At 34.2% G+C, this 144179-nt stretch overlaps 8 protein-coding genes and 5 pseudogenes across 11 annotated transcripts in view; 7 read left to right on the top strand and 6 right to left on the bottom strand.

Moving 5' to 3' along the window:
* Positions 1–9875: 9875 nt before the first annotated feature.
* On the bottom strand, positions 9876–11196 carry LOC120170300 (annotated as a pseudogene).
* Positions 11197–14526: 3330 nt separating this feature from the next.
* Positions 14527–18598, top strand: LOC120170439 (SURP and G-patch domain-containing protein 1-like protein). Of its 4 annotated transcripts, none has more exons than XM_039178369.1 (9): positions 14527–14642; positions 15083–15531; positions 16025–16151; positions 16263–16369; positions 16670–16786; positions 17214–17348; positions 17449–17631; positions 18117–18295; positions 18398–18424. In XM_039178369.1, the coding sequence occupies exons 2-9, from the start codon at positions 15135–15137 to the stop codon at positions 18422–18424; spliced, it is 1272 nt and encodes a 423-aa protein (XP_039034300.1). In that variant the 5' UTR covers positions 14527–14642; positions 15083–15134. The 4 variants fall into 4 exon arrangements, with proteins under 4 accessions (XP_039034300.1, XP_039034299.1, XP_039034301.1 ...); XM_039178368.1 differs by having other exon boundaries at positions 14545–14642; positions 15080–15531; XM_039178370.1 differs by lacking the exon at positions 14527–14642 and having other exon boundaries at positions 14980–15531; positions 17452–17631; positions 18398–18598.
* A 15446-nt stretch (positions 18599–34044) lies between these two features.
* On the top strand, positions 34045–35967 carry LOC120170332 (transcription factor bHLH130-like). The gene is made up of 7 exons (XM_039178291.1): positions 34045–34146; positions 34252–34709; positions 34844–35105; positions 35211–35385; positions 35476–35541; positions 35623–35691; positions 35930–35967. Exons 3-7 carry the CDS (start codon positions 34921–34923, stop codon positions 35963–35965), a joined length of 531 nt encoding a protein of 176 aa, XP_039034222.1. The 5' UTR covers positions 34045–34146; positions 34252–34709; positions 34844–34920; the 3' UTR covers positions 35966–35967.
* A 1639-nt stretch (positions 35968–37606) lies between these two features.
* On the bottom strand, positions 37607–48389 carry LOC120170365 (annotated as a pseudogene).
* A 1176-nt stretch (positions 48390–49565) lies between these two features.
* Positions 49566–52986, bottom strand: LOC120170302 (annotated as a pseudogene).
* A 33017-nt stretch (positions 52987–86003) lies between these two features.
* Positions 86004–87524, top strand: LOC120170277. Its single transcript, XM_039178251.1, has 3 exons — positions 86004–86186; positions 86459–86566; positions 87096–87524. Exons 1-3 carry the CDS (start codon positions 86118–86120, stop codon positions 87324–87326), a joined length of 408 nt encoding a protein of 135 aa, XP_039034182.1. The 5' UTR covers positions 86004–86117; the 3' UTR covers positions 87327–87524.
* Positions 87525–90284: 2760 nt separating this feature from the next.
* On the top strand, positions 90285–92795 carry LOC120170366 (non-specific lipid transfer protein GPI-anchored 13-like). The gene is made up of 4 exons (XM_039178321.1): positions 90285–90659; positions 90963–91076; positions 91656–91728; positions 92714–92795. Exons 1-4 carry the CDS (start codon positions 90299–90301, stop codon positions 92793–92795), a joined length of 630 nt encoding a protein of 209 aa, XP_039034252.1. The 5' UTR covers positions 90285–90298.
* A 3892-nt stretch (positions 92796–96687) lies between these two features.
* LOC120170296 lies at positions 96688–98245 on the top strand (annotated as a pseudogene).
* Positions 98246–110259: 12014 nt separating this feature from the next.
* LOC120170328 (ethylene-responsive transcription factor 3-like) lies at positions 110260–111210 on the top strand. Its single transcript, XM_039178288.1, has one exon. It carries the CDS (start codon positions 110437–110439, stop codon positions 111082–111084), a length of 648 nt encoding a protein of 215 aa, XP_039034219.1. The 5' UTR covers positions 110260–110436; the 3' UTR covers positions 111085–111210.
* A 1271-nt stretch (positions 111211–112481) lies between these two features.
* Positions 112482–116265, bottom strand: LOC120170294 (annotated as a pseudogene).
* Positions 116266–118543: 2278 nt separating this feature from the next.
* LOC120170261 lies at positions 118544–120140 on the bottom strand. Its single transcript, XM_039178240.1, has 4 exons — positions 119242–120140; positions 119038–119151; positions 118764–118918; positions 118544–118697 (listed from the first exon to the last, which is right to left on the bottom strand). Exons 1-4 carry the CDS (start codon positions 120028–120030, stop codon positions 118673–118675), a joined length of 1083 nt encoding a protein of 360 aa, XP_039034171.1. The 5' UTR covers positions 120031–120140; the 3' UTR covers positions 118544–118672.
* A 9404-nt stretch (positions 120141–129544) lies between these two features.
* LOC120170342 lies at positions 129545–132009 on the bottom strand. The gene is made up of 3 exons (XM_039178300.1): positions 131516–132009; positions 130217–130560; positions 129545–129897 (listed from the first exon to the last, which is right to left on the bottom strand). The coding sequence occupies exons 1-2, from the start codon at positions 131930–131932 to the stop codon at positions 130279–130281; spliced, it is 699 nt and encodes a 232-aa protein (XP_039034231.1). The 5' UTR covers positions 131933–132009; the 3' UTR covers positions 129545–129897; positions 130217–130278.
* A 10886-nt stretch (positions 132010–142895) lies between these two features.
* Positions 142896–144179, top strand: part of LOC120170341 (heterogeneous nuclear ribonucleoprotein 1-like) — a 3321-nt gene continuing 2037 nt past the window's right edge. The window contains exons 1-3 of the mRNA XM_039178299.1: positions 142896–143004; positions 143257–143483; positions 143783–144179. The exon at positions 143783–144179 is cut by the window's right edge and continues 798 nt beyond it. Coding sequence (XP_039034230.1) covers positions 143262–143483; positions 143783–144179 — 619 coding nt within the window. The 5' untranslated portion in view covers positions 142896–143004; positions 143257–143261. The remainder of the gene's footprint in view (positions 143005–143256; positions 143484–143782) is intronic.

Genomic DNA, 144179 nt, shown 5'->3' on the forward strand with positions numbered 1-144179 from the left:
AAGTAGCAATAATGTATCAAGACTTGAGCCAGCATCACAGTATAACCAGAGTGCAGGTAATGGACTTATTTATTCCCATAATACACCTTAATGGGACTTATAGCTATGTGATTGGAGTATCTGCTAGAGGACATGGAATGATGGCTGGGGAAAGTAATTTGTCTGGTGATGTTTATCGCCATCAGCATGTGATAAATGTCCCTTTTAAATAGAGTAATCTTTCTTGATGAGTTGCTAATAATGTCACAGGAGAGCGTAATAAGTTCAATTCTCCAAACTTTCTGGCTTCTTGGACCACTTACTTTCAAGAAAGTGAAATGCTTCATCATTATGGCCTCGTTCATTCTTTTTATTCAATAGAGGTAGAATAGACAACAACTTGCTTCAAGGACCTTCTTCATTTGAGACTGTCCTGTTTGAAAATGTTTTTTTCTCATTTCTTTATCAAAAAATGAAAGAATTTTGTAAAGTGTTGCCTATCACATATTCACAATAGAATCAAATCATAAGAATGAATTCAAAGAATATCAATAGAAGCAACTACACTTTTAAATCAAAAAAACATAGTCCTATGGCAAGTGTCAACATTATTGACTGATTTAAGTTGATTATGGTAAAGTGAGGTCTATCATGTTGATCCAGCATATATGTCTCTTGGAGCTTCCACTATCTTGAAGGAATAGTTGTTATGCTCATCTCATAGAGATACTTCTTAGTTCCAGAATCTCAGGAACATCTTTGGGATGTGCGGTGCTTCATCAAGAGCTTAAGATCGTCTCTTATGTCATTGTTGCACCATTCAATATTCGAGCCGCCTTTTCAGGCTTTCAACTCGAATCCTCATTTGGTTTCAAGATGTTACATCTTGAACCCCCCTTTTATCATTTTTCATATCATGCATTAAATATTTAAAAACCCAATTTTTGCAAATAAAAATCAATCCTGAGAGGCGGAATAAAATCTGAAGATAGTCTCTTTCACATAGAAATCCATGTATGATTAGAATGAACTTTTCAGGTACGTAATGTAGGCCAAGGCTTATGGTTATGAAAGAAAGGGATAAAAAGGCTCAAACAAGTGTTTAAGGGTAATTGAACCAAGGATCAATTCATTCTGATGCCTTCAATCTTACATTGCTTGACTTGGATTTGCTTTGTTATTTGTCATTCTTCTTTTGGATCCTTCTAGACTGTCAATTTTTTGTTCATTTCCAATTTCTCATATCTTCGTCATTTCTTGCTCTTCTTGTTGAATATGAATCTTTGAACTAATTGCACTTGATCAACATTTGTAGTTTGAGGCTTAATGAGTCACCCATCTTGATTTAATTTTTTTTCTTTTTTTCATCTTTTTTTATGAATGAGTATAGGGCTTCAATTGCTTTGAGCACCTTATTTTCCTCTTGCATTTTGAAAATTCTTTCGTTATTCTTGAATGGATTGATCTTCAAGCACTTTGTATTTGACCTACCTTGTAGTTTAAAACTCTCTTCATTTCATGAAGATTTGTCTTCGTAATTGACAATCTTTATTCCTGTGAGCATATATCCTTCTTCTTGCCCCCAATGTGAGGGTGATCCTTGGTTAGGGTTGAATCAGAAGAAAAATATTATAGGCTCAAATGGGGATAACAAGGGATTTATATATATACATATATTTGAAAGGATAAATGAAACAATGTCGTTCGTCATCTCATACACAGAAGCCTTTGTAAAAAGAGGTATCCCCAGGGGGATGAATATTCAAGATTAATCTTTATTTACATGAAAACAATGCAATTAATGCATGATATAATTATTCAATCTTTTTTTCCTTCTTTGAGTATGCCTCAATCACTCGAAATTATCTTCGATAAGTTGATTCATGATGTCTCATCTCGTCTCTTCTTTCCGAAAGATTCACGAATAATTTGAAAGTTTGGTTCTTTTGAGGTCTTTTGGGTTATGATGGTTTTGTATTTAGAAAGATAAAAGTGTGACTTTTGAAGTCGTGTATATGGTGGAATGTTATAAACCAATCAACTCTATCCAAGAAGGTAAACATCTGGATTTGGTGTCTCAAAAACAGGTAGAGACGTGACTTCAGAGTCTCAGATAAATGTATGGTCAAAATTTGGTTTTAGTAAGGGTCAAGTAATTGGCATTGTATGGGATATGGAATGTATAATTTTATCACTTGCTAAAGATCTTATAATTCTTGAAAAAGAATATTTAATCTACTTGATACTAAAAAATTTCAAGATTAAAATTTGATTCCTTGCTCATAACCATAAAAACAACAAAAATTTATTTATCACAAAAAGATAGAGAAAGGAACAAAAAACAAGTTCAAAAAGATGCTGAAAATAGAAATGTACTACAGTGGTAGATAACAACTTCCACTTATTTATTTATCATGCCTAATCATTCCTTGAATGTTGGGTGTATAACTGGTCCATGATTTTCATCCTTATTTACCCCCATCTTTTGATCATTTCTTGTGTTAAGACTCCTTTGTCAACAAACATTTCTATTTCTTTTAATAATATCCTACAATTACCCGTGGAATGCCCAAATACCCCCAAGTGGAAATCACAAACACTATCTTGATCATAACTATGAGCAGAAGGGTTTGGTGGCATTTTCATTGGTCTTGGTGTGATGTACTGACCTTTAATCAAATGTGGGTACAAGTCTGAAATGGAAGTTTGGAACATTTCCAAAGGATTCCTTGATCGTGTGACTTTCTTTGGTCGATATGAACAACTACTTTCTCTTTTTCTTTTACAGCGGCAGGGATTCTGGATGCGACATTCATTCACATCATCAACTATCACTTTTTGATCATTCGGGCTCTTGGATGTGACTTTTGAGTTTCCTTCGCTGATTACATTTTCAATTAATTCTCCATTTATCAATAAATTTTCGAATTCCTTCGTCGGATTTGCCAGCATTAACCCGAAAAAAGAAGCAGGAAGGGAATCACGAAACATATGTGATATCTCTTCTTCTAACATGGGAGGTTGAACTTGTTCTGCCACTCCTCTCCATCTTAAGGCATACTCTTGAAACCCTTCATTGGCTTTCATTTTTACTCCTTGAAGATCCATACGTGTTGGAGCTAAGCCTTTAACATACCAATATTGTCCCAAAAATCTATCAGCTAAATCAACCCATTTCTTGATATGTTATTGGGTCAAATGATTGTATCATACTATTGCTGGTCCAATGAGGCTATCATGGAAGGAGTGAATTAACAAATCATCAGAATTTAAATATCCTTCCATTTTTCTGCAAAATATTCTCAAATGGATTAGGGGACAGTTGGTGCCATCATATTTCTCAAAATCAGGCATTTTGAATTCATGGGGAATAACCAAATCTGGAACCAAGCTGAGCTCTCTTGCTTCTAGTTCTTTGTGGGAGGCATTAATACCTTTCATATTTCTGATTGCTTCATCCATCCTCTTGAATCTCTCTTCATATTGTGAATAATTAATGAGGTTATTCTTTGGGTTCGATTGGGATACCCTAGGGTATGTTATCATTCTCGATGCATTAATTTGATAACATTGTTGCTCTTTATCAGTTATCTCTTCTTTATCAGATGCTATCCCCTGACTAATTTGATTTGATCCATCTTGTGATGCTTATTTCCTTGTATCCTGAGGTAACCCTGTAAATTATTCTGGCCACTGATCTTGTAGTCTTTCATAATATTGCTCCATTGTTTTCATGATGATGGCAAAGTAAAATGAATAATCTCGGTTTTACTGTTACAGAAACCTCTTAGGAATTATTTACATGTTTTTATAATTAATGTATATAACAATATTTAAACAAATAAAAATGTAATGTAAATGTGAAAATATAAATGCAAAAATAAGAATGCAAACTGTGCAATGCACAAGCAAACATGAATACAAAATGAAAATGCAAAGATGCAAAATGCAAATGCATCTATGAAAAGGTAAGAGTGATCATCTTAAAACAGATTTCATTGAACACAAAAGTTTCGGTGCATCAAACAAAACTTTTACATGTAAGGAATACCTTTCACTCCTAATTTCTCTATTTCCCTTAAAAGTAAAATTAACTTCCACCTACGCTCAGGTGTGAAGTTATCAATCTGCTTTAATTCTCTCGCGAAGCCAGCTAAGTCTACCAGTTTATGAGCCACATTACTTGTTTGAACAACAACTTCCTTCATGACATTGTCTTTTTCCTTCATCTTCTGTGTCAACCTTCGGAGTTGTAGGCAATGTTGTTCACTTTTTCTTGTGAGAGAATCTTTGTGTTCAAGAAGTTCTCGTAGAAGATCCCCATAATCATCTAAACATTTCTTCAATATCATGTTCTTATCTCTAGTGGCTTTTAGTTCAATATCAATCTCATGTTGATGAATCTGATATGATGCTTCCATGTTGGTCATAGAACCATTCAACATTTGATTTTTGACTTGATATTTTCTCGATTCAATGACAGTTGTATTGAGTCTTTCTTCTGCAACTCGTGAATCATGATAAAACTTCTTGGCTCGACCTTCATGTATGTTACAGTTCTTTTTCAGTTTAGTGACCCCTGTTATCTACTCTTCTGGGTTGTTTCCTATGCCAGCATTTTGAAAGGCTTGACTGACCTTTTTGAAATCTTCTTGTATGGTTTCCAGTTCTGTGCTCAATTTCTTATTTTCTTTCTTTAAATGATGTATTTGAGCCTCGTTTATCAGCACATTTTCTTTCTTCTGGACGCCCCTACTGATATTCTTACCTTTGACCACTTTTGGTATTAATCTAGCAGGACCTTCAGTTAACAAACTAGGTTGATCATTTATCCTAAACTCTAAGATTCCATGATCCAAAAGACATTGGACTCGATGTTTGAAGTCAAGGCAATTCTCAATGGTATGTCCTTGAGCTCCGGCATGATATTCACAATAAGCGTTAATTTCATACCAATTCAGATACTAAAACGACTTCATATAATGTGGAGCTGCTTCTCGCGCTTCAAGTAGCTTCTCGTACAACTCCTCATATGATATAGGGATAAAATCAAAATGAGAACCGCCTTTTGTCTTGGATTGAACCTGAGTTTTAGACGTCAGGAGTAGACTAAACTTTGACAATTTCAGATTACATGATTTCTTCTCATCTCTGGGAGCTTTTATAGTTGTCACCATTTCTTTGGTATCTCCAGACAATTTGTGAATACAAATGATGACTGTCTGTAATTTCTCAAATTGGTTAGGATCAGAAGTCCCTTGCATATCTGAAATTGCAGGATTATATTCATCGAGCTCTTTCTCTTTTTGTGCAGGAGTCTCTTTTCCTTTGGCCAAAACAGATATTCTACCCATCATCTTGGACATTTGCTCTCTTATTTCTCGTATCTCCTTTTGCTCTTCAATGGGCATATGATCTTTGGGTGCATAGCTCTCCTCTATCCTCGGAGTTCCCTCAGGATGTCACTTCATGGTTGCGTCATATTTTGTTCGATCATAAAACTTTTTATCCATTTATGAATTCTTTCTAATTTGTTGAACAATCTTTCAAGTCAAAACCTTTTGGTTATTCCATAATCATGCAATGCAAACAAAAGAAATCAATATAAAGAAGTTAGAGCAAAACAAAATGTATGAAAAATAAAAATGAGAAAGAAAAAAAAATTGGTTAGTACCAATTAATGGAAGGAAAATATCATATCTATCAAGGTATAAGTCCTAACCTCATACTTTCTAGTTCCATGCTTTGTTTAGAAAACAATGAAATCAAATAAATTAAAAGCTAGAGCTTATTTTTCCTTTGTGTACACCTACGGACAGGGTTTCAGTATTGTCTTAGATCAGGAGAATTTCTAGGATTTATTATATGCAGGCTTTCAGTTCTAGGAGTAAAGGTACTCAAATTGTCCTTGTTGGTGCCCCCTTGGGCTGCCAAACCCTCAATCATAGTCCATCACAGACTTAAGCGGACCGAGTTCAATTCGAGGGGACACATTTCCCTATGCCTGACACGGAGAATAAATTCTCACGAAGACATAGGATATATGAACCCCGAAAGTTACTTGCTAGGGCTGACACGGAGAATAAATTCTCACGAAGACGTCGCTTTCACTCCCACTTAAAAGGGACAAGCTTGATCACAAAGCTTATGTTATGCAATACATGTGTTGTGTGTAAGGAGAAATTTTTATACAAAAATTAATATCTAAAAAGCAATTAAATACAAATAAATATACAAGTGTATAAAAAATTGAAAGAAAAAATCATAAATTAAATAAAATTGAATTCTTAATTTCTAACTATAGAGATAATATATAATCAACTTAGGTTTAACCAAAGGGTCCCCAGCGGAGTCGTCAAGCTGTTGTAACTGGTTCTTGCCCGGACACGGAATTTTACTTGGCGAAAAAAATAAAATGAATAAGTAAATGATTTTTATTTTAAAAATATATTTTGGGAGTTGCCATTGACCTTTTTTGGGTTAGGTAGGTCAAATACCTAAAAACAATCTTTTAAAATAGTTTTTAAGAAAACATAATTTAAAAGATAAACTGATCTGCGTATAACAAAAAATTTTATTAAAAAAAGTATTCGTGGTCGGTTACGTTTAGGGAATGATTAGCACCCCTATAACACCCAAAATTGGTACCCATTAATTATAAATTGTCTCTATTATTGAAAATTTAAGAATTCAAAAATATATTTAATTCATATTCCTGTGATTTCAAATTTATTTGTATAATTCCAAGAAAATATATTTTTTATATTTTTATAAATAAGATATTTATTTACTTAGAAATATCAGAAAATGACTTCTAGTTGCTTTAAGACAGTCCCTTTCTTAATATTAAAAAATAAATAAATATTAATAAAATATTTTTCTAAAAATAATTAAAAAATAGATTAATATATAATTTATAAAAATATGATATTTATTTATTTAAAAATATCATAAAAGGACATCTAGTTACTTTAAGACTGCATTTTCTTTAATATTAATAAAGAAATAAATATTAATATAATATAATAATTTTCCTAACAAATAATTAAAAACTAAGTAAATATATATACATTTATAAGCATGATATTTATTTATTTTTTAAAATATCATAATAAGACGTCTAGTTATTTTAAGACCGCTCTTTCTTAATATTAAAAAAATAAATAAATATTGAAAATGTGATAATTTTTCCTAAATAATAATTTAAATAAAATAAAATTAAATATATATAATTTTTATAATTTTTATTTATTTAAAATACCAGAATTAGACATCTAATTATATTAAGACTGTCATTTCTTAATATAAAAAATAAATAAATATTATTATTTAAACAAATATATATATATATATATATATATATATATATGACTAAGATGAAAATAATAAAAAAATAATAATGAAAGTAATAATTTAAACATATCGAAAAAAATACAATTATAAATAAGAAATTAAAATTATAGCCTCATATTCATAAATATATAAGCTTAAAATGTAAAAATAATAAAACTTATGGTTAAAATGAAAATTATATAAAAATTAATGATCAAATTATAAAATATAAACAATTAATGTACATAATTAGAATTATCATGTAATATAGATATTAAGAGTGTAAATTAGCCATAATAAAATATTCGGGATTACAATAATAATAATTAAAATTTTAGGGACTAAATATTGTATTTACCCTAAATATATGTATATATTAATTAGTGACTGAAATATAAATTAAATATAATTCGAAGACAAAATTAATATACGCATAAATGTAAGTCCAATAACTAAAACGAAAGGATTACAAACTATAAAGGGATGCAGAAAGGGTTTCTCAATGTTGGAAATTACATATATGCCCCTCCCCCAAAACGATGTCGTTTGGGGAAGGGTATTGATACCCTTTAAATCGGCCCCCTATGGCCACTCTTCTCATTTCTTCCTTTCTTATTCTCTCTCTTACAGAGAGAAATAAAATTTCTCTCTGTCTTCTCTCTAAATTTTCCAGTCGGCCGGCAGCCTTACGACGTCGCTATCACCGCCATACCAAATCAAAGCTCTTTTAACTCTAAAGCCAAATCTGGTATCCTTTTCTCCTAAAACCCCCTAGTATTTTCTAGATCTAAGGAAAATACCTTCGGTATTTTAACGGTTTGATTGCGGTTTAGAGGGCTCCGATGGTCGTGGTAAGTTTCTCTCTTCTCTCTTTGCTTTCGATTTGCTGCTGTGGGTTTATTTTTTCGCTGTTGTTGGTGTTGTTTGGCTTGCTGGGTTGCTATCGTGGTCTCTGATGGTTCCCTTTTCTTTCTCCCGTTCTTCGTTCTGTGGTTGTTGGTTGCTGTCCGTCCTTTTCTTTTTGTTTTGCAGGGATGATGGCTTTTATAGCCATCACCGACGTTCTGCTCAGATCGGTCCCAAGGAGGTTGCCTAGGTGAGTCACCATATCTATGGTGGTGACTCACCATAGAGCTCGACGTGTGGAGGGGCAACTGGCCTTCTAGAGGCTTCGGCGGCGAGGTTGCGTAGCAGTGGAGTGTCGGCAGTAGGCGTTGGACCACCTGGTAGTGGAATCGGCGGCCTCGTGGTGCATCAGAGGCGGTTGGAAACTCTTGGAGGCGACGGCTAGGGTTTAGAAACCCTAGCAGAGATGATACAAACCCTAGAAGGGTTTGGGTAATCTGTTGGGCCAGATCCGGTTCTGGATCTGCTTCTGGGTCAAATGTAACTGGGCTTTATTTCAGGTTTGGGCCTTCTATTTATTGTAATTATTTATTAATAATATATAATAATATAATAATAATATTTATAATAATAATAATAATAATAATAAAATGAAAAAAATTAGTGTTTACAGATATTATATTTTATGATTCTTTGATAAAATGGAATGATTTTAGAAAGGAAATTTTTTTACTGATTTTCGGTAAAGGATTGTTTTATAAATACTATGTGACATCACATCTGTGACTCGTATACGGTGACATATATGAGAAATGGGTACTACAAGATCATTTTATATCGATCTCCAATCTATGATCTCAATATAAATTGGTCTCTAAACTTTAAATTTTTTTATATCAATCCTTAAACTATCAACATCATTCCATTATCATGTTGTTAACTCTAATGGTTAAAAAATTAATCTATTTTTGCAGGTCATGAGAATTAAAACTGTGATCTAAAAAATTCTCTTGATTTTAAAAATCATATTAGTATATATTTTTAGAAGGTTACAAATTCGATTTTGAATACCTTCAAAAACATATTAAACTTTTTTTAGATCATAGATTTTATTTCCAAGACCTTCATAAACTAATAAACTAATAGAGCTAATAGCATATTGATGCAAAAATCTAAATAGAATAATTTAAGGATTGACATAGAATATTTTAAAATTTAGAGATCAATTCAAAATGTGAGTTATAATTTAAAATGGGATATAAAATGTCTGGAAATTAATATAATAATTTAAAATGAAATCATAATTTAAGGACCTCTTTTACAATTAACTCTAAAATACATCCAGCCAGACAGGAGTATATCAACAAAAGTACACCAATAAACAATGCAGTCTACATGTGAATATTACAAATGCCCAATTAAGATCCGGATGAGGTGAGACATTTATTCTTATATATAATCATAAGTGTACTCAAAGTGCAAACATAATATTTTATAGCAGTGGACGAATTAATAAAATTTCAGATGAAAATAAATTTATAAAATTTTAAAAAATAAAGATAAATTATTAATAAAAAATATTTAAAATATAAGAAAATTTAAAAATTTTAAGTAGATGACGATCCTTTCTCAACGGGTCTCGGTGTACCAATCTTGTTATGTCTTAGAGTAATTTTATCTTTTTGGATAATATATGTATTAAACATATAAAAACCTTAAACATAAACTCTTATTAAATTAATTTAATACACTTAAGTCACTTCTCCATGTCATTACACATATACGAAATCAAGTGTAATAACAAAATATCACCTTCAATACTACTATAATAACAAATATAACCCCCAAAATAAAACTTCCATTACAATTTGGTCCCCCATCCACATTTAAAAATCAAATCTTAATTATATAACTTATATTAACAAGTCTAGAGTGGATTGCCGCAAAGAAATTCGTTGCCGTCGAACGACGAAGCTTCAAGATGATCGAACGGTGTTCCCACCGGAATCTCGCCGCAAAGACGATTATGGCTCAGATCCAAATGTCCGACGTATTTTGCCGACAATAGCGATTTCGGAACCGAACCTTTCGGGTTATTGAATGATAAATCGAGAACCATGTACTACGATTTTGATCCGAAAACGTCCGGTATGGTCCCTTCGAGGGAGTTTCGGCTCAAGTTCAAGATACTCACACCGGAGTTCCCCAACACCGCCGCCGGTATTGTGCCGGAAAACATGTTGTTGTGCAAATTCAGCGTTGCCAGCACCTTCATTTTGCCCAACTGAGCCGGTATTTGACCCCGTAGCTTGTTTATGGATGAATCAAGGTCAGCTAACCGGTTCATGTTGCCGAATCGCCGATGGAAGCTGGGATTGTTCCGGTGAGTTTGTTTCGACTCAGTAAAGCACGACTCAGCATCTTGAGGTTACCGAAGTTGGCCGGAATCTAGCCGGTGAGGATATTATTGCTTAAATCGAGATGTTTTAAGCTCGAGAGTTGAACAATGGAGGTTGGGATTTCGCCGGTGAGTTTATTATCCGCTAAGTTTAAGAAGGTGAACTTTTGGAGATTCCCAATACGTGTTGGGATTTTCCCGGAAAGTGAATTTCCGATGAGATCCAACACTCTCAAGTTCGGCAACGGCGCCACACACGGTGGAATCTGGCCGGTGATGCCTTTCCAGTCGGCTATAATTAACGTGGAGAGCTTGTCGAGTTGGAAAACGGAAGGGTTGATTGAACCAGTCATGTAACCGGAATTTGAGTGGCCGGGTTTCTGTAAAATGGGGTCCTCCGACTCACCGCGGAGAGAAACGTCGGTGAATCGTCGGATCGCAGCTGATGCCGTACCAGTTGAAGCAACAGTCAGTGCCTTTCCATGAATCGAATATGCCAAAGTAAGGTTCCTTCAACGAAGAACTTGAACTCAGCAATGCTTCTCGATCAGACGGTGGACATGCAAATACGGCGCCGGAAAGAATGGATAACAGCAAAGGTAAAGCTACGGCGGCGAAGGAGAAGATCCCCATTGGATTTTCTTTTTACCCTTTCTGTGTTTTTTGTGTGTAAATGTGTAAATTAGACAAAATGTGGATTTGTTTTTGGATCTGAAACTAAGACGGAAGATGAATGCAGTGAAGGAGAAAGAGAGAGCTGCGAAGAGGGAGATGCCCGAACGAGTTATTATGGGGTGGCAGATTTATACTACATATTTGGCTTTCGGCCTTTTTGAGGTAAATAGTATCCATTTTATTAGTATTTGTTTTTATTATTTTATTATTTATATATAAACTACATCTATTTTACAAGGATAAGTAAAACGTTTAGTATTTAAACTAATAATTTTATTTCGTTTTAGCATTTAAACTTTTATTTTTTTAAAAATTATATTTAATATTTATTTTCGTTTCGTTTTGATATATTATTGTTATAAACTTAGCAGAAACAACATGATATTTTTATGGGTAAATTACATCATTCATCATTCAACTACATTCTCACTCCTATTTTGATCACTGAAGTTTATTTTTTTAAATTAATTACTTAAGTTTCAAATTTATTTTTTATTTTAATTATATATTAATATAATAATAATAAATTATTAATAAAATAAATTAGAGTGATTAAAAACATGAGCAATTTGAAAGTTGAGTAGTTAAATTGAATTTTTTTAAACTTTAGTGATCAAAATAGGAGTGAGAAGATAATTAAGTGATGAATGATATAATTTATCCAAAAAATGCCACGTGCAACATTTCTCTTAAGTTTTTAACAACGAGATATTAAAATAAAAAATATAAACATTAACTATGATTTTGAAATAAGTAAAAGTTTAAGTACTAAAATGAAACAAAACTAATAGTTTAAATACTAAACGTGTAATTTACTCATTTTATAATAATGCTCGAGACTTGCATATTATTTGATACAATTATGGAAGAACATGGTCATGTTTTCGGTCAATCCGATCTAACTCGAAAATATATATCACTCACCTGAAATTTAGTTTGATTCGAATTTAAGATGATTTTATTCGATCTGAAACTCGACTCATCTCTTAAGATAAAATTTAAATCTGACCTGACTAGACATAATATAAACCTTTCGAATTATATCAAAGTAAATTCCGGATCATAACCTCTGACACTATTAAAATTAAAATTGTTATTTTGATTCCTTTGGGGGACCTTTCATTTTTACAATTTCGATAATTTCATTGGGCCAATAATTAGGTTTCGTTGGACAAATAATCGGGGAAAAAATTAAGGAAATAAAAAGTTGTTACATTATTTTTGAAACTACTCATGTTCTCGTGACATGTTTTTATAAAATATAATAAATAATTAAAAATTGTCATGTTCTCTTTGCGAGTTTCATACAATTTTCATCAAGTCCACATAATGAGATATTTTTAAATAAATTTAATGAAACTCGTCATGAGAGCATAACGAGTTCTACGTATACCGTAACAAGTGACCTAAATCTAAAAGTACATTTTTAACACCTATATTTTCATTTTTTTATTTCCCGTCCCCAATATTTCCAAATTTAGGCCAATAATTAGTCTAAAAATAATAGAAATATTAAATAAATAAAAAGTCACACTAAAGGTTGTAATCATGAAGAATATTGATTTTGGAGTATCTAACATGCATCAATTCACCATGATTAGTTTCACCACTAATTATGTATAAATCTTGCCCTCAATGATGGACATTATGTACCAATAACGCATTGCATTAATAATTTTATAATCAGATTAACAATCGAATCGATTCGATCATTGATTTATTTAATTGATGAATTATTGATTTCTAATATTTAGATAAAAATATATTGATAGATCTTAGTGTTCATCCTTAAAGTTCTAAATTCGAGCAGCTGCAAGATGTATATGCATTATCAATATTTAAGAAAGATTATGAATAAATAATACATTGAAATCATCCATACTAGGGATGGTTTTTTATAAAGAAAATGACCCCATTAGTAACTCTTTTTATAACCGAAAGCAAAACAAAGTTTACAACCGGACATTGGAAGGAGGAAAAGAGTATCCATGGATTATATTATTGAATAACCAATTACTTGTTACAAAGAAATATGAAACCAAATCATCTATACTCACGCTTCACACATGCATTCCATGCATAGAAGACAAGCTCTAACCATCAATATCTCCACTATTACTGCATATGATAATTAAAGGCAGCCACGAACTTACACACCAGTCAGTCTCAATGGGCTGACCATTACAACGGTTGCGAACGCCCGATACCATTCTTTGCTCAGGGATCCGCAGCACAATTTAGCTCTCTGGAAATAAGAGTCACAATCCTCTTGATTGACCTGCTCAACATGATACATTCTTGAATTGAGTTGAGTTGAGCACAATATATTAGGGATGTTTAATGAATTGAGTTGAACAACTTGTGAGTTGTTCGAACTTAACTCAGTCAAAACTCGATCGAAGTTTGACTTGGGTTAATTCAACATACGCCATTTGTATACGTGGACCACAATTTTCCATAACTTATTTTAAATGGAATTCTGATGGGAGTTGTCTCCTCCTCAAAGACAATGAGTCATTCTGCTGCGCCGCCGTGCCTCTATTGTCGGAACCTAGTCACTATAGCTCAGTTGAGCGAAGCAGATTTCGTTTTTAATTTGTTTGTTTGATGTTATCTGGAGAAACAAGAATATAAATATGCATTCTTAGTTTTTAATCGAACACTCTCATTCTCTCTCTGTCGTACTATGTTGTTATCTGAAACTGGATGACAGAGTTATCTAGCTATAAAATCTTTATGCAATGATCTATTTATTACTTTTAAAATTTTAGTGTGAAAAACAAAAATTTATTTAAATATTTGTGATCATTTTGTCTCTTTATAATTTTATATATTCTATTTGTCATATTAACAATACGTTAATGATTTAATAGAAGTTAAACTTTAATGATCACATATTAATTAAATAAAAAAAGTGATCAAATATTATATTTTTTAAATTTAATAAAAAATACAAAATTTAACAAAAATGATAATTATGTTATTTACCAATATTAAATTACTTTATAATTATGCTATTTACCTATATTAAATTGCTTTATAATCATCTACAAATAATAATTAATATTTGCATTATAAAATGTATTTGTATATTATTTTTTGTGGTGATCTCCAAACCTAACCGACAAATATTATATTTTTTAAATTTAATAAAAAATAAAATTTAACAAAAATGATAATTATGTTATTTACCAATATTAAATTACTTTATAATTATGCTATTTACCTATATTAAATTGCTTTATAATCATCTACAAATAATAATTAATATTTGCATTATAAAATGTATTTGTATATTATTTTTTGTGGTGATCTCCAAACCTAACCGACTTGAAGGCATGGTTTCTCTCTTATTTTCTGATTTCAAGGCTTAGATCGAACCTCGAAAACCACAGTATCTACTCCTCTTCAGGTAAGTCCTCCGTTTCTTCTTTGCATCTTCCTTTCACGGCGGTTCCGCCGCCGGTATTGTTCCCTTTCCTTGCATTTTCAATCCTTTTACGGTTCTGTCATTCCGAATCCGGCAGCCTTCGGATTTCCGTTTCGATCGGATCTGGTGCTGCCCGTTCTTCATAGATCTGAATCTATTGTGTTGTTATTTGTAATATACTTAGGTTGGTTTTTATAAATTTAGGGTTATGTTCTCTTTTTTTTTTTTGAAAAAATACCCAAATTATGTTTCTGGAGAATCTGATTGATCAACTGATGATTGTAATCCGTCCTATTCTGATGTCGTTTCGATTTTGTGTCGGTTATGTGAATTTTATCGTTCTAGTTTGTGTTGTTATAATGGTCGTACCTTGAGACCCTCTGCAACATCTAAATATCTTGGAAGCTTTACTTGTCCAGCAGTGACTTCTTCCTGTCAATAGCGTTTTAAGTGTTGTTTGGATTCTCTTTGCCAATGGAGAAAGGAGTGCCATCTAGCCTTTTTGTTAATGATGGTTCCTTCATGGAGAGGTTTAAACTGCTTCAACAACAGAAGGATGACAAAGACAAGGCTGCATCATTAGAGGAATCTAAACCTCCCATTGTTGTAAGAGGGTCTTCATCTGTCAAGCCTTCTATTGCTTTCAATAAAGTAGCCACGGAACGGAAGACCGCCCAAACACCTTCGGGAGGCAAGCTTGCCTTCAGCTTGAAACAGAAATCGAAGCTTGTGGCACCTCCTGTTAAGTTGGATGCAGATGAGGATGTAGAGGACCAGGATGCAGGAAAGTTGGTAGATGACAAACCAATTAAAAAGCAAAAATTGGCTCGATCTGATGCCTCCGAACAAGCTTCAAAACAAGTGGATGTTGGTAATTACTGTTTTTTTATCGTTGTTGCTGTTGGTGACGGTTGGTACTCAAGGATTTTACATGCTTAGGTTGCATGTCATATACGTTTCCAACTAGAATGGGCTTATGAATGTTTGGGCTACCTTTTATCTTGCTTATGGTTATGTGCTCACAGACTTAAATAGAGGTCTAGATAGATAAAAAAATATTCTTTTTCTCTTCCCGTAAAGAAACAATTAATGGGTGTCTAGGTTAAATAGTCCTCTTCATAAACTGCTGTGATTTATGAAGTCATCCCATCTTCTTTGATCTTAAAGTGGTTGATGAAGAGGGCAAAACATTCTTGAATTTTTCTTGTCTCATGAATGCAGCTTATATCTTATTTACCAATCATCATTGATGGAAAGAGATGTTCAATGAAAGATTTGGAATATGTGGCACGCCTGCTACAAGAGTAATTTGCATTCTCTTCTTGATGCACTTGGTATTAATCAGTTTTATAAGTGATATGCAGCAGCACCTTCTCCAAGCGATCTCACTGTGAAGAAAGTTGCCGACAAACTGGCTAGTTTTGTTGCCAAACATGGAAGGCAGTTTGAACATATTACCCGTCAAAAAAACCCTGGAGACACACCTTTCAAGTATGTTCATTTTGCATCAATCTTTGCTTTTCAATATGCTTGTCCCCATGAGTGCATTCTTGTCCTTTTGGGTCTCCATGTTTTGTGTATTTGATATGTTACTGTGTTCAGATTCCTTTTTGATGAGAGCTGTTCTGATTACAAATACTATGCACACCGGCTTGCTGAAGAGGAAAAGTCTCTCTCAGAGAACAAGGAACAACAAACCCCTCAAAGTGGTTAGTAACTTTTCCCCCTTGACCATTCTTTCAGATAGGAATTCTTTGGATCAGTATGCTCTCACTGCAAACTTTTTGTGGCAGTTTTATCTGATTTAAAAAGTTACTTTTGCTATTATTTATTTCTTGCTACTCAATTTTCTGTTCTACACCAAATAATAAATATTGAAGTTACCAGTCATGTACTATTAGGCTCGGAAATGGCTTCGTTAATCTTAATAAATTTAAGATTGATGGATATTTGAAGGTGATATGTCTTGTTCTTCTGTAATGACATGATTAATGCTTTATGTGGTACAGGCATTTCAGCTTCCAAGTTCAGCTCTATTAGGGCTGTTCCACACCAATCAAGTTATCAAACACCTTCCTCTGCTTTGTATGATAGTGATGAGCCTAGATCTTCGGTGGGAAGAGCAGGTGATGATGCATGAGATATTTGCTTTCGGTTTTTTTATTGGATCAATGAGTTTTGGCTTTCTTTGGCTTGAAATGACTAGATTTATCAAGTTCTTGGAGTAAAAAATTATTGTTCTTTCATTTCTCCATCATATTCTTCAATGTCTACTCTATGGGATATCTGTCTGTTCATGATTTTTTTATCAAAATAATCTGAAAGTGATATTGTCCTGTTATTAGGTTTCTATCTTTTGGCCAGTCTACACTTATGATTGTTGGTTAATGATATACATCATATTTTTCTGTTAAATCATCCTTCTAGAGTGGAATTTGATATAAACAATTATGGTGTATTATCAACTTGCAATTGTACATATGACATCGACAGACATTAGTAATAGAAAATTTTGTTTGCCTGATGTTTTATTCATGCTTTTCTATGGTGCAGGCTCGTCCAGTGCACCGTCAGGTGCAGATCCTATTGCAATGATGGAATTTTACATGAAGAAAGCTGCTCAGGAAGAGAAGATGAGAATGCCTAAACAGTCCAAAGATGAGATGCCACCACCTCCTTCCCTTCAAGGTGATTCTTTATCCTGATTGAATTGTGTGTATGTGTTCACATGTACATGCTGTGTTTTCTTTTCCTTCTAAAATGCATTTCCCTCTTTCTGTTGGTTTAGCAGCTCCTGCGAAGAAAGGTCATCACATGGGCGATTATATCCCACAGGAAGAGCTTGAAAAGTTCTTGGCTGCCTGCAATGATGCTGCAGCACAAAAAGCTTCGAAGGAGACTGCGCAGAAGGCAAAGATCCAATCTGATAATGTTGGGCATAAACTCTTGTCGAAAATGGGTTGGAAAGAAGGTGATTTATCTTCTCTCTTTAATATCTATGCTTGCTCTTGTCTGGCACGGCCTTTGTTAACCAAAAGTTTGGAGCTCAACTTTAAATTGGGATAATATGACAACTGAAAGCTAAGATAAATCATCTGGAAGAAGTGTTTAAGTGCTACTGGCAATAGTCTTCTGTATCTCACAATTAAGTTATGCTGCAAATGCTGGTTTTTTTTCTTGTTTGTTTTTCCTTTGTGGTAGTATTATTGTACTATTTACTAAACACATCTTTCATCAAGTTTAGAGGGTACGTGAGTACCTCACTAATTTGTCAGATTGCTTGCATTCATGCTGTGAGCCTATTAGAGGCGATCTTATTATTTCTTCGGATGGTGATTTTCCTTTCAAATTTATTCACTGCAGATTATTGAAAAATGCTCGATTTCATCATATATAGGTGCATTCTTTTTATCCCCTGAAGGGAGGAGTTAAATATCTTGGCTGCATGGTTTACAGGTGATGGTTTAGGCAGTTCGAGGAAAGGTATTGCGGATCCCATCATGGCTGGGGATGTAAAGATGAACAATTTGGGGGTCGGCGCTCATAATCCTGGAGAAGTGAACCCAGATGATGACATATACGAGCAATACAAGAAGCGAATGATGCTTGGCTATCGATACAGACCAAACCCCCTGGTATTTTATATGTTCCTTTATGTACAATGCTGTTATTCACATAAGTAGATGGCAATATTTTGGCCTTGAATCGATCTAATATGTAAAAATCTATATTTGCAGAACAATCCTCGAAAAGCATACTATTGAAGATTCGTTGTGGAAGATATCAACTTGTGTAGGATGTGGTGGAGGAATAAAAGTTTAAACGTGGTTGATCTTATGTATAACATATACATTATGTAGATATTTGTTTTTCGTTTACGACGGAGGTTTCTTTTCTATGTGGGATTAGATCAAGCTCCATTTCGTTTATTCAGTGTTCAATTGACAAGGTTTTGCTTCTGATTTTCTAAGAAACCCAACTGGCGATTTGAATCAATATAGGAGGAAGCTGTGCTCTCTTTAACCTTTCATCAGTGATGACGCACTTATTCTCTCGAATCCAAGAATTTTAAAAAGAACAAATTTTTTTTTTATCATTAAGATCATTAATATTCTTTCTCGTTATTATTAAGGTCATTAATATTCTTTTTGTTGTATAGTAACGCATCATAATATAGGTATAGTAATTTAGTTTCAATTAAATTAAAGTTCGGAAGTATTACATTTATTTGTATCGGGATGTAGATGACATATTAGAGACAATAATAGATGCCCCGGTAATCAAAAATATATTTATTGAATGTACAGTTCAGCATGAAAGATTCAGCGATTTGACTAAACTGACATTATTTAATTGAATATTTACTTTTTTAGCATCGGTTAATATATATTTCTTGAAGTGGCACTCTTTCGACTGAGCCGGCGAAAGGTGCGTCCCCGAGGACTCGTTTTACTCATGTTTTCGTTGAGTTGGATGCCACGTGTGGTAGGCGCATCCCCGGGGACGCGCCTTCACTGTCACGCTGGTATTTTGTTTAATAATAAATATTTTATTTTTATTATTATTATAAATTAATAATATATTATGTAAAGTGTTTCGATTATAATGTAAGAATTATCAAATGTATTTTTTTAATGTGTGTTAAAGGTGGAGTGAATTATCTACATTAATATGATAGAACAATATATGAAAACCAGTTTTGATTTTATTGTAGTTATAGGAAAAATGTATGAAATTATAATATTACACATATGGTTATATTATTATTTTTGATTTTGATTATCGATCTATTAATTTTATCAGTTAATTATTTAAATGTTATCAATCTAGTCATCTCTTATCAATATTTAACGAAAATATTGATGCATAAGTTAATAAATTAGTATAATTACATATTTAATCTTCAAGACTTACATATTTTATGAAATTAGTCTTATTGAAAATTTAATTTAATAAATTTAATCCTCCAATCAGAACATGAAATGTGTCATCGTATACATAAATTTTTTAATAACTTTTAATTTGTTTAATTTAATATTTTTCTCTACTTAGAAGGTGGAATTATTATTATATTTTAAAAAAATTTATAAATAATAATATTAATTATTATATTAAATAAATATATTGAAAATATTTATGTATTTAAAAGTTAAAAAAATTATTTAGGTGTACATACATTGACATATTATATAAATGCAATAACATTAAATTATTAGAAACAAAAACATTCATTTAAATACAATATTAATTACATAAGAGTTAACGGTTATATGATGATAACAGAGCTGGACATTTTTTTCTATTGTGCTCGATGTTTCTACAATGCCCACATCGTTTTTGTTCTGTTGACTTCTCCCGAATATCCATATCACAATGTATTCTAGTAGATTTTGGACGACTTGAGTCCCTCAATAGCAATGGATCTGGTACAATTGTAAGCCAAGTTTGAATCTCATTTGGGTCTCTTTCGTTTCCTATAGGCGGAAACTCAAATTCATATACCTTGAATACTTGTGAAAGTTGGTATACGGGATCAACATAATTTTTGTAGTCCATTTGAGTGCTTGAAAGAAACCACAATCGCACCACCTCTCTTGCAGATTAACTCTGAAAAAGTTAGCTCCAATCCCTTGCAGCGGACGTGGCATTTCGGTTACACGAAACAATTCACGGGTGCGAGAAAAATTTGTAACTAACATCCCATTTGATGCAGTCACTTTTTTCTGTAAATCAACTACTAGTCTTGGGAGGTAAATATGGTCGTTTTGCATCCAAGTAAGAGCTTGTCCACCGAGCTTTGCAAAGAGTTGACCCAAACGAAAATAAGTCGTTTTAACCAACGTCGTGACTGGTAAATGACGCGCCCCCTTTAAGGTTGAGTTTATTGCTTCAGCCAAGTTTGTTGTCATATGACCATAGCGATACCCCCCGTCATATGCATTTGTCCACATTTCTTTGCTGATGTCCATAATGTACTCGCACCCCTTCTTATTTTTGCCAAACAGCTCTTGTAGCATCGACTCAAACCTTTGAGGTAAGAGTTCGTAACCTAAGCCATTAGGAATATGTAATAGTTAATATGAAGTATAAATAAGTAATAAGAAATTGATAGAAAAATTGGGAAAAAGTAACATACCCATCCGCACGACTAACTGACGTTCATCGTTCTTCTTGTATTTTCCGTAATAGTTTGCAGCAATATGACGAACACAATAACGATGTTGAATATGTGGAGGTCTATACATTGTACCCAAAGAGTCCATTGCTACTTTTATCCCGGCTCCTCTGTCTGAAATAATGCATACTCGTTCCCTGGTGACAACATGTAAACGTAATTTTTTAAGGAAAAAAGCCCAAGACTCAGTGTCTTCTCCTTGAACGAGGGTAAACGCAACAGGAAGAATATTGCGGTTTCCATCTTGGACCACAGCCAATAATAAAACTTGCTTGTATTTCCCATACAAGAAAGTACCATCAATTTGGACAACTGGTTTACAGTACTTGACTGCATTAATACACTGAGGGTAAGTCCAAAAGACACGGTAAAATTGGCAGCGATCGCAAACCATTCGATCATTCACGTAATGATGTTGAGTTTCGAACTCAACAATTGTCCTGGGATTAAGTCTTTGCACAACATGAAACCAACTGGACAGCTCGTTGTAAGAGGAATCCCATTCGATCATTACCTATTATTTCTCAGGGGACTTGAAGGCGCGTTCCCGGGGCGCGCCTTCCATTATTTTGTCAGAGAATATGTTATCATTGACCTATTATGTCACTCATGTCCCTCGGGGACACTATTCATATCATTACCTATTATTTCTCAGGGGACTTGAAGGCGCGTTCCCGGGGGCGCGCCTTCCATTATTTTGTCAGAGAATATGTTATCATTGCCCTATTATGTCACTCATGTCCCTCGGGGACGCTATTCATATCATTACCTATTATTTCTCAAGGGACTTGAAGGCGCGTTCCCGGGGGCGCGCCTTCCATTATTTTGTCAGAGAATATGTTATCATTGCCCTATTATGTCACTCATGTCCCTCGGGGACACTATTCATATCATTACCTATTATTTCTCAGAGGACTTGAAGGCGCGTTCCCGGGGGCTCGCGTTCCATTATTTTGTCAGAGAATATGTTATCATTGCCCTATTATGTCACTCATGTCCCTCGGGGACACTAGATGGATTGTGAAATCAGGTAAATTATAACCAAAATTTAACTTCTTTTGAAAGTTCAGCAAGTTAAGAATAAATTATACATATAGATTAATTTAAGTTCATAACTTAAATTAAAACGTTATGTGAAGTTTGAATAAATTAGATAAAATGTTATGGATAAATTGAATAAATGTGAAGTGATAAGTTGATTGTGACATTGAAATTGTATGGAATGAGCATCGAGATGTTTTTACGAATAAATGTGAAGTGATAAGTTGATTTTAATGTATACGTTTTAATATATATGTTAATGATAAAATCATATGTATGGATAAATTTAATTTCAATTTAAGTATTGTGAACTATAATTGGAATATAACTTTTAATTTCGAATACAATTGGAATATTAAGTTGAAATTTAATGTTAAATTTCAAATACTATAATTTATATTTTAAATTTAAATTTTGAATAATATTATTTTTATTTTTATTTTAAATTTTGAATAATATAATTTGTATTTTAAAAACATTTATCAAACATTTAATGTTAAATGTGAATAAAAAATAACATTAAAAATATGTATGTAACAACCATGAAACATTTAAATAACATAACCAAATTACATAAAATTCTGAAATATAACTATTTAAATAACATTAAAATACAACTGGATCACTGATGTCGTCTTCTCGAATGAGTTCCACATGGTGGTGGTTGTCTATTTCGTGGAGGATTTCTTCGTGGAATTTGTTCTTCAGTCCCCTCATCTTCACTATCATCATCAGCAACATTTTCTTCATTTGGTGTAGATGACGCTGAAGGGGCTGAAGGGCCTGTATAAAATAATGACCCTGGAGGAGTGCTAGTAACAATCCCACCGCTCCCCGGGAACTGTGAAAACTGTGGAAACATTGGCATCGATGTCTGTGATCCAGATGGAGATTGAGGTGTCTGCGGAGAAGCACCACCAGCCAAATAAGATGCATATGAACCATATGTTGGATCATTAAACATAGTCGTATATGCACCTCCATATGGTATAAAACCCTGCGGGCTAGGAATGTAACCTGGCGGGCTAGGAATGTAACCATGCGGGCTCGGAATGTAACCTGGCGGGCTAGGAATATAACCCTGCGGGCTCGGAATGTAACCTGGCGGGCTAGGAATGTAACCCTGCGGGCTCGGAATGTAACCCTGCGGGCTCGGAATGTAACCCTGCGGAGATGGCATATGAACTGGTGGGCTTGGCACATAAAGTGGAGGGTTGGGCATGTACCCCTGCGGCATCGACGGATAAGGATGTTGTGGTGGGACTGATGCAGAACCTGTAGCGCCTTCTCTCCGTCCACGCATCGGGGGACGATGATATTGAGACGGTTGACGTCTTTCTCGGCGCCTAGGAATGTTAACCCCTCGTGCTTCCGCCGAAAGTAGAAACGACTTCCCATTTTCATTAAACCAGTCCATATAGTTATCCGTAACCATATGACCAGTTTCAGCGTAATATTGTCGAGGGGCCAATAGTGTATATCGGTTCTCCCAAAGCGCAATCCAATCTCTGTGTCTCACCACCCAATTAACCTCTTTCTTTCCTTGTCTATCTATGTTATGCACGTCGTCTAAATTCCTAGGTGCTCCAGGAATATATTGCGTACAATCATACTGACGGAGCACGCGATCAACTGGATGCCACTCAATAATAGCATAACATATAAGAGGTATAACCGATATCCATACCTCTAATGACCCATTAAGGTGGGGTGGGATGCAAGCCTTCACTTCATCGCTCGCATAAGGTATCCACTGAAACTGAAATATAAATATACAATTCAAATAAATAAAATATTCTAATTATATCTAGTATTTTAAATTAAAATATTAATAATTAAACATATTTAAAAACATACCTCAGACCCAGCTTTCGTATCAATAAGTAAACGAATTTCCTCTAACCCAGTAGGTATACTTTTATGGTTCTTTCTTTTCATCGACCACCTATGAAATATAATATAAACTAAATATCACCCTATTTAATTGAAAATATTTAAATCAAAATTTAGTTCGAAAATTACCTCAACAATAAGGGGAATACGTATGGTTCATTCACGATCGGGCATAAGAAAGGCATGCGGAACCACGCCCATGATTGTAGAAGCAGGAGACATCCACCGATAGCAGTTTTCTTATAATTCGTCGCCCGACACATTTCTCTAAAGAGAAATGCCAAAACTGCAGCGCCCCAACTATATCTTCCAGCTTCATCAAAATCGATCAGATGCCGCAACTACATACAATGCACCTGGTTGCGAGATTTGTCGGGCATTAATATTCCTCCAATTATTCGTAGAATATATGCCCGAGCACATACCTTTGCTTGATCCTCTGAAGCATTTTCATTTAAAACCTCAAATTTAACTTTCAACCAAGATAAAGTTATTCTACCTCCATTAAACTCTGGCGGAGCAGCTCCAAGATAATCAATGCACATTGACTGCCAATTACCATCCGTCATACCACACATCATATTTCCGTCGACGGGAAGCCCCAGATGCATAGAGACATCCTCTAATGTAATTGTGGCCTCTCCACATGGAAGGTGAAAAGTGTGTGTCTCGGGCCTCCACCTCTCAATTAGTGTAGAAATTAGGACAGGTTCGAGTTTGCAACCGCCAATAATTGTTGCAATATACCCGAACCCGGCAGAAGCCAAATATGGCAAAATACGTTCTGGTGTTGGTATACGTGGATTTTTAATAAAAGTCTCTAAAATACGATCAGTATCATAAATAATTTGCATTATAAAAAATTAAAATTAATATAAATTCATAATAAATTTAAATTAAACATAACAATAAATATTAACATTAATTATAAAAAAATATTACCATATCGCTAAAATGTCTGGAGATATGATCAGCATCCAATCGCAGCAGCATTTCAATTTTCATTATAACTGTAGACAAAAAATAATAATTAGCACAAAAAATAATTAATTAATAAATTTAAATAAATAATAATTATATAAATATTATTTTAATAAAAAAATAATATTTACATAAATATATTAATATAAAATATAATAACTATTTAAAAAAATACTAACATAAAAATAAACTTCTTACCCCTAATAACAAATTTAAAACTCAAATAGTTGGAGAATTTGAGTTATATAAGAGAGGAGAATATGATTTTGGTGTGAAGAATGAGGGAGGGTTGAGGGGGTTTATATAGGGGAGGAGGAGGGGTAGTTAGGGAAAACGGATGGGGGTATTTATGACATTTAATGGAAGGCGCGTTCCTAGGGATGCGCCTTCTACACGTGTCATCCAACTCAGCGAAAACACGGGTAAAACACGAGGACGCGCTTTTCGCCAACTCAGTCGAAAGAGTGTCACTTCGAGAAATATATATCAAATGATATTAAAAAAATAAATATTTGATAAATATACGTCAGTTTGATCAAATCGACGAAAGATTCGTCTCCTGAATCGACAATAGTGCTGGGTCAATTGACGGTGTTGACGTGGGGAACCAATTTTCTTGGTTTAATGTTACTCCCGATACTTGTTCCTTTAGAACATAATGGATTTCAGTCCAATTTGAGTTAATCGACAATAGTGTTGGGTTTAGAGTAACTCAAATTTGGAACTTTAAAGCTCGAAATGACAAGGATATAATTACAAAAAAATTTATAATACAGATTAGATTAACTATTATAAATCATCAATAACTTCTCGATTGAGTAATATCTTTTTTTTGTTGCACTCCTGAATTTTAAGGTTTTGTCATGATAAATTCAAATTGATCCGGATCGTATTACTTTAGTCATTGTGTAAAACATTGAAAAAAATTTCGACAACTTGAATCAACTCGTTAATTAATAATATTTTCATTGTCTTGAAGAAATATTGAAAAAGATTTCGTCAACTTGTTTACCGCAACTAAACTAAAATGCACCAAAACATTAATAGTTTTAATAAACGATACAATTTAAGTCCGATTTAGATTTTATCTCATTAAATTTCGAATCAAATAAAATTATCTTAAATCCGAGTCAAATGAAAGATATATATATATTTTTTTTTGAATAAGTCGTATCAATTAAAAATATGATTTAGTCTAATCTATACACATCCCTAGACACGTGTAATTTTCACTCTCCAATCGAACTGTTGTCACAAAAGAGAACCATTCATTCATATCCATAATTTTGACTCTATCGATGCACTCATCACTCACCTATGGTGGCTACTTGAAGTCAATAAATCTATATTTTAAAATCATTTAATTAATCAAAGAATAATGAACCCTGTTTATAAAGCAACCCCAATATAATTAAATTAATAACCCTACTGTTTTGGGACCAGCCCAGCGGTCGAATTAAACGCCCGCCAGCAGATAGGACTGAGCAACAAAATAATTGATTAATAAAAACTGATCCAAATTATAATATTTAAACGGTTTCTAATTTATAAATTTTAAAGTTACAGTTATCGAATCATATTAATATGTTTTTTTATTCAGTTTATAATTAATTTTAATAATTTTATGATACCGAAAATCCATTATTGTCATCCATTCTATAATTCTGATTAAGTTTAAAATTTAGCTGGGGTCGAATTCTATTTTAGGGATAAATTTTCTTCTTCGAGAGTTTACTTAAGAAACATCAAATTTTTAATTAAACTTTGAAAAAAAATATATTTTTTGGTACAAGACCTTTTAGCATTCAATAGTTACAAGGATTATGTTCAAAATTGAGTAAGATTGAACCTGTTTCGAGAGATGAATTCTCTTACAAGACTCAAATTTAAAACTTTATCTGAGAGGAATCGAACTTTCGATTAAATTTAATTTTTTTATATATATTTTTGGGTCTGAAACCTTCTAATGTTCAATACTTGTAAAGATTTTATTTGAGATCGAATTAGGTCAAATCTTATTTTAGGGGACAAACTCTCCTATAAAACCTAAATATGAAATCGTATTTAAGATATATTAAACTTATGATCACTTAGTTTAATCGATAACGATTAGTTTAAAACGAGGTGTTTATCAAATTTTGCACTTTAAAGCTATTTCAAAAGTCAAGGAGTCATCCAAGGTGGCTTCAAAATATCATGCTTTAAGTTCACATTTGTGGGGTAAAACCTTAATTAATTAGTCTTAATCATAAACAAAGCTTGTATGGATTCATTGTATGCTTATTTTATTATCAAAACCGTGGTTTTGTTGGTATTGTCATGCCATATAATACCGCCATACATACCAGATAAGATATATATATATATATAATATGATATAAATTATGGTCCACTTGACAATATATAACTTTATTTATGTGTAAAATGTTCTTTTCTTCTATCAAAGAGGCCAACTGGGATAGGTATTGGCATCCCATAAATTTAGGGAACAAAATAATATGGGTTTGTTTGATTCTTTTATTGTGATTCAAATTTTATTTGATCTGGTTTTAATATATATATATATATATATTGAGATCAATTTGGTAAAAATTTTTAAGTTTATTATACATGTTTATTGTTTAAGATTTAATGTTTGTATATTTATGTAGGCATAATGTTAAAAAAATACCTATAAAGTGAGATGTTTGTATATTTGATCTTATTCTTTTTTCTGGAGATCTCCGATATTTTATTTTAAGACAAAAAGATCCTTACGTAGATGTAAACCGTTAGTCGACAAATGGACAACAATATAAAATAAGAGTATTCTTGTCCTAAAATGAGATGTTGAACGTCAAAATGCTATAAAAAATTAGATAAAATAACTATTTAATTAAACATTAGAGGTTTTTATCTTAAAATAAAATGTTATAGGTTAAAATATTTCAAAAATATATAAGTTAAAGTGAGTAATTAATTAAACGTTAGAAATATTTTTTTTGACAGCGATGTGTGTGCTTTTCATATATACCTTGTAATATTGTTGCTAGGTGCGGATGGTAACAAGGGCAAGGAGATGCTTTGGCACCCCCCAAATTTTTGGGAAATTTGTATTATACCCCTAAAGTATATTTTTCGAATTTTAATTGGCCTTCTTAAAATTTTAAGAAATTATCATGATGTTTTAAAATTTGTGAATATTTTTAAGTAATCCCCCCTTAAAGTCATGGAAAATTTTCATTAAGCCTTCCAATTTTTTTAAACTTTTATTTGGATCTTTGCATTTTTAGAAATTCTCATTAAGTCCCTTAAAATTTTTGAAACTTTTGATTAAACCTCCAAAATTTTGATTGGGGCCCTCCAAACAATACTAGCAAGATACATTATTGATTAGGATGATGGTCATGCTCGACGAGCACGGATAAGTACCGCTAATGATAAGCATTATTAAATTAATTTATAAAACGTTAAATTGTAAAGTACTAAACGTATAATTATATATTAGTTAAAAATTTAAATGTAATTTAATTAAAATACAATATTTATAAAACATTAATTTTTAGGCTAAACTATACCATTGACCACCTAACTATTTACCCCTTTTAATTTAACCACCGATTTTTCAATTTCTCAATCCTGTCACCTAACTATTTAAACCTTGTCAATCAAGCCACATGCTGGCTAAATATTACGGAGGAGATGATATGGCAGTTAATAAAATTTGTATAATTATACATTTAGTCCTCATTACTTACACATTCTATTAATTTGGTCCTAACTTTTATTTAATTCAATAAATTTAATCTTCAATTCAATGGTGACATGTGTCACTGTGTGATTGAATGTTTTTTATTTAATAAAAATTCCATCCAATCAATAATGTTGCTGGTGGGGTTTGAACTTGTGACACAAGATAAAAAACTAAATGCCCTAACCACTAAGCTAGACCACTAAATTTATTTAATATACAAAACATAATCTATACAATTTATAATATAGTTAATGGTAATAAATGACCTTATTAGGACTCAAGCATGAAATAATTGAATAGTATGAAAATATAAAATATATATAAACAAATATTATAATTGATTAATAAATGAATATGTTTTATTTATATTTTAAATCACATTTAATGCAAAAATGAAAATAAAAGTGAATTTAATATGTTATAATTGAAATGTATCATTTTACATATTTTAAATTAATAATTTGTCTTCATTATTCTAATTTTATTGAACTGAAATTTATCATATCTTATATTTTAAAATATTATAACATCGATCGGATTCTAATATTATTTAACAACTCTGTATTAAAATAGACTAATTCAATAAAATCAAGTTTCCTCTAAAATTTTCTTGAAATATATAATGAATAAATAATAAAATATAAAATTCTTACTCTAATCGGGATATAAACAAGTCAATGCATAAGGAAACATGCTTACTACGATAAGCCAACTATCAAAAAAATTCTTAGTCCTTGTATTAATATTTAAATTTATTAAATTAATTAAAAGTTAAGACCAAATTAATAGAATATGTAAGTAATGAGGACTAAATTTGTAAATATACAAATTTTATTATCTACCACATCATTTCCTCTGATAATACTTAATGGTAGGTGGCTTGATTGATAATATTTAAATATTTAGGTGACTCGATTGACAAAATATAAAAAAATCAGTGGTTAAAGTGAAAGGGGTAAATAGTTAGGTGGTCAATGATATAGTTTACCCTAAAAACTAATGCTTTATAAATATTGTATTTTAATTAAATTTCATTTAGTTTTTTAACTAATTTATAATTATACGTTTAGTACTTTATAATTTAACATTTTATAAATTAATTTATAGTGATCATCGTTAACGGTACTCATCCATGCTCGACGAGCGTTATAGAATTTTTATCGTCGATTATAGTGAATTTTTCTCTTTTTCTTATATTTTTTTTCGTCAAGAATTTTCTACATAAATCTACGTGTTTGTTTTCTTTTTTATTTTGATTTACGATATATTACTTATCATCACCTTTCATAATTCATAAGATCCCTAATTGAAAATAAATAGGCAGTATAACGATAACATGTTTTGGCCAGAGGAAAACAAATGGCATGTGGATATATATATTTCAAATACTCTACCTTTTGATAATGAACGTTTTTATAGTTTAAAGACTCAATCTTTTGATAATGAATGCTCATATTCTTGTATACGCAATATTCGAATTCGAAACCTCAAAATATAACAACAAATCCCTTAACTACCGAGATCGTTTTGTTCGTAGATATATAATTGTGAAGAATTGGTCTCAAAATGAATTCTTTGTTTCAACACTTCTGTAGGGTTGAACTTACTCAGTACATACTAGGCAGCCTGACCTAATCAATTTATGGGAGAAACTCTAAATGATATATATGGTAAAATTCTTCTTTTAGTCCTTGTATTATACTTAAGTTCTAGATTTAGTCCATATGATAAGTTATATTCTATTTGTCTATGTATTTTTCAGATTTTGAAATTTTGATCATGACACAAATAATAATCATTAAATCTGATCATTTTAAGTTATAGAATTTGAATTAGGAATTTTAAAAATAAAAAACCCTTAATTTACATATACTATAGGGATCAATGATAGAATTTGACCAATATATATATATATGGATAAAGTACACTGTAGGTCCCTAAACCTTGATCAATTAATTATATCGAATTGTTACAAAATGGTCACCACGGTGTTTTTATGATAATAAAGTTAATGAATTTAATGAACATTTTATAATAGATCGATAAACTTAATGACCATTTCGTAATGTTACATTTATCATCTTATAATAGTTTGATAAATTTAATGATCATTCAGTACTTTTTGAAACCTCTGTGACAAAAAACTTTTAAGCATAGTTTAGGGACCTATGGTGTACTTTTCCCTATATATTACATATGAATACCGCTTGATGAGAAAACAATGGCAACTCTAATGGTTTTTGCTATAAAAACCGGTTGATGAGAATACAAAGGAATTTGTCATGGTTTTGACGTTTCCTAATGGTCAAGGGATCAGACAGTGTAGACCCTTCCTTTTTAATATATAATTTTTCTCAGTCCTTCAAAATAAATATAATATTTTCATGGACTAAATCCTAATTATTTTATTATATGTATAATATGAATGACTCGCATGCATGCATGTGTTGCTTTAGATGAATGAGTACAAATAGTTTACTTTTTTTAAAAAGAAGAAAAATAATCAAAGAGTTGTAAAAGAATTGGTTGACATGTGTAGGAGAGTTAACTAGTTACATGGTGTCGGAGACATGGAACACAAGTAATAGTTGAGTTCAGGTCGAATTTAAATAAACTCGTATCATACATACCAGTTTAGGTAAATAATTTAATTCTTGAATTTTTTTGAATTAATCACTGGTATCCGATTTACTGATAAAATAATTCAGATCGAGTATTACAAAGGTGAGGACGACCCTCCAAACTCAATTTACTCCATTCACAAACGTCGGGATTCGAACCTTGATCTTGCTTAATCAACTATGAAAAAAATAGATATGGTAATGGTACGGGGTAGGATGAAATTTTGCTTGCTCCATCCTAATCTAACATAGTAAAACCATAATCTGATTTTAATTTAAACGTGATTTAATTTGATCCGAATTTAATCTTTAAAATAAATGCTGTATCAAACTTTGACCAAATTCATGGGATTTTATCCCAAAAAAAACTTTGAAATTATTCTATTTTAAAATCTTAAATATACTATATAAAATAACTATAAAATTATTAAAAAATATTTTAATAATTATATCCTGATAAGATAATTTTAACTAAGTTCGATCCTGACTTAATTCGACTTCAATCTTAATAAAGAAAAAAATTAGACCATATCTAACCCATCATATAAAAAATATCGGTTTAAATTATGTTTAGGGTAAACTACACATTTATTACCTAAATTACCACTTATGTTTCATTTTAGTACTTAGACTTTATTTGTCTAAAAACCATACCTAATGTTTAGTTTAGGTTTTGATTTGGTTCCATACCGTTAAAAACTAAACAACGCCAATGACATTGGATTTTATATTACAAGACGCATGGAATATCGGAAAAGGGAAAATAATTTCACGTCATTGTTGTCGTTAAGTTTTTAATGATAGAGTATCAAATTGAAACTTAAACTAAACATTATATATGGTTTTGAAAAAAAAAATAAAGTTTAGATATTAAAACAAAATAAAATGTTAGATTAGGTACTAAATATGTAATTTACCCTTATATTTATTATTACTTTATTTTATACCGACATAATTGAGGTGCATGTACTTTTCATTGAGAATTGACATTACCCGCCATTTCCATTGACCCAATTACCCAAAGAGCACCTTTCACTCATTAAAGGATTAACTATGTCTTTAGTCCATGTACTTTTCAGTCTTTAAAAGTTAGTTTACTTGCTTTTATTTTCATGAATTCGTACTCGTCTAATTTCAAAATTAAAGTCTGACTAATAAAACGTATTCATATTTACTCAAAGTCAATTAACAATGTTAACAAGCAAAAGGGCTAAATTCCTAGAACTAGGGACTAAAACATAAATTTAGTCTCTTTACTGGATTAAATAGACAAGTAAAGATACTAAATTGACTTTTAATTTTAAAGCAGGCAAGCAAAAGGGCTAAATAATTGGACTAAAAGAAAGGGACTAAAACATAAAAATTAGAAGAGTAAAAGCACTAGAGATAGAATTAGACCCTCAAAACAAAACCCTTATCCCTGTATCTACCTTAAAAGACACTCAAAAGCAGAACGCATCGAATGCGTTTCATATGTCTGGATAAGGTTGTTTTCATACTTTTTCTTTTTCGTTAATAAAATAAATGTTTATAACCTTTTTTATATTCTTGTTCATATAACACATGGATACATTTTTTTAGGGTAAACTACACGTTTAGTATCTCAACTATTACTTTTGTTATGTTCTCATCATTCGGCTATTTTTTATTTTAAAATTATGCTTAACGTTACGTTTTGGCACCTATTGCTAAAAAATAGCAGTGAGGTTGACATGTCATTATAAGGTAACACCACATTATTAATGGAAAAAAATAAAAAATATCATGTTAGAAGTTCTGTTAATTTTAAACAACGGGTGACCGAAATGAAACCAAAACGTAACGACAAGTATAATTTTAAAACAAAAAATAGTTAGGTGACAAAAACGAAACAAAAGTGATAGTTGGTATACTAAACGAGTAGTTTACCATTGTTTTTAAGATTATTCCTATAATTTTTATTTTCTTAGTTGATCTTTATTTATTTATTCTCATTTTGATCCTTCACACTCTTCTCATTGTTTTCTCCTCCATTTTGGTCTTCAACGCTAAAATCATTGGCCGATAATTTTTGGGTGTTATTTTTTTAAGAAAAAAGAGTTATTACACATTTTGTCTCTAAACTATGACAGTCAATTTTAAATTAGTATTTAAACTTTAAATCATTCTATATCAGTCCCTAAATTATGGTATCATTCTGCAAATTATGATATCATTCTATATTGGTTTTTAAACTTTAAGTATTCTATATCAGTGATTAAACTATCAATATCATTCAATTTGATCATTCTACTACCGTATTGATATTTGAAGGTCATGAGAATTAGGCTTGTGACCTTCAAGAAAATTTAATCCTTTTTTTTAAGGTTATAAGAATTCAATCCACAAGCTTCTAAAAAAAATAATCTGTTTTGAAGGTTCTGGAAATTTTTTAGGTCAAAAGATCTTAAAAAAGATCAATTTTTTAACCAATAGAGTTAATGACACATTAACAGAAGGATCAAAATAAAATGATAATGATAGTTCGAGAATTGATATAGAACATTTTAAAAAGTCTAGGTACTAATTTAGAATAAGGGCTATAGTTTAAAGACTGATATATAATATTTTAAAGTTTAAAGAGAATATTAAAATAAGTCACAATATAAGGACATCCTATGTATTTATCTATCTGTCATTTATCATCACCAGGCTTTGCGCTATAACGGTCGTCGCGGGTAACTCGGACAGCGACGAAATCATTATATCGCGGACGAAATCGTGGCCGCGGACTTTTTTTTTAACCCTGATATCACTGTTTCCACAAAACAGGGTTGTCTCGATTCACTAGCATGTGAAAATTCAACTGCAAATTCAGGGTTGGTTTAGTCAAACTCTAAACCCCTAATTATTACATCATCGTTCGTTGCCACTGTCCGCTATATAAATCTCCATATCTTCCCTTCGGAGCTTGCCCCAACAACACAGTTTTCTTCAAGTTTCATTAAAGAATCTATGCTTATATATCTATATATATACATACATATAATTCAGGCATATTGGAATCTTATTGTAATAATTCAGGTATATCATATATGGATATTCCTTAAAGAATTTGTGCTTATATATATATATATATATACGGGGTTGTAAATTGTAATTGAATTATCACTGATGTATGGTTTCCAGGTATAATTTCAAGTTTCCAGAAGAAGAATTGAGGAAGAACATGGAGATGGCTGATCATTACTATCTTCAACAAAGTCACCACCACCAGCAGAGTTGCGGTCTAATGATGTACAGGTCGGCACCGATCTCGTTGCTCGAGAGCCATGCCGGTGGTGTTATCGGAAGTGGTACCGGATTCGATGTATTCGGGGGGTTTCGATCTTCTTTGGTTCCTGAAACGGAAACATTCTTCATGTTGTCTGATAATGGTTCATCCGATTTGCAAGAATATGAAGAGAAATCTGTGAAGCAAGAGTATCAGATTCAGAGCCTACCAATACAGAGTGTTGCTGATGTTAGTGTTGGTAGCGATGTCGGGTTGTCGAATTTGATGGAAGCGGGAGATGGAAATGGCTCGGATCTCATTCGGAGATGTAGCTCTCCGGCTCGGTTTTTCTCCAACCAATGCCTAGATAATGGTACTTCCCCCCTTTCTATGATCATTTGTTTGTTTCGAGAAACTTGCGAATACGACGTTCCGACCGGCAAGGTACTACTTTTCCATGTGTTATGATTACTTAAAACTCATCTATGCACTTGTCAATGCTGATAGGGTTGAGGGCTTGAAACGGTACCAATGATGACAATCATATAAGCTTCTCCTCTCTGCCATCTTCATATTCAAAGCCGATGCCTCGAATAGCTCGAGTCGAGCACCGAAGCTTAGGCAATAGTAATGGTGGCAATCGGAGCAACGGGCAGCTTATGCCCGACTTGATGACTGATTCAAGGAACAATGCTTCACTCAGTGGCTTGAAAAGAGCTAGAGAATGTGATGGCGGTGACTTTTCTTGTGGTCCAAGCAAATTACAAACTCAGTACAAAGCTAAAACCAGCAATTTTCAATCCATTGTTCGATTTTCCTCTGTTTTCGTCGATGAATACATTCTTTGTTTGAGTAATAACGTGTGAATTTGAAATCAGAACCTGGACGCCAGAGACTGCTCTGCTGGTTTAACTCACCAGTTGAGTTTGCCTATGACTTATGAGGAGATGGATGTAGTAGAGAGGTTCTGGCAGTTTCAAGGATCGGTCCCCTGTAAGATTCGAGCGAAAAGAGGTTGCGCTACTCACCCGCGCAGCATCGCCGAGAGGGTATACATATACATTTTGGTTCCACCTATTCGTTTATCGTAATTCATGTTCCTGTCAGTCTTTTAATTCCGTTTATATGCAAATCTTTAGGTGAGAAGGACACGGATTAGCGAAAGAATGATGAAGCTTCAAGGCCTGTTCCCGAACATCGACAAGGCAGTTTATCGAATCCCATCTCTCTCGGTCACTCGATAGTTAGACGAAATTACTCATTTTCGTGTTCTTCTCGGGCCGCAGCAAACGAGTACTGCAGATATGTTAGACATGGCAGTGGAGTACATCAAAGATCTTCAAAGGCAGGTCAAGGTATGTACTATGTTGTGATAAAATATAAAAGATAGATATGTTAGGTTTTGACAGAAGTGAGAGTTTATGTGGCAAAAATTTCTTTCTCACCAAGTAATTAACCTTATAAATAGATAACATGAATTAGGGTTATAGTAGGACGAAACCCTAGAATTCGTGTGAGTTCTCACAGAAGGGCTAAAGATGGAGAGGACATTATTGTGATGGAAAGATGATGTTTTGTGTTTTATTGTTGCAGACATTTAGGGATAACAAAGCAAAGTGCAGCTGTTGAAGGCAACACCAGAGGAGTAACAACTATGGGAGAGAGTGAAGGTGGTGTTAATCATTTGTAAATTGTAATTGAAATGCGATGCATTGAAGGAATAATGGATTCTTGGATTAGAATAGAATCAGAAGAAGGATAAGAAAAAATGTTGAGAGAGTTGTGATTGTGAAAGTAAGAGATTTAGGGCCTGATTTGTAAAATCATCTAATCATTAAGTACCTGATGAATATCAACAATCCGATTATCAATTTTTTTCTTTTCTTTTTCATCGTCGTATCAGACAAAACTTTAACATACATTGTAATTTATCAAAAGTTTAAAGGTCTAATTCGAATATAAGTCGTACTTTAATGATTAAATTTGAATGTTTTACAATTTTGGGGACCAAATTAAAATAAAACCCATTGTTTGAGAATATATAATACAATTAAATCTTCTAAAAGGTTAATTTTATTATACGTCCCCAAATTATCCTTTCCTATTCTAAATTAACCCTCAAATTAAAAATAAATAAATAAATTCATAATTTTAAAATATTATAATTAAAATTGTGATCATATCAACATGATCTTTTTGATAGGTTAGTTATCAACCTGATTTTTTTTTTTACAATTTAGTTAATTTATCTGCATGAACTAGTAGTTATGGGGATATTGTTATCCTTAAAAGTCTATGATTTGAACATGATATTTGTAAAGGTGTTTAAACGTTTATTGTCGGCGGCGACATCAACTTTAATGTTGGTTGCCGAATATCAATATTCTTAATTGTCCTTTTATTTTCTCTTGTTTTTCTTTTCAACAATCTACTTGTATAACGCTTTTTCCATGTCTGCATGACACGTTTTTTCTGTTTTTTTGCCGTTGTTTTCATTTATCTTTTTTAAGGGTTTATTAGACATCGCCACGACTGAGTATGATGACACTTATCTGGTATATTGTTATTTTCCTTGCTTTAGACCTCATATTGAATTTAGATACATATTATGCATTCGTGGATAGCTTTTCATGTCGTTTGAATCTAATTTGCGGTTTGTCAGTGGTCTTTCAGTAGCTTGATCCCATTTTGTGGTTCGTTTACAGACGCAATCAGTTCTATTTGTGTGTGTATATATATATTTGTTAGAGTTTTCTTAGTTATATTTTAATTTTTTTTCTTGTATGATCTTTTTTTTTTGTAAAGGGTACTTTGTACGATTACACTGTGAGTTAAAAAAACTAAACGACAATAGATGTCTCATTAAAAAACCTTCCTAAATATAAATGGAGGGAAATAGTGCACTCTATCAACGTCAATAAATGAATACCAAAGTATCGACCTTACAAAATAAATTGGACAACAGCAGCATCAGACACAAACAGACCAGCAAAGACAACACATGCAGAATAACACACTGCAAAGGACATTTCATAACAGAAAAACTCCACTGCTGAAGCAACACGGTGATAAAGGATCGAGAACACAACACTCCAAAACACGCTCAATATTAAACAACAATCAAAGGTACAGCGGGATTGGATTATGAAGCCTAACAATTCACTCTTCACGAACGCAAGAAGCCGAGCTGTGAATCAGACCAGCAGCCTGCACCGACCCTCAAGCCTATTGTCATTGTCACCATGGCAGCAGAAAATATAGACATTTGTCTCAAAACCTAAAAACATGGTCATCAACTGCACCAACGGCAATAATCAAAGCAAACCACCCAAGACCCAACAAACAGCCATCGACTAGCCCAACCAAAACACGCCAAACAACAATGCAATATTCAAAGACCGAGCTACTTAAAAGCAATAACCCCATTTGGATAACTGGAAAAATCAACTGTAGAAAGATAAAAACCAGGGGATTTGCACTTGAACCAAAACACAATCATAGCCTAGGCCGATTTTATGATAGAATTAACGCACACTTTACGACTGTTAAAAATCACATCATTTCTACACCGCCAAGTAGCCCACGTCAGACCGAAAAAAGATATTATCCAAAATTTCTTACTTGACCTTGAAACCGAGCACCCATACCAAGATAGAAGAAAGGATTTCACATTAGGCGGCGATATAAAATGCAGATTCCAATTCTCAAACCACCGCTGCCATACGCCCCACGTCACTTCACAGTGACAAAAAAGAAGGTTAATCGACTCCATAACCTTCCTACAAAACACACACAAACAAGCATTAGAATCTACCACGCTCCGCTTAGCAAGTTCCACTAGAACACGCATCCTTTAGGACATCATCTTCCACACAAACAACTCAACTTTTGGTGGAACAAGATTTGACCAAACAATCTTCCACACCACTTCAGACTCATAATCCTCGCTGCTACTCAATGAACAATAACTTTTAGATGAATATAACCCATTCGCAGCCCCAACCCAAATCAAACAATCAGGACCGGAATGACGGGGCCGCACTATTGATAATTTGCATGAAATCCACCCAAGTGTCCCATTCCCAAATGAAAAGCGATCTTCTGACCTCAATATTCCACTCCCAACAACCATTCACTCTCGAACCAAAAGCCCCCACTTTTCCTTCTTTTTTAACAGCAAAACTGAAGATTCTAGGAAAAACGATTTTGAGCGACGGCATAGAAGTCCAATGATCGTTCCAAAAATCAACTGACTCCCCATCACCAACAATAATTCTTAGATCATTAACGAAGTTCTTGTTTGACACTGGCTGAGTATGAGCTATATTTCTCCAAACCCATGACATTTTCCTAACTGGGATTGGGTTACGAATTAACGATCGATCATCGTACTCATGCTTGGCTAGCAACACCTTCCACAAAGATCCATCTTAACGCCCAAATCTCCATATCCATTTATTAAGCAACACTTTATTCTTTAATCTTAAGTTAATAATCCGCAAGTCTCCTTGATATCACGATTTACAAACCTTACTCCATTTGACCCAATGTATAGCCCTACAAGACTTTGCACCCCAAAAAAAATTAGCCACAAGGCTATTCAACTTCGAAGCCACTGCCATAGGCATTTGGAACAAAGACAAATAGTAAATCGGAAGGTTGGACAAGACCAACTTCACTAACGTAAGCCTCCCATTGCTAATTTTGTTTCAATTATTATTGGAAATTATCTTAATTATATGCTTAATTTACTATTATAATTATAAATTTTTATTGTAATTTAGAATATTTCCTATTTTAAATAAAATTAGTGATTTATTTAAAAAAAACTTTGATAATTCAATTAGAAAATCAATTTAGAATGAGTGAAAAGATTATTGATAATTCAATAATTCAATTAAACATCAATTAAGAATTGAGTGACTCAAATGTTGAATGCAATTAACTCTTCATAATTTGCAGGAATGAATAAATAATATCTTACCATTTTTTACATTTGATATGCTATAAATGTAACTCACCTTTCCTGAAAACAATTATTTGAACCCTTTGCATAAGGATATAATGTATGGTTTGTTATGTAAGAGGAACCGGTTTTCTTTCTTTCTTCATGATTCCCCTTTGTTTCCTTTCAGGTTAATTACTGCAAGCTCTTGTTCGACAAATTCTCCGGCGCATATCGGTGGATATTTACTAGCAAGGGGCGTTTCCGCAAAGTGTCCGAGTGGCTTTAACACGGCATCCGAAGCAATGTTGAATTTTCAAATGTTGGCTTGATAAGTACGATATGGTTTGGTTCACTTACTGTTGAGGATACTCTCCATAGGCTACGAATTCTGGAACAACATTGTCGGCTGCATTGCTTCCGTCATGTCGAAGACATTCGGTTTCCATGTTGACTTCAGGTGCTGGAACAGGAGAACCAACTCTATGATCCGGCACAGGGGTCCTGATTGTAGGAGCAGCTGCGGTTCTGTAGGTTCCGGGACAACTTCCTCCGGTACTGTCAACTGGGAATTTAAGGAGATACCATCCTTTTGAACACGTTACATAAATCTTCACTCAGCCCTGCAGGTATACAAGTGTTGGTAATGCTCAATCACACATAGTGTTGGAAATACTATTGGGAATGGTATTTAAGGCTTGACATTTCACTTCTTTGTTGAGTGATAGATAACAAGGGGGGCTCTCGCGCACCGCCGCTGCCGCCGTCCGTCTGTCTCGGCTCGGCTCTTGGTCGTGGTCGTGGTCGTGGTAATACGTGTCTTCGACACGTCCGTGCGGATACTATCTTTTTAGAGAAAATTCTTGAGGAATTTCTCTTTGAAAGAAACAAATGGAAAATGTGAAAGATATCAACTGATATTTATAGGCTGCTGAGGACTGTTTGAATTTCAAATATATTCCTAAATTAAATCAGAAACGTTAGGATGTACCTAGACTGATTTACAGCTTTGTACAGAGGAGACAAGCTGTTAATATCAGGAGTTAAAAGAGTTATTTGATTTAATTCCAGGGGTTACATGATATAATTTCGGGAGTTATAACAGCTGAATAATGATACAATAAACCTGGACTATTTATGAGTCAGGTTCGTCTAGACGTTTCAACTGTTACAAATAAGAGATTTAATCCTGAAATTTTATAGACGATTTTAACCCTATTTCTAGCCTATAAATAGAGAGCTATATTCAGCTTCTCAACTCATTCAAAAACATTCACAATTCACTTACAAAGTGTTTTCTAAAATTTTCTCTGTGAGTTCTCTCTGAGTGCTTCCCGATCAGAAGTACAATACCACCAGCAGTCCACTCCGATTTCGGGTGTACGAAATTCGAGCGACCGTGTTAACCTCGGGGGACGGTCCGCCTACTGCAGCGATTACACACATCGGGGTGAATTCGTTTCTAAGGCAGTGGTTCTTACCACGACACGGTTTACGAATTTGTTCTTCTTAATTACTGTTTATATTTCCAGTTAGTGCTAACGGTGTAGTTTTGCAGTTCATATATCCAATAATTTAGAAACGAATTCCATAAACTGCAATCATGTCGACACCTTTGAGCAAACTCATTCCCGATCTTTCCAAGCTCGATGCACTTGATGGAAAGAACTATAGAAGGTGGTCCCAAAGAATTCTGATATTCTTCGAGCAACTTGATCTTGACTACGTGTTGCTCAAGCCACCACCTACCATGCCGTCAACCCCAGCTGCCGGTAATGATACGGATGCGATCCTCAATGATGATGCCTTAGCAACTGTCGCCGCCGCTCTCGCTACCTACGAGAAATACGAGAAGGACAACAAGACGGTGCGAGGACATCTGCTCAGCCACATGTCAAATAAACTATTTGATATGTTCCTTAGAGAAAGGAGTGCCAAGTCAATATGGGACACTCTCGACAAGAAGTATGGTGCGGATGATGCGGGGATCAAGAAGTACGTTGTCGGCGAATGGCTCAAATTCCAGATGACAGACGACAAGCCAATAATGGATCAAGTCCATGACTATGAGAACTTAGTCGCTGACATCATCGCTGAAGGGATGCAAATGTGTGAGGTGCTGCAAGCCAATGTACTCATTAAGAAGCTGCCCAAGTCCTGGTTCGACTACCGCAACTCTCTTAAGCATAAGAATAGAGACATTTCGCTTGAAGAACTTGTGGGCCATATGAAGATTGAAGAAGCCAACCGTTTAAAAGATAAGCTTACTAATTCTATGAGTAATTTATCTTTTAGAGCTAACTTGGTTGAGTCTAAATTTAAGAAGATCATGAAACGTGGGAATCAAGACAAGAAGACGAAACCACAGAAGGCTACCAACTTCAAGAAGTCAGGAAAGGCCAAACCGGAAGGAAAGACGTTCAAGTGTTATGTCTGCGGTTTACCCGGCCACAAAGCTTACCAATGCCAACACCGCTCAGACCGCCAGAATGACAACAAGCCACAGATGCACGTTGTAGAAGAAGATGATGAGATCATTGCTGCGGTGGTCTCAGAAGTTAATATGGTGGAGAACAGTTCAGAATGGGTAGTTGACACTGGCGCTTCGAAGCATTTCTGCGCAAGGAAGGAGTTTTTCACCGAGTTCGAGGATGGGAACACTGGTGAACGTGTGTATATGGGGAACTCTAGTAGCTCTGAAGTGCTAGGCAAAGGCAAGGTTGTACTCAAGCTGACTTCTGGTAAAACTCTGGCTTTAAATAATGTTATGTATGTACCTGCCTTGCGTAGAAATCTGATAAGTGGTGGGCTTCTGAATAAGGCAGGCATTAAGTTAGTTTTTGAGGCAGATAAACTTGTACTTTCCCGAAATGGTGATTATGTGGGGAAAGGGTTTTTAAGCAATGGTTTATTTTTCATAGAAACTCAATTTAATGAAAATAAAGCTACCACTTCTGCTTATATTGTTGAATCCATTGATATGTGGCATGCTAGATTAGGACACGTGAATATTCATGCTTTAAAGAAATTAATGAATATGAATAGTCTGCCTAAACTAGACACAACTAGCTTTAACAAATGTGAGATTTGTGTAGAAGCTAAGCATACTAGACCTCACTTTAAGACTGTTTCTAATAGAAAGACTGAACTGTTAGAACTCATTCATACTGATCTAGCAGATTTTAGAAACACTGAAAGTAAAGGAGGAAAACACTACTACATAACTTTTGTAGATGATTATTCAAGATATACAAAAGTTTATCTCCTAAGAACTAAAGATGAAGCTGAAAACTTCTTTCTTATTTATAAGGCAGAAGTTGAAAATCAGTTAGATAGGAGAATCAAACGGGTTAGATCTGATAGAGGTGGTGAATATGGATCTAATTTCTTAAAAGATATTTGTGAAAAGAATGGCATAATTCATGAAACATCAGCCCCCTATTTTCCTCAACAGAATGGTATAGCCGAAAGGAAAAAATAGAACTTTAAAAGAGATGATGAATTCTTTACTAATAAGTTCTGGGTTATCTGATAACATGTGGGGGGAGGCCATTCTATCGGCAACTCATATCTTAAAACCGAGTTCCTAATAAGAAATTAGATTCTACTCCATATGAATTGTGGAAAGGATACGCTCCTAATTTACAATACCTAAAAGTGTGGGGGTGTCTGGCTAAAGTGGGCTTGCCAGACTTTAAGAAGTCCACCATCGGACCTAAAACCGTTGATGCAGTGTTTATAGGGTATGCTACGAATAGTGCTGCATACAGATTCATGCTTTTACAAGATTATTCTATTTGTGAGTCAAGAGATGTTGTTTTCTTTGAAAATAATTTTCCTTTAAAGGAACCGCGAATAAATATTGAAACACAAATAGAATATATTCCATCAACTTCTTCTAGTAATCCTGCTAGGTCTTCTGAACAAATTGATTTTGAGCCTAGAAGAAGTAAAAGGCAAAGAGTTGAAACCTCTTTTGGATCAGACTTTATTACTTCCTTTATTTCTGAGATAAATGATTTAGACTTCATTTCAGATCCTATAGCTCAAATTTTTCTATTAGATGAGGATCCTAAAACTTTTGAAGAAGCTATAAGATCTATCGATGCTAGTTTTTGGAAAAGCGCTGTTAAAGATGAACTAGAATCGATAATGTCTAATCATACTTGGGAATTAGTTGACTTGCCTAAGGGATTCAAACCAATCTCCAACAAATGGGTCTTCCGGAAGAAACTAAGGCCAGATGGTTCGATTCAGCGGTACAAGGTAAGGTTAGTCGTCAAAGGGTTCACTCAAAGGTTTGGTTTAGACTACTTTGATACATACTCTCCCGTTACAAAAATCTCAACGATTCGTGCATTATTTGCACCAGCCTCTATTCATAAGTTGCAGGTACATCAAATGGATGTTAAGACTGCTTTCTTGAATGGGGATCTAGATAAGGAGACTTACATGGAGCAACCACTAGGTTTTGAGGCACCTGGTATGGAAGGCAAAGTTTGTAGACTCAAAAAGTCACTCTACTGACTTAAGCAGGCTCCTAAATAGTGGTATGAGAAATTTCATAAAACTATTCTTAGTTTTGGTTTTGTTGTGAATGGTTCGGATGCTTGTGTAAATTCGAAGATGTTTGAAACTGAATGTGTTATCATAAGCCTTTATGTTGATGACATGTTGATTTTCAGTTCTAACATTGAGTCCATTAACAAAGTTAAAAATTTCTTGTCTACTAAGTTTGAGATGACAGATTTGGGAGAAGTAGATGTAATCTTAGGAGTCAAAGTTACCAAAACTGAGAAGGGATTTTCTTTATGTCAAGCACATTATATAGAGAAAGTGCTAAAGAAATTTGACAGTTTTGATGTCGTCCCTGTTCGAACTCCTTATGACCCTAGCATACATCTAGTTAAGAATAAAGGAAGTAGTGTTTCCCAAACTGAATATGCTAAATTAATCGGAAGCTTAATGTTCTTAATGAACTATACTCGGCCTGATATTGCTTATGCTATGAGTAGACTAAGTATATATACTCATAATCCGAGTGGTGAGCACTGGATTGCACTTAAACGCTTACTGAAGTATCTTAAGGGTATTGTGGATTGGAAACTTGAGTTTGTTGGCTTTCCTGCGGTACTGGAAGGATATTGTGATGCCAACTGGGTTTCTGATAATGATGAGGTAAGCTCTACGAGCGGGTATGTTTTTACTTTGGGTGGAGCAGCAATCTCGTGGAAATCATCAAAGCAGACTTGTATTGCTCGTTCTACCATAGAGTCAGAGTTTATAGCTCTTGACCTAGCTGGGCAAGAAGCCGAGTGGCTCATAAACTTGTTAGCAGATATTCCGTTGTGGGGAAGACCGACTCCTCCAGTTTCATTATTGTGTAATTCACAAGCTGCGATATGTGTGGCTAAGAACCAAGCTTACAATGGTAAGAAAAGACATATTCGCATAATACATGAATCAGTTAGACACTTGATAAAGAATGGAGTGCTCTCTTTAGAGTATGTGAAGTCGGAAAGGAACCTAGCAGATCCACTTACCAAAGGGTTAAGTCGGAAGCTGGTCCTAGATTCGTCGAGAGGGATGGGTCTAAAGCACATTGGTTGAGGAATTCATGGTGGATACCCAACTTAGTTATCTAAGTTCCATGTGGTCAAACGAAACCATGGAAAGACTCATAGTGCACATTCCTACTGCCTATCCCTATGATGAATAATGTGCATTCCCAGGATGAGCTTAATTGCTCTTAATAAATTCATAGCCCAGGCTTTGGGTGGTCTTAATGAGAAAGACTTGATGAATTTATCGATTTTGGCTGAATATCTATTCTTAATAAGTTCATAACCCAGAGTGAGTGGGTAGGAAATGATGAACTTACCGACGGAAAGGTTGAGTTTGTTAAACTCTTAATAAATTCAAATCCAAGTATTTGGATGGTTCTAGTGAGAAGGACTTATTGAATTTACCGATAAATGAGGTTGAATATTTATTCTTAATGACTTCTTAGCCCAGAGTTTGGGTGGTTCATTTATAATGAACTTGAAAAAAGTCACCATACCCTTTGTGAGGTTGAGCTATTATAAAAGCTCTTAATTATTTCATATCCCTTTTTAAAGGGTGGTTTATGTGGAGATAAACTTGATGAAATAACCTATGTAAGTGAGAAGGGTTAGCCGCCTTCTATGAAAAATGTTGGGCCATTTTTCTAGCACACTTACTAGAATCCTGAGGTAAGATGGCCAAATATATACTTTTGTATATATATATCTTACACATCGAGGACTCAGGTGGATGAAGGGGTTAGTTGTGTGTTATGAGTTTACCCTGATCTTAGAAAGTTCCAAACTAGTTTCACTTATCTAAGAGAAGGATTGCTCATCATCACTATGTACTAGTTCCAGATATGTTCACTAGTGCTTAAGCAACTAATCTCACTATTGCTCTTATGGAAAGCTTGTTTTCGAGTTTCAGAAGATTTCTTTCGCATTAGTGGGGGAATGTTGGTAATGCTCAATCCCACATAGTGTTGGAAACACTATTGGGAATGGTATTTAAGGCTTGACATTCCACTTCCTTGTTGAGTGATAGAGAACAAGGGGGATCTCGCGCATCGCCGCCGCCGTCCGTCTGTCTCGTCTCGGCTCGGCATGGCTCGGCTCGTGGTCGTGGTCGAGGTCGAGGTCGAGGTCGTGATCGTGGTCGTGGTCGTGTTCGTGGTCGTAGTAATACATGTCTTCGACACGTCTGCGCGGATACTATCTTTTTAGAGAAAATTCTTGAGGAATTTCTCTTTGAAAGAAACAAATGGAAAATGTGAAAGATATCAACTGATATTTATAGGCTGCTGAGGACTGTTTGAATTTCAAATAATAAAAGCTGAATTATTTGTTATCAGAAATTAAACAGTTTATTCCTAAATTAAATCAGAAACGTTAAGATGTACCTGACTGATTTACAGCTTTGTACAGAGGAGACAAGCTGTTAATAACAGGAGTTACAGGAGTTATTTGATTTAATTCCAGGGGTTACATGATATAATTTCGGGAGTTATAACAGCTGAATAATGATACAATGAACCTGGACTATTTCTGAGTCAGGTTCATCTAGACGTTTCAGCTGTTACAAATAAGAGATTTAATCCTGAAATTTTATAGACGATTTTAACCCTATTTCTAGCCTATAAATAGAGAGCTATATTCATCTTCTCAACTCATTCAAAAACATTCACAATTCACTTACAAAGTGTTTTCTAAAATTCTCTCTGTGAGTTCTCTCTGAGTGCTTTCCGATCAGAAGTACAATACCATCAGCAGTCCACTCGGTTTCGGGTGTACGGAATTCGGAGCGACCGTGTTAACCTCGGGGACGGTCCGCCTACTGCAGCGATTACACACATCGGGGCGAATTCGTTTCTAAGGCAGTGGTTCTTACCACGACACGGTTTACGAATTTGTTCTTCTTAATTATTGTTTATATTTCCAGTCAGTACTAACGGTGTAGTTTTGCAGTTCATATATCCAATAACAAGTACCACCTTTCTAAGAACCTATCTTTGATATTAGATTTAAAACTGAGCAAGATAAGCGAGCAATACGTGCCGGTTAATGAAGGCTCATTAAACATCTGTTCCGCTTTTCGAGCGTTATTCAACTTCCATACACCAAAAGCCGAGCAAGGGGTTTTCTTTCTCTTCCTTACTATATCACTACAATCTCCAAGTGCCCTCTTCGCCAAGCTTTGCATACATTCATATTGATAATCAGTACAAACAACAAAAGAGAGAGATAAAGACTCTATTGATCCTACACACGGCTATACCTATTTGGTAACAACAACTTCTTGTCAAAGAAATTACGCCGTCGTTTCCTTCTTGGCTGCTGTGGTGGTGGAGACGGTGGAATGACAAGTTGAGGTGATGCATCCACTGAAAAAGAATAAAAACCAATATAATCCATGTCCGTTTTACTTAAAACAGGAAAAAAAAAGACAATAATTTTCGACTTCACCCATCGATAGCCTCTTCAGCCGGATCATTTCTGTTGTCTGGACCTCCTGGGGGGAGGTTTTGGGTGGAAAAGTCGTGAGCAGCGTCGCGCATCGTTTCCATCTCTGGGAAATCTTGAAAACTCTGGTTGCTAATGGACTCAAGTACTTGTGTCTGATTACTTGGACCTTGTCTTTCAAAATCTTCTGCTTCACGTTGTACTCCCATCTGATTAATAGGACCTGAATCCTGAAAACTAGGACTTTGTATCTGATTGTCTGGAGCAGGATCATTCATGCCCTTCGAGCCGCTCTCTGGAGGTTCATGAACGATGCTACAATCATAGAAGAAATCATAAATGAGAAACAAGCATTGGTCTTTAAAAAAAAATCGAAAATATAAACTTAAAAGATGGAGTTAGGGGATTACTCATTCATCTCTATGGACCCAGATCTGTGAAATGCTTCCTGAGGTGATGCATCTTCCATCATGATATCCTGCGCAATATATATGCTTCTGATGTTTAAAATGCAATTCCGGTACCTCGAAACAAAACGGTAAGAATGCTAAACTTCAATTTCTATAGAAAAATAACTTACATCATCAAAAAGTCACAGCAACATATCGATCACTCTCAGCAGGAATTTGATCTGTGAAAAGAAAGAAAGAAAGATAAAACACAAATTAACAAATGTTCAAAGAAGTGGCAAATAGCAATTCAGATTCTATACAGTAACCTGCAAGTGTTATGTCCTCTAGGTTCCCGAGATGATTATCTGCAGCTCTGAAGATGAAAATTTCAGATATTACAGAAAGGCTTACTCTTCGTTATAGGCGTCGACATCCAATTCCATGGCATCCAAGTCCAATGTCTGTGGCAATGTGATAGCTTGAACCGCCGCCTGTATTGCATCCTCGGGCGGAGTCACTTGTGAGGAAGCAAAAACCTTGCTTAACCCAATAAGGATGATGTTGCAGTCATGGTAAAGATATTCGACTTTCTTTGAGTATATTCGAACAATGCCCAAAAGAAGGTGGCCTGACATTCTTAAGGCAATGGGAACTTCGGGGAACATGATGTGATCTGCATTCGGATGAAGACTTGGTTTAAGAAACATCATTGTACCATGCAGATTCACAAGCATAATGATCAAACAAAATGTGATTATATTTTTACCGAATAAAAATGAGAATTATTAATTATATATATATATATATATGTCAAGTCGGGTCTGTACTAATTTTCACTCTAAAATTCAAGTTAAATTTTAGATCAAGAGCTCTAAAATATCATATCAAGAGCTCTCGTATTCCTATCAATCCTAATTTTTTTCAATTTATTTTTTTATCAAACAAATTATGTCATAGACTTTTTGAATCAGATCGATCGAAGTTTGAATCATAAATTTTAATATAAATATTTATTTTTATAAAATAGCATGGATAATTTAAAATTAATTATTTTAAAAGTTAAAGAAAATTTTCAATTAAAAACATCTCTATAATTCGTCTATAAAATTAAAAGTTATATCTTTGTTTTTCTTATAGTTATGTGTTTAGCCATTTTCTTCATTAAAAATGTTTTTAAATTAACAAAATGAAAAAAATAAGGGTTTAGTATTATGTAAAAAAATTAAAAAAAATTACATTTAGTTATATAAAATATAGTAATGTTTTCTTTTTATTAACATTTTTAAAAATATATATTTTTGAATAAGTCATCGTTTTTAAATTTAAGATGGTCACATGGTCATTGTTCTTTTCTCAATAGGGATGTTTGATAAGTCATCGTTTTTAAATTTAAGATTTTTTTCTTCTTTTTGATGTGAGATTAATGTCTCTTACGTCTACGTATTACAGGTGTAATATTCTTTCCTCAACGACGTCTTCCTACTCTCTTCTCAGACGACATATCTGATAAGACATGCATGTCATTGCTTTTAAACTCCATGATTTTCCTTTTTCTTTCCGATGTAAGATCAGAGATGTAATAAAACAAAACAACAGCGGCATTCAGAGAAAACTCAAATTCAATCCTTGAACAAGACATTGCTAGAAAAAACCATAAACATAAATCGTAAAACAAACATAAAAAAGGAAAAAAACGACGATGACGACAACAATGACAATACATCATAACTGATATCCACATCCACAAACAAGTATATTTATTTTCACAGTTTACAAATCAACTATCAGAATATTTCCCTACCGTTTCCAGTTAGCTAGTTACCTTACCAATACCACACGTCTACGGAAAATGTTACGAAGAGAAATAATACAGATGTGTTCCTGTTTCTGTAACTCAATGATGCATACAACAATGTAGTAGTAGGCTCTTCAATGAATTTTGATTCGCACAACCCTTTCCCAGCCTCCCTCATCGGTCCTCTCAAATACTCGTGGTTGAGCCATCGGAAACGTTTCTTGCCAGTTTTGATGGTTAATCAGATAGTCCCACAACCTTTTTTTGACATAAACCATATATATACACCACTTAGAAATTAATCATTTCCTTGCATGAAAACACAAGAGTCAAGCCAACCCATCCATCCCACAGTATATACATATACATGATGTCATACAAAGGCATTATCATTCAAAGACCTTTTTCTATATGATATCATGGACTGCGAATGCAAGTATACATATATACATATACATGTACGCGTGCACGATGTGTGTGTGAAGAACCGTATACATGAACTTTTCCTTTAAAGACGTGCTCACCTTTTCTCATTCTCCACAAAGTCTGGACCCTCAGCCAGAGGTGAAGTAGAGCATGTGGTAAGGATTTCGGAGTCAGAAAGACTTTGCAGAGACTTAACAATTTTTACCAGGCGATTGGTCCTACGTCAACAATAAAAACAAGATTGAAAACAATAAATTCAAGTTCATAATATAGTAAATACATGTGTGTGTGTGTGTGTGTGTATAGTTAAGATAAGAGACTTGAAATGTAAAACAAGGCAGGCCAAGTACAATTGCTATTGTCATAAATAGGTGAAAAAATAATTTGTTAAAATAACATTCTACCAAATGCAAGGAGCAATGATAAATCTGTCAGTTTTAGTGTCATAAGTATCCAGTAATTTTCCATTCCAACTGGGGTCTTCATACGAAGCAGAGACTCGGAGTTTCCGGACAATTTCATCTGGACATCGTGAAGTTCTATCAAAGCCGCCAGGGATAATGGAACCAGAAGAAGTTTCTACCTGAAAATATGCAAAGGGAAATAACGTTTGGCATGTTTATATTTATTGAAAAAAAAACCAACAGCACAAGTGACTAGACTCATAATCTGAAACATAGCATCTAGTCATCAGAAAACAAGAACCATAAATTTTTTTATTATAAACTTAAAAATATTATTTTCCAGTCAAATATTGTTAAACCAGTTGAAATTAATGACTGACATAGTAGTTTCAAAAAATTTCCATTTAAGAATCATGAGCTGCCAAAAATTGGATAAAATGCTTCACTAAGCTCTGCAGTCTGCACTTCCATTTACCATTTTGAGATCAAGGAATTGTGAGAGCTTGAACTTACCAGAAACCCATTGAAAACGGGATACGCATTTTCTTGAGAATAGTATTTGGTGTTATGTCTAAGAACACATAGTCTTCACATGAAATTTTCCAGTCTCTTCTGCATGGTTTCAACTATTTTTCTACATAAAGGAATGGAATAACCATCAACTCGTTTCCCCTTTGACTTACTTCGATCTCTAGAATGCTGCATAACGTGTCAAAATATTCAACTTAATAATTCTTTTTCTGAGCAGGTAACTGTAACTGGAAAAATCAACAACAAAGAGAAGATCGAGGGCCAGACATCGGGTGGAACATCTTCAAAACCGCCAACTAAATGCACCTGCGTTTTAAAATTCAGAAGCTTCAATTCAAGAACATTCAATCATGATAAATCAGTAACGAATTAACAAAAGGAGTATATAATAAGCAATACATCCAAATCTGCATCTAAATCGTGATCAACAACTAGCTTTAACATCTGGGAGAAGCCAATATCCACGACTTTTGGAGAATCCGTATGGGCAACAGATGTCCTGAATAAAAATAAAAAAATAGAAATAACCGATCCAACAAGAGAAAAAGTTCCACTAAGCAATTCTGAAATTTATTGCCAATTCTTACATCCCATTCTTCCGGTTCCGAATGGCAACACCCACGAAGTTGTGGCTTCATCGGTGCCAACATACTTTCCATGTAAGAAATGAAACAAGTTGGCAATAAATAGAACTATAAAATCCAGAAAAGGAAAGGTGGGGGTGAATTAAGGCAGAGTATGTACAGCAAAGATGTTCAAAACCAACAGAAACTGCATAACTAGATGAGGCACAGTTTGTTCAGGAATGATGAAAAATGATTATGTTCGGTTGAATACTATGGAATGGAGATCCAAGCACTGTTGGAAAACGAAAAACAATGACCAAATATGATATTCAACAGCGCACATGACATTCAGAAGATCAAATGAAATGAAATTCAATGAAAGATATTGCCAATAATCTTTCAAGTCTTCAGATGCCACCTAATACAAGCAAACTGATAGCATTTCCAACCCATGAAATTTGGGTCCTTAAGATTCCACTCACACGAAAGATATATAACTCCCAAGTCACAAACTCCGTTACCAGAAATCTTTTTGAATTGGTTCACAAAATCCCAGTCAGGAAATACTACCGATCCAAATCAGAAAGACTAACTATACCAATGACAAATAGTTTATTACCAAACTGAGTAAAACAAATGGCTTACAAACTTCAGACTTTATTTATTTAGTATTATGTATTTTATAAACAAATAATACACACAGAAACACATAAGCTTCAAAATTCGTTTTAAGACTACTCCTATTGAGTTGCGTTTCACATAAGTGACAATACAGGTTCCAAATTGTAATAAATACTAATCCAAGATGATGAAAGAAAAAAAATGGCTAAAGAACTGTAAATTATTAGAAATCGAGAGCTACAAACCTGGTGCTTATTGTCTACTACATGTAATATTACAAAATTATTAGAAACAACACTGTAAATTATTCATACATTTTAGTAACGAGTTTGAAGTAAATAGGGGGAAAAACATACATGAACAAGTGAAGGGTCAACAGTGGCGTATTCCCTCTGGAATAAGTAAACATATTTAGGGTTGCTAGACGATGTTGGTAATTTGGAATCCATGGATTTTCCTGAAACTTTCCTCTCCTCGATAGACTTGAAAGACCGTGTAGCAGACACTAGAATGGGGTGTTCCAGCAATGCCGCCAACAAATCCGATGTCTGTTTAGAAAACAAAAACAAGAAGAAAAGGGAAAAGAAACAATCATCTGTCAAAACAAAGCAAGGTTAGCTTGAAATCCATTGTATACGCAATTCATAAATCGTCAAGAAGAAATAGCTGAATTGAGCAAATTACAAGTGTGAATGAAGAAACGAAAAGAGGTTAATCCGTTTTGCATAAGTTTTGAATTCTGGGTAATTTGAAGGGAAAATACCCGAGACCCAGACGATGAGGTTGAAGAAGACGACGAAGAGAAAAAGGGATTTCCATCCACAAAAATCATGGTGATGATGAACTGATGATTTTGAGCTCAGAAGTCAAAGCTAAAACCCTTTTTTTTCTTCTAAAAACCCAGATGAAGATCTATGCGACTGTAATTTGCAAATCGATTTAACAACGAAAAAATAGCTTTCATTGTAACATTTTGATCTTAAAATATGGCAATTTGATCTTTGATTACGAGTTTCAATTCGAAAATTCTCCCTCTCCGACTCAGTATTTTTATATACATATGTTCAACTCAATTTCAAACATCGCGTACATGTGACGGGTAATTTTTCTCTCTAAAGGTTTAATTATGAATTATTGCAATACATCCTCGTTCCTTACAAAATTATCCTAATGTTTATATAAATAGTCCCTTTATTATATGTTATTTCTTAGAGCGTTTTATTTTTTTTATAAAAAAATTTTATTAAATAAAATTGTTAATTAATTAACAATCAACTAATATTATTGACGTGATATTTTTTACATGTATTCAATTGTTGACGTTATATATATCATATTATTCAAAATGATGATCAGACATGTATCACATCATTATAAATGATGATATAACATGTATTATAACACCTTAGTAATGATGTGGCATATATTACATAATAATTATACACATGTAAAAATATCAAATTAACAATATGAATTGATCGTGAATCAATTAATAGTTTTCATCCAATATAATTTGTTTTAATTAAAAATTAAAACATTAAAATAAATGTTTAAGAAAAAGAATAGATGACAAAGTGGCAATTAATGTAAATTTTAAGGAATAATTCTATCATTATGATAGTATAAAATAAATGCTCAAATTATATTATTTTTATATTTAAATATTTAAACTATTTTTTCGGTTAAATAGATATCCAATATTTAATTCTATAACTATTTTAAGATTTTATTACAACGTACGTTAACAAATTTCTGTTAATGAAATAAAAACACACAACATAATATTTATTTTTTATTTTTCGAAAATATAAAAAAAATAAAAAACTTACAAACTTTTTTGATTTAGAAGTCCTCTCTGGAAATTAAAATCAAAACCCCAAGCAGTCGAAGAAAATGAGAATATAATGGAAACTTTTAACAGGCGTTATCAAAATTTTAAGATGATTACGTAATAAAACGTCAGACACTCATTTTATCAATAAATAATTAAATTATCCAAGTAAAAAAATAATATAACTTATGCACTTATCTTATATTAAAATCTTTAAAAAAATAAAAAAATTTGGTTTGATTAACACTATTAAATCTAACTATTAAATCATTAATTTAAAAATTACCGATTGAAAAATCTGTAATAAAATCCAGTAATTCAACTATTTATATGTAATGGATTTAAAAAGTTAATTATTTAATTTCACACTAAAAAATGTATTAATTTCTCAGTTTTAATAAAGTATAAGATTCAAATTCTGAAAAATTAAAGTATATAAACTAATTTCTCAGTTTCATAAAGTACAGGAACGAAGTTTAAAATTATACTTTTTTTTAAAAAAAAAGTTAAGATCTAACTTTCTTTCATATGATTGAATTATAATTTATGAATTAATATTTGATTTACCTAAAATATAATTTTATATATGTAGACACTTTTTTATTCGGGTGTGTATTTTGTCTTTACATACATATATATTACATTAATGTATTAAACTAATATTTTTGTTTGTTTGTTTTGTTAGGGTCAACTCGTAACCTTACGAAGCCCATTACCAAGCCTGTGTTTCAAGACCATGTGGGAGCTAGGGTTTCGGTTCAACACCGCACGAGCAAACCAAGGGCTCAAGAAGAGTCCTCACGCCAAGGCCACTTCCGAGTTTTCTGGCGACGTGATATCACGGGATTCACCAACAAACAACAAACAAGCAGAATTTCAATTAAGAGAAACTCTAAAATCGGAACTAAAAATAGGTTTCTTTAGACTTTATATGCGCATGTAAAGAGTGTAAAAATGACCACGAAATACACAAGAAAATACAAACGTAAAAGCAAGGAAATCGTTGTAACTTTGGAAGGGAAAAAAGCAAATAAAGAAGGTAAAGTTCGTACCTTTCTCGAATTTAGATTCTTGCATATGGTTTTCTCTTCATTTTAACCCCAAAAAACCCAAAAGAAGTCGATCGATGAACATAGGGGAGGGCTTTTCAAGATATTTTTCCTTAGATCTAGCCCTCCTCGAGGCGTTTTTGAAAAAAAAAACAAAATCATTTTCATAAACTAGGTGAAAAGAGCTTTCGATTTTTTTTAAAAAAAATTGTTGCAAGGCGTAGACCGGTCGGAATCTGGGTTCATATGAACCCAGGCGGTCGTGTTCTTCGTTCTTGAAGAACATCAAGAACAATTCAGAGAAAAAAATGAAGAATTTTTATCTGTTTTGGGGGTAAATGAGAAATGAAATGTTGTTTGTAAAATTTGGCATTTATAGCAACCTGCCGACCCGACCCTTGACCCGATCAAACCCAGCAGGATCCGTATGTTTTTGTAAAAAAAAGGGAATTACAATTTCGGTCCCCATTATTTTAAAGTGTCTATTTTACTCCCATAAAATTTGAATTTTACCCCGATTTCATTTTAATTTTGCCCTCAATATTATTTTTATTTTAATTTAATCCTTTTTATATTTATTTAATTAATACTATTATATATATATATATATTTGTTTTATTTATTTAATACTACTTTTTATTATATATATATATATAGTATCATTATTTCTTTATTTCTTTTACTTTTTATTTCCTTTTATTTCTGCTTTTTTTCTATTTAATTCCATTATTTACCCATTATTTTCGTTTACTTTATTTTATTTATTTATTTATTTGTTTTTTTTATGTTTATTTTATGTTTATGTTTATTTATTTTATTATTCTTCCCCCTTTTTATAGTGAGATTATGATAGGGGATTAGGTAATTAGGTGGGTAGTGGTGGATTAGGTGGTTTTTCTTTTTTTTCTCTTGTTTTTTTATTTTTATTTTTAATTTTTTACCTAATGTGTATATATTTATTTTTTATTATTATTTTTTATTATTATTTTTTTTTTATTTCTTTATTTTTCTTTGTTTTTCTTTTATTTGATTTGTTTCCTTAATTTAGTTAACTTATTTGGTTTTTATATTTTATATTTTGTATTTATTTTTTTATTTCGGGACTTTTTTATAGTTGTTGCCTTTTTTATTCTGCATTTTACTTTATCTAACATTTTTTCTGATTTTTAAGGGTATGCTTTAAATCCATTAAAGGTGAGTAATTCAGATCGAACTTTTATCTTTCAATTTAAATTACAATTTTCTTGATTGAGACAACTGGAAATTAATTAGTACCGAAAGGACAGTTCAAGGGTGCTAATCTTTCCTTGACTGTAACCGACTCCCGAATCCAACGTATCATTGGTAAGATGCAGATCAGGTAAGAAATTAAGGTGTCCGATCAACCCATTTTTATTCTTAAAATAAATGATCGGTGGCGACTCTAACATATTTTTCAAGTCGAAGCCTAATTTTGGGCCCACCCGAAAGACGGCCGCGACAACTTGGCTACTCCGCTGGGGACATGCAAATGTGTCAGGCTAAATGTTAATTTACAATTGTCTTTTTAAGTTTAAGTTTAAATTTTAAGTTAATTTTTCAATCTTTATTACTTATCTTTGATTATTTTTTTTCAAATAAATAGTTGTACTGACGTTTTTTAATGATTTCAGATTTTTAAAAAACTTTTCATCTAAGGTTATATACCCGAGCTCCAAACCCTTTTTAAGTGGGGGTGAAAGCGACGCCTTCGTGAGAATTTATTCTCCGCATAGGCCTAGCAAGTAACATTCAGGATTCATATAACTTATGTCTTCGTGTGAATTTATTCACCGTGCGGGCATAAGGGAATGTATCCTCTTGAGTTTAACTTAGTCCACATGAGCTTGTAATGGGCTTAGGACTAATGGTCTGACAAGCCCAATAGGACACCAGCAAGGAGAACTCGGGTACATTCTTTAAAACCTAAACTGGGAGACTACATGGAATTAGAGCCCACCCCAAAACATCATTTCATACCCTAGGATGCTTTGAGATTATTTCCTATTTTATTTTTTGTTCAAAGCATGTGAACTAGAAATTTATGCGGTTAAAATTGGTTCAAAATTAACATATGAATCATGTCCGGGTAGGAATAATAAACATGTGGGGTAGATATCATGTGAGGTATGACTTTTTATTTTCATTATTGTTTTGATTTATCTCACTAACTCTTTTCATTTTTGTTCTCTTTCATTTTCATCATTTACATCATTCAAAAGAGGTGTTGATCCACTAAAAATGTGTTTGTTAAACGTAAATAATTTGCATTAATGGACAAAGGGGTTATAATACAAGATATGAAAAGCTCAGAAGTCCGGCTATGGTCAGAAAAGACTCAGAATGGATCGGGTTTACATCAAGCACATCCAAAGTCAACTTTTCCGAAACGGGTTGACAAAAGTTGCAGGGGTAAGACGAGAAAAATGGTACTGACCTCGGGAGTCCTTTCAAAGACAACAAGAAAGAGATGGCAAAGCGATAGCTGAAACTGGAGGCCATTTGTTGAAAACATTTTGATATTTCGATATAACAAATTAAGTTAAATGAATTTTAAGATTTTCCAAAAGATTTTCTAAGTATATTCGATATAATTATTCGAATATCAAAATATTACTTCAAATCTTTCAAATGTCATTTTTAATCCTTACTCAAGTGTAAAATTAAGTTTTAATCTTAAAATAATTTCAAAAAAATTTTACAAAATATTTCGAACCATTCCAAAGCAAAAAATTTCAGATTGCTCAAAGGGAACCGATTCCCAACCTGAATGATTTGGCTCCGAGAAAAATAGAATACTCGGAGGGAACCGATTCCCTCTGTTCAACGGTCAAAATATTTGAATTTTACACTTAGGGAACCGGTTCCCCATGAGGGGGTACCGATTCCCCCCACGCTCCAAGCTGTTTTAGTAATTGATTTCACACTAAAATGGCTCCACTGACTCCACTAATCATCCCCAACGTTCAGAATCAATTGAAGGAGTATTTAAACAAGCTTAGAAGCCATTATAAAAAAACACAAGAAACAAGAATCAAGAGAGAATCAAAGAGAAAGCATCAAACATCAAGTTTGAGCATTTCAAGCCTATTTTTCATTCAATATTCATTTTGCTTTCAAGAACACTACTTGTACTCAATTGTATTCATTTTTTAGTGTTCTTTTCTTTGTTCTAGAATTGCGCAAACAATCTACCTTGTGAGGTTTTCCTTGTAAGTTTGCAAATTTGTGTATTTCTCTTTGAAAAAGAGTGTGCTCAAGAATTTGGGGTATAATTCTTGAGGGAGTTGTAAGGTTACTCTTTGACCTCAAAAAAAAGAACAAATTAGTGAATTTGTTGGAAAATCCTTAGAGTGGATAGCTAAGGTAGTGGACGTAGACTTTGGTTGAGAAAGTCGAACCACTCTAAATCGTTGTGCAAATATTTTTAATTTTCTGCAAAAGCTTCCACCAAAATTTTTATTGCCAATTCACCCCCCTCTTGGCCAATTCCATCGATCGATTAACTTAACAATTGGTATAAGATCTTGACTCGTTTGAAGGTTTAACCACCTCTTGAGTAGATCTGGGAAGAGTTAAATCGATAAAGGTTCATTCTCCATGGAAGAATCCAGATCAATTGATGTGCCTCCACACTTCAATGGAATAAATTATCATCATTGGAAGAAGCTTATGATGATATTTATCCAAGCATTTGAAATGGAAGCTTGGATGATGATCGAGAAATGATATTCTTCTCCTAAAAAGAAGGATAAAGTGGAGTGATCAAGAACGGAAGAAAGCTCAACAAAATACAAAAGCTATGCACATGTTGTGTTGTGCAATTGATCCTAATGTATATAAAGGAGTTTCTTCTTGTTCAAATGCCAAAGAGATGTGGGTAAGCTTGAGGAGATCTATGGAGACAAGGAAGAAGAAGAACCAATAAAGGTGATGTCTCTATTAGCTCTCACAGAGCCAAATGTATCTTCTAACTCAAATAGATTAAATTCAAAATCTTTTAATGAGTTACAAGATGCTTATGATGAATTATTTTTGGAGTTTGAGACCATGAACTCCAAATACAATAAATTGATTTCTAAATTTATTGCTAAAAATGATCTTCTTTTGAAAGCTAAAACATACTTGGAAAATCAAAATGAAATGTTGAGAAATGAGTTAGAGCTTTCAAAAATAAAATCTGAAAACTTTGGAAAAGAAATTTTAAAATTAAACAAACTTCTTCTAGAAACGAAAATGGATTTTGAAAATCAAAATGAAATATTGAAGAAGGATTTAGGGCTTTCAAAAATGAAATTTGAAAGTATTGAAAAAGAAAATTTCGATTTGAAAGTTAAGCTTGAATGTTTAACAAAAGAAAAAATATATCATTTTAAATAATTCATCTAGTTCAATAATGACAATATGTTCACATTGTCATTATCATGGTCATAAGGAACATACTTGTCATTTAAAGAAAAGAAAACGATTTAAAATTAGACAAGTATGGGTTCCAAATGGAACAAGAGGCATTGAAACTAATGTTCAAGGATCCAAAGCAATTTGGATACCAAAATCTACTTAAATGTCTCTTGTAGGTGTGTGGGAGCAATGGTGATGAAGATGATGATATTCAAGATGCTCTAGCTACACATGAAAAAAGAATGAGTAACCTCTAAACTTAATGTTTTTATTTTATTTGGTTACTCATTTTGACCTTAAATTTTTCTTAATGTTTATGCATTTGTTTTGTTTTAATGCATAACATTTTCAAAAACTTTATGCATGTGATTTTAATCTATATAATCAACATTGCATAATGTTTTGTATGTGAATGGATTAAAGCATAATCCGATTAGATGAATTTGAAAAAAGATACAATGTCTTATTTTTAAATTTAGTGTGTAACATCCTCCATACCAAGTTAGTGATCAAATTGTGGAATTTTAAAATCTAGTGACCAGATTGGATAGATTGAAAAGTTTAAAGAATTGATGGAAATGTTTATGTAGGATTAATCAGCAATGAATGAGGAATAAAATGGGCAAATGAGTCTTTTAACAAGGAAATAATTAAATCTTATTTGAGGATATTTATTCCCACGTGGAAGCTAGTGAGAAAGACCAAAAGTTTCCAGATTTTTCTTCTTCTTCACCGTGAAGACAAAGTTAGAGGTGAGTTTCTTGTGAATCAAATTCTTGATGAATTTAAGGTTGCTTATTGATCATTAGATGATAACTAAGCTTAAGGAAAGCTTAGGTTATCTTAAAACCATAACATGATGGGTTAGGAAGGATTAAAGAAAGGAAGTAGAAAAGTAAAATCTTGTAATAGAGTTCATAATAAGAATTAAAAGTGGGATTTGACTTGTCATCAAGCTAATTAAAGGAAATGAAGTGTTAGAATTCGATTTAGAACATGTTGGAAATTGAATGAAATTCTTAAATTTTATATGGAGAATTGGATTTCTAAGTTTTAAAGGTATCGAACGGATAATAATTAGTTTAAGTAAGTGTATGCAAGTTAGGGATATAAAAGGAGGTGAAATATAAAGTGTAGAGAAGATTATAAAGAGATTTTCGTGCTTAAAATGACATTTCTGGGCTATGTGCATCGATGCATCAAGGATAAATCCCAAAAATTATTCAAGGTGTATCGATGCACATAAAGTGCATCGATGCACTCTTTTAAAATACAAACATCGAATGCCATCAATGCATCGATGCATAAGGAGTGCCTCGATGCACCCCCTTAAATATAAACATCGAATAGGATTTATGCATCGATGCATGGTGTGGTGCATCGATGCATACCTTCATTAAAAGATGAAAATATCTTTTCTTTTAGCCCAAGAAATGATAGTTTAGAATACATTAATTAGTATACTGATTAACATCAATGAATTACTCTGTAGATACCGAGCCTAAACAAATTCCAGAACAATTGCCTCTTAAGATCGATCAAGGAAAAAACAAGGAAATATAGGTGAGTGCATATGCATAGCATGAATATGTATTCTATTCAGTTATAGACTTGTGATAAGTCTAGATTCAATATTTTGATACATGATCGCATTTCATATTATGATACATGACATGAATTCATATTATATGCATTAAGTGACATGAATATGCAAGAAAGGTTATATAAGCTATGTGATAAAGTGATGGAACATGATATGTTTATGTGATAAAGGTATGGAATTATGTCTATACAATATAAATTATGGGAATGGTGGAAGCCCATGTTATGTAGATGAGAACTATAGGTATAGTTGGCATGCCAAGAGTAAAGGGTCTACGCGGTCCTTCGGGACATATATGTATTCTTTGGAACATGTGTGAGGTCTTTTAAGACACATACTTGATCCTTGGCATATGTATATGATTCTTAAGGAAATTTTCTATGTGGTCCTTAGGGACAAGCTTATATGGCACTACGGTGCAATTCTACGCAGAACTTCGGTGCAATTCTACGTGGCACTTCGGTGCATTTATACGAGCTATGGTGACAGCATAGTGCACAACCTCACAGTACTCACATACCTTAGGTTCTCAGTATGGTATCATGGGCCAATAATCTTACTAATATGAATTCATGAATATTAATATATTATACTTACAGGTAAAGAACATGGTGATATAAACTGCATGGTTAAGCATTTGATTTCATCTCATTCCATTTAATTATGACATTTCCATTACATTTCTTTGTTATCATTATTATTATATTGCCTCACTAAGTCGATGACTTAGCGTGTGAGTGTTTCACACGTAGGATCCGAGAAAGTAGACGATCAAGGTTAAGCAGCTGGACAACATTACTCCTACAACTATCAGATTAGAGGCAACTTGAGCAGTAGGTCCTTTTGTTATGTAAATGAATGTTGGCATGTAATCAAAGTGTCAAGTGGTGTATTCTCTGATTATTTTGATAAATTTGTATTAACATATGTATATTATTGTATTTTAATAATATAAGTTCAAATATTTTATCAGTTTTTTAGAGTACTGTTTTGTTTAGGTAATGTGACATCCTGGACTCGTATCCGGGTCGGGTACAGGTTAAGGGTGTTACATTTAATGGTATCAGAGCTATGGTTTAGCCGATTCTAGGAATAAACCAGAGTCTATAGAGTTTTTAAATGGAATACATACCGACAAATAGTGAGAACTTTTGATCTGGTATAATATGAGTATGTTGTTTTGCTAATAGAACAATGTGTTTATTTTATTAGATGTCCGGACATAATAGCTCCCGAAGTGAAGTAGAAGAAGATAGGCATGCTAAAAGCAGTAATTCACCTACCCTGGCCAGGCAAGGTGAAGGACAGGCATCTCAAGGAGTGCCTGTACAAGATCAAGAGACTTTCTTCAGGACGTTGGACGTTATTCTGACGCGTCTTCAACCTCCTGCCCCACCAACTCGAGGAATGAATGTAGCAAAAGAGTTGAGAGGTTTAGGAGCTCCCGAATTTAAGGGAGAAGACGAGGAAGGGCCGGTTGCGGCGGATCTTTGGCTAAATGACTTGAAAATCATGTTGGATGGTCTCCACTGCTCTGAAGTGGAGAAGTTAGATGGAGTTGTCTCTTTACTGAGGGGTCAGGCGAGGATATGGTGGACGAACGTCACCATGAGGATGTCAAGTAACCAATTGACTTGGTCTTTATTCTTAGATGAATTTTAAAATAAGTATATTGGAGATCAATTTATTCGGCAGATGAAGCAGGAGTTTATGAACTTGAAACAGATGAACCACTCTGTATATGAGTATGAATGCGAGTTCAACAAGTTGAGTAGGTTTGCATCTGAGCTGGTGCCCTACTGAAAAAGAGGCTTGTGAATGGTTTGTGGAGGGCTTACGCCCTAGATTAAAAGAGATGTTGATAGTATTGAATTTGTCCTCGTTCCAAGAGGTGATCAATCGTGCCAAGGCTCTTGAAAGAGCTCAGAATGAGAGATTTGGGGACTCAAGAGTTTAGACATCAAAGAGGATGGGTGCTTCTTCTAGTTTAGCACCACCAAAAAGAGGAAGAGACTCCGGATTTCGATCACAAGCTAGATCAGAATCAATTGCATCATCTGCTAGGGGAGCAATTCAGGCAAGATCTAGACAGACACAGTCAGTGGGATCTCGTGTTGGGAGATCTAATCAGGGTTAAGCAAGAAAGTGTCAGTATTGTGGGAAAAACTATTTTGGGGCTTGTCGGATGGCTGATGGGACTTGTTTCCGATGCGGAGATGTCGGATATTTTATCCAGGATTGTCCGTTGATGGTTGGTGAGCCTGTACCATCTAAAAGAGTTGGTTCTACCTCACAGAGAGGACGAGGAAGAGGCAGAGAAAGAAACTAGTCTGAATTCTCTGCTCAACCTGAAGTTCGGTCAACCGCACGGGTATACAATCTAAAGACAAGTAAAGACTGTGATGACCCTGATATTATAGCAGGTACTTTTCAGCTGTATGATAAATTAATATTGGTACTGATTGATCCGGGCTCTAATTATTCTTACATTACAAGTAAGTTAGTAAAGGAATTAAGGATTCCTTTAGAAGCTACGAGTAATGAGATTATAGTAACTAATCCTTTAGGCCATAGTGCTCGGGTGAACAAAGTCTGTAAGGGGTGTCCCATAAAGATTCACGGAATTGAATTCCCTTCTAATCTGATAGAATTACCCTTTGATGAGTTTGAAGTGATTCTAGGAATGGATTGGTTATTCTGTTACTATGGAGATGTTAATTGCAGATCAAAAAAAGTAACCCTAAAAAGTCCAAGAAGAACATAAATAAGTGTGATCAGTGAAAGATTTAATCCTTTAGCAAATGTAATATCAGTAATGTCTGCTAAGAAGCTATTATTACAAGGATATCAGGGTTTTCTTGCAAATGTGATAGATACCAGAGCTAAAGAGAAAGGATTGAATGAGATTTTAATAGTTTGGGAATTCCCTGATATTTTCCATGTTGAGTTGCCAGGATTACCTCCAGATAGAGAGGTAGAATTTCAAATTGAAGTAATGTCGGGAACATCTCTAATTGCAATGGCACCTTATCGGATGGCTCTGAAAGAATTGCAAGAGTTAAAGAATCAATTGCAAGAGTTGTTAGAAAAGGGATTTATTCGACCAAGTGTGTCACCTTGAGGAGCTCCGATGTTATTTGTTAAGAAGAATGATGGATCAATGCATCTTTGTATTAATTATCGACAACTTAATAAGGTGACCATCAAGAATAAGTATCCCCTTCCGCGCATTGATGACTTGTTTGATCAGTTAAAAGGAGATTCGGTATTTTCGAAGATCGATCTACGTTCGGGTTATCACCAATTGAAGATTCAGGAGAAAGATATTTCGAAGACGGCTTTCAGAACGAGATATGGTCATTATGAATTCATTGTAATGCCATTCGGAGTAACAAATGCACCTGCTGCTTTCATGGATCTCATGAACATATTTTTCAGCCCTATTTGGACCAGTTTGTTATTGTCTTTATTGATGACATACTGGTGTATTCGAAATCCATTGAAGAGCACAGCACACATCTGAGGATAGTTTTGCAAATTCTCAGGGATAAGAAGCTTTATGTGAAATTTTCCAAATGTGAATTTTGGCTAAAAGAAGTAATTTTCTTGGGGCATGTGATCTCGGCAGATGGGATTAGAGTGGATCCTCAAAAGGTTAAAGCTATAATGGACTGGGAAGTTCCCAAGAATGTATCCGAATTTTGGAGTTTTATTGGACTTGTCGGTTATTATCGAAGATTTGTTAAGAATTTTTCGATGATAGTGTTGCCTTTAACGAAGCTGATGAGAAAGAATGTACCGTTTGTTTGGACTTTTTAATGTCAAGAAAGTTTTGAAGCTTTAAAGAGGATTCTGACAGAAACTCCTATATTTGTTCAACTGGAATCTGGCAAGAATTTTGTTGTATACAGTGACGCGTCCCATAACGGGTTAGGGTGTGTATTAATGCAAGAAGGGAATGTGGTAGCGTATGCATCGAGGCAGTTAAAACCACATGAAAAGAATTACCCCACCCATGATTTAGAAATGACTGCAGTAGTGTTCGCTATCAAGATTTGGCGTCATTATCTGTATGGAGAACGATGCTATTTGTATACGGATCATAAGAGTTTGAAATACCTGATGACTCAAAAAGAGCTTAATTTAAGACAAAGGAGATGGGTTGAGTTTTTAAGAGATTATGATATAATAATTGACTATCATCCTGAAAAGGGTAACGTGGTAGCAGATGCTTTGAGTAGAAAGACGTTTGCAGCTTTATGAACTATGGATGCAAGGTTATCTTTGACTGGAGGCGATGGTCTATGTGCAGAGTTAAAACTTAAACCAGCATGGTTGGAACGAATAAGAGAATTACAAAGTAAAGATGAAAGGTGTTTAAAAAGAATTGATCAAGTAAAGAGCAAAGAGATTAAAGACTTTGAGGTTAAGTCGGATGGAAATTTGTATTATAAAGGAAGAATTGTGATACCAGATTATGAAGAGTTGAAGAAAGATTTATTGACAGAGGCTCATTGCAGTCTATTGACGATGCACCCGGGTGGAACTAAGATGTATATGGATTTAAAAGATCGATATTGGTGGCCAGGGATAAAACGAAACATTACTGAATTTGTGTCTAAGTGCTTAACATGTCAACAAGTACCGTATGGATTGTTGCAACCACTTTTCATTCCACAATGGAAGTGGGAAAATGTAACAATGGATTTTGTTTCGGGGTTACCCCTGACTCCAAACAAAAGAGATACAATTTGGGTAATTGTTGACCGATTGACCAAGTCATCACATTTTCTTCCTGTCAGAATAGATTTCTCTATGGAAAAGTGTTCAGAGTTGTATATTAGAGAAATTATTAGATTGCATGGAGTACCTATTTCTGTAGTTTCTGATCGAGATCCTCGATTCATCTCGAGATTCTGGAAATCCTTATATGGAGCATTGGGGACTCGTTTAAATTTTAGCACAGCTTTTCACCCTCAACAGACGAACAATCAGAAAGGATAATTCAAATATTAGAAGATATGTTGCGAGCATGTGTCATTGAATTTAGAGGGTCGTGGGATAAATACTTACCACTGGCGGAGTTCGCTTATAACAATAGTTATCAGTCCAGTATTAAAATAGCACCCTATAGGCGTTATATGGGAGGAAGTGTCGTACGCCATTAAACTAGTATGAGCTCAAAGATCGAAGTGTACTTGGTCCAGATTTGATTCAAGATATGGAAGAGAAAGTTCGGAAATTCAGCATAACCTAAAAGTGGCATTTGATCGGCAAAAGTCCTATTTAGACCTTAAAAGGAAGGAGATTAAATTTGAAGTTGGGGATAAAGTATTTCTAAAGGTATCTTCATGGGAAAAAGTATTACGATTTGGTCGGAAAAGAAAGCTAAGTCCTAGATTCATCGGGCCATATGAAGTTGTTAAAATAATAGGACCAATAGTATATCAGTTATCTTTGCCACCAGAAATGGAGAAAATCCATAATGTTTTCCATGTATCCATGTTACGAAGATACAGGTCTGATCCTTCTCATGTTGTTGCACCAGAACAAGTAGAAATTCAACCTGATTTGACCTATGAAGAGGAACCAATACAGATTTTGGCTCACGAAGTTAAACATTTGAGAAATAAATCGGTTCCGTTGGTCAAAGTTCTTTGGAGCAATCACAAGGTATAAGAAGCCACTTGGGAACGTGAAGAAGATATGCTACTTCAATATCCTCATCTGTTCGTGCAATGAAAATTCGAGGACAAATTTTCTTAAGGGAGGGAGATTTGTAACATCTTCCATACCGGGTTAGTGATCAAATTGTGGAATTTTAAATTTCAGTGACCAGATTGGATAGATTGAAAAGTTTAAAGAATTGATGGAATAGTTTTATGTAGGATTAATCAGCAATGAAGGAGGAATAAAAGGGGCAAATGAGTCTTTTAACAAGGAAATAATTAAATCTATTTGAGAATATTTATTCCCACGTGGAAGCTAATGAGAAAGACCAAAAGTTTCCAGATTTTTCTTATTCTTCTTCTTCACCGTGAAGACAAAGTTAGAGGTGAGTTTCTTGTGAATCAAATTCTTGATGAATTTAAGGTTGCTTATTGATCATTAGATGATAACTAAGCTTAAGGAAAGCTTAGGTTATATTAAAACCATAAGATGATGGGGTTAGGAATGATTAAAGAAAGGAAGTAGAAAAGTAAAATCTTGGAATAGAGTTCATAATAAATTAGAAGGGATTTGACTTGTCATCAAGCTAATTAAAGGATATGTGTTAGAATTCGATTTAGAACATGTTGGAAATTGAATGAAATTCTTAATTTCATATGGAGAATTGGATTTCTAAGTTTTAAAGGTATCAATGATAATAATTAGTTAAGTAAGTGTATGCAAGTTAGAGATATAAAGGAGGTAAAATATAAAGTGTAGAGAAATTATAAAGATTTTCGTGCTTAAAATGACATTTCTGGGCTATGTGCACCGATGCATCAAGGATAATCCCAAAAATTATTCAAGGTGTATCGATGCACATGATGCATCGATACACTCTTTTAAATACAAACATTGAATGCCATCATGCATCGATCATAAGGAGTGCATCGATGCACCCCTTAATAAACATCGAATAGGATTTATGCATCGATGCATGGTGTGGTGCAAGGATGCATACCTTCATTAAAAGATGAAAATACTTTTGTTTTAGCCCAAGAAATGATAGTTTAGAATACATTAATTAGTATACTGATTAGAATCAATGAATTACTCTGTAGATACTGAGCCTAAACAAATTCCAGAACAATTGCCTCGTAAGATCGATCGAGGAAAAATCAAGGAAATATAGGTGAGTGCATATGCATAGCATGAATATGTATTCTATTCAGTTATAGACTTGTGATAAGTCTAGATTCAATATTTTGATACATGATCGCATTTCATATTATGATACATGACATGAATTCATATTATATGCATTAAGTGACATGAATATACAGGAAATGTTATATAAGCTATGTGATAAAGTGATGGAACATGATATGTTTATGTGATAAAGGTATAGAAATTATATGTCTACAAATATAAATTATGGGAATGGTGGAAGCCCATGTTATGTAGATGAGAAACTATAGGTATAGTTGGCATGCCAAGAGTAGAGGGTCTACGCGTCCTTCGGACATATATGTATTCTTTGGAACATGTGGGGTCTTTTAAGACACATACTGATCCTTGGCATATGTATATAATTCTTAGGAAATTTTCTACGTGGTCCTTAGGGACAAGCTTATATGGCACTATGGTGCAATTCTACGCGACACTTCGTTGTAATTCTACGTGGCACTTCGGTGCATTTATACGAGCTATGGTGACAGCATAGTGCACAACCTCATAATACTCACATACCTTAGGTTCTCAGTATGGTATCATGGGACAATAATCTTGCTAATATGAATTCATGAATGTTAATATATTATACTTACATGTAAAGAACATGGTGATATAAACTGCATGGTTAAGCATTTGATTTCATCTCATTCCATTTAATTATGGCATTTCCATTACATTTTCTTTGTTATCATTATTATTATATTGCCTCACTAAGTCGATGACTTAGCGTGTGAGTGTTTCGCACGTAGGATTCGAGAAAATAGACGATCAAGGTTAAGCAGCTGGACAACATTACTCCTGCAACTATCAGATCAGAGGCAACTTGAGCAGTAGGTCCTTTTGTTATGTAAATGAATGTTGGCATGTAATCAAAGTGTCAAGTGGTGTATGCTCTGATTATTTTGATAAATTTGTATTAACATATGTATATTATTGTATTTTAATAATATAAGTTCAAATGTTTTATCGGTTTTTTTAGAGTACTGTTTTGTTTAGGCAATATGATATCCTGGACTCGTATCCGGGTCAGGTACGGGTTGAGGTTGTTACAAAGTGTTTGCAAAATTGATTGACATTACATCTACTTTGATTATGCTTATTGGTCATAGAATAGGAAACATTTACATGGTGCATTTAGATTCTATCAATATGACTAATTTATGCCTAGTTGCTAAAGATGAGCATGACAGTTGGTTATGGCATAGGAGACTAGGACATGCTCGTATGAGTGTTTTGCAACGATTGATTCAAGGAGATTTAGTTAGAGGGTTGCCAAAGCTAAAATTTGATAACGATAAAATCTATGATGCTTGTGCTAAAGGAAAACATAGAAAAGCTTCATTTAAGTCCATTGATGATGTATCAACTAGTAGAGTATTACAATTGATCGATATAGATCTTTTTTGGGCCATCTAGGACTTCTAGCTTGGGTGGAAAACAATATGCATTTGTCTTGGTAGATGACTATTCTAGATATACTTGGGTTCTATTCTTAAGTGCTAAAGATGAAGCATTATAAAAATTCATCACGTTTTCAAAAGTAATCCAAAACGAAAAAGGTTACTCTATAACTAGTGTAAGGAGTGATCATGGAACTGAATTTGAAAATCTTGGATTTACTGATTTTTTTAATTCTAATGGCATTAACCATAATTTTTCAGCACCTAGAACCCCTCAACAAAATGGAGTTGTTGAGAGGAAAAATCAAACTTTAGAATAAATGGCTATAACCATGCTTTGTGAAAACAATTTGCCAAAATATTTTTGGGCGGAAGCCACAAATACCGCTTGTTATGTTATTAATCGAGTAATGATTAGGCCTATTTTGAAGAAAACTCCATATGACCTTTTTAAAATAAAAAGCCTAATATTAGCTATTTTAATCCTTTTGGATGTAAATGTTTTATTTTAAACAACGGTAAAGACAATCTTGGCAAATTTGATGCTAAAAGTGATGAAGGAATTTTTCTGGGTTATTCCTTGAATTCTAAAGCTTAGAGAGTACTTAATAAAAGAACTTTAGTTATAGAAGAGTCTATACATGTTTTCGATGATAATCCCCTTCCGAGGAAGGATTCTTGTGTGAATGATGATGTATGCATTATAAATATAAATGACGTTGGACATGACGTTGGATAACCATCATCAAATGAAGAAACGAAAGATGAGGAAACTCAATATCCTCTCGAGAATCCAACCATTGAAGAAAGGGAAGTATCTCATGCATAGAGCCTGAGAATATTAAAGAAGCATTAAATGATGAACATTGGATTATGGCTATGCAAGAAGAGTTAAATCAATTTGAGAGGAGTAAAGTTTGGACATTAGTTGAAAGGCCTAGTAATAAATCTATTGTAGGTACTAGATGGGTATTTAGGAATAAGCTTGATGAAAGTGGTAATATAGTGAGAAACAAGGCTAGACTTGTTGCTCAAGGGTATACTCAAAAAAAGGGCATATACTATGATGAAACATACGCTCTCATAGCTAGGATGGAAGCAATTAGAATGTTATTAGCATTTGCTTATTTTCATGAATTTAAATTATATCAAATGGATGTTAAAAGTGCATTCTTAAATGGTTATAAAGAAGAAGTGTATGTGGAACAACCTCCAGGTTTTGAAGATTTAAAATTTCCAAATCATGTTCTTAAATTGACAAAAGCGCTTTATGGTTTAAAACATGCTCCTAGAGCTTGGTATGAAAGATTGTCAAACTTTTTAATTAAAAAAAAAGGTTTTTCAAAAGGGAAGGTTGACACTACATTTTTTAAAGCATAAAGGTAAAGATTTATTAGTAGTTCAAATTTATGTTGATGATATAATATTTGGTTCTACTAATGATGTTCTTTGCCAAGAATTTTCTAAGCTAATGCAAAGTGAATTCGAGATGAGTATGATGGGGGAGCTCTCATTTTTCTTGGGACTCCAAATCAAGCAAAGAAAAGATGGCATCTTCATCAATCAAGCTAAATACGTCAAGATATGCTCAAGAAGTTTGGACTGGAAAAGGGAACCTCATAATGAGCTCATCAACAAAGCTTGATATAGATGAAGGAGGTAAATGTGTGGATGTTAAATTATAGGTCAATGATTGAATCATATTTACTAGATATTAAGAGAATCTTTAGATACCTTAAGGACACTCCTAGTTTAGGACTTTGGTATCCTAGAGACTCTAGCTTTAACTTGCATGCCTTTTCTGATGTGGATTATGGAGGATGCAAATTAGATAGGAAAAGCACCTCTGGTACATGCCAATTCCTTGGAAATATGTGATTTTGGTTTTCAAAGAAACAAAATTGTGTTGCATTATCTACCACTGAAGCCGAATACATTTCAGCTGGTAGATGTAGTGCACAAGTTTTAGGATGAAACAACAACTTTTTTATGGAATTGAAGTAGGTACTATTCCTATCAAGTGTGACAATACTAGTACTATTTGTCTAACTAAAAATCCCATCCAACACTCTAGAACTAAGAACATTGAAATAAGAGATCACTTCATTAGAGACCATGTCAATAAGGAAGATGTAGTTCTAGAATTGTTGACACTTTACACCAATTAGCGGATATCTTTACAAAACCTTTAGACAAGGAAAGATTTTGGACACTTAGGGGAGAATTAGGTTTAACTGACCTATCTTCACTTAGTGCTTAAAATAATTTAGCACTTTAAGAATAAATGAAAAATGCTTATAATAAATTTTGATTGCATTATTTGCTATTAGTTAGGGGGAGTTTATGATTCTTTGTGAAAAATTGATTATATGTTCAAATAAATTTTAATGATAAATTTGATTGATTGAACGTATTTAATTTTTGGTAATATGAGTTGCCAATACCACTAGAGAAAATTAATTTAGCATTTTGAGTATTAAAATCAAATTTTAGCAGTTTTAGTGCAGAGGGAATCAATACCCCCTTGAAGGGGAACTGATTCCCCCTTTGAATGGGGACTGATTCCTCCTTTGGGGAATCGATACCCCACGAGTTCTGGTTATTAAACACCCAAAAAACCTTTTCTCTAAAACCTCTCTTCTATCTTAAACGTCGTTCATCCTCTTTCTCTCTAAATCTCCAATTTTGCCAAAATCATCAAATACAAGTCGGAAATAGATCATTCTTCAACTTCTAATCCTTGCAAACAAAATCACATTCTCATAAAATCCAAATTTTCAAGGTAATATTTCAAAATCCTCTATTTCATTGATTTTTGAACTTAGGACTAGTTTGATTAGGTCTAAGAAGAACATTACATCGGGCATTGGTTATATGATGATTTTACAACCAATTTCGTAAAAATACTCAATTTTTCAAAATATCTTTTAATTTGAAATAAAAAAATCAAGAATTGTTGTTTAATTGAGTTTTTGATTCAATTATGTTGTTTTCATAAAAACTATACGTATTATGATTTTCAAACATTATTTTCCAAATAGTTTTTCAAACATTTCCTTTAGGATTCGGTTTAGAGAACCTTGAAATTTTGAGGACTCATTTGAGTTTTGGGTTTGATATATTGCTTACATGTTTTTAAATTGCATGTTACATATTTTATTCCGATTCTTAAACCATGTCAAATCCTAGACGACCTAGGACATTGTCTAGTCGCTCAAGTCAAAATCGACCTCTTTTTCCTCCACCTAATCCAAGCTATAGAAGATATGTACGTCCAATATCTTCCTACTCTTAAATCCTAGAAGTTGATAAACTCTTTAACCTCAAACCTTTGGTTTATCATCAATTAGTCCGTATTTTTCTATTCCAATGTGATATGTGTCCAAAACGAGCGTCGATATGAAATTATAGGAATTTGATCATATCTTTTAGGACAATTCATTTTTATTGACTTCGACACAATCGCTACCCATTTTGGACTAGATAACTCAGGTTTAATGAAAAAGAGACTGTTGATTCACCCTATAAGTCTAAGGATAGTGAGAGTACCCTAGAACTTATCGTGATAGATTCCTTCATTATATGATCTCTTGGTGGTTTAGACCATCCGGAGGTAGATACTCCTCCCTTAGGAACATAGATATATGGTGGATATATTGTATCCAACATAAAAAGAAGATTAATCTGCCACATATCATCTTTAGTGAGTTTCCATAAACACTATTCCTTCCAAGAATATATAAACCTTGGTTTATGGTTGTCTCCTTAGTAATTTGTTTATCAAACTCGGTCTTATGGTCTCTTCTGATATTGCTATCCCTCTTCAAAACCAAATCAATCTTACTTACTTGGAGAAAGCAAGATGGGAAAAGGATAAGGAAACGGGCCAATGGATTTATCATCCCGAAATCAAAACTTTCAATTGTGAAACATTTTGATGTTCATGGATTGTTTTATTTTGGATGTTTGAATTTGTTGGATAATTGGATATTTGAACTTACATGCTTATATATTTGGTTCGGTTTTAACTTTTATTTTGAGCTTAATGTTTATTTTTGCATCATTTATATATTAGTTGCATTATGACCATTTTTTTTCATTTCACATTATTTATGAATATTGATTATGAAACTAATGGCTAACGTTTCTCTTGATTGTGATCTTAGCAGCTTAAGCTATATATATTTATAATCAATTGGCTAAATAATTTCAAAACCTTTTCAAAACCTTGTTTAAAATATTTTAAAGGTCTTTTTGATTTAACAAAAAGGGGGAGAAATGTTAAAGTGTTTTTAAAGGGGAGAAGTGTTAGAGTAAGGGGGAGTAATTTCAAAACTTGATTTCAAAATCTTAAAATTACTAAAATGTTTTGTTATATCAAAAAGGGGGAGATTGTTGAAAACATTTTGATATTTCGATATAACAAATTAAGTTAAATGAATTTTAAGATTTTCCAAAAGATTTTCTAAGTATATTCGATATAATTATTCGAATATCAAAATATTACTCTAAATCTTTCAAATGTCATTTTTAATCCTTACTCAAGTGTAAAATTAAGTTTTAATCTTAAAATAATTTCAAAACAATTTTACAAAATATTTCGAATCATTTCAAAGCCAAAAATTCCAGATTGCTCAAAGGGAACCGATTCCCCCCAAGGGGGTACCGATTCCCCCTGAATGGTTTGGCTCCGAGAAAAACAGAATGCTCGGAGGGAATCGATTCCCCCCAATGGGGTACCGATTCCCCCCTGTTCAACGATCGACATATTTGAATTTTTCACTTAGGGAACCGATTCCCCATGAGGGGGTACTGATTCCCCCCACGCTCCAAGTTGTTTTATTAATTGATTTCACACTAAAACGGATCAATTGACTCCACTAATCATCCCCAACGTTCAGAATCAATTGAAGGAGTATTTAAACAAGCTTAGAAGCCATTGATAAAAAAACACAAGAAACAAGAATCAAGAGAGAATCAAAGAGAAAGCGAAAGACGAATTAACCTGTCAAAAGTTGTTCGGGGTCTAGAAGAATATACCTTTAAAGTGTTTTTTGTCTCTTAAGAAATAATACTTTTGTCCCCAATAAGGATTATTTATAATAACATATATATTTTTGGATTAATGCCTTGAACATTTCATGAATCATGCATTTAGACATATTTTGCATTTTGTTATTTTCATTTCTTTACATTCGCATTAACTAACAGAAGCATGTCTTATAAAAAAAGGGAACAAATACTGGATGTACCACCTCAAGCATTGGACACACCTCATCTTTACAACACCAGAATGAAGGAAAGACAAATAAAAGCTAAAATCACTCAAATCGAGGAGAACATGTTGAAGCTACAGAGAGAACTAGAGGAAAAGATAAACCAGAACAGTCAGAGTACTTTGGATACAATTACAAAGAACTAAGAGTCCTTGGTTGATCAGATTGTGGCCAAGTTATCTGGCTTACATCAAGCCAGTGCACCTTGGGGCAGGATCGTCTGATGGGGTAACTATCCCACTGACCCCACAGGTGGTTATCTCGCCCATAATCTTACCCGGGGACTTATCTGCTACCAAAGGGAAAACCGTATCTGCTGTTTAGATACATACTTTTGCAACCAACCCTAACAAAAATCCGAATGATTACAACATCCTGGATTTTGATGAGGAAGACAAAGAAAAAAAATAGAAGAGAAAATAAAACGGATGAAAGATAAAATGAAAGTGGTCAAAAGGGATCATGACTACTATGGAGTGGATGCATTGGAGCTAAACCTGGTCCCGGATTTGATTCTTCCACCAAAGTTTAAAGTCTCCGAGTTCGAGAAATTCGACGGAAATAGTTACCCCTCAGTCTACATCACTATGTTATGTCGGAAGATGACATGATATGTGGGAAATGATCAACTCATGATTCATTGCTTTCAGGAGAGCTTGTCTGGTTAAGTTATCTGGTGGTACAATCAGTTGAACCGATCTCATATCGAGGCTTGGAAGGATTTAGCCAAGTCATTTTTGGAACAATACAAACACATCAATGATATGAGACCAGACCGAGTTATGCTACAAAGCTTGGAGAAGAAGCATAACGAAAGTTTCAGACAATGTGCACAGAAATGGAGGGATTTAGCTGTGCAAGTTCATCCACCATTGGATGAGAAAGAAAACCGGAAGCTCTTCATGCAAACATTGAAGGCTCCCTACTTCGGACATCCGATTTCAATCACATCCGGTAATTTTTCAGACTTAGTCATGACCGGGGAGATGATAGAAATGACCATAAAGCAATGCAAGACTGAGGAAGGGGAGGCAAGCAAGAAACCTCCTATGAAAAAGATGTGTCAATAAAGGTATTATAATCTCTAACCCAAAATCAACTGTAGTTGTACCGTCAAGTACTTCTAGACAAGATTCCAAGGAACCCATGAAGAATAGGGAAAGGGAACATTTCGACCCTATTCCCATGACATACAAAGAACTTTATCAAAAATGTTTTGACACCCACTTAGTGTCACCATACCTGGTGAAACCCATGAAGCCCCCATACCCCAGGTGGTATAATAAGAATGCCCATTGCGAATATCATGGCGGTGTCCCAGGGCACACTATTGAGAACTGTTACGCATTCAATAGAATAGTGCAGAAGATGCGTAACAAGAACTGAATCGACTTTAACAACTCGAGGGAATCCAAATAAGAAATAAGATTATTTCATCATTTACAACATTTTGTTTGAATTTGTTTTTCTTCTTTTCTCAGTTTTTTGCAAGGACATTTAAATAAATTTACGTTACTTTAAAGATGTCAAACAATGAATCAAGTTTGCAGACTTGGAATTATTTGAATATTAATTGAATTAAAAACTTCGTAAATGATTCAGAGTTATAGATCTTTGACAAAGTGAAATAATTAAAAGCCGATAAAACAAAGGACTTTGACCTTACCCCAGAAGATGCACTCGAACACCATACCCTTCTCTTGCAAGAACCGATATAACCTTCTCCTCTCATAAGAGAATAAACAAGAGGCTTGGTATTAGGTATGCACAGGAGCGGACAACATCGGGCATCCCTTGCTTATAACATTATTATACTTTTGTTGAAGACGTTCAATGATGATCATGATCTTTACAAATGGAATAGTCGAGTAGGTGAATCTAGTTCAGATCAGTTGCTTGGAAATTGAACTTTAAAGATGAGATTCCTTGATTTTCAACAACACCTAGACTATAACAAGTTCTTCTTGACAAACTTAAGAAATTGGATCCGTATACCCAGATTATAATATTATATATATACAATAAATCTTTAGTTGTCCCTCTAAAACAATTGGTTAAATGCCCCGACTTTATGGATAAGATTCAGCTAGCCTGATAAAGGTGATTATAATGCAATAAAGCTTGAGCTGTCCCTCTAAAGCAATTGATTAAACGCCCCGACTTTATGGATAATATTCAGCTAGCCTGATAAAGGTTATTATAATAGTGAGTTGTCTCTCTAGAGAAATTGGTTAAACGCTCCGGCTTTATGGATTCAGCTAGCCAGAAAATGGCAAACTAAATCAAATTTATCTAAATAAGGAGTTTCGGTAAAGATGGACTAAGGAAGTTAAGGAACACCTATTATAGTCAATTTCACATGAGCACTCAGGAATTTCATTTTTAGACCGATATTTTTGTACTACCTTTGTTAGAGGAGCCTACGAAGCTTGAACAAATAGAAGATTTTAGAGGACCGAAATAGAAGGTCTAGTAATTGATTATGCTAGTTGTGTCATTTTGTCTGCATCATAAAATGTCAAGCCAAGAAATATGGGCATGTTGTGATATTCAAAACAAGAAATGACATTTTGGTGGCTGAAACCTTAGAAAATGGGAGACCAACCTGAAACCAACTCATCAACTTGGACATTTTTCAAAGAGCTATAACTCTGAAAGCATTAAAGAGCTATTGATTCTTTTGATTTTATGTGAACTCATGTTTATGATTCGATTTGATTGCGAGCCTGAATTAAGGGGTAATGTTTTACATAATTCTTATATTCTCATATCCTTTTTCCCTCCTAAAATAAGAGAAATGAGAAAAATATTTTCAAACAGGACAGTCTCAAATGTAAAAGGCTGTAACCCGAGAAGAAAATGGGGCATGGTCGATTCCGAGGATAAGGCCGATAGACAAAAATAAGGCTCCATCTAGGAGATAAAACAGAACTAATTCATGTTGCATGCATCTTTGTAACACCCCAACCCGTACCCGAACCGGATACGAGTCTGAGATGTCACATTGACATTTCAAAACCTTTATTCTTGTAAAATAAATGAACAATTGAACTTATATTAAGAAAATACGATCATATATTGTTCAATTGTGTTTGGTATAAAATTTTGAGATAAAAATATATTTATGAACAGTGAAATATTGTATGAACAATGTAGTGAACAATACTATGAACATTTCTACAGTGGATCGATGCATTGCTACAGTGACTTTCATAAAACTCGTAAAAATTTAACCGTTCATTACTTTGCATTTATATTTACATAAATACGTTTAAAACATTACAAAACTTGATCAGAGCATAAATACTTAATTTACCGATGCTATTTACATGCCAACCTATTTAACCCATAACAATACATACGATTTAATCGACTTTTGATCTGACCTTCAAGTGGAGTTATGTTGTTCTGTTGTGCTTATAATGGATCTCTCTTCTTTTCGGTACCTACGTGTAAAACACTTACACGCTAAGTCATCGACTTAGTGAGGCATAATAATATTAATAATGAAATATAATAATACATTTCATATACATATGAAAATATCATCTACTTATTCACTCATGTCATATATAATTCCATGTAAATAATAATAATAACATAATAACATGTAATAATACAAACACTTTTTATACCTTTTGTATGCTCATGTACATTATTGGGAACTTAAGGTATTTGAGTACATTGAGGTTGTGCACCACTGTGCTTTCACCACAGCTCGTATAAATGTCCTGAAGGACCTATCCAGAGGTCATATAAAACCTCGGCAACTGTCCATAGGTCTCGAATAACTTAGGTAAAATGTCCATATGTTCCTTAGAACATAGGTATACTGTCTATATGTCCCTAACATAGGTAAACCCTCGACTCTTGGCATGCCAACTATACCACTAGCTCTCATATCACATAACATATGCATTATCATTTATGCATTTCATATCACTTGTTCTTTCTTTTCTGTCACATACCACAGTATGTGTAACCATATATCTTATATCATATGACTTTCTAATATTCTCATATTTCATTATCATGTATTCATTTCATTCTCTATGTCCTTATCACATAGCTTATTTCTCATTCATATGTCACATAGCTCGTATCACTTTGCATGGTTTCACATAAACATATATATCATATTTTGTTCACATATATTTCCCATATATACATCACATAGCACATATATCTCATAGTTCTTTCACATAGCTTACTATCATATTTTCATATCATATGTCTTATAATAGATTCTTTTATCATCACTTGTTTCCTTTCTACCTATTCACAATCACACTAACATGTACTCGCACCTATCATTTAACATATACACTCATTTAATCAAGCATACATACATTTCATGTCATTCATATTACATAATGTAGTCATGTAAATCATGTCACATACAATAACATTTTAAGATTTACTTCTTACCACAGTAACTCCGTCATTGGTTCATCGCAAGCCAATGTTCTTCTATAACATAAGCACAAATTAAATTGCACTCACCTTAGCCTTGCTTGCTTTGATTCAATCCTAACTCTTCGATTGTTCCGTAACTCGTTTAGGCTCTATATCTACATAAATATAATTTCTGAGACAATTATCAAAAGCCTAAACCTTATAATTTGATGTTAATAACTCAAGCTAATTTAATGAACCAAAATTTCATTTTTCCTTTAGGGGTGTATCGATGCACTATGGGTGCATCGGTACACAAAATACCTTCGAACTCCCATGCATCGATGCACCCCTTAATGCATTGATGCACATTCAAAAATTATCTTAGTGCATCAGTACATACTCCTTGTGTATCGATGCACCTGTCCAAAATAACCCGAAATTCATCAACACTTCACCCAATTTTCATGTATAAAATCCTTATCGTGCTACTAAACTCATCTAGAATAACTTTAACTAATTTCTATCATTCCAACACTTTATAATCTCCCATATCTCATTCAAATTCTTAAAACTAAGAATCATACCAAATTTTCCATGTAATCCAAACTTATTTCTAACACTTATAACTTATTATTTATAACTATGACAAGTCAAATTCAACTTCTAAATCCATTTATAAATCTTTATTCAAAATTTCACTTATCCACTTCATATCTTTAATCCTTCATAACTTACAAATCATTGAGTTTCTAAGTCCATTTTTCCTTCCATTATGTTTCCTAAAGCTTCATGAATCAAAACCATGTTTGAATTTAAAGGATTAACCAAAAGAAAATCAACTCACCTTGGCTTGGGTTTCACGTTGGAGAGGAAGAAGATAAAGAAAGAAGAGGGCAGAGTAATCTGGAAACTTAATTATGATTCACATGGGTTTATAAAATACCCACTATCATTATTTTATTCATTTCTTTGTTCAATGACCCTTTTGCCCTTTGACTCTCTCAATAATTACTAATAACCCTTCAGATATTATTTTCAAATAAATCATTAAACTTTTCAACTTTTTCACTTTAATCACCAAATTCTAAAATTTTACAATTTAATCACTAATTCATAGTTTGGAATGTTACAATCTTAGACATACTTAAGAGCATCACATTTATCATTTTTTTAACATACATAATTTTTTTGTAGCTTTTAGAGTCAAGTTTCAACTTCAAGACAAAAAATACTCCATTCAAAAGAACCTTCAGAAATTGATGGTGGTTTCTTAACTCAATAGCGAGGAGCTACACCTCAACTAATTTGACCTATTGAAAGATCGACAGATCATGGAATCAAATTTCGACGGGTTCGAGAACCAGTTCAAAACGAATCCAGTTCAGCTTAACTCAACAATGAGTGGCTAGCTTTCAAATAACGTCTTCAATCCAGACTTCAACTCCACGACGGATGATATCCGGCTGACAGAATATACCACTTGGCTTTCCCATGAAGGGGAGTCATTTAAAGAATTATGACCGGCTTAGACCCTTTAAGGGGAGCCATTTTCACTTAAAGGAACTATTTACAACATAGCTCAAGGCGAGAAGGGCTATCTGCCAGCAAAACATCTTCGAGTTCAATTACACTCAGCTTAAGGACATATCAAATTTACAGCATAGCTCAAGGCGAGAAGGGCTATCTGTCAACCAAAACCTTCGAGTTCGATTACATTCAGCTCAAGGGCTTATCAAATTTGCAGTATAACTCACGAGAATGGTTATCTGCCAATAAAAAACCTTCGAGTTCGATTCCATTCAGCTCAATGACATATCAAATTTAAAGCATAGTTCAAGGCGAGAAGGGTTATATGTCAACAAACCTTCGAGTTCGATTACATTCAGCTCAAGGGCATATTAAATCTACAACATAGCTCAAGGCGAGAAGGGCTATCTGTCAACAAAAACTGTCGAGTTCGATTCCATTCAGCTCGATGATATATCAACCGCATGGTAGCCGCGAGGAACTACTTTCCGATTGAAGTTTAAACCAAGGTTTTTAAGTCAAGAAGAAGATATGGGGCAATCTCTCAATCTAGTACAACATAACTCAATGCGAGGAGGGTTATCTGTCAACAAAAACTTTTGAGTTTGATTTCATTCAGTTCAATGGCATAACAGATTTATAGCATAGCTTAAGTCGAGAAAAACTATATGTCAATCAAGACTTCTGAGTTCGATTCCATTCAGCTCGAGAGCATATCAACTGCATTGTAGTGCAAATAACTACTTTCCAGTCAAAGTTTAAACCGATGTCTTTAAGTCAAGAAGGAGATATGGTTTAGCCATGTTTTAGTGACAAGAAACTATCTTCCAACAACATGGCTTAAGTCAAGAAAAGCTATCAGTCAACGTAAACTTTTAAGTTCGATTCCATTCAGCTCGAGAGCCTATCAACCACATGGTAGTTTCGAGGAACTACTTTCTAGTCAAATTTTCAACCCAATGTCTTTAAACCGAGAAGAAGACCAATATTGATTACAATTTGGCAACAAGAAGCCAACTTTCGATTCAAGTTCCGAAGTACGATTTCAATTTCATATCATTTCACCGGACTTCAACTCTACGACAGAGGATATTCGATAAGATGAGAATTGATCCCTATAATAGATGATGTTAAATTTGGTGATACATTCATGTTAAACGAAAAATGTGTCTTTTAATCTTTTCCCTATTCTCGTTACACGACTATGGGTAAATAAGGGCAGCTGTAGACACACTTTTCTGTCCGAGTGTGTATATTGTCTTTACATACATATATATTACATTAATATATTAAACTAATATTTTTTTGTTTATTTTGTTAGGGCCAACCCGTAACCTTACCAAGCCCATTACCAAGCCCGTGTTTCAAGACCCTGTGGAGCTAGGGTTTCGGTTAAGCGCCACACGAAAAAACTGAGGGCTCAAGGAGAGTCCTCACGCCAAGGCCAATTTCGAGTTTCTCGACGACGTGATATCACGAGATTCACCAACAAACAACAAACAAGCATAATTTCAGTCCAAGAGAAACTCTAAAATCGGAACTAAAAATAGGTTTCTTTAGTTTCTCGGATTTAGATTCTTGCATATGGTTTTCTCTTCATTTTAACCCCGAAAAACCCAAAAGAAATTGGTCCCCCATTTTAACCCCGAAAAACTGAAAAACCCAAAAAGGGGAATTATAGTTTTAGTCCCCCATTATTTTAAAATATCTATTTTGCCACCCTAAAATTTGAATTTTACCCCGATTTCCCTTTAATTTTATCCTCTATTTTATTTTTATTTAGTCATTTTTATATTTATTTAATTAATATTATATATATATATATATATTTATTTTTTATTTAATACTACTTTTTATTATATATTTATATTATATCGTTATTTCTTTTATTTCCTTTTTTTTGTTTTTTATTCTTTTTTATTTAATTCTATTATTTTTCCTTTTTTCGTTTACTTTATATTGTTTTATTTATTTATTTTATTTTTATGTTTATTTATTTTATTATTCTTCCCCTTTTTATAGTGAGATAATGATAGGGGGTTAGATAATTAGGTGGGTAGTTGTAGATTACATGGTTTTTTTATTATTATTTTTATTCTTATTTTTATTTTTTTTACCTGACGTGTATATATTTATTTATTTTCTTTTTTTTTTGTTTCTATTTTTTATTATTATTTCTTCTTCTTCTTTTTTTATGTTTTTTATTTTCTTTGTTTTCTTAATTTAGTTAACTTATTTGATTTTTTTATATTTTTTATTTATTTTCTTTTTTATTTCAGGATTTTTTTATAATTATTATCTTTTTGATTCTTTATTTTACTTTATCTAACATTTTTTTGACTTTTTTAAGAGTAGGCTTTTAAATCCATTAAAGGTGAGTAATTCAGATTGAAATTTTTTTCTTTTAATTTAAATTACAATTTTCTTTATTAAGACAACTGTAAATTAATTAGTACCAAAAGGGCAGTTCAAGGGTGTTAATCCTTCCTTGACTGTAACCGACTCCCGAATCCGACATATCATTGGTAAGATGCAGATCATGTAAGAAATTAAGGTGTCCGATCAACCCATTTTTATTCTTAAAATATATTAACAGTGGCGACTCTAACACATTTTTCAAGTCGAAGCCCAATTCTGGACCCACCCGAAAGACAGTCGCGACAATATAATTTCTGAATTAGATGATGTATGCCATTATAAAATTTTAAAAATTAATTGATTTAATTTTTAAATGAAATGATGTCACTTGATTATCTGATAATGCATCAAAACAAATATGATCAGTTATATTTTTGGAATTGAGTTGAGTTGTTCGAGTTTTGTTTAAATTTGATTGTAAATATTTGTAATATTATGATACTAATTAATTCCAATTTAAACGGCTTTTTATAACCATATACTATATACATATATATTTCTTCATACTTTTTTATATGTGATATATATATATATATATATATATATATATATATATCATGTAAAGTTGAGTGACTCGACTCAAACTTGAAAATCAATCCACTAATTACCAAAACTTTGAGTTATTTGAGTCATATTTTATAACTCAAACTTCATTTGAAAATTTTAGAGTCTAATTTATAAATATACCAATTGAATCAAGTCAACTTGAATTTTTTAGCCTCGAGTCGAGTTTTACGCATCCTATACCCAACAAAGAAAATACAATTCAATTGTATCCAAGTTTTTTTTTCTTCCCTTTCTTGTATTTGGTAGGGGGTTTCAGTGTCAGATTTTGGTTTGGTTAAGGAGACGAATGAATGACCTAGTTGCTTCTTGGAGTAATGTTAGTTTTGTCAGCAGCCACAATACGGAGATATTTTCAACTGTCTTCCTCAGCCTTTACCTATATCAGTCACGGATGATTTAACAAAGGACACTGAAGATAGAGGAGAACAAGTAAAGGATGATAAAAAGGAGGTTAGTTTTCTTTTGTTGGTTTTCACTTTCCATATCCCAACTTTTGCTTTCACTTTTATCAGGTTTCTCAACTCTGATAATGGTCATTTAGCCATAATCACAACAATAATTATTGCTAGTAATAAAATGATATGAGAACGATTTGTGGAGTTGTGTATGTTGCATTCATGTGTAGTGCAAAGAGAGAGGGCGACAGCCTGTGGTGTCTTGTGCGATGCTAACTAGTTTAGCAGCGTTGGCTTACTTTTTTTTTTAATAGTTTGGGAGTGATTACAAGATAATATCTATTCAAATGTTTTCTTAGTGTATCGACAACACACATCCTAAAGATGCAGCTATTCGAACCCATAACTTTTTGGGAGAACAACACTCTCCTTCACAACCGAGGCCAATGGGTGGACCCTCGACCATATAATCAAAATAAATTGAGAAGACTATGAAGTTAGCCTGTTTTTGGGTCCTAGTTAGATTTTCTTTTACATGTGTGACAAGCTTGTAAGGATGTAAGCGAATGTTCCGTTAGATCGAATCAATCTATCATGTCAACATCACAGCTTCGTCTGTGTTTTTTTCTTAAAAATAAATGCCACACTGCCACTGTGCATGGTGCTTATGAAGTTCAGTGGCATCCTTCCTTTTACCTCATTTGATTTTAATTTTTTATGTATTTCTTTCACGAGACTGGTTTTACATCTAAAGATATTTGACCGTACCGTTTTCTTCTAATTTTAGTTTTTACTATCTTTTTGATTACTCTGGTTGGTTGAATATCATATGCACTCAGTGTTGCTGTTGCTGTTAATCAAAAGATTTAACTCCTGGATCTTTTGCTTATTTCTAATATTAAGGGTAGTTGTATGCTCATCAGCATTATTGCAGTACTTCTTGAAACCAGAATAAGCAATTTATTTGTGTTTCCTGGTTTTAGGATGAGCAATCAGTTGAGAATTTGTCATCGCAAGATCTGCTGAAAAGTCATATTAATCGGGCAAAAAAAGTAAGATCAAGGTAAGTTACTTCAATTTCTTTGCAATTTGGTGCGATTTTTGTGAAATTTAGCTGCCATAATCATTTTACAGTGGTGTCTGATATTCCAAACATTGATCTGTAATTGTTTATTGTTCTGTCTTGTGATAGGTCTATATAAGAGCATATGATACAGTCTTTTTACCATCATATTTGATGTTGTAGCTCATTTTATATCTTGGGAAGTTATGAAAGCACCGTGTGCTTTTATTTCGTGTCGATCGAGCTTCCATCTTCTTTGTAAATGCAATTAGTCTGAAACAGGATTCGGGACAAATGCATACTGTCATTCAGTTTGTTTCTCACTTATTCGAGATAGAATGCAGAAGATGATCATGTCCGGGACCGATGACCGGTGATCGTTGTTTTTGTCATAGGTTACGACAAGAACGATTAAAACGAATTGTGAGGTACAAAACAAGGCTTGCACTCATTCTACCTCCCCTTGTAGAACAGTTCCGAAGCGATGCTGCCGTGGCTGTGGGAAACTGATGCCAAAGATTAGCATCGGAAGAAACCGATGACATATTCCTCCGGAATTCCCGATGTGGTGAGCTTATTACATATAGATGCTGTTTAGTCTAGGTGATGGAGGCGGTGAAGCAAGTGTTCGGTTTAGTGTTGTGATTCGGATGTAGGGCTTCGTATTGATTTGTTACTGATATGGTATTATCATCAGTGAAATGGTTTTCAACATCAGAAGGAAAGATAAAAGCCTTCAAGAATGGGTTAATTACGTCAAGCGTCCTCAGTATTTTAAATTGGTTTATTAGTTAAATCTTAAAGTATCACTATTTGAATCAAGTCTAGTTGTTAAAAAATTGATGAATCGAAATGTTTTAAAATTGATTTAATTCTTGACAATATTAATATTTAAATATAATTTCAATTTTAAAAAAATAAGCTAAGTTTGAATTAGCATTTAATATCTAATTTGACAGGTAGATGGATGGAAATATTTTGATACAAACAATTTATTTAGAATGTTTTAAAGTTTAAGGACTCGTTTAAAATGTGAGCAATAATTTGGATGCGTTTAGTGAATTAGCTCACGAAAAAAAAGGAGAAATATTACATCGGAATTCACATTATATACAGATTTGAATATCCGAATTCAATTTCGAATATTAAAATAAAAACTATGTTGGTTTCTAAGTGATGGATCGAATCACGCAACGCAATTGAAAGCTAAGAGATTGAGATTTGAGATCAGTTATCGGTTAGATTCAGAGATTTAGCTAAATAAAAAATGGCAGCCGAGGAAGGTAAAACATCAGATCCCCAGTTTTTCAACCTCCTTTCCAGTTTACTCCATCAGGTACTTTTTATATTTCATTCAATTTCTCCTCTCAATTCCCTCTCCATTCTTAGGTTTTAGTCGTAACGGACCCAGATTCACTTGATTCATCATATAGGTTTTACTAGAAATCGTGTCCTTTTCGATTTAATGTAATTTTTTTGAATGTTTTCCTTTATATAATTCTAATTTTTCTCCTTTCCCCCCTACAAAACGAACACATTGAATTATTGCTTGGTTAATTTAAATTTGTGCTTGCTTTGTGATTCATATATATATATATATATATATAGGTAGAAGCATTGACTAATCAGGAAGAAGTCGAATTGCGATCGAAAATCAAAGCTCTTGGATTGGAGGTTACAAAAGTTCCTTCCAAGTCTACACTCAGCCTTGATGAGGTATATTTTCTGAGCTGAACCCAAAACTACTATCTAGATGTGTTAAAACTTTGGTTAAATCCTAATTTCCCTACCAAACCGGAAATTTTCGATTAATCGGTCATCGGTTAGTTACCTATTGAACTTCGGTTGAGTGATGGAAAGAGATTTTTTAGGAATTTCGATTTTTGGTTAATTCGGTTTGGTCTAGTGATATGTTGCATGTCCGATACTATACTGTTTATTCATAGTTTACATACATAAGATTATTTGCGTTTATATTTAGGATTGCTATGTTATTTTGAGATGAGATACAAAATTATGCATTGAAGTAAAACTCGGTTAAACAAGCCGAAGTTAATGCAGTTTGGTTAATGAATTCACCCAAAAGATCGGTTTGATTGACTGAATTTTGATTCGGTTATTAACTGAACGGACCATTTAAACACTTCTACTACTCTCCATCATCTTCGCGCATTCATATCGTTTAAGCTGGGAAATTTCTCACTTGAGTCTACTCAATGTTGTGTATGTTTTATGTGGATATCAGCTGGAAATTGCAAGAGAGTTGGACAAATTATCGGCTAAGTTGGAAGGTGTGGATGAGATGATATCCTCCGCCATGGCTGCAGATCCGCAGGTGCAGTCCCTCTTGAGTGGCACCGCCGATGTATGGATGCCAATCATTACTGCCAATGCTGATGAGCGACGCAATTTGGCTGCATCGATCAGTGCTGATAATAACCCTCTTGTCGACGACAAACCCAACAACGACAACTGATCATTTCATCAGTCAGTCACCATCTCATACTAAATTATGGTACTATTTTCTTTCATTCTGTTTCTTAGGTGTTTGGGGAGGGAGGGTATGTTACATGTCTATATATTCATTTCATTATCTGCATGGATTAATCATTTTGTGTGTGTCTAAATCTGATATTTAGTAGTCGTATTTAAATTTCATCTATTTCGAACTCGAGATCCTTGGGTCATCGGCCGTTTGCCAGAAGTTTCGGAATTAATACCGATATTTGAGTAACAAATCTAATAAATCTAGCCCTTGGTGTATTGGGTTTTTGTGTGTGTGTGTGTGTGGAAAGGGAGTGTCTTCGAGTTCTTTAAAGCTAGTCGAAATGGAGAAACTAACGTGAAGTACATGAGTTATCTTGCATCTTGTCATGTCAAGATGGTTAAGGTTAATAAAATAGGGAGTTGAAGGTTAAATTTGATCTTTTTTAAAGGTTAAGGGTTGCATTTAGTTAAAAATAAAATAAGGGTCGAATTGATAAAAATCAATCAATATTAAGGGTTAAATTTAGAATTACGCCTTTTTTAGCTACATTACGAGAGGATGATGTGAAGGAGGAGGGAAGTGACGTTGGAGCTAAGGGCGGTGAATTCATTATGCGTTTCCAGTGCGGTGCGTTGACTCACATGGAGAAGTCAAGATATATCTTTGCTATACTGCTAAATTGTTCATATATCTCATCGTATGTATGCCTTGAAAAATAAAGGCGATCCATCACAAGTGATAAAGGGTTGATTAATCTAGGTGACATTTCACACTAAAATGTAACTTAATGCACTAACTCAAAACCACACAATTTGAATAAGAATATTAATTTATTGAAAATGTAAAAATTAATTCATTAAATGATCTCAGTAGTAAAGAAGAATATTATTCTTTTCAGAAGATCCAGATTTGAACAGTTGCGCTTGTAGAGCGTATGTACGTTGCTACTGGTTAAGAAGGATTTTAAATATATATTATTTTGTAATCATCCTAAATTATTAAAAAGTGTCATATTAAACTATTGTTGTTTAGATAACAAATGTTAATAATTGAATGATCATTTTATTACAAATTGATAATATTAATAATTTTAATGTAATTCTTTGAACTTCAATAATGAAAAGAAAAGTTAAGTCAAATTTCAATCACCGTTTGTATAGTTCAATCTTTATCTGGTTTATATAAAATCGACTTATTATCTACCTTTCACCCGTGAGACGTTTTCTATGGATAAAATCATAATACTAGAAAACCCAAAATATATATGTCATATTTGGGATGTTTATGGACGGTTACGAGTTTTTTTTAATTGCAATCTATCTATTAAGAAATTATTAATTGCTAATCGTTATTAACGGTTTGGTTACAGGTTAACCTACAGTTAACTTAATACAATTATTTTTTAAAAATAACACAACATAAACATTTTAAAATTTCATAATTCATACAAGTATATGTGTAGCACTTAACACATACTTACACCGTTGTAAATGAATAAAATAAAAAAGTGTAACATTTAACACATACTTACACCGTTGTAAATGAATAAAATAAAAAAGTGTAACATTTAACACATACTTACATCAGTGTAAGTATGTACATCTCTCAATATAATTATAAATTTAATTTATTAACGGTTAACTGTTGGTTATTTTTTTTATCAAATTTCATAACCGTAACTTTAATCGTTAACAATAATTTTTAACGGTTCAATTAACCGAAATCGTTTAACATTAACGGTTCAGTTAATTAACCTGTTAAATGTAACATTTAGACCAATTAACGGTTCGAACAGTGACAAGTGGCGTGACATTACCGGTTGGACGACTCACCAACCCTGTTCCCATCACCCTTAGAAGTTAGAACTAGAAAGGCCTCAACTTTATATAAAGACAATATAAACAAAAGAAAGAACATTCGAAAGTGCAATGGAGCTGCCACTTTAATCATTACAACTCAAAATCATGAAATGTAGAAGAAAACCCAGCCAACCACTTCAGCTAGTTCCCCTCCACGCTCAACCTCAACTACTACATTCCACTATACATATATATATATATAGGTAAATTCTAAGTTTTTACCACTCAACTATGACCATATTCTTGTTTTGGTCACTAAAGCTTTAAATTTGTTTAATTTAATTATTCAACTTTGACATTACTTCGTTTTAAGCACTCTGCCATTAATTGTTTAACCACGTTATGATAAAGCCGCTATCTTTTAAAAGTTCTACAAGGCCTCCAAAATTTTCTTTTAAAATTATGAAATTGCACCTGGAATCTTTTTCCTAAATTTTAACCTAGCTTTTAGGATTTTCTTTAATTTTCTAACTCTGGAGCATCTTTTTTTTTTCAAATCCTAATGGTGGGAAGATGGAAAAGGAGGGAATGAGCAATATATATTGATTTCATGGTTACCAGATAATGTAGATTGTAGATTAGAGTTGTTTTTCTTCGGTTTTGGGTTGAAGTTTCATAAGTTTTAAAGAGATTTTGGTAAAATATAAATTGATAGAGTGTTAGGGACGATGAAGTGAGTTCGTTGATATTTGAAGTGGTCAAAGAAAATAATGAAGAACAATAGTGTCGACGAAAACATGAGACGAGTTGGACTCTAAGAATTTTAATGTTGTTGGGAAGATATCGAAATGAAAAAAATAAGATGACTTATCTGTAGCATAAAACAACATATGTCAACAAAAAATAAATAAATAAACAGACTACGTCACTATGTTGTTTATGATTTAATGGCCGAGTGATAAAAAAATGAAACTATTCGAAAGTTAAGTGATCAAATTAATTTTTAAAAAAACTTCAATAACTAAAACAAGAATATGGTCAAAGCTGAGTGATTGAAAATGTAGTTTACCCTATACCTGTACACACGTGTATATAAAACCAACCAAAACCACACCGGTTGAGATTTCAGACAGCTTGTGACTGATAATTGTGTGTTTCATAATGTTAAACAACAATGAATTAGGTCTTAATCTTAGAATATTGCTGGTGGCTACACTGGCGGTGATTGTTATCAGCGGTGCCAGCATCACGGCAGATTCGGGGGAAGACAAGGACAAAGAGGAGTGCACTCAGCAGCTCGTCGGACTGGCAACATGTTTGCCTTATGTCGGGGGAACGGCTAAAGCTCCGACTCCGGATTGTTGCGGTGGTCTGAAACAGGTTCTTAAGAACAACAAGAAGTGTTTGTGTGTCATAATTAAGTATAGGAATGACCCTGACCTTGGTCTCAACCTCAATGTCACTCTTGCCTTGACCTTGCCTTCTGTTTGCAATGCACCTGCTAATGTTTCCAAGTGCCCTGGTACGTACACCATCGATATCTGATTCATTAGTTGATTAATCCGAATTACGTATGTCAAAATTTGAATTTCTAATCTTACTTAAAAGGGATCTAATATCTTATCTCGTTAGAGCAACTATAAATTGATCTATTAAATCATACTCTTTTTCAATTACTTGTCTAGGAATTTTAATCTAAGAAAGTAATTAATAGAATTTAATTTTTAACCTTTTTAAATTTACGGGCTAAATCTTAAACTTCAATCAAGTATAGGGACTGAAATCTTAATTTAACCGTTATATTCTTATTAATATGAACACGCAGAGCTTTTGCACATGGATCCCAATTCCCCAGAAGCCCAAATTTTCTATCAGCTTTCCAAGAATTCCACTTCCAATGGTGGTGATGGAAGCCCTGCAGCTGCTCCCGGTGGAAGTGGTAAAAATTTTCTACCCTTATAATTTTTGGATTTAGGGTTTAAGATTTAATCAGTAAATGGATTTATTTGCTAACAATTTCTCGAAATGATTTAGACAGTTTAATTTCAAGTATTTAATATATACCTTTTAAATGTATTTTCGATTACTGATTGAAGTTAAAATTCATATACAAGTTATCGTCCTCAAAAGTGATGACATAATATATATCATGTCACCATAAATGATAACATAACATTAATCGCGTCAATAATCGAACAATTGAGAAAATCATCACATCAACATCATAAGTTGATTGTTAGTCAACTAATAACTTCCGAATAACAAAATTTGTTGATTGAAAATTAAAACGTTGGAATAAAACACTTCAAAAACAAAAAAATACTATGAGATAAAGTAATCATTTGTGCAGACGTTGGGAGTAATTTTATAATTATACCAATTTCAAATTTTTTATGTTAATTTTAAGAGGTGATGTCTATTTTTCGACCGTATATATCAAAGTCATTTAAAAGACAGTGATTTTTGACGTAATTATTATTAGTATTATTATATTGGTATTGAATATTGTTGATGACAGTAGAAGGTCCGGCAAGCTCAAGCTCAAGCTCAAGCGAGGAAGGAAAGAGCCCGGAGATACAAAAGGGTGACGGGTGCATAGGCAAGACTTGGTTGAGATGGGACAAAGTTGTCACCCTATGCACATTGTTGCTTTGCTATTTCATGTCTTACTTTTAGTTTTCTTTTTTTAGTATTGTCTTATATAATAAATATAAAGTTGGAGACATACGGCTCGGATGTGTTTAATAATGTATGTTATGTCGAGTGATTAGAAATTTAAAATCTTTTAAATAATATTTTAATTTTTAATTTTGTGTATAGAGAAAATAACGTTGAGAGAGTTGACTCCCGTTTAGAGGGTGAACTTAATTTCGAAATTAATCACGATAATCAGGTGTCATCTACTGAATATTCGGAGATTGTTAATTAATTTTTTTGAATTAATCACTGCTATTCGATCTGTTGACCGACTAATTTAGATCGGATGAAATAGTAAAAAAATTTTAGCAACACCTACTTGATGAATTTAATTTTTACCAAAAGATTTAATGATCCCCCTCAACACACATCCCTTAAAACTTTGAAGAAAAATCATGATTTAATTTAATCAAATTTGTCAAATTCATAAATTAATTTGACATGAAAAAATCTTTAGGAATGACTAAAACTACCAAATTTAAGGGTGATAAAAAGACCGAAAATGTGTAAAAAGATACGAAAATGTGTTATAAAGACACAATTATTATAAATTAAAAAAAGTAAAGAGAAACAAATATGTGATATAGAAAAATAAGGGAAAAAGAGGAAAACTTGTGGTGATTGCGACACCAAACAATCAACATCAAAACTGATACCGTCGCCAACCAACAATGATATAGAAAAAGAGCAAGCAACACAGAAAAAAACTAGGGCAAAGAAAAATTAGGCAACGTTCTTCTTTCCTCTTTAGTAGTAGTTAATTGCTAAGATAAATGAGTAATTACACAAAACATTATTTAATTACTGGTTAGATTTTAAACTGGTTCTTAAATTTTACAATATTGTATGTTGTTGATGGAAAAAAATGTGTTGTGTCAGCCTTTGGCGATTCGACCCTTCTAATTCAGGTGGAGAGGTGCAGTCAGTGCAAGGTCGACTGTTAGCAGGTGGCTTTCTATGAGAGAAAAGAAAGAAAAATGTGGCGTAGGAGAGAAGAATAATATTGATCTCAGAGTTGTGAGAGGGAGGGAGAGGAAGAGAGTCCCCTCTTTTTAGGCTTTCCTTGAGGTATAAATATTGTGATTATAGGACGATTGGTGTCAAACCTATGATGGCGATGTCCATCTATATGTTGATTTTAACAAGATGATTATAGTTGTTGAAGCAGGCTCTTCGCTGGTAAAATATATGGAGTTGTCAAAAGTCCAATCGTGGGGATGTCTCCATCTAGGGAGTATAGGACTCCATATGAATCGTTGGCAGAGACGTTATTTTTGAATATATTCTCTGGAGGTATAATAATTGTCCCTCTTGGTTAAGGGAATGACATAAAGTGATTTGATTCGAGACTCAGAGTGGAACAAATAATGACCATCTCTCGATTTAGTTCAATAGAGGATGCATTTGTATGCTCTCATTCTCGGGATAGAGGAAACTCATTTCCCTTTTTATAATAGCACAGTTGATAGGTGAAATCATCTTTGAGTTGGCAAAGGTATCTCAACACTTATGCTTAAGCATAACATAATACCCTTGAGTGGGATAGTAAATGATAATTTGAAGGCAACTTAGTGTTTTTTAGGTATAGCGACAACTCTACAATTTTACAGTTAGCAGAGGGTATCACTGCATTCAGAGATCTCAACTCTCTTGATCAAAGAGGAGGTAATTCAATACATAGATGTGTCTTTATGCCAATAAAGAGATATGAACATCTCAATACTTTAGGAAACGAAGGATAGTAGTCTAAAATATATCTCTAGAGGCGTAAGCTCACTCGAATGAAGACTTCTCTCACGAAGGATGAGGATGTATGTATCTCGACGGTATGAAGGGCAATTGAGGCATCTCAACTCTTTTGACCAACCACTGATACCAGTGATGAAGTTGATATGGAAAGAGATATGGAGGGGGTTTTCTAAGCCCTCGTCCAAATAGGAGGCAACTCAACCCTCTTGGAGGTAACTCCAAGCTGAACTAGTGAGAGTGCGAAGCGTCCCTACATCAATCGAAATTCTAGAGGCATTTCAACGATTTTGAGGTGAGGGCATCTCGACACTCGTTAGAGTGAAGGCTCTCGACTCTTTTAACCGATTTTAGAACATAATCTTGTAATTTGCGTGAGGTATCTCAACACCTTTTGATCAAGTAGAGGAGACCACTCAATCTGCGATAATGCAAATGCATCTCAATGTGTATCATGCATGACAGGTAGAAATGGGGTATCTTTGTCATGGTAAAATCAAAGTAAAAGACATCTCAACACCGAAGCAAATACATCTCAACCCATCGAGTAGATTTGTGGTCGTAAGTCGAGGTAAAGGCAAATCGACACCCTCGGAGACAACTCACGATTATATAGGTGCAGATACAACTCAACGATTATTCAATTAGAGGGCAGAGGCTTCTCCTCGTTGGAAGACATCTCATCACTTATGCTAGTGAGTGGAGATATATCAACACTCAAAGCGGAGGCAGCTCAACGGTCTTAGCCAAAAGTAGAAGCGCACCCTTTCTATACATAAAATATCATTTCAACTCCTAAACTTTGGATAACATAAATGATCAAAATTTAATAAATCAATAATAAGAGTTAACGACCCAATCACCAAAATATAACTATCAGTAATATAAATGAAAAAAATTTAATAAGTCAATAATATAAGTGACCAAAACATTTTTCTAATTTGATTAATTTGATGAATAAACGTGTAGAATTATAAAATAAAATTAATCTTTACCCAAAACTATTTATATGTGATATCAATAAATATTTAAAAATAAAAAATGAGAAACTAAAATATAAATCATTTTCAGGAAGCTTCTAGAATTTGAGGCAGACACGTTTGGTTGTTTGATTCCAATAAGATGGTGGGAGAGAAAAACATTTGAACATTATACGAAGAAAAGTCAGAATTTATCATTAATTTTAATGGGAAATATAATTGGTCACTCATATTTGAGTAAATTTACATTTTTTACGGTATACATTATAATCATTAACATTTTGAGTAAATTTATCATTACTTCCATTCATTCTTTTTCTTAAAAATAGAAACAATAACATAAAGAAACTGATAAGGTCAACATTGCGTATAAACATTCCTCTATTTTCTTAGTAACCAAACAAGATTATTGATAGACTTTATAAAATGGAAGGTCAAATTTATTGATTTATTTAAAATATGAATAATTTGATATAATATGTAAATTTTAAGAGCTAAATATGTTATTGTATCAAGTAAAAAAGATGTGGAGATTAAAATTTCAAAAAGTTGGATTACTAAATGGAATATTTTAAAGTTATATGACCAAAATAGAATCAAAGCCAAAGTTGGGTGACTACCATTTGTAGTTTACCTATAGTTATATTATAATAAAAAAATATAGGGTACACTATTCAAATGACCACTTAACTATGGGGTTCGTATCGATATGACCAATATATTTTTAATTTTAGCAATATGATCACATAACAATTTAAGTGGTTTCAATATAGCCACCTACCGTTATAAACAAACGACGTAATTGATGTGGTTGTTATTGACTAACGAGGAGTCAGAGGTTCACATCAGCTACACTGTTTATTTTATAACGGCAGGTGGCTTATATTGAAACCACTTTAATAGTTATATGGTCATATCGTGAAAATTGAAAGTATGGTGATCATATCGATACCAACCCTATAGTTAGGTGGTCATTTGAGTAGTTTGCCCAAAAATATAAAAACGCCCAATTGAAATGCATACAAAACAAAGATAACTCATCAATTTCGAACATTGCAGGCAAATTAAAATGCATAATTCGAAAGAAGGAATGCTAAATTTCTATTGGTGGGCATTAGTCTTTCTTTCTCTATCACTAAACCCTATTTCTCCATTCAATGTATTGATTTTCCTTGGTAGATATAACTCCCTCTCAACCCATTAACAACATCCACGCAATAGATCCAAAATATTTTTAAAATGGACACATATATTAATAAGATAAATCAATTAAGTATGAGGTTGGTGTCGATATAACCATCATACCTTTAATTTTAACAATATAACCACATAAATATTTAAATGATGGATGTAGTTGATGTGGACCTCTGACTCACCGCTAATCAATAACATTCACATCAGCTACGCCGTTTGTTTTGTAATGATATGTGGCTACATTGAAACCACTTAAATAATTATGTGATCATATTGTCAAAATTGAAAGTATGATGGTCATATCGACACCAACCTCATAACTAAGTGATCATTTGAATAGTTTACCCATATTACCATTTCACATGTGATTTAAACAACGATGTAATTATATAAACTTCTAGTGTATATTACCTTTTTTAAATAAAGAATTGACGATAAATTTTGTTAAATTTACACTTTTGACGGAAAAATTAATCTTTTAGTTTTAATATTAAAATATTTTTAAAAATATAATACAGAATAAGATCATAATTAATTTGTCTCGAAAAATTAACAATATTACAAAAAATTATGTTGATAATTTTAAAACTGTAGAGATGAAAATACACTAACATCGTATGATACAAAAGTTTGTATTGATTTATATCGAAAGATAGTTTCTCACGATGCTCGATTATGATTATAATTGTCAGTGATCTTTTAATAGTTTAATTTCCTGTTATGATTCATTTGTAGATATAATCAAATATGTTCGTATTAAAAAAAAAAAGCTTATATCTTTTCAAAGCACGCCATGGGGACCTTTCACTGATTTGAATTTTCCATGTTTATCAATCTCTCTTAATAGTCAAAACCCTTAATCGTCAACCAGCCCTCATATATAAAATTATAAATACATATAACGTAAAATGCACTTTTTTTTAGTGGTTTTGAAAGAGGAAAGAACAATGGGTGAGAGTAACGTGAAGCTCTTAGGTTCATGCCTAAGCCCATTTGCGTCGAGGGTGAGGATCGCCCTTCGACTCAAATCCGTAGACCACGACTTCATCGAAGAAAACCTATTACAACCTAAAAGCAAGTTGCTCCTCAAATCAAACCCCGTTTACAAGAAGATCCCGGTTCTCATCCATGACGACAACCCCATCTGTGAGTCTTTGATCATCCTTCAATATATTGATGAAGTTTGGCCGACTGCACCTTCCATTCTTCCTTATGATGCTGACGAACGTGCTGAGTCTAGATTTTGGGCTTTCTATATCGACGATAAGGTTTGTTCATAGTAACGATAAGGTTTATTATTACGTGTTGCTATAATGATAAAATTAGTCTTCAACATTTGTTTAAATGGTCACTTATCCTTTTTTTAACATTTTAAATTTTGGTTTAAATAGCTCATGTTTGATGGAAACCGTTAGTTAGCTAATGGTTAATATATGTCGCTGACATGATACATGTTGTGTCATGTTTTCTTTGGTGACATTGAATGTGATATGTCACCACTTAAGCATATGAGGAGATGTCATATCTAACATCAGCTATTTTGATCAAAATGTGAAACGTTGAGAGGTTAAAATGCTCTAAAAAAATTAGGGTCAAGTGACCATTTAGATAAATGTTGGGGGTTAATTTTATCACTATGTCTTACATGTTCACTATCGAGTTTATCTTAGTATGTTTATATGATGCTATACATTTGACTCAAATTTTAATTATACATTAAATCAAATTTTATTGTAATTCTACTGGTTGATGATTATTTTGTGATTAAATTTATTTAGTTAAAAAATCTTATGAAATAAAATTTTTGGTAATCTAATATTTGACTCTATAAATAGTATATTGTAGACTTTAGAATTACGAGAAAGAATTTTTTGAAACTATATAATCCTTTTATAATCTTTGTTACTTTTGTGATTTATGTTGCATAAATGAGTTATGTAGGGATATTGAAATAATATTTTAGGATACGTTGGATTTTTATATATATAAAATAGCATGTATTTGTACTTTTACTAATTTCTACATTTATAACGAATTATTGTTCTTTTAATATATGTTGATTTCACTTTGCTTATTTTTTTTACTTACAAATTCTAAACATATGATATAGTTGGTTCCCACCTTGATAGCGGTGTTGATCGCCGAGTCGGAGGATGCCAAAAAGGCAGCATAGTGATCCTAGAAGAAGGGGTGGTGGTGTTGGAGGGAGCCTTGAGGAAATTAAGCAAAGGGAAAGCTTTCTTTGGTGGGGATGATATCGGTTACCTCGACATTGCACTCGGTCCCATTTCGGTCTTGATTGAGCTCAGCGAGAAGTTTACAGGCGTCAAGCTACTCACCGAAGCCAAGACACCGTCATTGCTCCGGTGGACTCGTAGCTTATCGTCTCATGAAGCCGTGAAAGGTCTCTTGCCTGAGCCGGAAAAGTTTGCAGAATTTGCTGTGAAACTTAGGCCAATCTTGAGAGCTAGGTTTGCTCGCAAGTGATTAAGGATGAATTTTGAAGGTTGTAAACTTTTAGCTTTTGAATAGTATTATAAGGATGTATCCACGATGATTATTCTTAATTTGACTAAAGTTAATACCTAAATAAGTACTCAAACTATATTTTTTCTCCGAATAGGTGCCTACATTATTTTTTTATCCATTCAGATTTCTAACGTTACAAACGTTATCATTTTAGGTGCCCCGACCATCAATGACGTTAATTTCCTCTGTTAAATGATACATGTCACAATCAGATAATTTAAAAAATTTATATAAAATTAAAAAGTTAAAATTATATATATTTTTAAAAAGAAAACACAAAAATTTTGAAATAACCTCAAAACTTTGAAAACCTTCATTTCAACCCCTAAACCCACGTCGACCGCTGCCCTTTGCCGTCAACGAAGCTCCACCTGTCCTCACCTCCCCCGACGACCAAAACCCCTATGAAATCATGATCGATCGATGACGACTTGACATTTTATACCCCACGAACCCTATGATGAAAATTGTGATCCCATGCGATTCTGACGGCCAATCAACGACAACTACGGCGACGTATAACTAGGTTGATGGCAGGGATTATGTCGATGTCAGTGGTCGTGGCCGAAAAGGGCGGAGGCGACGGGTTAGTGTTAGGATTTTGGGATTTTAGCGATTCTGAGGCTTTTTGTAATTTAAAAGAAATTATGGTATTTTAATAAATATAATAATATTTTAAATATGTTTAATATTTTAAAATAAATAAAAAAATTTCAAAATTACGATATTGTGACAGGTGTCACTTAACGAAAAAATCTAACGATAGTTACGTCTCGTGCACCTAAAGTGGTCACGTTTGTAACGTTAGGTACCTGGATGGGCCAAAAGAAACTGTAAACACCAATTTGAGTAAAAAGGGTATAATTTAGACACTTATTTGGATATTAAGCCTTTGTGTAATTATGATTTTATTTTGTTATTACTTTTTTCTGAAACTGTATAATTATGATTTAAAGGCATTTTAAATCGAATATTCCATTTAGAAATAGGGAGAGCTTAAAACACAACTTATTAATGTAAACCTAAAAAATGATAAAAATGTATTGTAATCGAAAATGTTATTAAAAATGTAATTTTTTTTAGTTGAATTGAAAATATTATTTTTCTCTATAATATTTTTTGTTACAATTGAAAATGTCAAAAATTTATAACTTTTTCGATTGTAAATACTAAAACTACCGTAATATAATATTTTCAGTTTTAATAAAAAGTGTTATAAATTTGTATAATAAACATAATAACATTTTAAATTGAAATTCGTATTAAATTAACCTTAAATTAATTATTACATAACATAACTATCCTAAAAAAATCTACTTATGATATCTTATTTGTTGACTATCGATTCAATAAAAAAAGAAGATATTTTTTAAGAAAAATAAAGTTAAAAAAAATAAAGTTCACAGGCCAAGTATTCTGTCTGTTATATAATACGTGTACACAGATCATGTATAAGCCTCAATATTCGATTAATACATGTATCCAAAAACTCGATAAAATATTAATTGAGTTCATCTATTATATTTGTACCGTGGATCACTATGTTAATACAGTTAATTATCATGTTAGTACTAAAACGCTCAAAACAATTTTATCAATCAAAATTAAAAGATTGATGCAATTTAATGAATTTGAGAATTAAATTAATGTAATTAAAAATAAGAACAATATTATTAATTTGAGTTTATTATAAGGATAAAATTAATCGTTAAGCCTAATATAAATCATAAATATGTTGCAAATATTCAGTAAAAAAAAGTTTGAGCACATAATGAAATAATAAAATACAAAGTTTCTCTAGTCTCACAAATTTCATTAATGAAAAAATTGAAAATTCAATTTTTTAAATGAAATAAAAAATAAAACGTATAAATTCATTAAGAGGTTTAGTATATTAAAAAGTAATAAATAAATAAATAAAATATTACAAATGAAATTAATAAATCAGATTAATACTTTATCTGAATTAATCGATCAATTAATCGATCTAAATTAGTCAGTCAATGATAAAACGTGAGTGATTAATTAAAAAAAATCCTACAATTGAAATTAATATAATTTGCGCAGAAGAAAAGATTGGGCCATCTAACCTATCCTCTTCCAACCCCTTTTTTTCTAGAGAAAATCGCCTCAGTGACCAAAAAAAAGTTATAATATACGATTTTAACCAACTTTTTTTGGATTTGCCAAAATGACCAACAAAATCGCAACGCGAAATAAAAATCGCAACGCGATCCCCAGAATCGCAAATCAGTTTCCAAAATCGCAACGCGATTCTTGAAAATCGCAATGCGATAGTACAAATTCGCATTGCGATTTTCCAAAATCGCAACGCGAATATGAAAATCGCAACGCGAACACATAAATCGCAACGCGTATCCGTAAATCGCAACGCGTATCCGTAAATCGCAACGCATATGGGTAAATCGCAATGCGTATCCGTATATCGCAACGCGTATCCGTAAATCGCAACGAGAATCTGTAAATCGCAACGATAATCCGTAAATCGCAACGAGAATCTGTAAATCGCAACGATAATCCGTAAATCGCAACGAGAATCTGTAAATCACAACACTGAAATTTTGGGTATATAACACTGAAATCATAAACTAAATCCCTAAATCGCAACTCATTCCATCTCCATCTATCACTCTCTCCGGCGACATCCGTTCCTATATCCAACGACATCCTTCCCAATCCGGCAACAGGTTTTAGTTTCGCAGCTCGTCTGTTTAGTAAATTAATTTACAACCATGAAATCATCTAATGTTGATCATGTTTGGATAGATTTGTGTTTTGGAGGGTCATGGGATAATGTTCATGGTGTTTTACAATATATGCCTTTACCCATGAATCTTCAACTAAAATTGTCTTTACAAAAGTTAACTTATGAAACTCTAATGCTACGTGTTTCAAATAAATTGAATTTAGAGCCCCTAAGTGGATTTAGGCTATCTTATCAGAGAAATGGTAAAGTTTATTTGTTAACCGACAATGAAGATGTTGAACGATTCATTGCTTACATTAGTGTTTCACAAGATGATGTTACATGTATGTTGTTGAACCTAGAAGTAGTATTGTTGGGTCAGTAGCGGGTAGTATCAACTAAGTTTTCTCAAAACCCACAACCTTTCTCTAATCCAAATCCCAATCAACTTTCAGCACCAAATTCCGGTTTTCGTATTGACCAGTTAGACGATGATGAGCCAACAGAAAAAATTGTGAGTACTAGTCAGTATTCGAAATTTGGTCTTGGTCAATATCCGGACTTTGATATTGGTCAATACACGGATTTGATGATGTTTCAGAAGAAGAAACAGACCATGTGTGTAATGATTTCATATTGGTCAATACCCGAATTTTGATGATGAAACACCCGTGCCGAGGAAGATGTTGTTGATGATAATGAGGAGGAAGTTACGACTGTGAATGAACATGTTGAACATCCATTCTGTAATTCATAATCCTGAAGAAGAAAAAGAAGAAGAAAAAGTCCCCGAAGAAAAGAAAATGCCACGGGAGTATAACTGGAATATGCCAGAATTACTTCAGTTACCGGAAGAAGAGTTGGCAAAGAAAGCAGTTGATTGTTACACAAAAGTTATTCGTGTCAAGAAAGATGATTGTTTTGATACAAAGGAAGACTTGAAGATAGCTTTGTATACGAAATGTGGGAAGATGGCTATCAACTAAAAGTTAACAAATCAAGCAAGATCGTTTCGAAACAAGTGTATGATTGACAAAAACTGTACGTGGCGTATGATTGCAAAGAGAATAAAAGATTGCAAAATGTTTCAAGTTAGGACTTTATTGATAAACATACATGTTCAAGAACCCAAGTTTTTTTCCTCACCATAGACAGGCAAACAAAAAGGTGTTGGGTGGTTTTCTGGCTGAGTTAATGTTTTTGAATGGCAGGGTATATCGGGACATGAAATTATGACTGACATGAATGCTCGGTTCAAGATTAGTATATCATATTCTCAAGCTTGGAGAGCCAAATGTTTGCCTTGGAATTGTTGAGGGGGTCGCCAGAAGCATCGTTTGCCCAACTGCCGGCTTATTGTCACAATTTAAAGCTGAAAAATCCTGGGTCGGTAACTCATATCAAAACAGATAGAGATGGACGCTTTGAGTTGCTGTTTATCGCCATTGGTGCTACGGTTAGTAAATCAATATAATTTTGTTGACTCATTTTTGTTAGTACATGCATTTCACATTTAAATGATTATATTTCTTGTGTATATTATTTTGTAGATTCGTTCGTTTATTACTTGCATGCGCCCAGTTATTATAGTTGACGGAGCACATTTGAAAGGTCGATACCTTGGAGTAAACTTATTAGCAGTAGCCATGGATGCTAACAATGGGATATTGCCAATAGCTTACGGGGTTGGCAAATCTGAAACCTCTGATTCATGGACATGGTTTATGGGCATCTTAGGGATTGCATAGGTCCTATTAGCAATCTGACAATCATATCCGATAGGGCAAACTCATTGACAACGCTGTTAGAAGGTGTTTCCCAATGCTTTTCATGGACTTTGTGGTGTTCATTTGTATAGAAATCTAAAATCAAGGTCTGCTGGTATAAAAAAGCACAAATGGACATACTGGAAGGCTGTAAAAGCTTATCGGGAAGTGGATTTCATAAGCATATAAATTGTTTAAGACGTGTTTTGCCTCAGTGTGCTCAAACACTAGAAGATGTCGGGTTTGAAAGATGGTCAAGAGTACATCAACTTGGAGCAAGATATGGTTTCATGACGTCTAATAGTGCAGAATCAATCAACGCTCTAAGTCGTCATTCCCGGAAATTACCCATTACTATGTTAATGGAGTTTTTTCGAGCCTCTATTCAACAGTGGTACTACAAGAAAAGAAACCTGCAGGTATTATTTCTTTGAATTCGTAACTTCATATTTATATTTTACTAAGTATTGTTTATTTAAATTTACAGGAACATTGGAACATCGTGTTACACCATGGACTGAAAAAAGATAACGAAACGTGTTGTGAAGTCAACGTCATGGAGAGTTGAACCATGTTCAAACACTTTGTTTCAAGTACTGGATAATAACTTAAATGGGCTAGTCGATCTAAATGCAAAGACGTGTAGTTGTATGAATGGCAAACATCTGGTTATCCGTGTGGCCATGTTATAAAAGTTGCTCTTCATTTAAACCAAGATGATTCAAGCGCATACGCTATGGATTGCTACACTACAGAAGTTTATCGACAGACTTATGCCGAGATTGTCTACCCTATTCCACATCCTTCTGAGTGGGACATACCAGATGACTTACAAACAGTTTGCCACCAGCCATGGACAGAAGGCTACCTGGCCGACCAAAAAGTCACGATCGTATACCGTCTAAGGGTGAAGAGAAGAAGAGATCGACATGTAGTCGGTGCAAGGAAAGTGGTCATACAGGTTGACATGTGGATCACCAATGCCATCAAAATCATCTTTTCCTCTACCAAAATATGGATCCTCATCAAAATCCAAGCTCATATGGTGTCAAGCAAAAGGCAACCATCTTTAAAATCCCAATCACAATTGGCTTCACCTTTTGGGACTGTTAACTTAGGTGATTTTTAAATGCAAACGTTGTATTATGTGGATTTTATGTGTGAACTTTTAACATTTTCAGTTGAATTAATGACTCAGGCCACCATTTGACTTAACCAACTCTTGTTATTCAGTGTTATCACTATTAGGCATGCATTTGACTATCGCAACACGGAAATTACAATCGCAACGAGAGAATCGCAATGCGAAATGAAAATCGCATTGCGATTCTCTCGTGCGATTTTCATTTCCGCATTGCGATTTTCATTTCGCATTGCGATTCTCTCGTTGCGATTTTCATTTCGCATTGCGATTTTCATTTCGCATTGCGATAGTCAATTTTGCCTTCAACATAATGCAGATTGAAATCAACAAAATCAACCATTACATTTCGCAATGCGGAAATGAAAATCGCAACGAGAGAATCGCAATGCGAAATGAAATCGCAACGAGAGAATCGCAATGCGAAATGAAAATCGCAATGCGAAATGAAAATCGCAACGAGATAATCGCAATGCGAAATTAAAATCGCATTGTGATTCTCCCATTGCGATTTTCATTTCCGCATTGCGATTTTCATTTCGCATTGCGATTCTCTCGTTGCGATTTCATTTCGCATTGCGATTTTCATTTCGCATTGCGATAGTCAATTTTGCCTTCAACATAATGCAGATTGAAATCAACAAAATCAACCATTACATTTCAATCAATTAAACAAGCACAAATAAGAATTATTTCGCATCAATTACACAAATCAACTTTTACAAATCATCTTACAAATCAATTAAACAATAAAAAAATAAGCAATAATTCTTATTTCCGATCATCTACTATTGAATCAACTTTTACAAATCAATTAAACAATCAAAAAACAATCAATTAAACTATTGAATCAACTTTTGCAGCTCGACATCATTTTCACGCAGTTCACTTCTGAGATTAACCTGCAGAAACCAAACATTTGTTCAAACAACACTTTCTACACATCTAAAACCTACAAACAGCAAATTATTGAATTCTAGGTACTTAACCAAACATTTTCAACCAAAGTATATAAACTTACCAATTGTTTATGGACTTTTTATAACGCGGATGCAGGTAGCAGCGTCTCGTATATATCGATTTAGCCATATAATGCTGAAACCACAAGCCTACTGCAGCTTTATCTCTATCGGTGGAGGTAGATACTTGATGCTTCCCGTCGTCAAACGCTCCAACGCCAAGCATACGAGAGGACCACAATCTCCTCTGGCTCCGCTCGTTTGTTGTGGCGCGGTCTCGTCTAATAAACTGTAATATGAGCTTCTTTGGCTTCTTGTTTCCAGAACGAGTCCAATAATTGATCGCATCCAAGAATTTAGCCAAATGAGAGCTCCATCCCTTAATAACATCTCTTAAATCAGCCAATGATATGTAATTTATCATGCTGTCATACACTATTGTCTTAAGGGATGGGAGCTGAAGCTCGACGAGAATCCATGTTTACGTTCCAAAACAGGGATAAACACCTGCAATCATAAGTAATAATTCATTCATTTGCGCACTTATTTCATAAAACCTTTAAACTCAATCTAAATAAATACTAACCTTATCGACCTCCCACCATGCAGGATAAGTTAGCTTGTCCATTGCCCAAATCAAATGATTCATTTCGTGCATTCTTCAAGTGAACGGCGTGAAAAGACGTCGGCATAATTGTATATCGTATATTTTTATTTTTCTTAAGTTTTCTTATTATTAGAAGACGTGTCACCCACGCATCGATATGCTGTTTTACAAAAAAAGCATATTTAGTGACTTACATAAATTTAAAAAAAAAAATTAATCAAATTGAAATATAAGAAAAATATAAGACTTACCCCCCCATCGAAATAGCCATTGTCTTCGACCCCTAATAATACGCCCCACCAAGACCGATCAAGCAACAAATAGATATCATCGGTGAGCTTGCATATGTCAGTGAAACACCCCTGGCTCCGCTCATGTAGATAAAAATCAACAGCGGTCTTAGCCCAAAGGGTGTTATCCAGAATTGTGTCCGGTAGTTGTTCCCTCTCCTCTTCAGATACCGGTATGGTACTGGCCGGTAACTCATACAAGAGCCAACTTGAATCCATCATGTCCGGCACGTCAGAGGGTTTCTCAAGAAGCCTACATATGACGCCATGTGAATCGGGCTCTTGAATGGTGGGAGGGACCTCTTCAATGATGACAGTGGCCTCTTGAACGGTGGGAGGGGACTCTCGAGGAATGATAGGGGGGCCTCTTCAACGATAGGAGTGGACTCTTGAGGATGACAGGCGAGTCGGGCTTCTTCTTGCGGTGTCTTCGCACTATTGGGGTGTACGGAGACTTAATAGCACGTGCACGCTGTCTGATGCGTGAACTCCGTCGTGCAAGCATAACCCGACGTAAAGCATCCACTCTATCGGGCCGCTAAATAATTAAATACAAAATCAGTAAATAAACAGACATGATATTTAAACAGTGAAAACAAAGACAAATATGTTTCAAACTTGCATTGTATTCACCCAAGTCATTATTCTATCATAGTTCACAAAATGCATCAGATAACAAAGAAAAATATGTTTCAACTAATACCCTGAAGTTAGTATTTGTCTTTGTTTTGTCTTTTGGTTGAAAGTAAATTTATCCATTCAAGTTTCAATTTGCAGAAGAAGAAATAGTTTACTTTCGCAACACGAAACTTAAAATCGCAACGCGAAACCAAAATCGCAACGCGAAATGAAAATCGCAACGACAGAATCGCAATGCGAAATGAAAATCGCAACGAAAGAATCGCAACGCGAAATGAAAATCGCAATGCGATTTTGGTTTCGCGTTGCGATCTTGTCGTTGCGATTTTGGTTTCGCGTTGCGATTCTGTCGTTGCGATTTTCATTTCGCGTTGCGATTTTGGTTTCGCGTTGCGATTTTAAGTTTCGTGTTGCGAAAGTAAACTATTTCTTCTTCTGCAAATTGAAACTTGAATGGATAAATTTACTTTCAACCAAAAGACAAAACAAAGACAAATACTATTTCACAGTGTTAAAGAATACACAGTTTAGCAGAATTGGCAGCAACCGAACAAATTTACTTTCAACCAAAAGACAAAACAAAGACAAATACTATTTCACAGTGTTATAGAATACACAGTTTAGCAGAATTGGCAGCAACCGAACAAATTTACTTTCAACCAAAGACAAAACAAAGACAAATACTATTTCACAGTGTTAAAGAATACACAGTTTAGCAGAATTGGCAGCAACTGAACAAATTTACTTTCAACCAAAGACAAAACAAAGACAAATACTATTTCACAGTGTTAAAGAATACACAGTTTAGCAGAATTGGCAGCAACCGAACAAATTTACTTTCAACCAAAAGACAAAACAAAGACAAATACTATTTCACAGTGTTAAGAATACACAGTTTAGCAGAATTGGCAGCAACCGAATAAATTTACTAAGCAATCTAAGTGAAATGGCTAATCTAAGTGAAATTACGAGTAAATTTATCATTAAGTTAAATATGGAAAATCTTAAACTTACCTCGTTGCGTAGAGTATGAACCTCATTCTGCAACGATACTATCATCTCACGTAGAGCGGCAACCTCACCACGTAAAGTTGACACCTCCACACGCCATGCACCATCGTTATCGCGTAGAGTACCGATCTCCTCACGCAAGGCATTGACCTCATCACGTAACTCCCTTGACTCATCCCGTTGAGGTGGAGGTGGAGAACAGGGAGATAGGAGTCGTGGCATCTTTGCCGGTCGCCTATCATGAGGTGATGGTGGAGAAGCTCGATGATGTGACGGGATAGGTGATGGCTCTCGTTCTAGAGGTGTATAGTCGGGTCGATCGGTGATGGCTCTAGGTGAGGTGATGGCTCTCGAATTGGAGGAAGGATGCTGCTCATCATCCGTGCCATCAAAAAAATTCAGACTAGCTTGCCACCAATCATGGCAAGCTCTTCCTCCGTGGGTGTCAGTCTTTGTAATGGAATGTTAGCCTCCTAAAATATAAAAACTCAAACAAAGTTAAACGTCTACTATTAATAACTTGTTTATATATTATATGAAAGTATTTGTGTTAACTTACATTATTTATTGTGGCATATGGTATTAAGTCTTCCCAATCCAACAGAGTTTTCCTCTTCCAGGAAATAGCCCTGGGAATATCATTTGACGTTTTTATTGCATATGTACGCATGCTGGGGAAAGCCTCGAATATCCAAATCTACAAACAATATAATAACAAAATTAGTAATTGTTAAATAATTAATTATAATTTTAGAACATTATATAGAAATTCTTACCTTAAAGGCCCAAACAAAGCCTGACAAAGTGTATTTGGACCCATCGCCCCGCAAACTTTTGCGGTCATCAAAGGCAGACGACAACTTAGTCCAGGTAGCTTTCCATATATACGAACCCCACGGAAACAGATTCCATGCATTCAGGTCCTCTACCAATATTATTAGCTCCCGATGAATAGGTTGTCTGGCCTCTCTGCCTAAAAAGCCGGCATACACAAGTAGTAGAAGGCATACTCGGACAACATCGACGTCATCCATCCGAGTGAAACCAGCTTTCTTATTAAACAATTTCTTCAGGTCGTCGACATGTAGGTTCGGCTTCTCCATTGACTCATCCGGAAAAACCCGGGATAACCATGATGGCGGGCGATATGACGAGTGTACCGGCCTACATCATCGTGTCCGAATCGTAGACCAGTGATTAAGCAGAACTCCTTCCGCCCAAAACAAGTATACGCTGGTGGAAAATGAAACCATATCTCTTCCTCACCACGTTGTATACTGTCGGGTAGATTTGATGTCATGGTCTGAAGCCACAAATGGGTCAAATTAGCATCTCCACCCGGATGCTGTACTCTCAGCCATGGCCCGAAGCAGGTTTCCTCAAACAATTGTCTTTGAGCAGGTGAAAGCTTCTTTGCAATTGTAGTGGCCAGGCTGACTTTATTTCTCAAGGTCAATTGAGCCGAAAAAAATTTCTACAAAAACAATAAACATACCAAGTTAGATATACCAAAAACTACACTGTGAAGATATACCAAAAACAATAAACATAAAAGTATAGTTTATTCTTGAAACTAAAATTTGCAACACTGTTTTGTCTTTTGGTTGAAATGAAAATCGCAACGAGAGAATCGCAACGCGAGATGACAATCGCAACGAGAGAATCGCAACGCGAAATGACAATCGCAACGAGAGAATCGCAACGCGAAATGAAAATCGCAATGCGATTTTGGTTTCGCGTTGCGATTCTCTCGTTGCGATTTTCATTTCGCGTTGCGATTCTCTCGTTGCGATTGTCATTTCTCTCGTTGCGACAGTCATTCTCTCGTTGCGATTTTCATTTATCTCGTTGCGACTCTTCTGCAAATTGAAACTTGAATGGATTGCATTACTTCAACCAAAAGACAGAACAAAGACAAAGACAAATACTAACTTGAAAATCGGAACGAGAGAATAGCAACGCGAAATGAAAATCGCAACGACAGAATCGTAACGCGAAATAAAATCTAAGTGAAATGGTTAATCTATTATTGAAATGACCAGTAAACTTATCATCAGTTTCAATATGAAAACCTACAATAATGCAAACATTTCAAAATAAAAATAATTAAAAAAACTAACCCTCGGAGGTTGATTTTCCATTTCTGAATATTGTGAGGGATTTCTGACCGTGAATGGTTGTGAGGGATTTCGTCGGAGATGGGGACGGAAATCTTCGGAGATGGGGACGGATTTCTTTGCCGTAGAGAGTGAGAGATGGAGATGGGACTGAGTTGTGATTTTAGGTTTTAGGTTATGAGTTGCGATTACGGGATTTTGTCTTAATATTCTTTTTGTAATTTGAAAATAAAATACGCGTAGCGATTATAATGGCGCTTTAAATATCGCGTTGCGATTTACGGATTATCGTTGCGATTTACAGATTCTCGTTGCGATTTACGGATACGCGTTGCGATATACGGATACGCATTGCGATTTACCCATACGCGTTGCGATTTACGGATACACGTTGCGATTTACGGATACGCGTTGCGATTTATGTGTTCGCGTTGCGATTTTCATATTCGCGTTGCGATTTTGGAAAATCGCAATGCGAATTTGTACTATCGCATTGCGATTTTCAATAATCGCGTTGCGATTTTGGAAACTGATTTGCGATTCTGGGGATCGCGTTGCGATTTTTATTTCGCGTTGCGATTTTGTTGGTCATTTTGGCAAATCCAAAAAAAGTTGGTTAAAATCGTATATTATAACTTTTTTTTGGTCACTGAGGCGATTTTCTCTTTTTTCTATTCCTTAAAAAATATCTTTTTTTTTCTTCTTTTTCTTCAGTTTTTAAATATATTAATTTTAGGTATATTGATTAGGTTTGTTAACCCTTTTTTAATTATCATCTCTAATCTTTTCATCAATCCCTTTGAATTGATGGTGTGATTTTGAATTTTTCTTTCTTTCAATTTTTGAAGTTAAACATCTGATTCTGGATAACTCTTTTGAGAGAATCGGGTGGATTTAAAGTTTCAATCATTTTCCGATGAGGAAAGGGAGAGTAGCCGCCGCAGAAACCACCTTAGTGATGAAACCGGTGGTGGAAACCAATGGATCTGCGAAAGAACAAAGATACAGAGGTGTTAGAAAAAGACCATGGGGAAAATTCGCGGCAGAGATCAGAGATCCATGGAAAAGAGCCAGAGTTTGGCTAGGGACCTTCAATTCAGCCGAAGAAGCCGCTCGAGCCTACGATGCGGCGGCGATTTCTCTCCGTGGAAACAAAGCGAAAATAAATTTCCCTTTAAATCCCTCCGATCCCCCACCTTTTCATCGCCGGAACGACGAAGGCTGCGTCGACGACCACCGGTTATATCCGACAGGAGTTGATTATAAAGATCCGGAAGAGATCCCGCAAAGACCGGCGAGGAGTAGCATGAGTAGTACGGTGGAGTCGTTTAGTGGGCCGAGACCAGCCCAACCACGGTCAAAACTGTCGGATTTCGCGGTGGTCACGACTCCAAAGTGTGCACCTCCACTGGTGCCGGAGGATTGTCATAGTGACTGTGCTTCATCGTCGTCGGTTGTTGATGAAGGGGACGACAACGCATCGTCGTCTTGCCGGAAAACTTTGCCCTTTGATCTCAATTTTCCGCCGTTGGATGAAGTCGACGATCTCACTTTATATCTTTGATTCCATATCTCACGTCCGATGATCTGAAACTCTTTTTCGTCTGCAGATCTTTCTTCCTGTATGAACAATTTGTCTAATATAATCACTAAATAAAATTGGTCTTTGATTCTATGATTTTGAACGTCATTCCTTCCAATTTTACGGTTAATCTTTGCAGTTAGTGATAATATTGCGATTAAGTCACCGTTCAAAATTGATTTTAATAATTTTTACGATTGGTCACGGATTCATATTAATTTTAGTCGATTGCATGTGTAATTTAACGAAAAATAAACGATTACGTCGATAACGGGACGAAACAATCGTGATTTCAAGACTAAAATAAAAACCAGTATTCCCTACATAAACATTGGTTGCGTAGATTTTTTTTTCAGATAATGATGGGGAAGGGGGAAGGGGGAAGGGGAGGAGAAAGGGGGAGGCATAAGGTCAGAACTAGGAAGGTCGGGGAAGGGAGGCAGAAAGGTCGGGGTAGAGGGGTGATTTATTTCTTTCTTTTTTTAAATAATCTTTAAAATATAATTTTAAATGATATATTAATTTGATATCTCTCACACTTTTAGAATTTATAATTTAATCTCTAGTTTAAAATATAAACTTTAATTTGTTTTTAATTTAGTCTTAATTTTAGTAATCTAAATTTATGCAATTTAAATTTTATAATTTTATTTTAATTATATTTAATTTAAGTAAGTTGTGCGGCATTTAAAAAATTCAGGACCGCGATACCCGCAATGACAACCGTTATGTCTGCAACTGTAATAAACGCGACACGATAAAAAACGTTACCTCGAACGCAATTTAAAACCCTATTCTGGGTTTCTTCATCTTCTTGTTGTAGATCTTTCTACATTGGTTTAATTACACAGAAGTCACCAAATTATCGAATTTAATTTCAAATTAATATCTACAACTCTAAAATATTCTAATTATGTCCTCAAAATATCAATCAATTCTTTCACATTATCATAATTAAATCGTAAGTAAAAATACATTTTAAGTCACTTAATTATTAATTCTTAAAAAAATTATCTTCCTATTAGGTCAACAATCAGATCTAATTTATTGTTATGATTTAGTAATTCAAATTACTGTTAAAAATAATAATGATATAATTTGATATAATAATAACTTGAATCTTTAAATTTTATATAATTTATTTACAATTAAAAATTATGAAGTATTAATTTATTTCCATTTTTTATTACTTTTTTTCAAGAAATTGATATAATAATACTACCTCTCACTCAAAACATTCCTTACTGACTTTTTGTACTCAATTATTTTAAAAGCTATACATTTTAAAAACCTTCAATCAAATAGTTTTAAAATATATATTTAATGAATTTTAACTTTTAAAATATTTAAAAAATAATTACGGTTAATAGATCCATTCTAACCATTGCTCCAATAACACTATGTCAAACTAACCCTGAAACCTCTATTTACTTTCATTGAATACTAAATCCGTTCGACCTCGAAGACGGTATCGATCATACGAGCACAACAGACCTCCAAAGATCGTAATCAAGTCGGACCGACCATCATCCGAGACGGAAAGAGTGTACAATTTTCTCCTCCAGTCCAAGAAATTTTCAAAGCATGAAATTAAAGTGCATTTGTCTAAACTTTGTTCAGTAGAGTTCAAGCATTCTCTCCTGCAATATTTGGCCTAACTTCTTATATAGAATTTGCTGCTCTTCCAATGTAAGGCTGCGTGATACCTAGAGTACACGGAAACAAATCATAAGATCATATTCGATTTTCGTACGAGAAGATCTGCCATGTTCCTGAAACTAGGAAAGAAGAAGCGGGGATGCTATCTTTCAGAAAGCTCTCAGATATGATGAGATGATCGAAGGGGTTACCTCGTTTATTATCATCTCGACCGTGTAGTCTTGGGGAACAATGAATGACTGATGATAGATGTACGCAAAAACAGCCATTACCATCTGGAAACATATATACAAATATTTGAACTGTCAAAAAATTTCTCGTATACGAAATAAGAGAGAACTATAGCACGATTGTGTTTCGGAAACCAAGTCAAACAACTAGCAGCTTGCCTGGCAATCCATTCTGTCAGTAAATCCTCCATGTCCAGGTATACTATCACCGAAATCCTGCATCACCGGAGAAAAGGTTGGTCAAGAAGGTTCAAATGAGTATGGCAAAGTGCATTAAATGTCCCTTTTTCCACATATTTTAAAACATCAAAACAACAAACAATGCGTTGCACCTTAATCTTAAAAGCTCTCTTGAAACCACTTGCGAAAAAACCACCAAATGGTGCGATAATCGAAGCAAACAAACTTTGGCATAAAGCATGCCACTGAACTGGCAAAATCGCTATCTCTTCCAGGGCAACTGCGATGTGTTAAAACTAAATTATCAAACTGGTCGTATTTTGTTGGACAGATTAGTACATAAATAAAACTAAAAACATCGATAACTAAGAAACATTTACATAACAGAGTTAAAATAGAATCAAATTCTCCCATTTCTCGATCACTCACCACCCATCCAGAAATCCATTGTGGCAAAGGATAATACTCCGGCTTAAAAAGTGGACCAGGATCACAGTGAAGCCAACCAGTTGATAAATCCTGCATGCATTTCAGTCATATGGGCATTATCAAAATAGCGGTGGCCTTTTTTGTTTAAAAATGAATGAATGCATTCCGCGGTGAGTTACCTTCCTAGGACATGTCAACCATTGATATCGGCCAAAGACATTTGCAAGCTGCATAAAAGATTCCTAGTAAATAACACTGACATATCATGGAATGAAAAGTTGTTCAAAGATTCAATCTATCTCCCTTTGATCTATAGGCTTTCGAACATTTACAAAATTTCTTTTTTAGTTGATGATCATGTACACCGATTACCCTCAGATAATCGAAGTACTAGATTAAACTGACTGATTTTTATATTCCCTATATCATGTGGCAGAGTCAAAAGAACATTGATAGCACAAAGGAAATATGAATAGTGAATCTTTATAGTTTCGATTCTGTCCAAAACTGAGAAAGTTAAAGACTTAAGAACAATGTAAAAACTCTAACCAAAAATGCCGAGATCGTAGTTGCAACTGAGGCCCCAATGAAACCCTCCCATGTTTTCTTCGGAGATAGCTTGATCAAAGGAGTTTTCCCAAAAAAGAAACCAAAGAAATACGCGGCGACATCATTGACAGCAATTAGTGATGCTGGGAGAAGGAACCTGAATAAAATCCAAGGCTTGTTTCGACTTCAGTAACGGGAAAAAGTACAGGAATTAGTAACCAAGCTGTTAAAGACTAATTAATGAGGTTTGCATGTTACCAGAAAATGCCTTCAAAAATGTTGGCCACAGTAAATGCGGACTGCGTGAAGACAACGATGAGATCATATGTGTCCATGCAAACTGCCCAAATTGATATTTATACATCTTCTTCTTTAGTGTAAGAATGAACCACATGACACCTGAATCCGAAACAAAATCGAAACCTTCTCAACTGGCGGAGAATATAAGATTCATAACTCAACAAGCTAACTGCACTACTGCAGTGCAGGCAGATAATAACGGAATGAATATAAAAGCCACATAAGACTATCACGAACCGACTCAAATTCCATGGAAAAGAAAGATAACCAGACAAATTAATCAACTCCATCATAATTGAAGGTAAGACAGTGAAAACGAAATAGTTGTTAATGGGCTTAAACGTATAATGAATGAGTGTGCATAGCTTATTTTCAAAGGCAAAATAAATACGAACCTGCTATGTATAAGAAGTAACAGATAAACATCTGATACTTGATGAGCTTACTAACAAGCCTATAGAAAATTTTATCCAGAGTTACTGTGTTCACAAGCTGGTGACTGAGAATGCGACCGTATACAAACAGCATAGCTGTGAAGTAGAAGTGCCTGCATGGACATAAAATTCCACCAGAAATATCAGTCTCCGAGGTGCTACCATAGTATCAAGTTTGCGTCACAATTTTTCTTACCAGTTCAAGATCCTGAACCCCGGCAGGCGTTTATCTTCATGAGCTCTTCTGAGAAGACTGAAGAGCTCACTTGCCATGAATATTGGATAACAACAACCATCGCCAAAATATAAAGGTGCCCCAAATAGACAATCAAGAGGAATCCCCCCAGCATCCAAATAGATGAGCATGCACGTATCCACATCGATCGATATTTGTTGTGATCATTGACGAGCAAATGATCTCCATTCGTTTTGTTAATCTCAACATTAAACTGACATCAAAGAAAACACTCACACTTTCATACCGAGCAAGCACATCCAAACGTGCCATAGATGTTCAAATGTCAATTAAGTTCCGAAATCCATAATACAAGCAAAGTGATCAAAGGGCAAGTCAAAAAAAGGGAATAAAACCTTGATGTTCATTCATTGCTTACTATGTAACCTATCAGTGTCACCAAGACTCCTCATTTTCTCTAAAGCCCCTACTCGACAACTGTATCCTACGCCGAACATCGTAACGGGCAACATAGCAACTTATTGGAACTAGATCAAAATCTTAATGAGGCATATATTCATGTAACAATACATACCTCATTGGAACGTCTCCGGTGCCGAACTCGACCGGAAGTAGGTGTAGTTGGTCCTCGGGCGGAAGTAGGTGTAGTTGGTGCAGAACCATGTTCCTTTTGCATTGCTCCTTTCACTATACCACCAAATCTAACCAACTTTAACACAAAATAAACACCCCCTGCCCAAAAAAACACATTTTTTCACATCAAAACATAGAAATTTAAAGCAAATGATGAAATTTTAACTAATGATATCATGCATTGATCACCTAAGGAAATACCCATTTCTATACGTATTTTCATGCATCGAAATGGGACCCAAAATCCGACATTCTTCAAACATAAAACGCAAATGAAGATTCATACATAAAATGAATTGTTAAACAATGGCGGGGGAAATGGAAACCCAAAATCTATTGCCCATGATTACAAAAAAGAAAGGGGAATGGTGTAAGCTTACAGTATCGAATCTGAGATTTTTTAAACGTCTTTTTGAATGCAAACCCAGAAACGGTGAATGATCGAATCGATTGAAAAGAAGAGAGAAAACATGAAATGGAAGATTAAAGGATCAAACTTTGGGCTTGCACCGATTCGTGGGAAACAAACAGAAAGTGGAGAGTGAATGAACAATGGAAAACTCTTTCTTTCTGGACCCAATGACTTGGAACTTCCATGATCTGCCACGTAAGCTCCTCGAGAATCAATGTAGGTTGTTGCCACGTGTAATCATCTATCGGGTGAATTCACGAGATAATGTTCTCGAATTTTTTTTTTCACGATAAGGTGCACGTCCCAGATTAATTACTGGAATGGGGTGAATTCTACAGTGGCCTTGGAGGTCGCCATGGCATCCGGATGACCTTGGAGGTCGCCATGGCATCCGAGCGACCGACCTGTGTGTATTTTGCAAAGGAATAGGTCGCCATGCAATCAACATGGGACGTGGGAATGCATGGGGGAGGGGAGCGATCGACCTGTGTATATTTTACAAAGGAATAGGTCGCCATGCAATCAACATGGGACGTGGGAATGCATGGGGGAGGGGATGCATGTTGTGCATGGGACGTGGGAACTGTGCATGGCCATGCACGTCGAACGGTGTAGGTCACGGCGGCGTGGTAGGTAGGTCGCCATGGAGTCTCTTCTCCCTTTCTTTCTTTTTTTTATAACCGGCTGCCTCAATTATTTCACCAATAATTGTACAATTGCAGCTATGATAGCATCAGTTGATTTCACGCAGCAATGGTTCAATTATTGTACCAATAATTCACGGCTCAAATGGTTCACATGCATGCATTGGCTCAAATGGTTCACATGCATGCATTGGGAGCTGTAGGCATGCAGCGGGGAGCACGTGAAGGAATCTATGTGGCTGCATGTGCATGGATGATGGGAATGGCGCCGGGACTACATGGCGACCTACAAGGTCGCCGGGACTACATGGCGACCTACAAGGTCGCCAGGACTACATGGCGACCTACAAGGTCGCCTAGGCTGCATGGCGACCTCTCTATTCCTCGTATAAGACTGCATGGCGACCTCTCCCCATTGGCTCGTATGGCTCGTATATGGCTCGTATGTCACCCCGTATGTCGCCTGGATTGCATGGCGTCCTATGGCGATCACTGTTGAATTCACCCCATTCCAACAATTAATCTGGGATGTGCACCATATCGTGAAAAAAAAATTCGAGAACATTATCTCGTGAATTCACCCATCTTCCGATATCCTCTATTTAACCTGGGACTATTAATAGACTTCCAATCCATCTAGTGAATTTTTATTGTGGTTAAACTACACTAACAGTCACTAAATGTTTAGAGTGTATTTACTTTAGTTACCAAAATTGAAAATTTTATTATTCCCTGCATTAAAGAAAAATATATTTAAATTACTGTTCAGATAAACTATTAATAGAAACTGACGAGGTAAATTATAAAATCTAAAAAGATTCTGTCAGTTAACTCCTATCGTCGTTCAGTGATTTCTCCGATCAAAAAGATCATTAAATTATTCTTCTTCTTTTTTCTTCAATTTAATCTCGTAAAAAAACCTTTTAATATTCTCAAATCATAATTCAAACTAAAAGTTAAAATGTTTTAAACTATCATTGTCAACCATGATTCGTGAAATTGATTTAAAATCAAACTATAATCTTTTAGCCAAATGAAATTTTTTTCACCTTTAAGATTAACCAACAATCATTTTGTCGATCGAAAATTTAGTTTTTCTTATGCTGCCAAATTAAAATTTTAGAGTTTGTTTGAAAATTGGACTTTAAAGTGTCACGTTATTTTTTTTAGGTTAAAAATGTTCTACTTAGTTTGAATAAAAATTGGACCAAACCAACCAAATTTGAAACTACTCTTGCCCAAAGCTTGGCACGACTAATGTAAGAATTTGTAATTAACTATTACAGATATATCATTCTATCGTTAAAAATAAAACATACATTAACTTCTTAATTATAATAAAATCACTTTATTTATCAATTGTAATGACCAGATCTCTCAACTTATCAATTATTAAATCAAGTCAAATAATACAGTCGCATGTTTTTAACAATCTAATAATTAAACGACTTGTTTGTAACCTACTGAAATTTAGCGACTCATTAGTAATCATACTAATAACCGAGTGACTTATGATGTAATTTACCCTTTATAATATCATCTTCCGTTACCAAAAACAAGTTCACATAAAAGAAAAGGTTGAAAATGATAGTTGAAATGAAGTGAAATAGCTAATAGCTAATCAAAAGCTATGGGATAGCTCTAGGACTAAGACTACATATGATACACAAAAGCAAATAGCAAGCAATGATCCTAAGATGTGAAACGGATCCAGGCTGCAAAAACCTTTTATACCTGTGTTTGACACGAACGGTTACAATTCCGGAAAATCACAAACAAAATCGATATGTCGTTACTATGTTTACCTGATCCGAGCGGCGGATATAATTTGCTACGTCAACAAATCATGGCATGCTAAGTAAGGAGATGCATAACTGAATTTAACTTGATATAGGCTGAAAGCCTCATTGGAATTCATCGTAAAGCCATCTGCAGGATGAATTGTTGCAGCGTTAGTGTGTTTAATACATGCTATCGAATGAAGAATACACATACTTGCATAAGAAAATTTCCCTAAATCCTTCATTTGCTTCAATTCCCGACTGACTTCGCCTCCCACTTTCTTCTTTGACTTTAGCGGAAGGAAGAACTTCACACGGGCATTGAATCGAGCTTGCCATTACAGTGCTATCATTATTAGATTCATAAACCTACAAAGAGTAACAGAAGGAACCATTGGCAAACCATCAGATTTTATTTGCAACTATGAAAGTCAGCCGATAGAACAATAGTAGGAAAATAGACTACATAAACATGCATGAAGGATTACCTCACTGGTTTCAGGAGTGCATGGATGAGTGACACCCTCCGGCAAATCACTAGGAAAGTAGCACCTTTTGACAACCACCCACTTTGTCCCAGTTTTAGCATCCTCCCACATTGCCTGCAATGAAGATCCAAAATTTTGAAGTTGGTCCGTACGGAACATTGGAACCAGTAGTCTCCTCGTATAAATTCTTTTGAACATGCTTACCTGAAGCTTAGATGGTATCAATTTATCCTGGCCAAAATGAACAAGGGCATGATCATGAACTTTATAAGTTATGCCATCAATGGAACAAGACTGGTAAAACTTTTTCTCATCCACAACTTGAAGTATGTCACCAACCCATTCAACAGCTCGCAAACCATCAGAAGAAAACTCTGGATGCCTTGAAATCTCAGTATTAGCTTCATAATTTGCAGTAGGATTTACTTGTGCAGCTGCAGCACCTTGTTCAGTCTGATCAATCTGTTTAATGCAGTCAATATCTCCTTCCGAACCTTTCTCCAAATTTTTAACTCCGGAACTTTCACCATGGTAATTATTTGATGGAATTTCAGCACAGTTTTGCTGCTCTGTTTGGATATCTTGATTGATATGTGAAGGCTGTGAATGCTCTGCCTTGTCGCTGATAGTGTTAGATGATGTATCCACAGTCTGTGATGTTGTTGTAAGGTCTTTTCTTTCTTCATGATTAGATGATTCAGTCATTTGAGAAAGTTCTTCGGCTTTTTGAGTTACTGTGCCAACAGAAGTAGAATCACATACAGCCTCCAAAGGTTTTGTTGAGTTCCCTTTTGGAACCTTGGAACCTGATGCTGACTCAACAGAGTTGCTGTCAACTGTAGTGAACACAGCAGGAGTCTGCAACGCTGAGCTTCCATTTTCAGTTACCTTCTCATGATTGATCAATGGACCCAGATTTTCTACTTTCTTCTCCGAAGATGACTGAGGTTCAGCTGAGCTAGAAGGCACTTTGGGTACACTGATACTTCTCATGACACGACCGTATTTGGGGGGCAAAGGCTTCCCATTGCAAAATGACAAGCATCTAGTACAATGCCACTCACCTCTAGGGATTCCCTTCGGCTGCAAACATTTCAAGTGAAATCCTTATTGAGAAATAAAACGAGAACAAATAATTTTCCTATAACCAAATTAGTAAGAATGCTAAATAAAAGCAGAAAAATAATATCCGAAATTGATAACGGAGTTCAGCCAATTTTGCTTACGTCTCCGGACTGCTGCAGATATTTTACTAAGAGAGAAAATTTATAGGTGTTTACAAAACACTCACTACTCACAAGAAAACTCTCTAGTATTGGGAGAAAGAAAATGATTTTGGGATTTTGGATGATTTTAAAGCTAAATGAGCTAGGGCATTTATAGTTGAAACTTAGGGACTAATCTTTGAAAATACCCTAAAGTGCAATGACTAAAGTGAATTTACCCATTCCTATTTTCAACAAACATCTACCAAACTTTGAAAAACATTTTTCAAAGTTGGTTGCTAAACTTTGAAATTAACTTTTAACAATCTCCCACTTGAAGACTGATTTTAATTTGTCTTCACACCTCGATCAATGCAACAGTATTTCTGGTCTTGTTATTCTAGCATGCCAGCTGAAGTTGAACACAACTTCAGTTTGTCCGTAGTCACCGTCTTTGTCAACATGTCTGCCGGATTTTGAGCTCCTCTAATCTTTTCAAGTTTCAAAATCTCATCTTCCAGAAGAGATCGGATAAAATGATATATCAATTGTATGTGCTTCGTCCTGGAATGAAAAGGCGGATTCTTTGCTAGAAGGATAACACTTTGACTGTCGCAATACAAGACATTGTTTTCTTGTTTCTTGCCTAACTCTTCCAAGAAACTTTGGAGCCAAACCATCTCCTTGCTAGCTTCCGTAACAACGACATATTCTGCTTCAGTTGTGGAGAGAGCAACTATCTTCTGTAGTTGAGAAACCCAACTCACTGCAGTTCCTCCTAGAATATAGACATACCTTGTAGTGCTCCTTTTGATGTCAATATTTCCGGCTAAGTCAGCATCTACATAGCCTGTCAATATCGTATCTCCACCTTTGAAACAAAGTGCTTTGTTTGTAGTACCCCGCAGATATCTGAGGATCCATTTGACTGCTTCCCAGTGTACCTTGCCCGGATTATTCATGTACCTGCTAACAGCTCCCACTGCTTGAGCAATATCTGGTCTGGTACAAACCATGTCATACATTAGACTTCCAATTGCTGAGGTATACGGCACCTTCACCATGTGTGCACGTTCTTCCTCCGTCTTTGGTGACTGTTCTTTGGAGAGTCTAAAATGAACACCTAAAGGTGTACTTACTGGTTTAGCATCTTGTATGTTGAACCTGGAGAGTACTTTGTTGATGTATTCAGCCTGTGATAACATCAAAGTTCCCGACTTTGTGTCTCTCTTGATCCTCATCCCAAGAATCTGCTTTGCAGTGCCAGATCCTTCATAGCAAACTGCTTCGACAATTTTTACTTCAAGTGTATAATCTCTTGCATGTTTGAGCCTGCAACGAGCATGTCATCAACGTACAACAATAAAATAATAAAGCTATTGTCAAACTTCTTGATGTAGCAACAATGATCTGCTTGGCATCTGGTAAAACCACTGCTACCCATGAAGCTATCGAACTTCTTGTACCACTGTCTAGGAGCTTGTTTTAAACCATACAAGCTCTTCTTCAACCTGCATACAATGTTTTTCTTGCCTGCCTCTATGAAGCCTTCTGGCTGCCTCATATAGATTTCTTCCTCCAAATCACCATGAAGGAAAGTTATCTTTACATCTAACTGCTCAAGATGTAAATTCTCTGCAGCTATAATTTTCAATACCAGTCTGATTGTAGACAGCTTCATGACTGGAGAGAAAATTTCATTGTAGTCAATACCTTCTTTTTGTTGAAAACCTTTAACAACCAATCTCGCTTTGTAGCGTTTGCTTCCATCGTGCTCTTCCTTGATCCTGTAAATCCACTTGTTGTGGAGTGCTTTCTTGTCTGGTGGTAATTCAGCTAATTCTCACGTCTGATTTGACATAAGCGAGTCCATCTCATATTTCATGGAAGACTCCCACTTGACTGAATCCTCTACTTGCATTGCTTCATTATAGCACTCTGGTTCACCATTGTCAATCAGCAATAAGTAGTGCAAAGAAGGGGAATACCGTTGGGTTGGTTTAGGAATTCTGAATGAGCGTCTCAGTTCTGGTGTGGCTGGTTCTTCTTGAACTGCTTCAGGATTGATCTGAACATCATTTCTAGAAATCTCCTCGAACTCAGCAAATTCTTTTGTTTCAGCTTCGGTATTGGAGCTACTTGATTCTACAGTTGAACTGTCTTTGTTCATCACATTCTCATCACATTCTCATTGAAAATGACATCTCTGCTTCTGATGATCTTTCAATTTTCGTAGTCCCAAAATCGGTAACCGAACTCATCACCGCCATAACCAAAAAAGGCACATTTGTTGGACTTAGCATCAAGTTTACTTATTTCAGCAGAGTCTATGTATACATAAGAAATACAACCAAACACTCTTAAGTGTGAAAGGTTTATTTCTTTCTTCCTCCAAACTTCTTCTGATATTCTGCCATCTAAAGGAACTGAGGGCCCACGGTTGATTAAGTAAGCTGCAGTGTTGATAGCTTCAGCCCATAGAAATTTGAGCAATCCGGCATGTATCCTCATGCTTCTGGCACGTTCATTCAGAGTTATGTTCATGCGCTCTGCTACACCATTCTATTGCGGTGTCATGGGAACTGTTGTCTCCATCTTGATCCCATTGTTTGCGCAAAATTCTCTGAATCTATTATTTTTGTACTCTCCTCCATTATCAGACCTCAACCGCTTAACTTTCAGATCAGTCTCATTTTCCACCATGACCTTCCATTTTCTGAAGGTATCAAAGACTTCTGATTTTTTTCTTTAGAAAATAAACTCACGCATTCCTTGTAGAATCATCGCTGAAGGTGACATAATATAATGAGCCTGCAAGAGATGGAACTGGAGATGGTCCCTATACATCAGTATGAACCAACTCTAACTTTTCAGCCTTGGGTGTCTTACCAATCTTTGCAAAACTGACTTTCTTTTGTTTGCCAAAGATGCAATCCTCGCATAGTCCGATATCTACATTCTTTAGATCAAGCAGCTTCCCTTTTGACAAAAGTCTCTTCATCCCTTTCTCGCTCATATGGCCAAGCCTTTGGTGCAATATGTTTGATTTTCCATCAGCATCTGCTACTACAATGATATTCTCTAAGTTTGAGGTTACATAGAGAGTATCAGTCTTCTTACCACGAGAAATGACGAGTGTTCCTTTTGTAATCTTCCATTCACAGCCTGAAAAGGTTGTACTATAACCTTCTTCATCAAGCTGTCCTACAGAAATCAAATTTCTTTTTAGGCCAGGAATATGTCTCACACCTTTCAGCGTCCAGGTGGTATGATTTGGCAGCTTTAGTCGGATGTCTCCTCTTCCGACGATCTTCAAGGTTTCATCATCAGCTAGATGAACCTTCCTAAAATCACCACTGACATAGTTCTCCATGATTTCTCGACATGGGGTGGAGTGGAAAGATGCCCCTAAATCCAAGATCCATGATTCAATCGGACTGTTGACACTTAGAATCATGGCATCACCTGTCTTCTTTGTCATGTTGGTAGATTCCTGTACGCCGGTATTTTTCTTCGGTGCTCGGTAATCTCTTTTAAAGTGACCCTTCTTGCCGCAGTTATAACAGGTAAAATCTTTCTTCCCCGTTCTTGATTTTTCCCTTCTGGATTTAGATCTACCACGATTTGAATTTCTTTCTGAAGTTCTCCCTCTGGACTCCGTGTGCAAGGCTGAGGAGGTTGATGCTTCACCCGATTCTCTCCGTCGAATTTCTTCGCTCAGTACCAGATCCCGAACATCATCGAATTTTAATTTGTTGTTTCCCGACGAGCTGCTGACTGCTGTAACAGTAGCATTCCAACTGTCTAGTAGAGATGATAAGAGAATTAAAGCTCGAACTTCATCATCGAATTCAATTTCCACGGAACTCAATTGGGTTGTGATTGTGTTGAGTTCATTTAGGTGTTGAGCCACTGATGCCCCTTCCGCTATCCGTAAATTGAATAATCGCCTCATCAAGTGAACTTTGTTTGAGGCTGATGGCTTCTCATACATACTGGAGAGAACCGCCATAAGACCCGCCATGGTCTTTTCCTTTGCTATGTTGAAAGCAACATTGCGGGACAACGTCAGTCGAATAACTCCGAGGGCTTGTCTGTCAAGAAGAGCACAGTCTTCATTCTTCATGCCCTCTGGTTGCTTTCCTGAGAGAGGTTGATATAGATTTTTCTGGTACAGAAAATCTTCAATTTGCATCTTCCAAAAGCCAAAGTTCGCACCATCGAACTTTTCAATTTTCACATTCCCTTCGTCTACAGCCATCGCTCCTACTCGAGTCTGGATTCGTTTGGATCGTTTCTGACAATTCTTGCGAACCACCGTGTATTAGAACACCTCCGTCGACAAATTTGTATCGCCGACAAAATGTTTACTATTCATAAAATTTACTATTCATGTGAATATTAATGAATAGTAACCTTACAAAAATTGACAAAATTTACAACCAAAAACTCTGATTACCAGTTGTTGAGAAATAAAACGAGAACAAGTAATTTCCCTATAACCATATTAGTGAGAATGCAAAATAAAAGCGGAAAAATAATACCCGAAATTGATAACGGAGTTCAGCCAATTTTGCTTACGTCTCTGGACTGCTGCAGATCTTTTACTAAGAGAGAAAATTTACAGGTGTTTACAAAAAACTCAATACTCACAAGAAAACTCTCTAGTATTGGGAGAAAGAAAATGATTTTGAGATTTGGGATGATTTTGAAGCTAAATGAGCTAGGGTATTTATAGTTGAAACTTAGGGACTAATCTTTGAAAATACCCTAAAGTGCAATGACTAAAGTGAATTTACTCATTCCTATTTTCAACAAACATCTACCAAACTTTGAAAAACATTTTTCAAAGAAACATTTACCAAACTTTGAAAAACATTTTCAAAGAAACATTTACCAAACTTTGAAAAACAATTTTCAATGTTGGTTGCCAAACTTTAAAACTAACTTTTAAAAATCATTTCTCACATGCATCACAAAGCAGCACATTTTCCACTTCATTATTGGAAAGTTTGCACGTTTAGCAAGCCACTGCCTTATTCATATACTCTCTAGAAGGAGTCCAGGTAGGATGTGTAGGAGGCTTCGGTTGTAACAACTTTTGAACAATTCGAGCAATTTCATTGTGATTATTAGTAAATGGAGGAGCTTGAGTAAAATTCACACCTTGCACGCAAAGTTATCAAAGGCTCAAGGCGTATCGAGGCGCAAAGTGTCCTGGAGCCTTGAGGCGCGAGGCGCATGAAAGGAGCGGGATTCACGAAGGCGATGCGCATGATATCCAAAAAATTGTAACACATGTATATATTAATGCAATCAAACTCAAATATCATAGATACCCAATATTAGGCTTCAATAAAGTTTATTCTCAAATTCAAAATACCAACCTAACGTCATAAAAGTTATCAACAAGCATAATCAAGTACTAAGTTTAACAAAAACATTCAACATGCAAAAACAAAACATCAAATAAAGTCACTGATAATCATCATCAAACATCAAACTAATCCTCATCATCATCGTCAAGTGGTATGTCATCATCTTCCTCCTCATCCGTCTCGCAATCCCCAATGTCTTCTTCTTCAGTGTCACTCTCCTCTAGCATAACAACTTCATCATCTTCATCATCTTCATCTACAAGGTATGGTCTAGCTTTTTCTTTTCCTTTCGAGCTTGAACTAGCAACGTTCTTTCTTTTAGTATTATGGTCACGCTCATAAGCTCCGGAAGCTATACCAACATCCTTCCATGTCAAATCGTCATCATCAAACACATAATCTTCATTTTCTTCTTCATCCTCATCCATTCTACCAAACAACCATTTGTTACTTTCATCAATGTCATCCAAAGAGATTGGATCAATGACATCACGATGATTATAACGCCGCTTTAACGCTCAATTATATTTCACATAGACTAAATTATTGAGCTGAGTTTGCGCAAGTCGGTTTCTTCTTTTGTTATGAAGCTGCCAAATTATAACAAAATAATCAAGAGTCAAAAAAATTACTTATGATGTTTCTTAAATAATATCTGAGTTACTTACGAGGCTAAAAATACTCCAATTTCGCTCACAACCACTTGCACTACATGTAAGGCTGAGGACTTTGATGGCAAACTTTTTTAATTCTGGTGCATCATTGCCAAAAGAAGCCCACCACTCGACTGTAAACATATATTTTAGAACAAGTTTTAGAACAAGCAAAAATTAAATTTGATTTATATTATTTTATATATATATAAAGAAAGTAACCTTGTGACTTTGCTTCTCTTTGACGTATGCATATTACCATCCCAAATATACCTTCGGCGTTCCTATAAAGTGACAATTGGTCCTCTATTTTACCTTGATAAACAACACTCGGCAATAATCTCTCAATGCATTTAAGCAACCCGATCATCACCTCCTTATCCTCTTGAATTTGGGGATTTGAGTAGAATAACTGAGGATTCAAATAACACCCGGCCGCGTGTAATGGTTGATGGAGTTGGCATTCCCACCTTTTGTCAATAATTGCAAACACATCTTTGTACTTGTCCTCCACATTATTAAAGGAGTTTGCAATTGCTTCTTTTGCCCTATCCATGGCCTCATATACATAGCCCATGGCCGGCCTTTTTTCACCATCAACTAACCTAAGCACTTCTACGATGGGACCCGTCATCTTAAGGATATACACAATTGTACTCCAAAAGGTAGGCATCAAAACAATGGATGCGACTCTTTTACCGCCATGCTCTTTTGAGTATTTACTCTTCCTCCATTCATCAGAAGTAAACATCTTTCTAAGGTTTGCCTTTTGAACTTGTATTGAATGAAGAGTGATGTAAACGGTTTCAAATCTGGTTATCGCGGGTCTCACCAACTCTCTCTTTTCCCGGTAAACTTCCTCATCATGTTTACAATACCTGTATGGCTATATATAAACCCGTTTATGGCCATTGCTCTCTTCAACGTGACACGAACTTTTGAAATCTTTCCTATGTCGTCAAGCATCAAATCAAGACAATGAGCAGCATATGGAGTCCAGTATAAATGTGGACGTTTCACCATCAATAAACGTCCTATAAAGATATAAAAAATTAAAATAGTATAAAACTTCAAGTCTTATATAATTATATAAATATATACAAATATAATAATTTAATGTGGACGTTTCATCACCTGCTGCTATATATGCAGAAGCATTGTCGGTTACCACCTGAACGACATTCTTCTCACCAACCTCCTCAACCATATCATCAAGCATAATAAACAATTGTTCGGTATTCTTCACAATGTCCGAAGCATCAATTGATTTGATAAAAACCGACCCTTTTGGAGAATTGACTAAAAAATTGATAATGTCTTTGTGTGCAACCGAGTCTCTCCATCCATCTGACATGATTGAGCAACCATATTTAGCCCAATGCTCGTGATGTACTTGTTTCACCATCTCATCGGTTGCCTTAACCGCTTTAGTTAAAAAAGGAACTCGGATTTCGTGGTACGTAGGAGGTTTAAAACCCGTCCCACATTGCGCCACCGCTTCCATTGCTACTTTAAAACTATCATAATTTGCTGCATTAAACGCCAATCCAGCATCAAAGAACCAGTTTGACAACTCCATACATGCTTTCTCCCGTAGTTGTTTTTTACATGCTTCATTGATGCTTGGTTGCTTCATTTTCCCATCTTTTCTGTTTTTCACAACTTGTTCGGGTGGTGGGGTGAAAAACATATCAATTGGTCCTTTAATGCCATTTTGCTTCTTTGATGCTTTACTAGTACTATTACCACTTTTGCGAACACATGTACCAACTTCATCATCCTCGTCATCCCCAAAGTTGTCTACATCATCAAAATCATATAAAACTTCCGCTTCTTTTTTATTTTGACACTTTTTCTCCATGTATTCTCTAATCTCCTCGCGTACATGAGCTGGACATTTTAGACATCTTGTACTATTCCGGTATCCACCCACTATATGTTGTTTAGCCCTATAAATACCTCCGGAAGTGATTTTGTCACAAAACATACATTTTACTTTACCTTTGCCCATGTCAATGCAATACTTCCAAGCTATATCTTGCTTTGAAGAAGTTGATGACTGATTTTCAGAAGTCATAATGTCAAATCAGATTTTCCAAAAGCAAAATATTGATGATTAACAGTTGCAATATTGTGCCAGAAGCCAGAAAAATGAAAACAGAAAATTAAATAAGAGAAATTGTGATTATCAAGAACAGACACATACGCAAACGAATAACTGCATACTTAAAAAAGGAAAAAAAACAAGAACAGACACATACGAAATTACGAATAACTGTATACTTAGAAAAGAAAAGAAAAAAAACAAGAACAAACACATACGCACGAATTGTGGTGATTATCAAGAGAATTTGATTCAGAAAAACAAAATTCTTTCAACACAGATGGTTAACAGTATAAATCGAAAGATCAATCGAAGAACAGAATCACTTACGGGAAGAATTGAATGTGTGAATCGATTAATCGAATTGTTGCTACTTTCTTGTTCAACGTCGCAGTCTCCAGTCGAAGAAAATGAGGAAGCGAATGATCGATAGATTAGTATGTATGGATTAGAAGGCCGATTGACAATAGATTGAAGGTTTTAAATAAGAAAATGAGACTCTTACGTGTAGTTAGAGCCTTAAAAGACAAATCAAATTCAAATAATAATAAAATATTTTCTTTAAAAAAATTAAAATGAAGATAAGATAGGATAGGATAAGTTTATTTTGAAATTTAATATTAAAATTTGTGTTTTGTGAAATATTATTATTTAAATTAGTATAATGTAAATTTCAGAATAATTAAATTAGATTTCAAAATAAATAAATTTAATTATTTTAGTAAAATTCAAATAATTTAAGTATACATACTCACAAAACTTTTAAATCATAGATTTATATCCTTCACTTAGTTATTAATCAGTAAGTTAATTAAACATTCTTTTTAATCTATGCTAATACATAGAAGTACCATTTCTTTCCAAGTTTCATCAGTTAATCGCAATACATTTCTATTATAGGTTTGCTTAATTTTTAGACTGTCACAAATTTTGATGAGCGAAAAAGAAAATATCAAATACTGATAGATAAATAAACTTAAGTGAAGAAAGGACCAAAAACGATTACAAAGCTTATTTGTTTGAAACAACATAACGAAAATGGTCGTTCATTTTTGCGGACCATGCATGCATAGAAGAGAAGGCCCTGAGTAATAATTACAAGGTTTTAAGCCCACATCGCGCCTCAATTGCGCCTCGACTGAGCCTCGCGCCTCAGAGCCTCACGCCTCATAGCCTCGTTGCGCCTAGGCTACGTGCCTCGCTTCATTGTTGAAAAAGCCCCGTCCAGTGAGCCTCTGCGCTTTTGCGCCTCAGACGCGCTTTTTACAACTATGCTTGCACGGGCTGGTGCACACTTGGAAAAGTTCCAGACGCAGTTTGAGAGATGAATGGTCTAAAAGTTTGATCTCTCACTGCTTGAGAAGTCATCTGTGCCGTAGTTGAACCAGTACTTCCTTCAACCTTGGTCGGATGATGAGTCAAAACCTTGTTCTCTTGCCCAGATTTAGCTAATGCTGCAGGTTGAGCTTGCATAGACCAAGAAGGAGCATTTGCGAGTGAATGGATTGCTGAAGAATTAGCTGAAACAGACAATACTGACATAAATCTGGAGGTGATGCACGGACAAAGATGCTTAAATGTTCGACAGAACCAAGGGAGAGAATAGTACCAATACAAGTGCAAAATTTTGGGTAAAGAAACCATATTATTAGAATTTGCTAGACTATAGCATTGATCATTTCATAATCATCATAGAACAGAACTGCAAGCCAAAAAAGCCATTGCCCCACCCATGAAAAAGGTAGACCATATCATCTAATCTCTCTCAGATGGTACGCAAACAGGCCCATCAGTTCTTTTGCTACCAAGAGATGAAAACCTGGTTGAAGAGAGAATTACCTGGTGGATAGGAAACATAAGAAGCCACGTTTGATCCTCCATCCAACTTAATTTGTGGTCTCTCAACCCTGGGATACGGAAACGAAGACGAATTTCCTAGATGGCCACCCGGTAGCCCAAGCAGACATTGTAGCCATTTTTACGTCTCCGGTGGGCAATTGATGCTGTAATGGAGTTGAACCTGCTGCTGTAACAGAAGACACAGTTGCATGAATTGGTCGATCTGATGGTAAAATGCGAACTGCATGTGTCCCTCCATGGTTTTCAGCTGATCCACCAACACTATTTTGCACTGACTGAGATGTATATGTAGCAGGTGTAGTGAATTTCTTGGGTTCTTCCAACTGAAAAGCATTAAGGTAATCAAACACTCAAATTCAAATAAATCACCAAGTAATTTTAATAACCATCAACTTTTCCATCATTTACCACGTCCAACAAAAAAATGTTCTTTAGATCAAGTCAAGCTACATCTGCATAAACAGCTAAGAAGTTGGCAGTACATAGATCATGGAAAGAAGCATTCAGTAACCAAAATTCAATATTACATTTATAAACATCATAAGAATGCTACAAAGTTTAAGAAGCAAAGGATGTGTCCTTCGAATAGCATAATTGATATAGCATTCTTGCTAAAAACCCATCAAGCTGTTCAAGAAGCTCAATATAATGTTACAATAACACTTGATTTTCTTTGAAATACCGTGTTCGAAAAATGTTTGGCATAAGCATGGGAGAATGATCCTCCAAATATATGAAGAATCAAATGCAGCTTTCAATCTATACTTAGCAGCCACTTTAAGCCATGTTCATGAACCTAGAAAGTAACAGCTATGCCGAAAACAATATCGACGAAAAATGACTAAAAGATGCCAACAGTTAATAAAATCCATGTATATCTACTTCTATGAGCAATTTAAACAAAATTAAACGTTTCAAAGCTTCACACATAACCATCGATCCTCCAAAAATCACTTTTAAGACCGAGAAATCATTGAATTATCCTATAGATTGAGACGTTCAACTTTCCTAATTACAGGAAAAACTTAATCCCAGGACAAATACTCGTACAAATTGCGACAAAGAAAAACAGCATTAACGTCCACACTCCACCCTATATTTATTGACCAATGAAATTCAAATCCATTAAATAAAAAGATATGAATGTATTCCTGACCAATTAGAAAACAAAATTAATTCCAAAAAATCATCAAAATAATAATAAAAAATGAACCCTTTCCATAATTCCAGGACCCCCTAAACCGACAAAAATATCGTAAATTTAAGAAGATTTTTTACCTTCATTTTAGCAAGCAAAACCTTCTGAGAAAGCGACATTCCCATACCCCTAAACCTTAATCTATGCTCTTTGAGCTTGGAATTAAATCCCAACTCTTCAATCACATTCCATATCGCCTCCCTCCCGACAATATACTTCGGCGCCTTCTCCCCGCAAATCTCCGCCAATGTCTCACGCGCCTCCGCCATCAACGCCATCTCAGCCGGTGTAGGATCCCTACCTCCTCCCCTCATCTTCTCCATCGTCGACAGCACCAGCACAATCTCAGCCAGCCTCATTAATCCCCCGCCGCACCGTTGCTTCTTCGACGCGGAAACATCCCCGTTCTCGATCCCCCGTTTCTCCCCCACCGTTGGAGAAGGCTCAAACGCTGCGTTTTCTTCGACAGCCACCTCGGGATCCATTGTAAACAACATTAATCAAAACCCAGTGTTGTAGACTCGCGATAGTGACCGAAACCAGAGAGAAAGACCGAATGGGAATTTAAGGGAACTGTAGAATTAACAAAAATAAAATAAAATCTCAGGGGGGCTTTTTGGCGGGTAAATTGTGGGAAAGAGAGAAATTTTTAAATAAAAATCTCTACTTGTGAAAGGAGGGGATCGGAGTAAAGATTGAAGCAATGGATGTTGAGAGGAGGAATATAAACGAACCGAATCGAACTTGAGTATTACTGAACTTTATTTAAACTCAAAAACTCTCAATTAAAAAATTCATGAACTAAAAATTATCAAACTCAATTTGAATTTAAAATATAATATTTTAACTTGATTCGAACTTAAAAAAACTCAAACTAAAAAAAAAATCAAAAACTTAATTAAAACTCAAGACTCAAACTCAATTAAAACTCAATTTCAAGCTCAATTTCAAACTCAATTCAAGTTCAATTCAAGCTCGATTTTGAGCTCATAAAATATGTTTTTCCACGTTCAATCCCGCTTCTTTTATAAGCTGCTTCTCGCCTTATTTCTTTAAATCTTTATGATGTGGGATTTAGGCAGCCAACGCATTTCAACTTACTGGTCCTGAAATAGAAAATAGCCGATTGGGGATTGACTTTTCTCCATTTTTCTTCTGCTATAACTTCATGGGTTAAGGAAGATAAATAATCACCAGAAAAAAAATCATTTCTTTTCCTGTCAATAACAATCCTTTAACCCACACGCATATATATATCTTCCCTTTCTTCTTTCAGTCGCACCGACTCGTAACTGTAAAATACTGCCAAACCTTCCAACACATGGAATATTAATCCCTTCACATCCACACAGGTAACCTTCGTATATTCTTAATGAAAGATGAATATATGTGCAAATATCAACAACTATTCAGTTTTACAAATCCATCTCGATTTCAGGAGGAAAATATAAACATGAAAATGCTCAAACAAAACTCTGATTCTGCATACAATTTTTGTTTTACAAACCTCTCGATTTCAATTTTACAAATCCATCTCGATTTTCAAATATATAACTCGGGGTATATTAAACTTCGCTGAATGCCATGATGCAAACAGAAGAACATGAAGGACCACAATTAACTGGCCAGTAACCATTGTAACATGCTGATTTTGGCTAAGGTCAATACTCAGTCCATGCATTTCAATTTGCCCCCCCCCCCCCTCTTTTAACCAAAAAGCTTCCATTTTTGTACTAGGTACAGAGCAGAAAGCTAAAGGATCGGGTTCTTTTATCAATGGAACAATTAAGATTGTTCCAATAACTAAAGTTTAAGACCAACAATTATAACATGTAATTAAGGAATCTTAATACATGTTTTGTTGGCTCAAACCAAAACTAAACTCATATTTTGATAACTGAAATCATATGATTGCCAACGACAAAAAAATCATTCAGATTCTCTTAATCTGCTCTGTCCTGCAGATTGCATTCCGTATGAGACTTTTTTTTCAGTTCGAATATTAAAACTAAGGAGACAAGAAATTATGAAGCAACTGAATTGTCTATTTCATGTAGACAAAGATTTGACATGTCAATTATTTTTTTTAGTAATTAATTTATTGAATCTTTGTTAGCAAGCTCCAAATATAAGTAAATTGGAATCGACATTTTCGGGAGTTCGACATAAAGGCCCCAACACGGCAACAATTAGCCAAATACGGTTGTTCTAGAGTATCCCGTGATCCATGTATTTCTTCCTATGGAACACTATGATCCTATCGTTTTAGTTGTATTTGTACATCAAATTTCCGTTTACATTAGGTCGTCGATTCACTTCTTGAAATATTATATTGGTGAGTCAGTGCTTAAAAGCAATGACGGTGTCAATAGTTATCATTAAGATATAATAAAATCATGTCTCAATCAGCAAGTTGTATATATTTATTTTGCACATTGATATATTTATGTATAAGTATGTGAATGCTTTATTTAGGAATCACATAACATCATTTTGTATAATTTGTATGTTACTTCATATGCATAATCTAACCCCTATCACAAAATGGATTAAGGGTTTAAGGTTTAGGGTTCATTACAAATACATTAATTAATCGACTTAGTACCGATTTATGAGGTAAGTACAATATAACATCTTGATATTAATGCTCAAACCCTTGATATTATGATATTTGAACCCGAAACCTCAAAATATAACAATAATTTAAAAAATTAGTTATTAAAAATATTATTATTAAATATATTAAATATTTGTCATTAGATAAAGAAATTTTAATATATTTTTAAAATTTTATAATTATCAATAATGTATTTTTAATATATTTTTAATAATGTAATTTTAAAAAATTTAAAATTATAATATAACATTTTTTTCGAGTTGCTCACGAACTTTTCGAGTTGCTCACGAGCTTTTCGAGTCGAATATCGAGTAGCTCGTTTCGGCTCGTTAAGAACTCGAGTCGAGCTCGAGCTCGAGTTGAGTCCATTCGATCCGAGTATTTATCGAGCCTTGATCGAGTCGATCTCGAGTAACTCGCGATCTGTCTCGTCTCATTTACAACCCTAGTTGAGAGAGTCGAAATACAAAAAAAAAAGATGGGGGAGTTTTGTGATTTAATTCGAACCGGGCGGCTTACTCAGATCGGACCGGATATGGCCAATTTGGGGATTTTGTTTTTATTGTAAATCTAGGGTTCGGGAGTTATATGGCGATGGGGAAGTGAAAAGGTAAAATATCCCATTTTGGTGTCTATACTTTGACAAAATTATATAATGTAGCACTTGTACTTTTAAAATTTAAATGTAGCACATATATTTTGACAAAATGCATAATATGATACTCAAATTAAAAGTTGTAAAGGTTATGATATTAAGTTAAATCCAATATAAAGTTTATAGAATTTAACTCGAAGGAAATTAAACACAGTGGTGCATTCGCCAAGACCATTAAGCTATAGATTCACTTGTGATGAAAGGTTCTGAGAATAAATAGCAATTTTTATGTTTTTTTACTTCTCTTTCATGTTAATTGTGATTTGGTCCCCTCTATTCTCTTATCCTTTCGCATGCAAACACTGGTCGTCGTAAGACCATTTTCAACCGTCGTTCGATGTTTCCTTTATTGTTGTATTCGAAATGATTTTACTCCAAAGATAGATTTAGTCCTCCTCCTTCGAATGTCACCAACGAAATGTCTCTGCCGTGGATCAAGAAAAAATTGAATGCAGAGACGGTCATGAGCCTTCAAAAATTTTCCTTTTCTTTCATTCTGGCTCTTCTCATTTTTCTTCTCTCTATAAATTTCTTGATTTTTTATGAGAAATTATCGATTGGCATTGATCAACATCGATTATTGACTCGGTTCATGTCTAAATCAAATTGACCTGATCCATTGACCAAATTTGACATAGTATAATTTGACTGAGTTGACATGAGCCGACCCAAACCAAGTCAAGTTGATTCGAGGCACCAAGTCGAACTGAGTCACTAAGTTGTTGACCAATCTTAACTTTGATTGTTGACTAGTGTTGACTTTGATCGTTCACCCATATTGAGTTTAACTGATAAAGAAACTTTGCGAGTTCATCTCACTAATTCAATTTATTTTATTTCAATATTATTTGTATTAACTCATTGAGGATATTCGTTCGAGAATCCATATCAATAGGAGCTTGTCATCAACTCAAATTAAGAGCTGAGTTATACTGTTAATGTGCAAAATTATCTACTTTTTCTTATCATTACAATAACCACGACCATCACGTTATTTAATTGAGATCAACCGCATTCCAAAAACTGTACAAATTTATTTTTAAATTGTTAGAAAATTGGACTGTTGCGAAATATTGATGTTAACGGAAAAAATAATTCAAATGAGTATTATCGTGGGAGAATAACTATCTTAAAAATAATTTCGTTTTGAGTAATGTTTCGACTCTTTGATATCCGTACACTTGAATATCAAAGTGGAAATTGAATGATATTATTATTCTCGATAAATAAAAATATAACTAAAAAAGTATTTTCCTTGTTGAAATTTGATGTTAAAAAATATTAGAAAAATCTTATTCGTGTAAAATTTAGAGGATATTGTAGTATATAGTTAAAGTGAAATAAAAATATAAACGGGACTATCAAAGTTATTTTTTTTTGTTGTCTTCTCATTTCAAAGTTTTACATTGACTTATGTGGACTGACATGCGTCACACATTTAATTTTGACAGGTAAGTCTCATAATAGAGATTTTGTGCATACACAAGAACTCAAAATCTCTTCCATATATATTATCTAGCTTTTGTCTGGCTTTCTCCTCAAATTCCGTTTCTTTTAATTTAATTAAAGATACATAAGATAGTAAAGAGGTTTTTTTTAGCCCAATAATTCAAATAGGTGGATTATTTAGCCCAATAAAATATCTGAAATTTTATTTGGAATCTACGACAAATGCTCCAATAGCTATGGAACTTGTCATGGCAGCGTGACGAGTTCCATGAGAAATATTTTTAATGGACCGTGTCACGTGGGTTCCACTACTCGAAAATTTTAAAATCATTGTAAAAAAATATATTATTTTATTACTGAAGGAACTCGTCTCGCTGCTGTGGCAAGTTCCAACAAGTATGATTTTGAATTTGTTGATTGTTGGATTGACTGTTGTTGAACGGTCAATTTTAAAAAAAAATCAATAGAACTCGTCAAGCCGGTGTGACGAGTTCCAACATCTATTTTCAATTTGAAAAAAAAAACTAGTCATTTATAGTCGTTGGGTAGAGTATTATAAATAGAGGTTTGAGATAGATTGATTTTTGTTTGAGAGTAAAAACTTTTGTGTTGAAGATTTTGAGTTGAAATGATCTCAAGAGAAGAAATGTTACATCTTGATGATGCTCATATTTATTTCGACCGAGTTGAATACGGTAAATTTAATTTGTTTTATTTCATTTTAGTTTTGACAAAATTATATTATTATTAATAATTATTTATGTAATTGTATTAAATAATTTATTTTAAAATTGTAGCGAGAAGAACGAGACATTCATCATCGAGAAATGACAAATGAAGAGCCACATCAGCAGATGGTGATATATCTTTCACAATCTGGATTATATGGAGCGATGTTTCTTCGCGGATTTAAGGTGATGTTGGCATTGATATCGACGTTAATTGAGCGTTGGAGGCCCGAAACACATATGTTTCATTTCATTGTGGTGAAGTGACGATAACATTGGAAGATGTCGCGTATCAACTTGGCGTTCCGATTAATGGTATGTCATTGGTGCTTCGCAACACTTATTCACAAGATGTTGTTATTTCAAATTTATTGGGAAAGGATGCTCCAGCCGATGTCATTGATGGGTTGCGGATACAGATGACGTGGTTGGAAAGAGAATTTAGAGTAGATGAATAATCAACGGAGCAAGAGGTGATATATGCAGCTTGACTATATCTTATGACGTTGATTGGAGGGATCTTGCTACCGAATAAATTGAACAATTTGGTGCACACACAATATCTTCCAGTATTGAACCGTTTTCTTGTATGTCGCCAATATAGTTGGGTTCTGCAATTTTGGTTTTTTTGTATCGTGAACTTTGCAAGGCGACCATAGTGGTTAGAGGAAAAAAAGGATGTAGCGAGTTGTTTAGTTTTGCTCCAATCATAGGCGTGGTATCGTCTCCTATTTTTTACGCCTATTACATCCGCTCCTATGGAGTTTCCTCTCACCACAAGGTAAATTCATATATTAAAGTTTTGATATTTATAATATTTATTTAAATATTTTGAAAATGACAATAAGTAATATAATTTTTTTAGATGACGACACCGAATAACCAATACAAAGTTATATGGTGCAACCAAAGTAGATATTCAGATGAGGATTGATATCGTCGGTAGACATGCGATAAATTTTAATATTTTATGCATTAACTTTGAAATTTTAATATTTTATGCATTAACTTTGAAATTGTAATATTAATTATTTAATTATACTAACATAATATTTTTAACAGTTTAATTGGATGCCTTATTATGAGTTGGGTATCCAACAGTGTCTACCGCCAATGTTCTTTGAAGGAGCGAAGACATGGTGTGCCGTAACACCATTGCTCCATTTCGCAATTGTTGAGATTCATGCCACCGATAGAGTTTTGCGACAATTTGGGTTTCACCAACCGATAGAAATGTCCATATTTAACATAGACAATTTGCATAAAATAGATGCGCGTGGGAAGCATAACGAAGATTGACCGAGGAAACATGCTATATTCATACAACAATGGCAAAATAGACATTTACATTTGCCTAATCGTTCTGAGGTACAACCAGAAGATTTTGATTTCAATGTTTCTCCCTACCTCCAAAATATGAAGCAAATGGGAAATCATACTTGGTAACGCCTGATGAGTGGTCCGAGTGGGAAATAACGAAAGCAAAATATGGAAAAAAATCATCATTTTCATCAACATCTTCATCTTATGCTTTCGACAATTATTATCTATTGCAAGAAAGTTATGGTGGATATGGTGCATATCAACCATCGATGGAGAGTCGAGCGGCGTGGGAAGGAAGTGGGTGGGTTAAGTGTCAGATTCACAATAATTTTCCTCAGAACCGGAAGAAAGAGGTCCATGGGATCATCTTCTTCAATACGGACAATCTCAATCTCATGGTGATTTCGGTGTAGAATTTGAGGCGATGGCTTCAAATACCTTGAATACTCTTTCGTTTTCACCCGAAGATGTAAATCAAAGTGGTAGAGTAATGTTCAGTACACCGAAACCAAAAAAAATACGAAAATGAAAAAGGTGGATGACCATGAAAAAATCGACGAGCACCACATCGTTACTATTCTATCACTCCTCGACATCAGCAAGAATTGCGCAAATATAAGTAATAAATTTTTTTATTGAAGTTTTTGCACTCAATGTTTAATTGTATAAAAAATATTGATAAGTAATAAATTTATTTATTCATTTTCACCCTTAAAAATGTTTAAAATTTGTCAATAATTTTAGTTTTAATTAAAATAACTTTGAAAAATATGTAAACAAAAATGAAAATCATTAATTAAAAAATAACTTTTAATTAAAAAATTTATTCATATTTAGTGTAGTTTATAAAAGTACAGGGAGTATTGATACTCCTTTTATGGGTATCAGTACTTCTTTTATGGGTATCGATACTCTTTTTATGAGTATCGGTACTCCCTTTGGGTATCGGTACCTATTTTACATTCTAGAATTTGAGCAAGGTGGTAGTATCGATACTACCTATATATTATCAATACTTCTCTTACTTAGGGTATTGGTACCACATAAACAATATCAATATTGTTCATATAGTATCAATATTGTAAGAACAATATCGATACTTAATTTGTTATATCAAAATATTACAAAACATGGTTCATTATTATGTAAAGTTAAAAAAACCATAGTTATAGTACAAACAAAAATACATAGTTACAATATATAATATTTTGTAACGCCTATTTTAGCGTCCAACTCGATATTTTGGAAGATGTGAACAATGTTTTTTATTATGACCTTCACCTCTACAGTGGTCACAAAGTTTGGGTAGACATGACTCTCTTTGAGGACCATCCATATTTATATGAATTTGGCAAGATTAATGTCAACCCCATAACTTCCTACGCAATTGAGGATTTAGCAATCATTCCTCAGAAATTGTGCATGTAGGCCAGTATGCTTCATCTGGGAGGTACTTGAACTCACACCTGTAAATGTTGCGCATAATGTGCAAGCTATAATAGTCATCAACATATAAGTATGGGTCAACATTAATGTGCATACATGCAACAACAACGTAAGCGTATGGGAACCTAAAAACTTAAAATTGACCACAGTCACAACATCTTGTATTCAGATTACCAGTGTATGTTGTTGAATTATCTCCCTCATGTGGTCGAACTAGTGCTTGGACAACGAAATCATAATCAAGTCTGGTAAAATTATGGAAAAACATTGATGTCGCATGTGTTTGATTCTTTTGCCATCATCTTCTCTAAATCTGGAGCTCAATTTCTCTCATCATTGATAATGGCATCAATTTGTGCACTTTTGTCTGCCCATACTTTACCCAACCTAAAGTAAGTCTCCCTAACAATACTTGCTATCGGGAGATATCGAGTCCCTTTCAGCATTGAGTTGATACATTCAGCAAGGTTAGTAGTCATATGGTCGTAACGTCGACCCTCAATATCATATGCTTGTGACCATATCTCCCTAGGGATTTTAGCTGAGAATTCATACACATAATTTCCGCATCTTCTCAAATTTTCAAGCCATGCACAAAAGTTTGGTTGGAGTAAAGCATACCTTAAAAAGCAGTAAATTAAATGTTATTGAGAAATAAAAAAACTTAAATAAAGCATAAATAATTAATACGAAATGATATAATACTTACCCATGTTGATAATCTCTTTTTTGATATTTTTCTACTTAAATTTCTTCATTGCATTCGACACAATATGGCGTATACAATAGGCAGGATATGTGTGCGGAGGCGTCCATCTATTTTCGGGTCTAGAAATTGTGCTTAACAACCCAGACGATCGATCTGAGATCATATAAACCACATCTTGAGTGACAACATGGGAACGCAAGTTGGAAAGAAAGAAATTCCAAGTTTCATTCAATTCATTTTTAACAATGGCGAAGGCAATGGAGAAAATATTTATGTCCACATCTTGTGCAACGACTATCAACAAAGAAGTGTATGTAGAGCTCGTACAGAAAAGTGCCATCGACTTGAATCATTTGTTTGCAAAATCTAAACCCTTCGATAGCTGACTTAAACGCGAAAAAGCCACAAAAATTCTCTTCTCGGGGATAACATCTTCCTCAAGCTTGACTGCATGATGAGTATATTACCTAAAAATGGTTACAGGAATGAAAAATTACATTGCTTGCAGCAGACATGGTAGCTCATTATATGACTGATCCCAATCACCATACAACAAGGTCATTGCTTTCTGTTTAGCCATGCATGCCTTGTAATAAGTTGGAATATAACCAAATGTATTCTAAATGGATGTCACTAACATAGAAACAAGCACTCTTGGATTTTTGTTTCCACCAACAGCTTCACATAAGAGCACATGACATCTAAATCTAAATGGTTGTGGTCTTGTGTCAAGGAGGCCATTGTACATGCTTGTTGTTCATTGAACCTTGTGACTTTCCACAACATCTTCCGTTGTAGGTATGATACTCGTATCCTCCATTTACAACCAACATCATGGTGTATACACCATACGAAATAAGTCTTTGATCTGACTCCGTGACATAGAATTGAAGATGAGCTTTAATGCAGTACTCCTTGATTGTTAGTTGTGCCTATTTTTTGTTTCAAATTGAGACCCAATGGCCAACTCAGATGACCGCTCGTTTGAAGAACCCCAGTGGACAACACATAACTCTGACATATCATATATTTCAGGCTTCAAAATAGCATCGTAGTTAATGTCATGCATTGCAATTGCATGATGATATCGAGACAAATCATGGCGAGACATTTCAGGTTGAAGGTATGTTTTTGCCCAAATATTTGGTGCATTTGCAATCCTTAACATCTTGAAAGAGTTGCCTCCCATACATCAGCCTCAATATCCACAAGTTGTCCCTTTGAAGCAGCCTAAAAAACATCAGACTCATCAACAATGGTGTGTCGTCATCGTCTACCAATAGAACAATATCTTCTTCATCTTCGCTAAATTCAACAAGACTTTCACTGAACCATCTAACAAGGTTATCATCACTATCACTTGCATGTGGTTCAGAGGTGCCTACTTCTTCTATTCTTTGAGTTGATACTGATGAGGTTGAAGTATCAGTTGTATTCGTGGTTTCGACGTACATATCTACCATATTATTATTTGATGATTGATGAAGTCCAACCATAACAGTAATATTATCATCATCATCAAGTTAGACTTTTCCATATGTCATTGGATTTGAGGAGATCATATGTTGATAACTTACACATGAAACATAAGCACAAACTTTTCTCATAATTTTTTGCTTCATTTAGCGATGAGATACATCTACATGGAACATCATATTGATGGGCCTGTGTGATTTAAACACAACGCCAACATCAATTTGTAGAATTTCGCCATTATAATAGACAACTGTAAAAAATTTGTTGCTCATTGTTTGAAAATGTATTTGGTTAAAAGAAAGGAGTTTGTTGTGTAAGAGATTGAAGATGAAAGGAGTGTGTTGTGTGTGTAAGAGATGAAAATAGTGTGTTATGTATGCAAAATTTTTAGCCGTTGGAACTCGTCACACCGGCATAACGAGTTCCATTGAATTTTTAAAAAAAAATTTGCTCGTTCAACAACGGTCAATCCAACAATCAACAAATTCAAAATATACTCGTTGAAACCCGTCACACCTGCATGACGAGTTTCTTTAACAATAAATAATATTTTTTTACAATGATTTTAATTTTTTTTAAAAAAATATTTTTTATTAAGACTCGTCACGTGCGCATAACGATTCCCTTAAGATACATTAAATAAATTCTAATTGTAAAACCCATTTGACATGACCTATTAAAAAATATATCTTATGAAATTTGTCACGGACGAGTTCTGTAAATATTACAATATTTATCGCATATCCAAAATAAATTTAATGATGTCCTATTGGGCTAAATAATCCACTTATTTGCCCAATTCCGCAGAGTGAAGATGGAACAAATCTTTTTAAATAAAAAAAGAAATGAACTAAGCTTATCCTCTGTTTCCCGTTGTCATCAATTTTCATCTCCATCTTGATTAATTTTCCATTTTATAATCTGGGTTGTTTCCATTATAGTAAATTTTATTCTCTTTTATTCTCTGTTTCCTGATCTTTTTTACACTTTTTCCCCCTTTGTCTCGATCCAAATAATTTGATATCAATTTTGTTTTTTTTTCATTTGCAGGGTTTTTGGGTTATTTTCTGATTGGTGCATGAAGTTTTTTCAGATGATCATAGATTGGATTTGATAGCTACCCAGTTTGTTTTTGATCAGATTCTGTCTATATTTCATATAGAAAGGTCTGTTGTTTCTTTTGATATTCCTGTTTGATTGTTGTTATTGTTCACATTTTGATCTGTTGATGGATCGTTTCTAGCTGCTGGTGATAAATTGATAATTCATGTTTTGATTTTTTAAGTTGTCCAAGAATTTGATTTACTGAATTATTGTTGTTAGAGTTCTGGTTGATTTTTTTTTTAAAATATTTGAATCCGATTGCGTCCAGAAAAGTTAAGGTTTTTAGATTTGAAAATGGTGATTGACAATTGCAGATAAGATGGAATCAGATCTTGGTAAACTCTTCATTGGTGGAATATCTTGGGACACCGATGAGGAACGTCTCAAGGAGTATTTCAGGAAGTATGGAGAAGTGGTGGAGGCAATGATAATGAGAGATCGTGTCACCGGTCGTGCCCGTGGCTTCGGTTTCGTTGTCTTTGCTGACCCTGCTGTTGCTGAGAGAGTAATTATGGATAAGCATATGATTGATGGTCGTACGGTGAGAGCCTTGATTATGATTATGTATATTAGTTTCCATCTAAACACTACAAGAAAATGTCTAGAGAGAAGGATGTTATTTTTCTTCAATTAGTTTGAGGTTTGTGATAATCACAGTGACTTAAAATTTGCCAAATTTATGCTTTTATCGAGTCAAAAAGTAATGGATTTCAACTATTTCCAGGCATTGATTTGATATGATTTTTGTTTAAGTCGATTTCTATCCAATCGTCAATTTTCAGGTTTGTGATAATCACAGTGACTTAAATTTTGCCAACTTTCTGACTTACCAATTTTCAGGTTGAGGCAAAGAAGGCTGTCCCTAGGGATGACCAAAACAATTTAAACAGGAACATCGGTGGCATCACTGAATCTCCTGCTCCTGGTCGTACAAAAAAGATTTTTGTGGGAGGTTTAGCATCTACAGTCACTGAAAGCGACTTCAAGAACTACTTTGATCAGTTTGGTACAATTACCGATGTTGTAGTGATGTATGACCATATCACACAAAGGCCGAGAGGGTTCGGCTTCATCACTTATGATTCAGAGGAAGCAGTAGACAAAGTCCTTCATAAAACATTTCATGAACTCAATGGGAAACTGGTTGAGGTCAAGAGGGCAATCCCTAAAGAACTATCTCCAGGCACCAGCCGTAGCCCTGTTTTAGGATATAATTATGGTTTGAATAGGGCTGCCA

The sequence above is a fragment of the Hibiscus syriacus genome, unplaced genomic scaffold (genome assembly GCF_006381635.1).
Source record: "Hibiscus syriacus cultivar Baekdansim isolate YM2019G1 unplaced genomic scaffold, ASM638163v2 tig00111779_pilon, whole genome shotgun sequence".
NCBI lineage: Eukaryota > Viridiplantae > Streptophyta > Magnoliopsida > Malvales > Malvaceae > Hibiscus > Hibiscus syriacus.

What these genes read in the sequence shown, in the direction of transcription:
- LOC120170439 (XM_039178369.1), top strand. Translation starts at nt 15,135, where the DNA reads ATGGAGAAAGGAGTGCCATCTAGCCTTTTTGTTAATGATGGTTCCTTC. An exon ending in CCTGGAGACACACCTTTCAA is followed by an intron (nt 16,152 to 16,262) that starts GTATGTTCATTT and finishes TACTGTGTTCAG; the next exon opens with ATTCCTTTTTGATGAGAGCT. An exon ending in ATCTTCGGTGGGAAGAGCAG is followed by an intron (nt 16,787 to 17,213) that starts GTGATGATGCAT and finishes TCTATGGTGCAG; the next exon opens with GCTCGTCCAGTGCACCGTCA.
- LOC120170332 (XM_039178291.1), top strand. Translation starts at nt 34,921, where the DNA reads ATGCCTCGAATAGCTCGAGTCGAGCACCGAAGCTTAGGCAATAGTAAT. An exon ending in GGTCCAAGCAAATTACAAAC is followed by an intron (nt 35,106 to 35,210) that starts TCAGTACAAAGC and finishes GTGAATTTGAAA; the next exon opens with TCAGAACCTGGACGCCAGAG. An exon ending in CGCGCAGCATCGCCGAGAGG is followed by an intron (nt 35,386 to 35,475) that starts GTATACATATAC and finishes GCAAATCTTTAG; the next exon opens with GTGAGAAGGACACGGATTAG.
- LOC120170277 (XM_039178251.1), top strand. Translation starts at nt 86,118, where the DNA reads ATGGCAGCCGAGGAAGGTAAAACATCAGATCCCCAGTTTTTCAACCTC. An exon ending in TTTCCAGTTTACTCCATCAG is followed by an intron (nt 86,187 to 86,458) that starts GTACTTTTTATA and finishes ATATATATATAG; the next exon opens with GTAGAAGCATTGACTAATCA. An exon ending in CTACACTCAGCCTTGATGAG is followed by an intron (nt 86,567 to 87,095) that starts GTATATTTTCTG and finishes TGTGGATATCAG; the next exon opens with CTGGAAATTGCAAGAGAGTT.
- LOC120170366 (XM_039178321.1), top strand. Translation starts at nt 90,299, where the DNA reads ATGTTAAACAACAATGAATTAGGTCTTAATCTTAGAATATTGCTGGTG. An exon ending in TAATGTTTCCAAGTGCCCTG is followed by an intron (nt 90,660 to 90,962) that starts GTACGTACACCA and finishes ATGAACACGCAG; the next exon opens with AGCTTTTGCACATGGATCCC. An exon ending in AGCTGCTCCCGGTGGAAGTG is followed by an intron (nt 91,077 to 91,655) that starts GTAAAAATTTTC and finishes TGTTGATGACAG; the next exon opens with TAGAAGGTCCGGCAAGCTCA.
- LOC120170328 (XM_039178288.1), top strand. Translation starts at nt 110,437, where the DNA reads ATGAGGAAAGGGAGAGTAGCCGCCGCAGAAACCACCTTAGTGATGAAA.
- LOC120170261 (XM_039178240.1), bottom strand. Translation starts at nt 120,030, where the DNA reads ATGAGAAGTATCAGTGTACCCAAAGTGCCTTCTAGCTCAGCTGAACCT. An exon ending in TGATACCATCTAAGCTTCAG is followed by an intron (nt 119,152 to 119,241) that starts GTAAGCATGTTC and finishes TCTTCATTGCAG; the next exon opens with GCAATGTGGGAGGATGCTAA. An exon ending in AGGGAAATTTTCTTATGCAA is followed by an intron (nt 118,698 to 118,763) that starts GTATGTGTATTC and finishes TTCATCCTGCAG; the next exon opens with ATGGCTTTACGATGAATTCC.
- LOC120170342 (XM_039178300.1), bottom strand. Translation starts at nt 131,932, where the DNA reads ATGTTGTTTACAATGGATCCCGAGGTGGCTGTCGAAGAAAACGCAGCG. An exon ending in TTTTGCTTGCTAAAATGAAG is followed by an intron (nt 130,561 to 131,515) that starts GTAAAAAATCTT and finishes AATGCTTTTCAG; the next exon opens with TTGGAAGAACCCAAGAAATT.